Source organism: Falco cherrug, chromosome Z, assembly GCF_023634085.1.
Source record: "Falco cherrug isolate bFalChe1 chromosome Z, bFalChe1.pri, whole genome shotgun sequence".
NCBI classification, from domain to species: domain Eukaryota; kingdom Metazoa; phylum Chordata; class Aves; order Falconiformes; family Falconidae; genus Falco; species Falco cherrug.
In genome coordinates this window covers 3,784,150-3,928,328 of record NC_073720.1, presented here as the reverse complement: position 1 = coordinate 3,928,328, position 144,179 = coordinate 3,784,150, and the positions used below count along the sequence as shown (strand labels likewise).

Genomic DNA, 144,179 nt, shown 5'->3' with positions numbered 1-144,179 from the left:
CACGCAGATACAACAGAGTTCAGATATCCATGAAGTCCACTTACCTGTGATTTTGGGCCTGATCCTGCACCCTACCAGCCCCTAAATGTTTCAGTCACTGAAGAAAGGAATAGAGACTCTTTAGGAATTCAAATCAGTGAGTCAGATCATCTATGGAGATAATCTGCCAGGATATCATTTATTATTCACAACACTTTCTTTTAAACCCCCTTATTTCCTCTTATTTCCATTCTTTGTATCCTGTTATTAAGGAAAAGAAGAAGTATTTATCATGCAAAGGGGCTGTTTTAAAGCTTTCTACACTTATCTGACTGCTAGTTATAAATGATCACATCTAATTTTATTAAATGGATTGAAAATTTTATTTATTTCCATGCCCTGCCCCTAATTTCCAGATTGAAATATTGGGTGCTGAACACAAAGGTGAACATGACCTTTTTGCAAACAAACAGGAAAAGCACAGTTCCTAACCCTGGTACCAAAATCAAGCTGAATTTGTATTTTGGCGATCCCAAAATAGGTTGAGATTAGCATCTCAGTTTCAGTGGAACTGCATGGAGTGGGGCATACTCCACACAACTGTGCATTTATTTAATTCACCTTTTTTTCTAGCTCTCGTCATGTTCAAGGGTCTAGGCTGCCTTCACCTTAGGTGTACTTTGCCTAATTTACATGGTGACAGTTTCCTCTGTGGACACGACAATAATAAAACCACCAGCTACAGAGAAAATGAACCATATGGGAGGGGAAGGTCCCGCGTGCTGAGGATGCTGCTGCACCAAGGAATCAAGATGATCCGGGCTGGTTATTGTTATGATTTTTTTTCTTTTTTTTTTTTTCTTTCAGAGCCTGAGATCCCCTGGCAAAGACCTGGAAGCAGCCTGAGTTTCCATGCAATAAAGCAGCAGTGAGAAAAGCTCAGAGTAATTAAGTGGTTGACGCACAGAAGAAGCCGTTACAAAGATTTGACTAAATTGCCCATTCATTAGTAGCACGGCATGGAAGGAGAATTACAAATAGACAATAGAGCCTGCAGTAATTCAATCTAACCTTGTACTTACAGAAAACAATGAGATAATGAACAGAAAAATTACCAGGCCCATATTGCATTTTGTTAAAGGGAGGAAGAGGGAGGGGGATTGGATTGGGATTGGGGGGATGGAGGGGATAGAAGTGGGGGGTGCTGGCGAGAGCGGCCTGGCACATGTAACACTAATGGCATCGCTCAAGCTGAGCAAACATTTCTCCAACACAATCATAGTTCTCAGTCTAAGGGCCTCTGGGGAGCTGAGATGAGGCTAGATCGTGAACAAAAAAATGTAATTTATAAGGCGTCTGTGGACTGGAATTTATCATCGGATCCGCTCGCCGCCGCTCAATTGATATGTAGTTGATTTCAAACAACACCCCCCAGGCACCCACAGGGAACATTTTTTAGATTTTACGCTTGGATATATCTGTTTAACTCACCATTTACCAAAACAACGGCTGATGACAGCACAAAAAAGTCACTCTGGAGAAAAGAAAAAAAAAAAAAAAAAAGAATCCACACACATACACGGGCACATGTGCTCCCCTAGATAGAACCAAACCGTGAGTGTCAGGGCTTTGCTGAGGCTCTGGGGAGGGAGAAAGGAGAGACAGCGGATGAGCTTGGGGTGTATTTTGCAGGGAAGATGTGGATGAACCAACCATTCAATATTTAAACCTACGTTGGAGCTCCCCACTGGTCTTTTTGGCATTTGCTTTTCCCCAGGCGAGCATCACATGGGGCCCCTGGAGTGGGTGTTGGGGCTGGTGGCTTTGGGAGGGGCCTGTGGGGTGAGGTGACCCTGGGTTCAATGCAATGGGAAATTTGCAAAGTGCAGCAAAGGGTGTGCATAGTGTCCCTTGCCTTGATGGCCAGATGTCCCAACGTCACGGTCCTGCTCATTTCTGAGATGTTCCTAAGGTCCTACTGGCACCAGGGAGAGGAACTGGGGTGCATCGGTGGGAGCATGGAGAAGAAAAGTATTTTTGTATTTCAATGCCACCAGAGGTTCAAAACCAGCATCCTCATTGTATAAGGGATCTCATTGCCTGAGTTAATAAAGTGCTGCTACTTCCCATGTTGCAAGAGAACTTGTGAAATTCCCACAGATTAATTTTACTATGAATAACAAGAAATCTCCCCTGACCAAGCCAGTTCATATAATAAGTTTCTGTTGCATTTACTCTCCAAGGGAGGAAAAGCAATGCTGACCTTAAACTATTTCTTGCAATTCCCTCCCAGCATTGCTTGGAAGCCTTGGACTCAGGAATTTTAAGAAATGTAGGTTTTTTGGAGGTGTCAGTGAAAGCTATGTTGTGCTCCACCACAAGAAGTTCACAATGATATGTTACCTTCCTCAGGATGCTCATTAATCAATATTTGAAGTAAGTACCTCGATAAGGTCAAGAACTGGTGTCAACTGGAGATGGCATTTGCCCGCTCTACTGGGATAATTCCAGAGCATGGAAAAGCCTCTCCAGGAGCCACAGGTAACGTGAATTAAACAGCTGAGGTGTTACTGCTGTATGGGGCAGGTCTCCCCATTGATGTCCTCTTCTTGTGCACCACCAACATGGAGCTAACCCATCACCTGGAGAGAGGTTTTGGGGCTGCCCTGGTGAAGAGCGGGAACTGCTGCCTGGTAAGGCATGGTGCAAGGGCTGGATGCCCACCAGGGCTAAGGAGTGGTTGAGAGGAATCAGAGGTGATACATGGGGCAGGAAGGAGCTGGGGTGGGAGGATGTGGGACCTGGTGGGGACAGATCCACCAGTCATCCAACGTGGACTTACCTATAGCGCAGGAACAGATCCACTGAGCAGCTCAGTGGTGCACAGCCACTGGTAAGTCTGCCCATTAGGCATCACATCGACACACTAAAACCAAAACCATTAAACAAAAAAACAGCTTTTTGAAAGGTAACAGAATAAACGCTAAAGCCCAACTCCACGAAGCCAGCATCTTGTTTGTATGCATTTCTTTCCCACTTCTGGTTTCCTTCATGACACCAGTTGGCTTCAAGAGTGCTCTGCCATTTTCACCAGGCAGTGGATTAGCCCCTCTTTCCTAGCTGGAAAATGGGTTTTACTGATCCATCTAAAAGAATAGGCCATGCTGGATCGACCACAAAAATTCTCTCAAATAATCAAACCCAAGAATTGCTATATGGCTCCTTACTACTGGTTGTAAATGACAAAAATTTCACCTAAGCACGTTCTCACCTAAGCCATTTCCTCCACACTCCTGGTAATGTATTTTACAAAATATTTTCTGACTTATATAAAATCTTTCCCTCCACGCTGAAAAGTGGGAAAAGGGAAATGCCAGCACACACAGTGCAAGAACCCTCTACAACCCATGGCTGTGGAGGCAATTAGTATTCTCTCACTACACAAAGGCTTTCTAACGCTAAAGACAACAAATGATTGCACAGGATCTGAAGGATTGTGGCTAGAGCTGCATAAAATGGTTTGGAATAAACATTACCCATGGCAAATATCGTCTAACTTAATGAGCCAGGCATGAGCTTTCAGTACGAAAAGCAAAAAACTCAATGTATCAAGCTTAGAAATGCTGCCTTGGGTTTGCGTCGGGTTTTGCCTCCCTTCAAAGCCATACATTTGCAAACTATGTTTGTTACAGGTTTTGTTGTGCTGTAAAAGAAAACAGGGCTGTGCCTGGATTTATGGTAACATGGTCTATCCTGTGTCTTAAGCTGGAGCCTGCAGGATTTGCTGAAGTTTGTGTCATCTGAAATCAGCAGGTCTGAACACCGGGGAACTCTGGGTTGCTGTTCCCAGAGAAACGTATGCAACACATCCAGCCCAAACTCCCTTCTCAAGGGCATGGTGGGGTACAGTGTCAAAACTCCTGGGTTCAACCTGTGGAGCACAAGATCAATGCTAGCTCTCAGTTAATGCAATAAAAACTGCATGATTTAGTATAAAAATGGGTGAATACCCAGTGAATTTATGCAACAATGTGAGTAACCAGTCAATAGGTTTATTCTACACATAATTTTCAGATAAACTTCTTAGTAGTAATACTTCTACGTTGCCACAGTCTGGCCTGATTTCTTAAGGAAACCTCTGTCCGTGTGTCTCCAGCTGAGGGTTTCCCTCGTACATTTTTTTATTATAGTTCTTTGTTTCATCCAAAACTGATAATAAGATAGAAATGCCCAAGACTGCTCAGTCTTTACCAATTACATGAGCACAAGCAGGCTGAGGGCAGAGACGTTCTGGATATGGGAAAGTTGGAATTCATCTTAGACGATCTCAAGAGAGCCAATATGAGAGATCTTACAAATTCCCACAAGTGCAGAAAACCTTCTAGCTGAGTTCACTCCCTCTTGGGTACCAAAGACTGTCAATCATGGGACACAAATCTACAAACCACCACATTGCATCAGCTCTCGTGTCAATGAGACAGGTGCTGTTAGTCACCTTCAGAAGACACAGGAGAAGAACAACTTCTGACTTGAGCCAGAGAGATTTCAGATCTAAAACCGAGGAAAGCTCAAACTCACCAGTGATGAAGAAGCAGTCGTTATAGTTTCAAATGGTCACTTTGAATGTGCTGAAGGCATTCTGCTAAAATTGCGGTCCCCAAGCCCCGGAAAAACTTTGGACAATGCAAGGCAACCATCTACAGTTGTGCAGTGCTAGGCCCTGCAAGCTGATGTGGGAGGTTGGGATGCTGGGGTACTTCTATTATTACATCTCTTACAGGTGATGGAACACAAGCAGATCTGGTAGGACATGTATGCTCTTGCTTTTGTTCTAGTTAATGACTTGCATTGATTTTTTTGGCAGTAGGCCCAAAAAGAAGCTTAGCCCATACCCACGACAACCAAAACCACATTTGAACGTGGATGACCACATCGGCCCAACTCTACTAACCTTTATCAGAGGATCGCTGGAATGTCCTGTACTGGTTCCTGCCTGGGGTGCCCAGGCAGGACCAGACCCTTTCACCACCAGGTTTCAACTGTGAGTTCATCAGAGTGGACACGGTTTAGAGGTGGAATTCGCAGTGTCAGGTTAATTGTTGGACTCGATAGTCTCAAGGCTCTTTTCCAACCAAAATGCTGCTCTGATTCCATGACTCTGGCAAGTCTCCTACTGTGCAGTGTAACGCCTTGGCTACCAACAACGCCTGAGCTGGGGTTCAGCTCACCTCTCTCCGCTGACCCTCATCTGGAGTTAGGAGATAAAATGGCTTTTGTTATGACTTTCCCCTCTAAGTGAAGTAAATGGAAGCACAGCGTTATGTCAGCCATGACATGCCAGCAGCGCAACTATTTTCACCATGGCAAAATGCCTTTTTTCTTTCCTCCCGGATTGCACAGCTCCTTTGACAAGGAAGGGTAAAGACCCTCCAGGGTTCTCAGAGAACATCAATATGTTTTGTATTTAATGTGCTGGCTCGGTTACAGCAAATTAAGGAGAGTGGGCCCGGTACAAGATAATGCAGCCTGCAGTTCCTCACTCCCTAGCTGAGTGGTATACACTGAAAATGATACTCCAGTGTGGAGAAATACTGCACATTACATCCCCCTGCAGTAACAGAAGAGACATTAGGCAAAGCCCTGACTCTTAATGGTACACATCAGGAAAACATCTGAGCTTGGGCCTTCAATCACAAACGCTGCAGGATTTAAAAATGAATAAACTTCACATTGTGATTCTCTTATTTATCCTTTATGCAAATTGTCCCTGGGAGGACACATTATGTTCGCTGCATGGCACGGCGCAGACCCACATTAAAGCGTGGAGGGCCACTCTTATGTAATGTGCAATCCTCCCGGACCCTTCGTGAGGTTTGTGGTGCAAAGAGAAGCAAACGCCAACAAAAAGCCAGCCTCAGCCCCCAAACCTAGAAATATATTCCCCATTGACTGCTGAAAATATCCTGATATTAAGCAAAGAAGCGGCACAGAAAGAAACCACCTCTCTTTTCCTGGTTACTGGGCCGTGACAGAAGGAGAAGGCAAGACTGGAAAAATCTCTTTGTAAATTAAAAATATATAAACCGGAGAAGCAAATACTCTAAATCCCTACTCTCTACAAGGTAGCTGAGAAGTTTGCTTAGACAAACAGAGCGCATGAATTCACACAGCCCCAGCCCCTTAAAGCCAGCCCGTTAGCTAACCTTTCTGTTATTAGCTCCCTCTTCTCAACAGGATGGAGACACAATAGAGTTGATGGACATTATTTTTCCTGGGGAGAATCTCTTGCCCCCTTCAAGCTTTTCATTATTAGCACAAATCTTCCACGGTGTCCTTGAGCAAGCATTCGCAAGATGACTGGATGGCAGAGAAGCAAACAGCCCTACATGTGAAAAAGGAACAGGAAGAGAGTTCAGGGACTTGGCCACAAAATTAACTGCTCAAAAAGACATGGGGAAGACCTGTTAAGTAGAGCTCCAAGGGCAGACTACCAGGTGGGTCAAAACACCATAATCACAAATCCATCCTCTTTAACATTATCTGAGCGATTTCCTAATACACCTCCTGCCTGCCCAGGCTACAGTAGAGCGAGCGAGCGGTCCCACGTTTAAAGTCATCTCTGCTGTGTAATTACGGCTGGAAAATAATCCAGGCTAAACAAACCTGTCGTGCCGATGAGGATATACACCATTCCGATCTATGCCCCTGTAAGAATTCTGAATGCAGCATCTAATTCAATCCTTGCTTCTCCATCCGAGCTGCACCCCAAGAAGATGCTGGGAGGAGGGGGAAGGGCACATGATGAAGACAGCAAGCAATGGGCATGGTTGTTGAGTCCCACCTCTGTGCAAAATTCATCCCTGGAGGCATTTAAAAGACGTGTAGAGGTGGCACTGAGGGACATGGTGTAGTGGTGGCTTTGGCAGGACTAGGTTTACAGTTAATTGGACATGATGATCTTAGGAGGTCATTTCCAACCTAAAGAATTCTATGATTCTATGACACGGTTTTGCTGCTGGTTGGATCAGCACATGTGCTGCTTGGACGCACTCTTCCTCTCATCCTCAGCCTCTCTTGTCATGTAGTAAAAATTACTATCAGTCACAACCACTTTTACCCGTAGTAAAAACTGGTATCAAAGGCCAAACCACTGTATCCTGTAAGATAAATCAGAGTCAATGTCAGAAGTGGCGGGAGCCTCCTCCTTACCTGTCCCTGTCCACCCCCAATTTTGATCTTCCTTCAATACCAACAGCAAGAGTTGCCAACTGCATGAAGATGAAGCCAGACCCCAATCAGGCATACGCTTCCCTGAACTGCCCTCCATCATTTCATCAGCTTTACAGGTCTGTCAACACTGGTGTCAGAAGCGAAAGCCTTTTCCACAACCCTCCACTGCAAATTTGGAAAGTAGGTATTTATCATTTATTTAGTGGAAACTATTTATGTTTAGACAACCAGGAATATGTATAGTGAAAAATCAGCCAGGTAAGGAGATGTGGTTCTTCAACATGTGGTTTTATAGAAATAGTCCTCCAAAAAAATCCCTCTGCTCCTTGATGAGACTGCCTGATGAGTCAATGAAGGTAATCACAGAGATACATCAGGCTGAGGTTTAGCAAAATATTTGACTTTTCCATATGACACTGTTGAAACGAGCAGTGCCATAAGGAGCCTGGAAACCCATTTTCAGAATCCTGCTTCCTGGGTTTACGATATTTCTAATTTTGCTCTTCTGCACAGATTCTCTGGATTGTTTTCTGCTCAACCTGAATATTCTACGAAAAGTTATCGGAACCAGTGGTTGAAGGTGAGCAATAGATTACAGAGCTGTTATGGCAAGAAGACTGGTTAATTTGCAAAAGTGTCTCATTTCCCTAAGAATCCAGGCTAAAAGCATCACAAAACATCAATAGATCCAATCCAATAAATATAGAAAATTATTTCTGATGTATCTCAGAACTACATCTTCTTGGGACTGGATCTTCAGCTAGACGGACCCTTCATCTGAGCAAGTATGGCCACTCTTAGATTATGGAAAATACTGGGAGAGTCTTAATTTTGCAGACAGCAGCAAGCTGGGAGGCATTGCAAGGGCCGAATGAAAAGGGCTACCAGATTCTGCTCTTGCCTGGCACAGCACTCGCTGTTGTGAAGAGTAAGGTGGTCAGGAATACGGATGGCTAAAGAGAAAACAAAAGCAAGGATAAGCTGCCAGGAGAAATATAGAAGAACAGAGACTAGACCATAACTTTGCCAATCGTTACCTGCCATCAGGTTAAAGAAAAAATATGCCATGCTGTCACAGTAATATTTTTAACTATGTTGCTTAAGGAAATGAGGTTGATCACTTCTGAAGCTGTTAAACAGTTTCAACCAAATATGACAAAAGGTTGACTATCACAAATATGACAAATAGGTCAAATAAGTCCTTGTAAAAAAAGAAAAAAAAAAAAAAGAAGAAAGCCAGTTAAAAATAAAGAAGGGCACCAAATTATGTTCTTGTTCTCCTGGAAGAAAGGCCCAAGGTGAGCTCAGCCATATTATTAGACACAGAAGGGAAACATTAGGAATGCAAGTTTTGGGAGACCAGGTTTCAGAAGTCCTGCTGCTTAAGAACCAGTAGGAACCAGGGTAAGTTCAAGCCAAGAAATCACAAATAAAAATGGAAATTTTTCATCAAATGTTGTTTCTAACAACATAGAGTCTACACAGGTTGAGATATAAATGCCAAGTTTTGACAGAAGATGAGGTGCTGGTTTTTGATATTCACTGAATGGAGAGCGATCTCAAAAAATATTTAATGGCATTTTTAATTTTCGGATGCTACTCAAATGTCTGAAGTGACTTAAATCAAAGTGGTGGTTAGCAGTGCAGCAAGCCCCCAGCAAGGGCTGGATTCCCTGAACTTAGCCTGTACCGCATACCTGCCCAGCATGATGTAAATTTTGGAAGTGCAAAGATGCTGAGTGGTTCCTCAGGCATGACAAATTTCACGCTTGCTTCTTCCCGCTTACAAAGAGTTCCTGGGTTACAAGTTTCTCCAGTGTATTTGTGAATCAGAATTAGCTGCCGATGTGTTTTGCACTTTATAATTTAAAAAAAAAAAAAAAAAAATAATTCAACTTGTCCTTATTTGTCACGCCTGGCTTCCTTAAATCACACTGGATGCTCAAAGCCTGCCTGAGCTCAAGGGGAGACAGATGAGCTCATGGAAGGGAGGCAATTTGCACAGAGCAACTGTATCCAGCTCAGGTTGCATAAAAATATGGAAATTTGGGGGAGCTGGGAGAGAGCTCAGAGGAAGCCTTAATAAGCATTGACATTTTAAAGATGAAAGGTAGACTCAAACCAGTGAGTTTCCATAGCGCTCTGCTGTGGTGGATTGCAGTGCAGGAGAAGGCTGCATGTGGTGGACATCAACACCACCCATCTGGGTCTAGCAGGCTTGCCCTCCCTCCACTGGTGGACATTCTTGCTTCATCCAACTTTCTTGTGCGAAAAATAACTGCTGGCTTTCCTTCATGAGACTCTTCATAATTTGTTTAGCAATTTTAATCCCATTTTGGATGCTTTGTATGCCATCTCTTCTTAGAGTTTCTTCCCTATCACAAATAAGCATTTTCCATGCTATGGGAGATTTGTTTTTGTCTTAAAAGAGGTTGAAGGAAAACAAGGCATCACAAATGAATCCCCAAAACATTTTCAATTCCCATGAGACTTCTGGCATAACTAGCAAGAAACCATGGTTAGGAAATACCATAGATACTCACTTTTCTGCTCAACAGACTCCAAACAGCCCAATTCCATCGTGCAGCTCCAGGGAAGCACTGTCTCCTCCAAAGCTGCAAGAAACTGCTCTCCTGCTGCTAATACGGACCCATCTGGGGACAAGAGCATCCGAGGAGCTGGGAGGGTCCCATAGGAGGCACCTAAACATCCAGTGGCATTTCTTCCCTGACCCACAGGTAGGGTCTTTCCCTGCAAGACATGGAAGGAACCGCTTGCTGCACAGGGAAAAATTCCTTCTCCAAGGTCAGGGTGACTCTGCAGCTCCGTTTTCATTGTATAATCCAGAGTAATTTTCTCCCATGCCTGAAGGGCCAAAGCAAAGGCTCTTTTACCACTGTACACCCCATCAACACATGCCTTCCCAAAGGACAATCTTCTCACTTGCTATCCACAGGTGAAAACCCCCTCCTTTAGAGTTTCTCCAGTCCTCCTCTGGGGACACATAGCACAGCACCAGCTGTCACCCCCCCTTTCCTCTGGACAGCCTGCTGGGGACATGCCTTTTATAGACTTTCTCCCATTCCCCAAGCTTTGCAGTAATACAAAAGATGAGATTATAAAAGAAAATCTGTGAGTATTTTTTGTTGCCAACAGGAGGTTTGAAAAGGTATGTCTTTTCCAAGATTATGGGGAAAAAATTAGGTTGGGCAAATAAGGCAATAAGAATATAGCCAAAAAGCAAAAATGTTGAAAAAACGAGACAGTTGGAACAGTTAAGTGTTCTGCAACAATGTAATCTTACTTGAAAAGAAAAAAAATTGGAAAAAAAAAGTAAAATTGTCCTGTAACTTAGAAGAAAAGTAAGTATGCATAACATCTTAGTCAGCACCTCCTAAACAAGTATCGGTACTAATTACCCTGCAGACACCCTTCCCCCATGCCCATAAAGCTCTCTGAGAGCCTCCAGCCAGAAAGAGATGCGGAAACAGCCCTGATGGTGGCCCAGGGCCAATCTGTGCCTGTAAGAACTATCGTCTTACTCCTGAATGACTTCATGGGCAATACAGTTGCTTGCTCCTAAGTAGATAATGGGAGTAATTTAGCTTGCAGTTAATTCAGTAAAAATGTCCTTAAAAACTTCTGGGGAGAAAGGAAAACTTCATTCCTGTTTAAAGTGAAACCTAAAATAACCATAACCCTCCCCCTTGCCTTTTTTTTTTTTTTTCTTTTTATGTCACAAAATGATGTCTTCACTTTGGTTTTGCATCTACAGAGCATCACTTTCTGCATTGTCCTTACAAGGACTAGTAAAACAATCTTCTGTCTGTTCCTAGTGGCTTGGCATACTTGGATGGCTCAGAGTTATCTGTAATTTAATTATGAGCAAAATCTTGGGTGCTGTGGAGAAGGTTCAGATGCCATCCAGGTAATGCTGGACCTGAGTGCTGGTGTTTGCAGGACCTGTGGCAGGCTATACCCATTCTAAACATAGGTCATTTCTACGAGTAGTAAAGGTGATTTTGGGGGAATATCGTGCACATCCTCACTGATCCTTTTCTCAGCACCATCAGGTTCCTACCAAGCTACCAGAAGCTCATCCCCTTGCTCGCTGATCTCCAGGAGTTTGTATAATCACTAATGAAGAGGAAATCCCGGCGATGCCAAGGAGACGAGCTGTTTGCTGCTCTCTTGGAGCCAGCACGGCGCTGCATTTTTGCAAGCAATGCTTTTAGTAGTCAAACATTACTGTGCTCTCTCTGGTCAACTTTTGAGTCCCATTTAAGAACAAGCCACTCCGGCAAATGGTCCTATTGACCCATCCAAATGTTTCACTTACTCCACCCTGCTTAGATAAAGTCCCAGAAATGTTCTGTGAAATAATACTTATGTGGTAAATATTTAACCAAGTGAACGCCTCCGGCCTTCCCTGCACTCTCCATTATTCAAGATGACTGCGATGCTGCATTTTGTGAATGGAAAGTCTGTTGTTCTGCCCTTCTCCTTTCCCCATTTCTGGAACCATTAAGGATTCACTGCTGCAGACTGCTGAGTCAAAGCTGGTACATAGAGGGCTGGAGACATGAAGGCCAGTCATGCAATTTAGCTGGCACCTTTTAGTTAAATGGAGCCTCCTTCTCTTAACAAACAGATTCACAAATAGCTGATGCTGATGCTGCTCCAGTAAAACCATTTCCCATCCTTTTTGGTTTTGCTTTATTTTAGCAGAGTGAGCCAGTGGTGCTGAAGTTTTCCTCAGACTTAATCCTGAAGTGTGGTTGTTGCTCACAGCTGAAGTGCAACCACTGTGGGCTCTAAGCAGAAACTCTGAACCTGAGCGAAGCACCTGTGTGGCCAAGGCACTGGGTGGGAGATGCTTTAGCAAAGTTATCCAGGAGGAGATACAGGCTGAGAGTAACCAGCTGGGTGGCAAGAAGTCAAGGTGCAAGTATAAATCCCATGCCAGTGAGGTGTGCAAAGTAGGCAAACAGCAGTTCTCTGTACCTTATACAAAGGATGCCAAAATGTCCCCAAGCTTCAGAGCTGACCTAGGGACAGCTTACAGCCTCCTAACTTGGCATGACTATGCAAATGCTTCTTTGTTCCAGGTTTCAGCTGACCAAGCAGTCCATCAGTAAAAAGACATCAGTGGGCCAAAGGAAGGAGTAAACCAGGAACTGGGAGGCTGTTATTTTGTTCCATTACCTGTGGGCTGTCTCCAAGCAGCCTGAATTATGAGGCGGGTCCTGAGCAAGTGCTGAGTGACATCTCTTACCCTGGAAAATGATCCCCTTTCGCTTTGGGTCCCAGCTAAGTAATTTCTCTACTTGTGGATATGCTGCTAAGGACATAAAGCAGCAGAAAGAAAGCAGGGAGATATATAGCTGAGAAGCAGCCAGGAATCAGGCTTCTCTGGTCAAACACCCACTCTGACGCTTGGAGCAGTACTTTAATCTGGGAGAGCATCTGGACAGCAAGCAGAGCCCCAGCAGCCAGGAAGCTGTGCTAGGAATGCCTCCTTCTCCAAAATGATTTGTCCTTCCCCCTCTACCCACCATTATTCAGACAAGATAGGTTCTGTCTAAGTGGCTGACGTGCTAAAATACCTGTTGTGCCCAAACCTGCCAGTATCCACGATGTATGGCTCACGGATAAGTACGCAAACATACTGTCAGAGAGACCTGGTCCTGGGAGCAGCCAGCGTGCTGCTGAGACCAGGTGGATGCTTGGCAGAGCGCAGGATGCTCCAGCCACGGCAGCAGCAACAAAACGGGGTTCTTGCCTAATCCTGCGATTAGCACGCGGCTCCAACCAGCGTTGTCCGGCTGCGGCCCGAGCCCTCATTTGTTTCCAGTTGTTTCAGGCGGGTTGTTGTCTTGGAAAGCTTTTGATTCGATTTCTCCAGCCAGCCTGGCGCTCTTATGGGAAACAGTGGGAGATCATTCCATGCATGGGAAAGTGTCTTTGCTCAGGGCAAAATGTGCTGGTTGGTGAACCGAGCTGCATTGCCTTTGTGTCAGGATGATTTGAGGGCAATGTTGAAGCTTCAACAATGCAGAAAATAAATTCATATCTCTCTGCATGTCTTCCCGTGCACACACTTGTGAAAGGGGGAACTACCAAACTTGAAACACAGAAGAGCAGGGGAGGTTTTATACAAAACTTCTGTCTGGGTGGAGAAGCGTGATTGCTCTAACCCTCAGAGATGGGGCAGAGAGAATAAGGGATCCTTGTACTGGAGGCCACCATGCACCGGTAGTTTTAACCAAAATGAAAAAAAAACCAATATAAATTTCTTTGTTGGCAGGGAGCAAAAATGCACAGCCTGAGCCCTTGCTCAGCAGGAGCAGGGGAGGGATAACAGCAGGACCAGCCCTCCCCCTCCACTACAGGAGCATCACCTGGTGCTATGGCCCTTCAGCTAGGTGGCTTGGTGATGACCAGCCTTGGAGTGGTCAGCCAGGAGCTTGCAAGATGTCCCAGCGACTGCTTTTAGGAGACCACCAGACTTCTTCATCCACATCCTCAGCATCACCACGGTGCAACCTGCAGACATTTGGTGGGATAAGAAAAATGGGATCAAACCCTTGTTGGTGACTTTTAGTGACTGAAACAGGGTCAGAAAGCAGGGTACAGACCTCACTCACATGTTAGAAGAGTGGGTAGGGAAGAGGGCACTGGTGTGGACATGAGCTGTACCACATTGCTTGCCCTCCGTGCTGGGGAATGGGCCTGGCCCACTGTACTTACTGGTAAAGATGCAGCTGTAAATCTGGTGATGCTAAAATGATTTACATCCTCTGTCTCTGCAGCTTTTGGTCCTGGGCTATAAGAAGAATCTCCTGAGGTACACGGTCAAGTTTTCCTTCTTTCTTCTTTATTTTTTTATTTTTTAATTTCTTTAAAAAAACACAAAATGAATATTCTCTGTAATTTTTTTTTCTTTTTTTTTTTAATATCCTAGTTGAGTGGTACAGGGAGAAACAGGGGGAGGAGTTCCTGTGTTTTTCCTTCAGCATGAGCTCCTAATTCCCATCCATGCTAATGGGACTGGCACACATGCATCAAGGGGAGAAGAGACCCCTGAGGGTTCACAAAATATGCAGATGACTGGTTTTTAATGAATGCAAAATGTAAAACAAAAGAAGTATCACAGTCAAGCTGCTCATGCATAATAAAGTCACAGTGAAAAGGGAGCAAATAAATAGAAAAGTCTTCTTGGCTATAACCATCCTTAATATGCAATGGACAATTGGGAACAGCAGGCCCTCTGAAAGCCCACATCATCAAATAGCAAGTACATTTTGGCAACATGAAACCATCTATGGCAGCATTTCTCAAGCTCTGTCCCACCAAGTTATGGGAAAAATATTCAGGCCTTTCCCCATGTACATTTCTTCGGGGAAGTGGGGAGGTGTCCCCCAGGAGGCTGGAGAGCTCTGGCAGGGTCTTACAGTGGGGCAGTGGAGCTGGAGCTTGCGGAGAGGGGTGGACGCTCATTTCTCCTCGATTTGGGAGGGGTTTCACCAGGAGTTCAGCGGGGCAGAGCCATAGACAGAACAGTCCAGCTGCGGGGCAGGATGAAGCCAGGGAGTCATCCCACCAAAATCAATGCAATTTGTTCACTTGCTAATTTGTTGCCATTCTGGGCAGCAGACTTAATTAGACATCATTTGAGAAGTCCAGCATGGGAAGCTGCTCAGAAGGATGCTGCTCCCTCCTCCTCATTCCCCCAGCAAACCCATCCCCTCCTTTGCATCTCTGCACCACACAAAGCCCTTTCTGAAATGGGACATCATGTTGCTGTTGTAACTGCACACACACCTACACGCTGGTGATGTTAGTCAAGTCCAGAAATCCAGGTCGTGCCTCCCCCTCCTTTTGTGCCAGCCTCCAGCCACGGGATCCTTATTCCCCAATCTGACCTGCTTGCTTTACCAGTACAACCCCAAATACAAAGCCCTGCTCTACCTGAACCCAGCTGGGAGAATTTCCTCTACAGTCTGCCTGTAGCACCTATATCCAATCATGGGAACATCCTAGTCTTTGGCTTAGGTTTGGCTTGTTAGAGGGATGTAAATTTTTTTAAATCCAGGTCCTGATGAGATGTGACTGCTAGAGGTTCAATATGCTTTCAGGTCTGCTCTGCTCTTTACCTTGCCCCTAACTCAAGGGAGCATGTGGCTGCCTTAGAAGCCTTTTCTCAAGAGCTTCCTAGGGAGCATCAGATGCTCAGATGGAGGGTAACATGACCAAACCCTTCCACAGCAATAGCGCTTAGCAGATAATGACAGTATTGGTGAAAACGCAAGGGGAAGGCATAGCACACCAAAATACAGTACTACAGGGCCGTACTTAGTAAACCTCAAAATAAAAAATTAAACCTTAAAATAAAACCCCTAATAGAACAGTTTTCAGCACTTAGAAAAATCAGCGAAATTATAATGTCTGTGCTCTGTACCAGGCAACTAGGGGAGAGATTAAAGAGAACACATGTATAAATGTCATTAGCATGCTAGCAGTGATATAAAAACACCTCCAACTTTTAAAATAAATGAGCTGCTACAAAATAAACTACCTTACGACAAAATGTACGTAGGGGATATACAAAGTAAATTAAAAAACAGATTAAAGAAACATCTGTATATTAACATCGTCATAAAACAACATAGTAGTAATAGCAGTGGCATGCAAAGGTATTATAAAATTATAATCTACCCAAGATGTTATGTCATCTTAATGAAACTGTACAGCCAATACATCTCAAGTATTATTCCTTTATGGTTCAAAACCATTCTTTGCTGCAGCTATGCAGAAGCAGGCGAACCTCAGTCCTGGTGCAAGGGGCACGCCTCTCGCCCGCTCACACAAGTGATACCTGCAGCCAGCACAGCCTTCTAGTGCAGCGATTTGCCTTCAACGCACTTTTTTGCTTTTACAAATCCCATTGCACCCTTTTCTTATGCTCCTAATTTGGTAGGTGGAGCATGAAGACATCTACTTGTCTCTAAGTTTGCATCCAGACTTGCCCATGACACAAGCAGGACAGCAGCAAAGTCCCACTCCACAGGTTACTGCTGAAGAGGAATTGGGCATGGTTTCCATCTCTTGCCACAATTTTTCCACCATTTCATATTCTGACATACCTTCCCACGGGTGTCAGTGAGCTGAAGACTCGTGCCCATTAGTAAAACTTCATGACTCAGAGCCGCTCCTGTCCCTTTCCCCGCCTCTCCCTGCCATCTCTGTAAGGACCTGCAGAATCATAGATTTTTGCTTACAAAATTTTCACCGCCACTGGCTGGTAAAATCTGTTTCTCACTGTTTCAGTGACATCCAGATGAATGCTCTTTCCCCCCAAAACGGCATAGATTTTCAAAGAATTGCGCTGCTTTCTCGGTGGGGTTTGCTATCCCAGGTTTCCGACCATTTCACTGGAAAAAAGGAGCAGAGCTCTGCACCATCGAAATGAGGGATGCCTGGGGTGAGGGCACTGGAAGTTTTACCATTCACCTGGTTGTCCTGGGACCTTGGTCCTTACATAAGGACCATGTCAGACCAAGGAGGCCTTTCCCTTTGCTTGTTCTCCTGCTTACAGTTTGGTCAACTGAAAATCTTGGATTTCTCATTTTTGAGAGGAAGTTCCCGTAGGAAGAAGATGTGGAAAACAGCAGGGTGTAAATGGGAATCCCTGACTGCCAGAGAGGAAGCATGGGCAGACCAAGCCCATGTGCATATGACTGACTTGGTCCCCACATAGGAAATACTTGGCTGGATTCATCCCACTCAAAAGGAGGTGCTTCCAGGAGACAGCTCGCTTCGGAGCGTGGCTGCCCCATCTCCATCTCTCCTTGCCAGAGAGAGACCTGCAGAACATGACTCAGTCTCCCCGAGCTCAGTGCTGCCCTGAAGTCTTCCACCAAGTGCCTTGAGCCTTTCACCAAGTGCCTAACAATAATGGGATTTATTGGCACAGATTTATGAATACACCTAAAAATCTCAGCATTTCCATTTACTTAGCACTTAGCACCAGCTTAAAGCCACCCACAAGTTGCTGTGGGAACATTATGGAACTTTACAGCCTGTTTCTGTTATTTACCAGCTGAGTCAGTGAAATAGAAGGTTGTGCGAGTTCAAAAAAGCCCAGAAAAATCTGCAGAAAAAAACATACGCCGAGACCTACTGAATACAAAGGCTGCACCTTTGGGAGGTCCCAGAGCCAAAGGCTTTTGGAGGCTGGGAGAGTATCCTGGGGAGGAACCTCTGTGTGCTCACCCTGTTCCCATATCCTCCCCAAGGCACCCAGTGTTGGTCACTGCTGGATGGCATTCTGGATTAATCTTTAGTCTGTGCTCTTCTGTTCCTGTGCTACACCCTTACAAGCAGCACAGCTAGCCAGCAAGACAGCAAAACATGCTCGTTCTGCCCTTTCAACTTGCCATTAATTTTCCATTACACGATGCTACGGCAGAAGAGGGCTAAAAAGTCTCACCGGATTAGGACTAAAATCTCATAGATATTATTAGCATCACATAGCGCAAGAGTCTACATTTGCTGCTATCACTAACTTAGCACATTAATGACTTATGTAGCCAGGCTAATGCTATAAGAATTATGCAATATATATCGTAATTGCTGAAGCAACTGTGCAAGGCTAATGAGAAAGGGCAGAGCCCGCCTATGTGATAAGAGGATGGAAAATCCTGATACCATGTGCCTACTAGCCTTTACGTGCCTTGTTTCCTTTCCAGATGCCTTCTCTCTTGCTCCCAGAAAAAGGGCTGGAGGAAGGGGAGTGTGCAAAAAAGACAGCACAGCAGTACGTGGGAGCAAGGGGTTGTGTATCTGCTGGAAATGTGCTTCTGCATGAGTCTTGCTTGCAGCTAATTTTCCCTAAAATGTTCCCCACAAAAGTGGGTGGTGGTGGGGGAAATGCTCTGTCTTTGAGGAAATGTAGTTTGTTTCACCTGTTGCCCTGCAGTCCTGTGTTGGCTTGGGGAAGCTCCCCCTGTGCTGCCTTTGGCTCAGCAATGAGCTGGGGCATCTGAGGTGGACATGGAAGAGCCGGGGAGGGACAACAGCCCAGCAAGGTTCTCTGAAAGCTTGGAGTGACAGGGCAGAGCTCATGCCCAGCTCACTTATCAAATGTAGCTGCTAATTCTGCTTCTGCTTGTGACAACATATTGAACTCACTGGGATGCCAGCTGCAGACCTCAGCGAGGAGCAGAGCCATGGCAACCCACACCAACAAGAAGATCCTCACTGTGGCAGGTTACTCAGGCCTGGGCAGAGGTTTGTCTTTGGTAGGTGGTAGAGCAGATAGTCTTGGGCAGGCTGCTCTTTGCATTAGGTATGGGAAGCTGGAAAAGCAAAGCCCTGCTGGCTTACCAAGAGGTTTGAATCCAGAGTGTCTCCTGTTCAATAGAAGGGTGGTAAACCTTGCAGATGGCTCTAGCTTGGCTCATCTCTGTTCTGTTCTGTGGTGGTGCCTGCAAAAAAAAAAAAAAAAAAAAAAAAGGACATTTCCAAAGCCTCAACAGTGTGACCATCATTAATACCAGGCAAGAGAAACTCAGAGAAACCACCTCTCATGAACGCAAAACCAAGCTCACAAGACCAGCCGCTGGTGGGTTGCTGGTGGGTTCACCTCCTCCAACACCTCCTGCCTTGGCAAAATGTGCAGGGCCATGTGGTCCCACCTCATCCCAGCATCTCCCCCTGCAACCCAGAGCCATACAGCCACCTCCATTACAAGACCTGCTGCATGTGAGAGCCGCAGGTATAATTTTGTGTAGGTCCCTGCTGATCGAAGGGCATGTGAGAGCTCACCCAGCCCAGCTCCGGCTTTAACCGCTGAGCCATGCCCTGCTCATCCCTGCTCTTCCATCTGCCATGGGCTTTGTGACCATCTCTGAAGCAAATCTCCCTGCTGATCCTCTCGGTTTTGTTGTTATTTTGGTTGTTGGGTCTTTTTTGTTGTTGGTTGGTTTTTTTTAATGCAATACCTCAAGTGAAACGTAGAAGTTTTAATAAGAGAGGAACGATCATTCAGTGGATTTCACTGCAGTGGGAAGAAACCAAAAAGGAGGGGTAAAAAATAGGAACATTCGTGGCTTATAGCAAGGGAAATGAAATATTTAATAAGCAAAACGCTGTATGCACAAGGAGGGCTCCCCCAGCCCCCCGCTTTCTTCCTTGGCAGAAATTAAACAACTTTTACACACCACGTAGTCTTCAGTACAGTATGCTAATGATGTCCCTGATGCCCTCTTCATCTGATCAAACTTAATTGTCTGTGTCAGGCTGCCAATTAACAAAAGGATCTCCTAGAGTACCAACTTCCAGAGCTACCTTAAAGGTTAATTGAATCATGTAAGCCCAATGCTCTGGCGGACTTAACTTCAGGATCCTATTCTAACCAGGGGTCTGTAGGGGTAATAAATAAAGGAAAAGTTTAATTGCTAAAGAAGCCAAATCTAACAGTCGCATTAGGAAAGAAATGATCTTTCACAGCTTTCCCTCCCCGCCGCCCCCCCCCCCCCCCCCTTTTTTTTTTTTCCAGAGCTTTGAAAGAATCTTGGGCTTTTTATATATAACAGGCAGTTTCTAGATTTCACTAGCAGGGGGTAAATAGGAAGAATCAAAGTTTGCTCTTCAATGCATATGCAAACTGGGTCAAAGAAGATACCCAGGTAAATCCAAAAGCATGATTTATTCTTTTATTCATCCACTTTTTTCTGAAATGTTCCCCTACCAAATGCAAAGTGGCAGCGGGTAGAGGATCACAGCATGAGAGCTGTGGGGATACAGAAGCAACAAGCGCTGCTGTCGCTCAAGGCATCAAAAACCAGCTAAAGGCTACCCCTGTTTCCTCTCCATCTGCCTTGTTTTTGAAGGTGTTCATTATTGCCCATTTCTGATGATTTTTGCTTTTTTTTAGACACGTGTTTTTAAAGTGCCTGTCTTGCCATGAAAGGCTGTTATAGCTGTTTCATAGATGGGGAGCTGGAAAACAGTGCCCATAGAAAGTATTCAATAATAAAAAAAAATAATACTATGACTAGGAGATAGCTTGGGTTGAGAGTAGGAACCCCAAAGTCACAGTCTGGAGTTGGGGTCCCCTGTTATTCTGGGAACATTTACTTTTGAGGGGAATCTTGCCATGTTTGGACCAAGTGCAGCATCACCCCTGTTTCCCTTGGTACCTGAGAGCTGGGGTTTGAGATGGACATCATGCCTTACTTGCCTGGTCCTAAAACCAGTATGGAGTCCTTTTAGGCCTAAGTGTACAAAACCACCAAGGAAGAGGTGAGAAAGAAAGGAAATCCTAACGTTTTGAAGGGTCTGAATGGGGAAGGTCACAAGGAAATAAAAAAAAAAAATTTAAAACAGGCTGGTGAAGCAGTGACCAAACTGCAGCACTACAGTATGGAGACAGCAAGGAGGCTGGTCAAGGGGATACCTAAGCTCAATGTAATTTTAGATTAACTCAACGAGTATGTGAACAGGACCAACAGAAAAAGGCATTGCTAAAGGGGTAATAAATAATATTTAAAAAATGTCAAATAACAAACAAAAATAACTTGCCAGCAGGATTTTATGAAGGCTCCCGATGACAGTGCTTGGCAGAGTTGGCTTTTCTGATGTCCACTGGGTCTCTGCATGCTTCTCCCATCTTCACCCTAGAAGTGCAGGAAAGTGGCTGGTACCCTTTTTCCATAGCCAAAAATCCCAAGGTGCAGTAGATGGCAGTGCCAGGAGCAGCAGAGGTGTGATGGGACACGGCTGGGAGCTGTGACCCTTCCCACCATGTCTCCACCCATCTTACATGAGGGGTTGGTTTCACCACTCCTCATGTGGAGGGCTGACCTGGGAAGGGATGCAAGGATGCTCACAGACCACTCTGCCCAACAGCTTAGTGAGGAGGGGTTTCCTACAACTGCTCTGGGGCAATTCCCCCATTCCCCCCCCCCCCCCCCGAAAAGCTCAGCAGGTTGATCTTGGCCACCCCCACTATGTGCCGAGTGTCCCTCCTTGTCCTGAACCACAGGTGAGGTAAGCCAAGGAAAACCTGCTGCACCCACCAGGAAAGAAACATGCTGCTCAGGAGGAGCAGGCAAAACACTGCAGCCAAGAGCCTAGGAATGCATTTTAAACTGCAAATTCTAGGAAAAAAAAGGCTGTAAAGCTAACAGAGCCAAGCCATATTATACCCATGGATGTATGGTCCTGAAGGTATTTATCTAGAATTTATTCCCAAACTTCTTTTATTTGCAATTTGACCTCTTGATCCATATGTCATTTAAATATATATCCCTTTAATAGTCTAGGCTCGGTGAAAGTTTCCCTTGTTTAAATACCACACTCCTCCTACGGCGTTAACGCTGCCTTTTTGCTCTCAAAAAAAAGTAAACAAAAAAACACCACTTTGCTGTCCTTTTTCCTGTTTTGCCTTTTCCAGGGGCGCGCTGGCAGCCCTTGTGCTCCCTCGCCAGGAGCCCACCCCCCTCCCACGGCCACGCGGGCAATGGTGTCGGTGGTTCGCACTCCACCGACATTATCTGCGTGTGAGCAAACAGGAGCAGACGCGACCGCCCCTCTAACAAACTCCCGCAAACTGATCTATTATCAACGGCAGGGGCCTGCTGTATCGCTGGCGGGCACAGTAATTAATTTCCATGCATATCATTGCCAGGATCGCTTACTGATCCGGGGAGCAAGATCAGAGATGTCACACCGTAAATTGAGTCAGAGCCTTCACCTCTGTGTTCAGCGGGCAATTTTACACGCGCTTGACAAAGTAACAAACAGGGGGTAAAAAAGGCAGCGGTTCCCCAGGGTGATGGACGGGGGGAATTGGCCCAATAAATTGTTCCCTGTAAAAAGCAATGTTTTCCTCATTAAAAGGCAGTGAATTCTCTATTGCTTTTCATTAGTTGTGGCCTTGCTAGACGTGAGGTTTAATTGGCAGTGTGTTTACAGGACGCCGGCCCCAGAGGTGAAGGAGACAAAGAGGCTGAAAAGAGATTCTTATTTATTAAGGAGAGGTGACAGGCAGCCACTTAATAAGTTTTTGTGTGGGTCCTGGAAGAAGTTGCACCATGAAGAATGGCTGTGCAGGTGTAACCCCTTCCGTGCCATCGCTTCGCCCGTTTTTACCATCAGAATCTAAAGGCTCCGTCCTTCCCCTTCTTGCAAGTATAACAAAATAAATAAGATGTAAAAAAATAATAGAACATAATAATAAAAATAAACTTCTAAGGGTTTCAAAGGCCCTGGTTGGCCACTATGCTCTCGGATTCTTTTGAAATACTGAAGCATCCTCCCCCTCCTTGGTGTCTGTAAGGGAGGATGCGTTGGGATTCCCCCGCTGCTGCTCCTTTGCAGAAAGGTCTGGGTGCTGGGTCGGTCCCTCCACACCCTGGTAAAGTGGAAAAAGCCCGTGGAAACAGAGAAATATCTGTGTGAAGGACGAACCTTTTGTGGCTGTCCTTTATGCACAAGAGGGCCTGCAAAAAGACCCTCAGCACCCAGCAGTGGCAAAACCCCAGCAGTGTTTAAAAAAAAAAAAAATCACATAGAGGAACACCAAGGTGCAATTAGCTGAAATAGAAAATGCAAAAAGCATGGGGCTCTGTGAGAGGAGAAGAGAGGCTCTCCCCACTGATGTCTGGCAGAACTGGTTTTAGCTACAGATTTGAGCTGAATGGAAGAAAAAAAAGCTGTGACTTGGCATGCGATGTTACCTATGACAGTTTTCCCACCAAAGAGATACATTCATCCTTGAAAATTATATGCATAGTGAAACTAACTCATCTTTTTGGCAAATTCCGACTGTCTGGCTACCTCTAAAAATGCAATACTGGAATTTTGTAGCGATTAAACACACGACAAAGAAAAAAATATTTTAAAGCGTCACAAGTTCTTGGGAAAAATAGAAGATCAGAATATCTTTCTGTCTAAAGGAGATTGAATGCCACAGTTCGTCCCAATTTAGCAATCACAGAACCCCCTAAGTTTAACATAAAGTGTATTTTCAATCCCATCACCTGTCACCCAAGATGTTTTTGTCTTGCCTCCTAACCAGCACAGGGAGAAGTGCATCTTTTCAGCACATCTTCTTCCATGCTTTGAACTATCTCCCTCAAAGAAGAGGATTTATCAGGGTCTGCCTGAAAGGTTGTAGCTGAAGAGCATCATGCACACCGTTCCACTCTGTTGATGTGGTTCTTTCCTTCTGATCATTGGATGGGATGTAAAATGAGGTGGATGGGCTGGGGCAGCAGCACAGACGCTGCTGTGCTGGCAAACCCAGCTTGCAGAGCAATAGGGGGTCCCCTTCCCACGGCAGCAAATGGAGTGGCTCAGTTTTGGGGTTGTACCTAAGGTCATAGATGCTTTGTGTAACTTAGGGAAGCAAACTGCTACGTGCAAAGAACAGCTCCAAACAATATTGCAAATCAATGTTCCAACACGTATCCCCATTTTATATTTGTCTCTAATCAACACATTTAAAAGCAATACGGCCATCCTGGCACTCTGCAGCTTGTTGTGCTTACAAGAAATACTGGTGGAATGGGAGCCTTAAAATTAAGTAGCATGGAGTGTCCAGTGATTAATTTGATTTTTACATCCATTCTTTATTTAATGCAACTTTAAAAATACATTAGGAGCTGGAAATGAGCAGTGTAGCATGAAAATGAACTGGCCAGGTTCCAAGTGAGGCAGGGATTAGCATAACATTAAATGTTGAGGATCACCCTCATCACCAAGGTTGGGAGGGGGGGATCCAATAGAGGGAGAGACCATCCGTGTGCCTATCATCATACACCCAAAAATCAAAGTACAAGTGCTGTGCTGAGCAAAAAGACTGTCTCTGCTCCAATCCCAGTCTCCCACCTCGCAGGAGAGAAGATCCAGGAAATGAAGATTGGGACTTTGACTGGAGCTTGGGAGGAGGCTGGTGTCCAGGTGGGAAGGCTGGAACGCCAAGTTTGGGTTGTGATCTGGGGACCATCACACCTGCACTTTGCTCTCCATGATTCATGCTGCCTCCACAAGTCACTGGAATGGTCCCATTCCCCAGGATCACATTGTTTAAACTGTGTTTGAGGGGCATTCCTATAGGAGCTGCCATGGATTATTTCTTCTTCTAATCCCTGTATTCACCGTCTTTCCCATCTCTCCATCTGCTACACTCAGGTGGAGCTGACCTGATAGCAACATTGCTGCCATGATTCCCACCGACTTGCAGTTCTTGTGGCAGTACAGCCTTTTCGTGCCAAAGTTTGGGAGCCGAGGGCCTGGTTTTCTATGGAGCAATGCCAAAAAAAACCCCCAAAAAACCACAAACCCAGAAAATCTGGACCTTCAGAATAATTTTAAATCCACAGAAATCCAGGCTAAATAGTCAAATATTTCTTACCCTTCATGCTTTTCTTTATCAGCCTACTTAACAGTTCCTTAGACAACCTGTGGGACTTCACCACTACCTAAGACTTATCTGGATGAAGCCCTGCAATGGTCAAGAAAATCAAATTTTTTTACTGAGTTCAGTGGGGTGGCTGCCATCTCTTCAAGCACAAATGATGTCTGGCACAACCTCTTTCTCCAATGATCCCTATTTCTCCTTCAAGGAAGTGTGATGAGAGGAGACTAAGTGATGGGTAAACTCAGTCTGGGTCTCAGCAGAAAATATATCAAAATTAGAACCATTTAACTTGGGTAAAGCAAGCTAAGGTAAGCTGCAAAACTGTGTTAACTTCTGATTTTAACTGATTGGCAGATTGGGCAAAGCAAATCCAAGGATTTTTTGAGGAAGACGTTTCTGCTATCTCTAGGAAAAAAAATTAAATCAGGATGTATTTCAGTCCCTAAATGGAGCTTCGGGTCTTGAAGGAAATAAACCACTCAGCGCTACAGAACTGAGCAACGAACCGAGCATCACCCAGATTCAAACCCAAAGAAATTCTGCTAAATTACGCTATCAGGTTATCCCGGTTTGGTGGCAATGAAAGGAACTGGGGCTGTACAAAAGGAGCCTTGAGTGTTATCACCCACAGCCTGTCAAACCATCAGTCCTGGTCTTGATTCAGTGACTGGAAAGGGATGCAGCTTCCTGGCTGCAGCAGCAGCAAAAATGTTTGCTGTTCACAGATGCCATCCCCAAGACATGATGGCTCGTACTCATGTGCAGGTTAAGGAGCTGGAAGATTTAGGGATGCCCATGCTCAAGCCTCCACCCTGGCAGTGTAGGAGACAAACATTTCTGCAAGAAAAACAGGAGTTACAACAGTAATATACCATTTCAGCAATTTCCCCTAGAGTTTGTGTCGGTTCTTTAAGGTAACTGTACACGATCAGTTCCCAGTTCTCCGATACCTTGTGTATCCCCAACTTTGCATCTTTTTGGGGCATCATCTTCTCCATTTCTTACCAGATGTGGGCAGGATTTGGCCTTTACTGCTGCTGCTTCCTGATAAGGTAACCTCATCCTGAGAAGTTGGGTGCTGTCAGGTTTGGAGCCAAGGAGGCACTGGTGCTAATGCACCACTCTCGGATACTCTCCAAGGAAACCTTGCTTCTGTATTTCTTGTGATGAAATATAGGGGCCACAGAGCCCTGCAGTAACATCCTCTCCCTTCTTGTCCCAACTTCCTTCACTGACTTTCAGGCTTTCAGCTTCTTTGGCCATTCTAAAGCACAGCAGCATGACATGAACAGATATAATGGTGCAAGCTCTCATGAAGGCGTGGCTTTGCAAAGAGACCACGCACTGACTCCCAGCCCAGCAAGAAATGACCTGTGGATGGGAAAACCATGAACAGGACCTAAACATGTGCAGTCCAAGTCATGTACTGGCCAGCCCTAGCCCAAGTACTGGCCACATGCCTATGGTGGTCCACCACGAGCCCCACTTAACCCCCATAATTACAGTCCTATTGCCAACCGTGCTCATGCTGAAGGCAGCAGCAGCAGCTTGGCTCTGCTGTTTGGTTCCAGCCATTGGGTTTCCTACTCCAATTTGTAAGAATAAAAACTTAAAGTATCAAGTACATAAAATGGACCTCACCATCCATTACTGCAGCATGCCCAGCTTCTGTGCAGGCTTTTTCCATAGCTTGTATGGCCATTAATGTTAATGTTAATGGATGTTACACTCCAAGAGGAGCAGCAAAGACTCTGAGGAAAGACAGTCTTGATAGCATTGGCTGCTTTCTTTACAGAGCATGTACTGGGTGAAGGTTATAAAAAACTCTTCAGGCTTTTCTAATGGCAGTGAGTGGGTTTCAAAGCTGACAGGAAAAGCATCCATTGTCACATGGGCATCGTTCCTGTTATTGCTTATTATTCCTATTGAGCACTGGCTGAAAGCCTAATCCACACTGCAGTCTGTAACAGGTAGCAAAGTGGAGTCCTGGCACATGAAAATCCATGTCATGGATAAGTACATGTCTTGTGGACACCTGGATGGAACCTTTGTGTGGACCTTTCTTCTGGACATCTAACTGCCTACTTAAAAAGAGATTTTATGAGCTTCTTGGTTAACTAGAACGTTTTCTCCCATCACCAGCACAGTTGCTTATTGTTGGCTGATGTATGGGAGCCAAATTAAATACACGACAGCCCCAGTCAGTGCTGGATGCATGCTACAGAGGTGGCAGCATATAAAATGCTTTTCTGAGTTATTTCTCCCAACACAAGGGGCTGGTTATTTTCACTCCATTCTTGCCCACTGCTTGTTGCTCTGCTTGGGTGATCTATTGTCCAGATTTTCACAATGATTTTAGGTCTGACCTAATAGAGTGATAGAAAAGGGCAGGATGGCTCTTGGATGTGCAACTGAGCCCCACTGCCAGAGCCTTTGCAAAAAGCCAACTCCCAGGCAGAGCTTCGGAGCAGCTTTCCAGCAAAACATGGCTCCACAGCACACCCAGGCATCATCTCACAAAAAAATCCCAGGGTTGCCCCCAGCAGGAATGAGCAAAATCAAAGCCCACCAGCATCACAGTAATCTTTCATTGCCCCTTCTATTCCCATTTATTCATGGGATGCTCACTAACTGAATTAGAAGCAAAGCAAAGGTACTGCTGCCTGCACACAGCCCTACCTGCCCTGCGGTGTACATTGGTGTTTTTCTTGAGAAAGCTAAATAATCCAAAGGGAAATCTATATTTACAGCTGGGGAAGAGGGAATCACTGTCACCACCCATGACTGCCCGGCACAGCCAGGACCAAGCCCATGAGAAGTCGCTGCTGCCTCCAAGCTCGCTGTGCCTGTGGCTGGCTAAGGAGCATGGAAACTCCCACCAGAGCCTTGAAAGGGAATGAACAGGTCCTTTTTATAACACTTACCAAACTATCCCAGCATTTAGCGAATGCTCCAGCAAGGATGGGCTGGAGCTGGTGCGGTGGGATGGGACGGGACGGGTTGGGGTTCAGCCGCAGGCTTATCTCAGGGCTTTGCCAGGGGCATCTCCTTCACTGCCAGTCCTGGGTGAATGGAGTTAAAACTTTTCCGTGTCAAAGAAGAATATCCTGCACTTACTATTAAAGTGCTGAAGGTTTCCTTGCCATCCAAGGAAACATTTTCTTTTTTGTTTTTGTTTTTTTTTTATTTTATTTTTAAACCAAGAGAAAAAAATCTCTGGCTTCGGGTTCCCCTCCCCCCACCCCCCCCACCCCCTGCCCACCCGCATACATCCGTTAACTTATAAAGACCTATTATTTTTTTTAGCAGAAGTTTATCACAAAAAGCAGTAGTATAGCTCTACACTGCCACCAGTAATGAAAGTCAGGCTTGCCAGCCGTGCGGCAGTTTAACCCCTTGGTCACACCTTGCCTTTTAATTCCCTTTGAATAGGCCTGATACAGTTTTGATGGAAAACGCACCCGGTGCATGGTTCAGAAGGCTACAGAATTGAGAGCTATTAAATACTAAAAAGACAAGGTGAGAAACAATTTGCAAAATCTCCTCTTTTTATAGACTGCAGCTATTGAGAAAAATTGAGTAAATTCCCCAGCTACCAAGACTGCAGTCTGTTTCAAGATTCCATCAATTTTTTACGGTACAATCAATATTTATGAATCCCCAAAGAAATGTTGCAAAGAGAAACATGGTGAAACATTTTCCATGCAGTTGCAAAGATGTAACACGGGGACCTAAATAACTTTTAAAATAATCTCAATGACAATCAAAGTGCCTTACATAGCCAATATGGTTTAATGTCAGTGTTTATATTAGCTCTCTTCTAAAGAATAGATGGAAAAGGGAAAAAAAGTAAGGAAAATGTCTGCAGTTTAATCTCTCCTAAAGAAGACATTTTCCTATAATAAGTATTCTGTAATTTGGTGCTTAAAAATTCAAAGGAAGTATTATATTGAAAATTCTTCGATATTTTTATGCATTAAAAATATTCACCATCATGCAAGCAATGGATTTTTCAGTCAGCTGGAAAAAAAAAATTATATAAAAACTAGGCAAACAAATCCACATTCCTTTAATGGCTACTTTAGGTTTAATATCTAAACTTATTTAAATAACTCTGAACCCTCCTGCTGAGAAATATTGAAAGTAATGGATTCCTTTGTGTGTAATCTCCATTTACATGTAGAGTTTAATTTCCCTCTGGGCTGAACCTGTGTAAAACTTGCCTTGAAATGTCCCTCTGTAAAAACACAATGTTTAGGGGGATGCCTTTTATTTTATTTAAAATTTATTTCACACATTAAAAGGCAAACACCCAACTTGCCTACGAGCTGCCAAAACAGTGACTGTGGTATGAAGTTGAAAATCAGCCATCACAGGGAAGGTCAGTCCACAGCCCAGGTGTCCCAAATTCCACCCAAAAACTAGGTCAGCCCTGCTGCGCTCATCACCACAATGGCAGGTTGCTCCAGTGGTGCTGTTACCTCCAACATGCCTGTGTAGCAGCAGCAGGGGGAAAAGTTTTGCTAGGACTTTTCTCCAGACTCCAAAGACTTTGCTTTTGGGTGCAGTGATTACAAATTGTAAGCTTCTTCCTTGATGTTTGGATATCCTTCAGCTCTTTCCCTTATCTCAGTCCTGTCCCACCCGGCGCCATGCAAATTTGAGCTGCAAACGGTCTACCGTGCACATTTGAATTTGATCGCCATTAACTCTTTTTTTTTCTTTTTCTTTTTCTTTTCTTTTTTTTTTTGTAACTCAGAGGAGACAATGCTAGCAGAGATCCCCGATAATGAATGAGTAACTCAAAGTGTTCAATTACCTATACCAAAGTCTTAGCTTTGATGCTAATATCTTATTTTTAAGTATCAGTGAGGGCTAAAGAAGGAAATCTGATGAATTTGCAAAACACTTTTGGTGAGGCTTATTTTCCCAAATTAATCAGGCAAGTTGCAGTCCCAGCTTTTTATAAGCCTAGCTAAGTGTTGTTCCCTTGCAAGGTGTCTTTTTCATTTTCCTCCCCTCCCATACCTACTGAGGTGTCTCAGTAATTCAGCCTCTTACCTAGATATCTCATCCCAGGGAATCTCGGTGGGAAGAGCAGATATCTGATCTGTTTCTATATTTAATGGTATATTTCATCATGGGAAAACATTGTATTGAACCACCTCCCCTGAAACTGTATTTTTTACGGCGAGAGACATTCAGAATAGCAATATTTTAAAACATGTTTTTGCTGGAAAACATAAGGAAAAAAATTCTGTTCTTCTTGTAGGAGTATTAAGGAGTATCTGCCATAGGGCGAGGGTGGGGCTGCAGGAAAGAAGGGCTTGTCCTCAGAAAACTTTGGAATGTTTTTTTTTGTTTTTTTCTGTTTGAGTTTGGTTTTTTGTTTTTGTTTATTAATTAAAAAAACCTGTGAAATTCAGTTACCTGAGGATGGGGATGATGATGGGAAACATCCAGAGCAGAGTGACCCATTAGCACTGCACCACGATGGAGACTGGGGACGCCCCAGCCATCTGCACCCTCTTCTGATAAACACCAGAAAGAGTTAACAGATCCAATGCTCTTCAACCCTACACAACTCTCTAGTTTATAAACTATATATTTTTAAAATGCCGCCCCTGCTGGGACGAAAAAAAAAAAAAAAAAAAAGGAAAAAGAGCAAAGCTACAGACTGGTTTTGTGATGGAAGCCCCCCTCTCCACCCAGGCAGCCAGGGACGACTTAGCCAATGTTTAATGAGTTTGCAATGTTACATATCTCTTTATCTTTTAATCCATTTAATCAACAAAATTTCAAACAAACCAACCAAAAAAAGATGAAACAACAACAACAACAAAAAACAATGCCCCCAATTTGTGTTTTGTTTGACTGCGAGTAATATTCATGTCTGCATGAGGATGGCATGTAATTAACATGTCATAATCAAAATGACTAAGTTTGACACATTATAATCACTGCATGGAGATTATAGCATAGCCACAGGCGATCTGCACAGCCTATCTTAATATCATTTGCATAATGAAAGCATGGTGGCAGTAATAGCTTTTTTCTCTTGTTATCATAATTTCACCCAGGGCTGCAAAGGGCTTTGGTACTGTCAGATGTTGCCTGTTAAAAGTCATTGTGAGTTGAAGACTCCAGTCCAAACGACCAAAGTATTTCCATGCGAGCCATCGCCGTGTGGCCACAGGAAAATACGAGGAGGGGATTTTTTTCCCTCCGATTTCCCAGAAAATGCATGTGGCGCCTTAGTTCTGGGCTCCCAGTGGAGGTCTTGTTTCTTACCTGGGAGGCTCCTGCGCAACTGGGCTGTATTTTCTGGGTAACATACAGATTTCCCGTGCCTTGGGAATAACGGGGCACACTGACACAGCACATTTCCCAAAACATTCATGGAGTGTGCCTGGATGGTCATGCTCCAGCCTGGCCACAGCACCTCCACGAAGGATGCTAGCAATGATACTCCACTCTTACCCACCCACCTGGAGCAGAGGGACCACGTCCAAGCAGCTGGTCTTGCTCAGGTCACTGACCCTGGGTCTCCAAAGCAATGCCAGGCTGGAAGGAGATCACTCGCCCTGACGGAGAACAGCACGTGTTCTAGTGACTTGTATGGTTGTCACTGCTGCAGTCTCCTTAGCTGGTTCCTATCCAGTGATGAGACCGGCACTGCTTAGAAAATCCAAGAAATGTCTGCGAACCCTGGGGAGAAAAAAAAATAAACCAGAAGGGAGGCTGAGAATTGACACGAGGTCTCGCAGAGCAGCTCAAGTCGATGGCCCATGTCCCCCGCGGTGAAAGCAGAGCCACACGATGCGAAGGGCTGGCAAGGAGCAACCCGTCATCCCTTTATGTGCAAAGTGGGTGGCACAGTGCAGAGGGCTGTTTTTTAAATTGCAGTCCCATTTTTGACTCAAGAAGGCTGCAGACCACATCCTGGTACCTCAAAGGGTCCTACCATGGGAAGGGTCCCAGTAGCTCCCAAATTTTGTCTGTGCTCAGAATCACAGAACGGTTTGTGTGGGAAGGGACCTTCAAAGTCCCTCCAGCCCAGCCCCCTGCCATGGGCAGGGACACCTTCAGCTGGATCAGGTTGCTCAGAGCCCGTCCAGCCTGGCCTTGGATGTTCCCAGGGATGGGCCATCGGGCACCTCTCTGGGAAACTAGACCCAGCTGATGGCCACAACAAAGATGACCTCTTCTGCCTGGCCAAACCAGACTCCTAAGGACAAACACCCAATACAGGGAAGCATCTGAGCTCGTCCTTGGTCTGAATATGAACCTCGTGTTTCCGGTGCTCTTAGCTTAGTCCTTTGCTCTAAGTAATGCTTGTAGAGTTTGGTATTTTTCCAGGAGTTCATTGGTACCAGTAATTCTGTATTTTGTAACTCACAGTATCAGGCTCTTTATCATTTCTGTATTGTTCCAGCCAGTATACAGTCCAATCACATTAACACACAATAATCCTCCTGCAGACATTACAGCATTAGGAATTACAAATTTATCTTACAGTAAAGAGCGCTGCGGTAGCTAGCGTAACGTAAACCTACATAATCCTCCCAGATACACTCAGGAAAGTTCCTGTGGAATTTGGAAAAGACCAGAGACATTGAACTAAGTTATTTGTGCAGTTTCCTAGTAGCTGGATAAAATAGTGTCACATATACAGAATTATCGAAATTATTTTAGCACGGTGTGCTAAAATGACTATGTTGTTAGGTTTTTGGTAATAGGCTCGAGTTGTTTGCTGGGATCCTAGCAGAGATATTATGTTGGCCTTTTTTATTTAAGTGGAATTTTTATCATAGCCACGTACAAAGAACAAATGTGTTTTGTGAGGTAATTTTTAAATTGCAGTGGTATCAGTTAAAAGATCAGCAGTTTGCCCTAATCTGAAATTACCCAACCAAAGGTACAGGTCTGTACATCCTAAACCCCTTTGTCCTTTAAAATACCAGCCTTGTGTATTCACCCAACTAAAAAGATAGGACAGGCAATGTTTCTTAAACACTATGAGAAATTACGTAGTTTCAGAACCAAAGTCATTTACAAAACAAAATATCCTTCATGGAAAAATCTGCCAGCATCTCCTTTTCCAGTATCTGCCCCGGGTGATGGGTTCAGGCTGGTTACCATCTTCCATTTCTTATATTAGAGGCTGCACCATCACCCCATGCTTTCTCTGATGCCCATTCAGGTGTCTGAGGACTCTGTAGGTTCATGTCAAAGCAGCAGGACCCAGGATAAAGCCCCAGATTTTCTGTGCAAGTCATACAGCTGCCTGCAGGGTTTGCCATGGGACAATGGTGACAAGCACTGAGGGATACACAAGAGATGCTGCCTGTCCCAAGACTTGCAGCCCCTTGATGCCTGCAAGGAGTGTATACGTCCTCGTGGTCAAGCGTCCACCAGGAATCACCCTAGCTCATTGGATGGAGTCTTCAAACTAGAATTTTCCCAGCTGGCCAACCAACGCATCTTCTAGAGCCATGAGGGTCCTTCCAGAACAGGCTCAACGAGCAGCTTGGTGATACACCTGTGGGACTCCAGGCTATTATAACGCAAATCTGCTTCTGCTCCAGTTGCAGGCATCTCATGGAGACTTCACAACTAGTTACTAAAAAAACCCTTGGAACAGTCCTCCATCTCATGGACCCCCATCCCAAACATGCAGTGTCCTACAAAGACCCATCCATCTCTCTCTAGCCACTGCTTTTTCCAAATAAAGCATTTTTTGAATGACAGAAATACAAATTCGCATGTCAATCACATGTTTGTCAGTAACATTTAATAGAGTGAAAGGCCAGCTTATGCCTAACATCCTGGTAATTTCTATGCTTATTTATAGCATATTTCTATCCTGCTGAAGTCTGGGACCTTTACACATACATTATAAAATATTTCTCTTCTCCCATAAAGGAGCAAAAGAGCTGTTTCCAGCCTAATTCAAAATCTCTTCTTGTCTCAGCAACTGTGCCCCAGCAGATATTATTTCTATGACAGAAGCACCCAGAGATCCTGACTGAATTGCATCTGACTCCAAAGCCCTGTCTCATCAGAGGGAATTCATGCTCCAGAAAACGGGTGTTTCAAACCAACAAAGCCCTGAGATGGAAAGCAGCTGGGCCAAGCTCACAGGCTGGCATCAGAGCACGTACTAGGACCTGGATGGGGCAGGATGCCACCAGGCACCCTCGGGCTAACCCTACCCTTGCCAACCAGACATCATTTCGTAGAAAAGGTCGGTGAAAAGTGCCACGTTGCCTCTGCAATTAGTACCATCCCAGCTTTCTGCTGAAAATACAGTGCTGTTTCCCCCCCGGGTTGCCCCATTCCTGTGCCCCATTAGCACCAGTAGGTACCAGAGCCCAGTGCATTGCACACGCATCCCACACAGAGTGCGCTGGGATTTCATCAAGGAGGATGCCCGGACTCTAAAAACCCCTCATAGGGCTGAGGCACAATCAGTGAGGGTCCTGCCACCAGTCTGGCTTTTCGTGATAGAAATGATGGTGTGCTGTGCTCCCTCCCAGGGCAGCCACCTACCACTATCACTGCAACGGCATCTTAAATTCCCATTCTTAAGTCAGACTAAAGTCAAAGCCCATCTTGCTGTCATAATTCCAGTAGTTCATGTGTCTTCTAATCACTTGTTTTATGGTTAGCAAAAATGCCCCATGGGAGCTGATTAAAGGTTTATGAGAACCAAGAAAATCTGATAGGATTTGGTTTGAATCCGACCAGTATTTTAAGTTTCCTATCCATAAGCTTTTAAGTACTTACAAGCCATTATTTCTGTCTTTGATGCAGTAGGGTGGTTGTTTTTCCTTTTTATTTTTTTTTCCCTCTTTTTTTTTTTTTTTACATAAATCTCAGCAGCAATTTTAAAAAATGATTATCAGATTTGGGTAAGATTTACCTTCCTCTTTAAAAAAGGCTTTTCACAATCACAATATAAATGCATTAGCACAAAAGCAGTCTAAACTCACAGGCAGAAAGCCACAGCCCTCCGATACGGGGCTTCTTCAGCAGAAAGTACCTGGAACATGAAAGCAGCTTAAATCTTTGCCTGCTGGGTCTTCACCCAGACATTGCTTCGGTTAGAGCCAGAGATACTGAAAATTCAGTATTTCAAGCCCTGTGAAGTTGCTTCAGTGGAAGGTAGTTGCTTGGCTGTACCGAGGGTTTGCAATGCAGCCGTTACACCAGTTGCCGGTACATGTGAAGTCTGGGGTGTCTTCCAAAGTAGTTTCTTCTTCCCAGTAATATGGCACAAGGCTTTTCTTGGCTTTTGGTGGGAAATATGGAAACATCACTGTTTCAGCCTGGCATGCAGCTGGGCAGTGCAACTACCTCCCAACCAAAGATGGTTGGCAAATACCTGCAATCACAGAGGGAACATCCGCATGGTCAGTCCACTTGCTCTTTCTCTTTTTCTTCTTTCTTCTTTCTTTCCCTCTCTCAGCAGACCTTGTAGTCTATAGGTCTTGCTGTACATGATGGATTAATTTTCCTTGCCAGTCCTGGGTGCTTCCCTTCTCATAGCAATGAAACACATTTAGTTCCTTCCAAGCAAAATTACTCTGTAATTGTAAGGCAGCCTACAGGAGATAGACTGCATAAGCCAGGAGGCACCAAACTGGAGAGCTGGTCACTTCACAGCAGTACCATGGGGGTCAGGATGCCTTGGCTGGGCACCCAGCCTCTTCTCTGAGCAGTTTGGGGTGAGCCTCATTTTACTTCACCTCATTTTTTCACCTACAGAGGAAGGGGCAGGAGTGCTTGATCAGGAGTAGTGGTGCATAAAAAGTTTACAGCTGACAAAGTGACAGAATCCAAAGCCGTCAATGTTATACCTATGTTATGTGTTCTGGTGCATGGTAGGGATAAAGGCTTGCTGGCTCATTCTGTTCTCACTGACTTTCAAGAGCACCGTCATACTGCTCAGCATTGGAAGAAGCCACAAAAAACCAACAGGCACCAAAAGTATCAACTGAATAGTGGTTTGACAAAAAATAGATGGATGCAGGAGCAATCTCCAGTACCAAGAACATGAGGAAGAGACAAACATCTAGCACAAATATTCAAAAGCCTTTCTCAGGGTCTGCAATACTCTCCCTCCATCAGGAGCTGTTAATTCGATGTTAGTTATTAAAAGCCAGGTTTCTAGTGGGCATCAAGCAGGTCTTTGTGAAGAAGCAGTCCTTGGTCCCATAAATTCTTCTTTTTTTCCCCATAAAATGTTTACTCCCATCCTGATGATCCTGCAGCACAGTCTGCAAACCTTCACTTGGAGGGCCACAGCACTGCCTGGATGCTCTCCATCCCCATCCATCAGTGGTGGAGGGAAGGTTTAAAACACATAGCAAAAACCAGAGAGGGAAAACATTTAGTCACTTGATTGACAATTATTTGCCAAAATCCCCCACTCTAATGCAACAACAAAAAAGTGCTTGAAAAAAATAAATACAACAGACAGTGGTCTTACAGGTGGACCTGGAAACATGAGTTTCTGCAGCACACGGGCTTACGATCCCTTGGTGTTAACCGCTGCTCCCAGGCTCCTCTTGGTGTGTACAGACGTTTTGGGAGTGGCAGCACCAAAGGAAGAGGCTAGGTTCAATCTGTGTCATTCCCAGCATCGAAGATATAGAAATATTTAAGCTATCGCACACTCTATCCTGGCGTTCAACAGAGAGCGATGCTAACTTCTGGAAAATAGAAGAGCCCCAGGGCAGGCTAATAACAGCACTACATAAGAACGTAAGACAATTATTACCTCCAACTGTGAAGGAGTCTGAGTAATTAAAAAGGGTTCTTTATTTTGATTAAAAAAGATTCCTTTCAGTCTGTTTGAATCTTTAGTAAAAGCCCCAAACGATATTTTTAGATGCCAGACAAGAGCCTCTGCAATTGATGCAAGATGCATAACAAACTCATTTGAAAAATTCTCCTATTATTATTATATTGTCCAAAATAAATTAATTTCTCATTCTTTCACCCACATCACCTCCTGGAGACAATGCAGGTCGAACCCAAATCTTCTGAAACCATCTTTGGATTAACAGAAATCCAAAATTAATTGGGTTTAATTACTATAAATTTCCTTCCCAATAAAATCTCAAGAATTTCCAATCATGCTGATTTATTTGAGTAATTAGAAAGCCATTCACAGATGTCACACTGTTAGGTAGTGTGGATAATGCAGGGTTTGCTTAACTGGATCCTGAGACCACAGTGCTGTGAAGAATGACAACTAACAAAACTCCAGTAAAAAGCGGGAGATTAAGGGAAGGCGAACAACACAACCTCAGGCAGTGCAGGCAACGCCAGTGGCTTCCCGCGGGAAACTCCCTTCTGTCCGCCGTGCCCCCCCATGTCTGCTGCTCCAAAATAACTTGCTCCAGTCCTTGCATTTTGCACATGTAGATCTTGAGGGGCTTTGCAACCACCCTGGTTTTTAAGAGAAGGAACCCAAGGCTCCTACAGATGATGCATCTAAACTAGGGCCACCCCTAAGGATGGTGTCTAAGCTACATGAGCTGCACTGAAGTTTGCAAAATTCTCAGGGGTTTGCGCAGGTCCCACTTCTCCACAGGGGAAGGTGATGCAGGCACAGTAGAGCCTGTGCACCCATGGGCTCGTTATCTCATGAACCTGTAGAACAAATGGGATTGTGTTTGCACAACAGGTATTTTGCAAAGCAGGTGAACTGTGTGTGTGTGCCGAGGTAGAAACCATCCCACTTACCTTCGAACATCAGTGACTGCGCTCCTGAGAGCTAGACTAATCACTCTGCGCATTCCATGGAGAAGGAGATTCATAGAGGTGACACCTCTGACCTCGTGTGGATCCTTGCTCTTCCTGTGGGAAGGCTAAAGGATCAGGATGAGTCTGAAAGAGACCCTTAATTTGGATTTTACATCCCACCTCTTCTCAGCAAAGCGAACCCTCTGCTTAGCAGGCAGCCGAGCTCTTCCTTAGGAGAGAAAAGTCCCTGGGCTTTCTTGCCTGTCCTTTGTAAGAGTCCTGGGAGCTTCAGGAATTTAAAAAGTTGGGGAGAATTACACAGACTTCGGGTTCTCCTTCCCTCCAAGTGACGAGGCAGATTTCACGCACCCTCCCACAAATGGAACACACTTGATTTAATTAGAAAGGTCATTTGCCGATTAGTAAATGAAAAGAAAGCATGTTGAGATCACCGCGCTGGAGGGGAAAGATTTAATTTGGTGCTGTAAATACAAATGGCAGTTTATAAGGGGGAAGAGCATGTTTTTAAAGACTCAGTTGTGAGCTGAATCTAACAGCTTAAATCCGAGCCTTGGCAGTGAATTCCTCTCTTCCCCTCTCCCCTCCCCTCAGCCAAATTATCTTGGGCTTATACATGCCAATATTTGACTAATAACATAATATTTAAATACCACAGTAATCTTAGCATCATAATCCTGACACTCACAGGTTATCTTAAATAAGGGTCAGATGAAGAACATGGTGTTGTCCAACCCCCCTGGGCTGTCAGACATCCTCAGCCATAAGAAAATCATCTTTACTTTTGGCTTGAGCCTTTAATGGGTCTGAAAGCTGCTGGTTTTGTCTAAATACATACATTGTGCAGCAGTTTAGGAAATAGGTGAAAAGGCTTTAATGGAGAGATTAGCGCTAGACATTGTGAAGCTGCAACTAGGTCGTAAGAGATTTCAGAGGTCAGGAAATTTTAAAGGGCTTAAGTGTTTTGTAATGTAGTTTACTTTGTCCCTGGACCAGGACATAATGGATGCTTCAAAACTTGATTTGCGTTGATTAAAAATAACCAGGCTGCTACTCTTTACAAACTCCAGCATGCACCAGCAACTGCTCTGGTTTCTCCAATCTTTTTAATGGGTTGGGGTCAGGTGGGGCAGAAAAGAATCTCTTGCCAAATAAAGGCCACCAAAGTCAATGAATCAGAAAATCAGACAGTTAACAAAACCAGAAGCTTTTCGGCCCTCTTGTATAGTCATAGTCTTCCTAGTCTTTGGTCGGATGGATTAGGGAACATCTCATTAAAAAATTATATACCGACCATTTAAATAAGGTATTCATGGGGAAAGGAGGGGTTTAAGTGCAGAATGAGCCTTCCGTGTAAAATCAATGCTGTTAAACTCCATTACACTAGCCTTCCTCCTTGCCTAAGTAACCACCTTTCCGATACCAGCCAGAGCATAAACGGTGACCCCAACCGGCACCAGCAACAGGCAGGAAAAGGGAGAAGTCATCTCTCAGATGAAGCGTTCTGGAGGATTATTTACAAATGAATACCTCAAAGACATAAAGTCTTTGCTCCCTCCACTGAGAGCTGCTCTTTAACCTCCTTAGCCCAATTTGCCTATTTTCTGCTCTCCCACATTTCTATAATTTGGCAGAGGCATGAGGGAAGGCAACAGAGGTGCACCAGTATGGGTGAACATGAACTCAATGAATGTTAGGTCAGTGAAAAGCTGCTGAAGTAACAAACACCACATGCTGACACATGGCAACCAGCCACCAGAGATGCTGACGGCTCTGTGCATCCCTACTCTCATGTCTGAAATGCCACCTCAGTGCAAATTTAATTGGGTACACAGAGCATGTGAATCAGCAATATCAGAAATGCTCACTGCCTGAGAAAAGTTATTCTGAAATTTGAGGGGGAAACATAAACTGTGCTCATAGACAATAATAATAGCACCTCTCATTCATGTCCAAAGTTGTGTCTCACTTTGAAGTAGTTTCTCAAAGACCTATCTATGAAAACCTATGGATTTGATTAAAAAAAAAACAACACCAAAGATAATTCTTTACAACCAAAGCTTTCAATGAATTATGGTCACTCTGGAAGAAGACTCAATACTGAATGAGCAGCCTCAAGGGGGATGTATTTCATGCACCAAGGAGAGACTGACCCCGGAGTATTGAGTACAACTCCCTGCTCTAAAATAGATGAGATGCAAAAATTGACTGAGATACAAAAACAAGTGCCACAATTTAGTGCCACAGACAATTTGTAACTGGAGAAAACATCTGACTGAGAGCAAGAGCTCCATGCATTTAGCATATCGAAAGAGACAAACTATTACCCTCCCTCAGGAGATCAAGAACCTGCTCTTCCCAGGCAGAAAGTCCAAAGTACTAGGCAAGGTCTGAAAATCTACCAGGAAAGGCACAACGTAAATCCATGGCTGGAAGTGAAAGCCAGGAAAATCATAGCATGGCATTAGAAATAATTGGTAATTCTAAAATTAATTAACCATGCATCAAGTAATAGCACCGTACCAAGGGACATGGTGGATTCCCCATTGATTGATGTCTTCCAGCCAAAAGTGTGGTTGCTTCCCTGGAAGACATACTTCAGGCAGACACAAGTTCTTGGCTCAATCAAGGGGGTCACTGGACCGAGACTGGCTGATCCATTCTGGCCTTCATAAATCTCCAAAATCCTTCCACAGGGACTTGCCCTGGGATGCAAAAGATATATAGACTAAGGTCAAAGTGGTGGGTCAGCCATGTACATCTCTGCCCATGACTTCCCCATCCTCCCAGCTGAGCGAAAGGGCTGGAAGCTGCAGTCACCAGGCTGAGGGGCGGTTTGGTTAAAAACACTGATAATGCACTTCCAGTTCTTTCTGCAGAAGATCATGCGGTTTCTCGACGTGTGAGGCCAAAAAAGATGTGTGGCCCAGTGCACTCTTGACAAAAGCATAGATTCACTGAAGCTTACAATTAATATTTAATACCAACAAGTCTTCTGTGATGCCGTGCGGATGTAAATAAGTGGAGAGAACGTGATATTTACCCCACTATAAAACATTAATGAGAGCTAAGCTATTTACAAAAGCTAAATATGACACTGTATTTACTGTAGGTCACCTCCTAGGGTTAGAGATGAAAAGTTTTTGGTCTAATGGAAAGTAACATAATACACCATAATAACACAACCACTGTCTTGTCTGCAAAGAAATATCTCCTGGCTCCTTCTTTCTATTGCAATTACAGGTGGGTAAAGCCACCACAGGGGAAAAAATAATGATAAAGAAAAAACAAAAGGAAAGGGTGCCTTAAGGAGACCCGATACCTCGGGCTTGTTTTACTGCATGCTCTCCATGCTCATTGTCAAACATTGTCATGCTCAGGTGGGAACTCAGGTCAGTAGTCAGGTACGTGGGATGACTTCACTTTAATTGAAGTTACACTATCCCAGGATTGCCAATTAAATATCAAAGTGCGTTCAAGTGATCTGGTGCTTTCCTTCTGCTCCAATATAATTCAAATTCCCCCTGAAAAGGTTCCTTTGTATATACCCAAACCTGCAATCAATATAGATGGTTAAATGGGATTGTCAAAACCTAAAATGCCAATATGCTGCAAGTGAACTCACTGATGCATGTCTCATGGCATTAGGCTCAGTATTTATAGACCAGAATAGTTAGGAATGTGTTCCCACAAACTAACACCCTCAGCAGACCCCCCACCAGCCAGCTGCATTATTCGCTAGAGGTCCCAGAAACCACTGAAGAATTGTCAAAGCCGAAGCAGAGTCCTGATTTAGGAAGCATTTGAGTGAAGTTGCAGACTGAAGACTAACAAAAAAATTGCTTAAGAAGGCACATTTGTCTCAGAAGCCTGGACTTTTGTTTGGTTTGACATCCAAAAGCAAGCTGAAAAATGATGTGAGCAATTTCTAAGGCAACAGGCGCTTTTGGTGGAGCAGCAATAAATGGAAAAAGGCAAGGAAGCTTCAGCCTTTGGTGCATATGAGAAGCGAACATGTGTTATCGTGAGCAAATTAGGAATGAGTCAATGCCACCTACCTCGGTTTAGCCCTTACTCAGCTGAGTATTTTCCAGCTGGTGACTTCCAGATAGCAGTCTTCAGCCCTTTGAATTTTTCCAGGGAAGGAAAAATTAGGATGGCTGGATGGATTGTTTGTTTCCTGTGAATTTAACAAACATGAAAATGATAGATAGGATCAATTCTAACAATAACCGAACATTTCCATTGGAAGGGACCTACAATGATCTAGTTCAACTACCTACCAAATAAAGTTAGAAATGCAAAGAAGACTGCCTTGCTCGTTAGAAAGGATTTTGAGAAAGGTCATTAAATAGAGTAGTAGCTAACATCTCCCCTCCTCCTAACCTGCAGAACATCTCCAAGTAAAATGGGACCCTCAGCACATAATTGCCAAACCCCTTTTCCCTATAAATCCCTTCCCCACAGCTGCCCCAAGGCACATTGTTCCAATGGACAGCAGTGTCCCAATGTTGCTCTAGATGCCACCAAATGATGCCTTCTCTTACAGCTCCTGTGAGACCCTGCAGCCTTCCCACCCACTCTATCTCCAGCAGATTTAACCTCAGGACCTGGAAGTGAAGTACACACCGATTATGCGACATGAGGGTCTACATCCCCCAAAACCCCCACCATCTCCCATCTGCGTCAAAAAGTTTGAAGTGCTAATGTATTTTACATGACCTAGGAGCAAATGACTTGCCCCAAGGTGAGTCCATGTAGTCAGTGACAGAACCCCAAAGTGCTCTCCTCCTCCAGTCACTAAGCTCTGCTCCCTACACAACCACCTATAGATCAAACCAGTGCTGGAACCAGTGACAAGCTAATGAATAGAGACAGTGGTCTTTAACTAAGGCCTGAGATCTATCTCTGGGGGATGCTCCTGGGAGTAAATCTTACTACTGAGATGCTCAGTGTGCATTCTTCAGGATAGATGATCTATCACTGTGCCACGCACACCCTTTGTGAAATCTGTTTACTGAATTCCCACAGAGACTGATGAAGTTTCAGTGTGATTGATGAAAGAAAATCAGTAAAAATAGGGAGGTGTGTGCAGAATTATTGAAGAAAAGATAGCTCACCCCATCCCCTTAAAATTTTCCACAGATAGGAAGATTAGCCTTCGTACCTGGCACCTGGTGGTCCTCAAGCCGTGGACAGAGGGAGATGCTGTGCTGAGAGGCTGACAGGACAGCCTCTACTATTAACCTCTGCAGCCCAAAGATGGTGTGATTTTGGACCCAGTTTCAAGGCTGGTGACATTTGGGTCCATTGGAAAGATGGTGCAGGAGCTTTAGGTAGCCTTGATGCTCAGACATCTCATCAGCCCCACAATGATGCAGGTCAGCGGGATGGAATCTTAATGAGTCTCAATGCGTCCTCCAACCAAGAGAGGCTGGACAGCTGCTCTCGGCCAAACTGCAAAGGGTATGGGAATGAAGTTCCAATAAGATGCCTTAAGACTGTCCAACACATCTCTAAGGGGATAGCAGGACGAAGTCATGACCTCCAGGAGACACATCTTTTGCGCAGCAGCTGGTGATCACGTTGGGTGCGTTGAGGCATCTCAGATGTGATCGAACACCTCTGTTTTCACTTGATTTCAGCTCCAGGCTCTGCAGACTGTAGTTCAGCTCTTGCCCACAAAAGCGTGGTGACCAGGACAAACGAGGGCAACTCCCAGGCCACAGAACCAGTGGGGTTTACCTTTGAGAAGCCCACACCAGAGGAAATAATTCCCTGGAGGGCAGCAGGGTCTATGGTGCCTACCTAAAAAGCAGAATGGTCTACACATTTGTCATTAGAAGATATGCCACAGAAGCACGCACTTCTGGCCATACCAAAGAGTTTCTCATGTCTATACCGATTGCTAGAAGATTTTTTATACAGAAATGGAAAAACCTTTTAGAATATTGAGGTGTCATTTCAATTATTTTCAATTTATCTTGAGACATACTTTATTTCATGGCATCTTTTCAGTAGGATACCCCCAAATTTAAATGTAGGATGTTTGTTTTTTTTTTTTCCAATGAAATAGTTGTCAGACTTTTTTCCAAAATCTGATTGAAAATAGGTACCAAAATACTGGCTTTTCATCCAATCTTGGTAAAATGTGAGTTTTGAAACCTTGAAATTTTTAACAAAATGAAAAAGTATCTTTTCTCCAAACTGTTGTACACACAAAGCAGCTCCCCAAAACCAAGATGCTCAAACACATTGTCGGTAGAAATTCTTGTTCCAAGGCCCTGGGGTTTGGATCTCGTTCCCCCCCAGTTATTGTTGCTCTCTCAAAAGCTGCTCTGAAGCCCATTCCTTTTGCATCACTTTTCTCTACTTTTCCAGCTGGAGTTTACTGGAATTCATCTACATACAAACGCTGGTGCTGTTATCACACACTTTATCTGGGAATATGCAGAGTGTGAGTAATTCTCAAGAACAGAGAAATGACCCCAAACAGAATGGAGGAGATGTTTGTCCATAAGTGTTTTGAAATGCTCCTTCTAATGCCAACCCAGGGAGTTCCTCTAATTACAAATTCCTCTGTCAGCCACAGAAAAACGATGCTTCTCATTTATGAGAGGTGAATTAATGGGATGCTGGGGAGGGTTTTCTCAGCACCTGCTCCACTTGTGGACAGCCATTACCAGGGAGCAGCCTCTAAGCTGGCATTTCTGCAAATGAACCCTAGTCAAGATACTGAGACACATGAAGGTGGTGGCGTGGCACCTCATGCTTACAGATAATTAGCAAAGAGATGATGATAAACGCACAGAAATTGGTTGCAGAGTGGGAAGGTGGATGAAGTGCTCCACAGCCCAGAAGAACAGCCCAGGAGCTGGGGCTCTCAGGCCACGTGCAGCCTGCAGCAATGACGTGCAGGATTTACTCTGGCTGCTTTTCTGTACTGTGTCTTAACACCACTCTGCAGCACACACTGATGCTGTGCCGCTTCCCGTGGGAGGGAATATTTCTCCACTTACTCTGCCCATCATCACAATTAGGTTCACAACTACCACGTTTCTCATGCACTGAAATGCCATCAGAGGAAACAGGATGGAAGAGAAGATGCTCCAAATTCTAGTTTCACCTGCAAGACATGGAGAAACCTGATTTTTATCTTCCCATTCCCACCTTCCCTAGTTTACTAACCCCATACAAAGATGAAAAGGAAAGCCACCACCTTTAAAAGGCTGATGACTAGAACTATGACATTATGAAATTGATAATGCAAAAAATGTTTAAATATCCTCCCTGCAGAGCTGTGCTGAGTAAGTCAGGTAATCATTAAGGGGTGCACAACCATTTTATGGGTCATCAAGTGATAAAGCTAATATGCTGCTTAAACTCCCCGGGAGAGAGGTCTCATTTGGTTGCATCAGGCCATTACACAGGGCTGTAAAAAATGCAATTGTTTGATTTGCCTAAACACAGGTGAGATGTAATAAACCCCCTTATTTGACATCTCTTGCTGTGTTATGGCAATCTCAAAGCAGGGACTGACCTTTTTATTTGTCTATGAAGCACTATTCTTACCTATAGTACCGTAGAAATAAAACTTAAGTATGTGTATGCATACACATAATCTATTAACAGTGTGGTGGAGGGGAATAAAAAGCAAGAGGCCTTTTCAAGATGAGGCCACGCAGATTGGGAAAGATTATTTCCTCGAGTTCACACCAGTACTTCAGGCTTGGGGGAAGGGAGGGAAGACGACAGGGGAGGGCGATGCGCTCTTGGCTAAAAGGGGAACAGATCCGAGCATCCCAAAGGCTGGAACAAAAAGGTCAAAGAGTGAGAAATAAAAGCATTCACCGGTGCGGCGGGAGAGAAAGAGAAAAAAAGAGAAGGACCCTGAGAGCATTACATCTTGATCAAGGAATGACTGATAATATTCCAGTGCACCATCTTTCAGGCCCCTCGTTTGATGACAAAGCACGGCCAACATCCCACATCCATTATCCGCTTCCCTCCCCGAGGCGAGCGCATCAATAACGCTCCCTCTGCCTCTCGGTGCCGCGTCCCCCCGTCTGTGCCGTGGCCGCTGCCGAGGGCTGGTGGGCATTTCCATACAGCCCGTGCACATCATTACAGCCCACCAATCTTTCACCACTCGCGCAGCGGATCCTGCTGCTACACAGGAGCTGCGGTTTTAACTAGTTCCTCTCCTTTGGGGATGCTCCATCCATCCCAGGAGGCTAGCAGGAGGCGCGCACGGGCTGCTCTTTTATCATGTGAGGTTCATCCCTCTTCCCTTCGCACCTGATTACAGGCAGTGAAAAACCTTCCAGTGCTGTGACACAACCACCTTTTTCTTAAGTTTTGTTTTGTTTTTCCTTCTCCCCACCTTTTAATCAACAAACACCCTTATCCCACCTAGTTCATCCAAGAGGGCAAACATTTGAATTTGAATGTTAACATCTTCAAACATGTTGTCATAATTTGGCTGGATTAACATTCTAGTTTGTTCAACCATCTGCTCCTCTCCAAGAGCAGAGCTGGTTCCTGGCACACATGGTCCCCGTAGCCTGCTGGCTCACACCGAGGTGGGGATGGTCTCATCTGTGCTTCGAATTCCTCCCAAAAACCAGCAATGGGCTCCAAGATGCTCAGAAGTTGGGGCAAATCCGAACTTCTCACCCACCAACTGTGGATGAAGATGTAGTGGTTTGGTTTGAGAAGGAGACAAGTTAGACACAGCACTAGGAGCCTGGTGTGGATCTTCTCAACAGCGTTTTGGAGGCATACTCAAGCCTGAAAGCACCAACACTGGGAATTATTTTAAATAACTGACTATGGACATTCCCTGAAGCTGCAGATGCAGAGCGAGCTGCAGCTGAGGTTGTGCTGAAGGTGAAGGAAGATACCAGGTGAGGGGAACTGATTTGGAAGCTATGTTGGTCAAAGCTCTGACTAGCACAAGGTTAAGAAAAGATGTGAAGCAGACTCTGTTACCCTCCTGGCTTCTCAGAAGCCTTGAGTGACTCCTGGCAGATGCTTCTGCCTCTGTATTTTGTTTTTATTCAGGCCTAAAAGATGCCGCTTCAGGTGTGGTGAACATCAACATGGAGGTAGGAGCCACCTGGCCGGAGCTGTCTCAGAGGCAGCTCTCACACCTCTGCCATGCCCAGTCCAAAACCAATTTGCCCATCCAAACTGGGGCCTGCAATTGCCCTTCTCCCTCCGCAGAAGTCAACCACCCCCTGACCGCTGTCCCTGCTCGTCACGGGTGACCCAACAGGACGGTGGCGGTGGAAAGCAGCACACACCTAAGGAAAGCAGCAGAGCTTTGCTTCAAATTATCAGTTCAAATCCCAGCAGGATCAGTGGTGGATTTGAAACTAGATCAGGTAAGTTCCAGGCAGCTTCCTGAGCTGCAGGAAAAAATTACTTAGTTCAAGTCCTTTAAAAATAAAAAATCAGCAAATCAGGAGAATGGGAGCAATTCCAGGCAAATCAGCTGGTAACACCTGTAATGAACCTTTGACAGTGTTACAAAATAAATAGGGATTTTTAGAGGTGAAGCATTTACGAGAGAAAGAAAAAAAAAAAAGTTCCTAAGAACATCCCAGATGCACCAGGGCTTTTTTTGGCTCTTGCAGGGAGGATGGGGAGCTCAGCCCATCCCTCCTGCCTTCCCAATCCCAGGTTCGTACTGCCTACACTCTGCAATCAGAGGCAGCGTTCAGCCGTCACACCATCACCTCTACAGACCCCGAACCTTCCCCCTCTGGCAGCAAAAGCTCCGATATGTGGGACCGAAACCTGTGCTTAACGCGGAGGGGTGAGGGCCAGGCAGTCTCCAACCTGTTGCCTGCTCCAGGACAGGCTGGGAGGGAAAGGTCAGGTCCATCAAAGCAGCCAGCGAAGCCAGCCAGTTAATAGCAGACCTGTTTCTAATTGCTTGCTGTATTATAGCTACACCTTCAACCACCTGAGACCACCAGGAACCCATTCAAAGCTTTGCTTCCTAGCTTACACATAAGCCTTTCATGTTTTATTATAACCCTGCCAATTTTTGCTTTCATTTATGTGCAGGAGAAAATGGCTACTTTACTAGCCTCAACACACAAGGGGACTTGGGGTTTTTTTCAGCCTTATTTCCACATACATTGCTTCCAGAAACCCCCGGCAGATCCTCTCCAGATTCCTGCAGTCTGATGCTCGGTGCACAAACTGAGCGACACACTGCCAGCACCCTCAGGAGCAGGTTTTTCACCCTTTCTTTTGCTCCACATTGACATGGACAATGAAACCCACCAGTGCTCTGCACATCTTGGTTGCGCTGTTTGTAAGTGCGGTCTGTTATTTAAGTCCCGTGCTTTCGCAACTGCCACAGGCATGGAGGTCTCCATGAGGGCTTCCTCCACCAGCAGCTCTTGCCACAGCCTCTCACTCATGCCCAAATCCATGCAACCTCATATGACACCATGTGTGTGCTCCCCTCCATACCATCCCATCCTCGTCCAGCTCCCCTATGACGTGACTCAAGTAATGGATCAGGAAAGGGTTGGGATGCAAAGCATGGGGAGCAACCAGAGCCAGCCCCAGGGCTCCTCTCCCAGCTCAGCCCCACACATTTTGGCTCTTGCCCATCAGGGTATGGCTTTGGGTTTTTAACTCCTGTGGGAAGCACCACGAGCTGGCCATGCTCTCCTCTGCTCCCTCAGGATCCCAACATCTGGGCTATCCAAAAGCTCTGTATTCCTTTGGGATAGCAGGTCCTGGCCAGGCATGAAAGCGGTTTGCATCTCCTCTCCAGACCAGGTCCCTCACACTGAGCACCTCTCCCTTGCCTGATTCACCTTTCCCTTGACAGCCTACACCTCCGACAGTTAATTCCTCATCACCGACTATGAATATTTCATTGCAGCAGTCAGCACCAGGATGCCCCCACAGCGTCTGCTTCAGAAACACAGGCGGACTGTCCAGATACCCCGATCACTACATGGGTTAGGGTTGCTCCAGCATCACGGAGCATTTTTTCGGCATGGCTCGAGGTTACGGCCAGGGGCACCCACCGGCAGCAGCACCTTGCCCTCAGTTTTCAGGCAGATGTGGCAGGAACGCATCGAATTACAGCCAAACCCAGCCACGCTCAGCGCTTCGTCCTGGCTCAGCTGAGCCCCAGCCAGCCTGTCTAGGCTTTTTTTTTTTTCTTTTTTTCTTTTTTTCTTTTTTTCTTTTCCCTGTTATTTAAATGATTTTGAGCAAGAAAGTAGGCCATGAAAAAGGGGGTAGCATTGTTTTAATAATTAGCAATTACGATCGCTGCAATATTAATTGCATATTTCCATAGCAAACACCCCCCTGGAGGGGAAAAGTGAGCGGTGGTTAGAGACCGCCGAAGCCTAAAACTGGAATTCCTGGGAACAGGGAGGGGATAAAAAGGGAGAGAGAGAATGAACTTCTTACATTCAAGTAAATTACTACAGGGATTCCTTAGAAACCTTTAATTAGCCCTGCTCTGCTGTCGCATTGATTGGTCTGAAACTCATCAATTATTCAATGGCAGCAGCTCTTTCTCTCTCTCTCTCTTTTTTTTCCTCCTTTTCATCCTTTAGGTGGAAGAGCCTGTTCTTAGCCTGCTGGGGCGTTTCTGTTTCCATGCCATCAAGCTACGGGCCAGGAAACGCGGCTCGATTTCCAACCTCCAACCCAAGCCCTACAGAGACACAGTCTGATCTTCACGCTGGAGGATCAGGGTCCAGTGCCCTTGCCTTGCTGCGGTTGTCTCTCCCAGTGGGGCTGGTACAGTTAAGAGGTGGCCCATGCTGTTTTTTATGGATCCTTCACCATCCCTGGCTGTTTTCCAGCTTTGGGTAATTGCATACCAGCCTCTGAAAGTGGGGGTTTCCAGGGGACAAGATGCTCCTCACACCTGGTATCCCTGCGGGGTGGCTGTCACCAGAGGGAAAGGTGTCACGGTTCCTCCCAAGTAAGGGACGCATTTCCACATGGGGAAAGCTATTTTGGGAAAGCAAGAAAAGGAGATCCACCAGACAGCCCTCATTAGCTCTGGGGTGAAGATGGGGTTGACCTAGATTTGTAGTTAATTGCTCTTCTACCAAATTTTTCCCGGAAAGTTTTGAGTCCTGCAAGCAAGGCACTATTTGCAAGTTACTATGTCACTGCCACAAGCTGGCTTGTGGCCAGAAAATCAGCAATACCCATCCAAAACTGGCCACTTTCTCCAAAAAGCCCCAATACCCACAGGTTCATTTTCCAAACGAGGCACAGCCCTCATTAGTTGTCCCCTTTCACACCAGCACTGTCCCAGCACCATCTTGCTGGGCTGATTTATCCCACCATCCCAGCAGCAAACCCCTCCTTGGTACCCGTTTGGCTACCAAAAACACCATGGAGCAGGTCCTCCTGGCAGCACCGGAGCATCGTGGGTGAAGATGAACTGCAACGATCACAATTTATCCCTGCCTGCCTTGCACTATTTAAACTGTTAGGAAAACAGTTTTGCTCACCATGTGCGTACACATATTAGCCTGTGTATTTATTCGATCCCACTGATCCCCGGGAATTTACTCAAAAAGCTGGTTCTTGGAGACCCCTATGTACGATGCAGCCTCACACGCTGCACGGCCGCGCTTTGCGATTCAGCGACACCGGCTCCCACTCGGTGCAGTGGAGCAGCCGAAGGGCAGCGAGCTCCTGCTCACGTTAGTGCTTAGGAAAAGAAAAAAAGAACTGGCTGGGAGTACAGGGCACAGACCTAGGCTAGCTGATCTTCTTTCAGGCTTCAGTCTAAAGCAGAAGCCTTTCCTTGAATTTGTAACTCAGAGAAATTGTGGTTAGATACGCAGCATTTGGTTGATTCCAAATATTTTGTTTTCCTTTCATAAATGATTTTTTTTTTTTAAGTTTAAAACCACTCCCAAGATGATATTTTAATTTTGTTTTTAAGTTTTAAACCCCTCCCACTTTTTAACAGATGAAACGGAGCTGTGGGGTTTTTGCTTTTGCTAGGCAGAATGTAATTTTTCTGTCCCCTCTTCTCCCCACACAACCCCCTTTAGAGTCACAGGAAGATACGGTGTGAGATAAAGGATTTCAAGGGAACGACAGTCAATGGAGAAAACACTAAATTCAGCACCTTGATCCTGCTGGCGGCTCCAAAATCTGCTGAAGTGAACCAAATCTGGGGTGCAGCAGGGTGGGCAGCACAGTGGGCTAGCACACAAGCAGCTCTCTTGGGCCCAGCAGACCCTGGGTCCTTATATTTGCAACAGCAATGGGAAAGCTGGAGCCATTTGCATGGCAAAGTGCCCAGAATTACTTTTCAAATTGTTACTCACCTAACTGAATGGAAACCGATGAAACAAATGGGATGACCGGCTTCGCAGAGCGATGAACTCATCCCTGGGCAGAGCTTGTGTTTTCCCCTATCTGGAACAAAACTCTGAAGGGACTTAAACAATGTTAAGAGGCAGAAAATTGGCAGCTAGCTTTTCCACAATCCAAACCCCCCAGTTTTCAATGAAATCCCCTTTATCTCAGGGAATCAAAGGCACCTCCTGTACCTTTTTGTAGTGCTACAGTCTCATCTGTCTCACCTTCTCAAGGAAAACCTGCAAGGGCTGCACAAATTGCCCTGGGAAATGGCTTGTCTAGAAAAGACCTTTCATCTTTTAATGGGAACAGGCTTGGAAGGGTGAGGATGACATTAGGATAATTTTCCAAGAATTAAGCTAAAGGTGGATGCATGCTATATGAGAGAAAAAATTCAATGCCAAAACTCTACAAACTCTCAAAGCACGATGCATCTGTGCTCGTACCCCAAAAAAAGCCATACTTAAACCAACAGGGAGAGAAAGTTTGGGCATCAAAATCCCTTTTCCACAGACGTTGGCGCAGAGCGGAGCCACCACTGTGCCCATCCTGCCCAGAGCACTCAATGTCCTCCCCACCAACCGTCCACTGTCCCATGGATCAAGGTGAACCATCCTCCCTTGTTTCTAACCCCTGCAAAACTTTGGAGAAAAACAGGTTGTCTAACCCATAAGCAAAGTTTTTTTTTATTTTTTCTTTTAAAGTTAAGAACATTTACTTTCAATAAAGGGAATGTTTTATTTAACCCTAATTGTTTTACTTAACTTTTTTCCAAGAAAGCAGTGGGTGCAAGGGCTTCACATTTTCGAATTAACTTTGGATAGTGTCAAAATACTATGTAGAAATGTAAATATTGCATTTAGATTAACTTACAGTGGTGCTTTACCTCTAAATTTTTGAGTCACTTTTTTCTAGACAAAATGTGTTTAATTTGATGCTATTTAATGAATGGGTTTGTTCACCCCCAAGTGCACCTTTTAACAAGGGAATGATTTCTCTTCTCCCTCCTCCAACTTTCATTCACCACTAATATGCCCCACAGCTTCTTCACAATTAAGCTTATTTTAAAATTTGCCATTTAAAACAAAGAAAGGAATTAATAATTCATGTTGGGGAAAAAAAAACCAACCACAAACAAACAAACAAGAGATCAACATTTATTACATTACCCAAACCCAGAATTTCTGGTGCCTCAGAGGAGATCATCCCCAAGTGGCATGGATGTCCTGGAGACCTTGGGAAGGGCAGGATGGTCCCATTGGTACCCCAAGGTCTCCCCACTCCTACTCTCACATTCAGGGACAGCTGCAGAGAAATCACTGCTGAATAAAGGGGAAAAAAAAGAAAAAAATTCCAACCCAAACAAAACCTGAACTCCTTGCCCCAAGAGGAGGATAAGAAATGATCTATTGACTATGAATTTCATTTATCTTGCCACCTTCCTCGGTTTGAGCAGTTGCAACAGCGTTGCTTGCAATGCGTGTACACATATTAGCCTGTGTATTTCCCATCCTACTTATCCCTGGGAATTTATTCTAAAGCTCGCTTTTGGAAACCCATAAGTAGGACATAATTTGAAGGATTTGATGTTCTGGTCAATGTTTCGTCAAGGAGTTATTCTGCAAGCCCTAATACTGTGGAGAAAAACATCCTTAAAAACATTAGAGATAATTTCACTTGTATTGTGTTATATCTATAAAATCAGAGCCATACCAAACACAACCAGAAACACACAGGACATTTGGTTTGCCTAAGTCAGGCAAGCATTTTGAGCCTGTTTTACCTTAAAATAGGCACATAAACGCATTCCCTTGCTTGAGGCAGCTCTTCGAGCTCATGACAGGCGGCCAGGCATGACTGTGCTACCCAGAGTTAGCAGCAATGCTGCCAGTTAGAAACTTTTTTTATTACGGATAATAATTTCTATCCCTCTGTTGGCAAGCTAGAGCCCACACGCTCATCCCATCACCTGCTGCTGAGACACGTGAATTCCTCTGTATCCTGTGTTAAAACTCACTATATTATTGCTAAAGTCCTCAGAAATATTCTTACTACAGGCTTATTGAAAACAACTGTGTTATTTCCTCTAGTTTTGAGGGGAGGAGGAGGAAAAAGGTGACAGCTCTGTCCTGGCTTTCCATGTTCCACCACCCCCATCTGCCCTCTGAAAGCCAGGGAAGGGGAAGAAAAATGGAAAATAACACTGTTCCCTCATCTTTCAATTTTTGTTCCCTTTTTAAATTCCAAATACAGGTGGGAAGGGTTATAGTTTTCTGCGCTTTATGCACAGAAGAGCATGCTCCATTTCTATCAAAGTCATGAGATCACTTGAGAACTGATTAAAGGAATTGAGAAAGTTGAATAATTGACCAAAAACATACTTCCTCCTTGATAAAAAACAATAACAATAATAATAATAATAATAACAAAAAGAAAAAACCAAATCCAGCCCAGCCCCAAACCTCTAAGGTGTCTTAAGAACAAGTTGTATTTTCAGGGAAAGTATTTAATTGGTTTTTTATAGGAGATATTGAAAGACATTTGCTTCAAATGCAGTTTTGTCTTTGCTGTTATAATTTAAATTTCCTGGCTTAAAAAATGACTTAAAAAACAAAGTCAGAATTTTGCATTTCCTCCCTTTTCGCTTTGCAGTACAACATAAGTTTTAGAAACTCATGCTTTCCATATAAACTTTTTTGCTGCTCCTCCGGGAAATGCATTCGGGATGTCCCCAGACTGAAGCTGGGGGGAAAACCTGGAGCCTCCCCGGCAGCTCCCCGCTGGGATGCCGTGAAACCCCGTGGGGCCACAACCACTCGGCTTTGCTGGACCTTTCCTCCGCGGAAGCCCCAAAGCCGTGCTCCCGCTGCAGATCAGCCAAGCCAGGTAAAACCCCTTGTGCTCAGGAACGCCGGCGCGTCAGCCGGCGCTACAGCTGCAGGTACAAACCAAACGCTGGCAAATTAAAATTTCATGCACCTGGGAAGGTAAATGCAAGCTCTTTAAATCCATACCCCTCAGCAGAGAGGAGGGTAAGGATTTAATTGTTGTTAATGTTGTGGCTATTTTTTTTTTTTATTTTGTTGCTAATTTTTTTTATTCCCCTGATCAAGCCACCATGGATCCCAGCATTTTTCCTCAGCATCACTACAAGGTAACCCCTTCCCCAGAGTACAAGTTTATACCTTGACTGCACAGAGGACGGACCGCATGGGCTACGGGCCCAAGAAACTTGCTCAAAGGTACTAAGGAAGGTGGAAAAAGGGCTGAGAGTGAAAATTGTCTTCTCAGTCCTCAAGGAAATCTTTTTTCCCCTAGGATCAGCCTTGATGCCACAGCCTTGTGCCGCAATGCAAGAGGGTAGGGACCGAAACTCCACCTGCCTCGCAATTTTTTCCCCTAAGCTGATGGGTTTAAAGCTGAATCTCTATAGTACATGAGAAAAAGGCTTTTCCTATTGTTTTCTTTTTCTTTTTTTCTTCTTTTTTTCAGTTCCCTCTCTAACACTAAAGCAAATACATGTGAGTGTACCCCTGCTTTTAAGACAGCGCTGGTTACTTCGCCCCTCTCCTCACCACCACCACCCCCCCCCCCCCCCAAATTTCAAGAAGAACATACAGCTCATGGAAATTTAATGCCATATGTAACAAAGCAAAATGAATATTTAATTGGGGCTTTTATGTGAAACCAGATAACAAAACCAGTTACACATAGGGGAAAAAAAAATTAAGCCCTCTAATGTTTGATAAAAACTGGTACTGAAGCAGTTAAGCTATTGGCAACAAGCGGCTCCTAATAAACACTCAGCTAATTCTGTAGGAAAAGCACTAATTAGAAAAGCAATAATAATCGGTGTAATTGCTCTAAATTACCCTCCTCACAGAGAAGTGTGTTTGGATACTGAAACGCAGCTGCTCCTGCTCCATCCAGGCGCTAGCAGCCGAGGATGCTCTGCTTTTCTCTGCTGCCCTCTCCAGGTCCAGGAAGGTGGAAGAGCTGTCACCTCTCCCATCCCAGGGAAAGATGGGGGAAATGCTGCACCCGGGGCACCCTTGGGTGTCCCAGCCTGCCTGGGCTTAACCTGGGATCACTGGTAGCATCACTTGGATGGTGCTGGCTCAGGAAAACACAGCGCTGGGCTCCAGAGCTGGGGTTGGGGTGGCTGAGGAGATGCAAGGAGGGTGGATAGGTCCCTCTGGCCATCCAACTGCTTAGAAAATAGAAAAAATAGAGCTTAGTGGTCTGGACACATTAGATGGGCCAGGGTTTCATAGACATTGCCTAAAGCGTGCGGAGCTGCATGCCAAAACATGGCCAGGGGCTTGCAGCAAGAGCCGGAGAGCTACATGGCTCCTTGGGGTCACCTCCTCCCCACAACACCTCAACATGGGGACCCGCTGTGATGGTGTGCTCCCCCCCGACCTTTATTTCCCACAGCCCTACCCAAGTGATAACCACCGGTGGTGGCTGTAATGGGTGCATCTAGCCGTGACGGCTGCATTGGATTCAAAGTGGTTTCAGGGGAGAAAGATAACAGCAGGATAGCCAAGGGCTAACTGGAGCAAGGTGCCCACCTCACCGCAGCGCAGGGCAAGGCCAACTCAAACCAAGTTTAAAAGAAAGTGATTTCTGCAGTCGGAAGGCAAACGCGACCGTGAGCCAGCTCCCCGACGCCCGAACGAGCGGCAGCCCAGGCCCGCGGAGCCCCCCTGCAGGCAGCGGGCTGCACCCCAGGGGCTCCCCTTGAGCAGGGACCCTCCCGGGGGGCTCCTGGAGGCTGAGAGAGCCCTTGCCTTGCCGCTACAGACCCTCGGTAGGTGATTAACGGCATGCTAAACTGGGAAATCTTACCAAAGTGATAGAAGGGATCGATGGCGCACAAATAACCCTTTACAGACATAAACTGTCGACCAAGTCTGGGACTAAGCCTGGATCCAGCTGCACCTGAACTGCCTCCGGGAAGGGGTTTAGAACGCGGGGGGGTCCCCTCTGAACCTCATGGCCCAACAGGAGGGTCTCCCTGACAGTTCTGTCTGACCCCATCCTCTGTGCAGTAAATAATCAAGTGCACCTTGACGTCAAACCTCGTTAAACCGCTGTCGCATTTACTATCAAACTTTGTTAAATCTCCCTTTTTCCATCAGAAAACGTATCGCTGCTTCTCTCTTACTCCATCTGCAACACCCATGGAAATACAGAAAGGATGAAACCCATGACTCTTAGATACTAAAACACAGTGGAGAGCCCAAGGTTCTGCTCAACGTGAAAATGGGAACATAACCTCCTCTCCAGTGCATGGGGTGCCTGGATGCGGTGTGCATGAAGACCTCACATCCTCGTGGTGGAGGCATGTGAGGACTGGATTGACCCTTCCTCTGCAAGGGATTCCCAGTGTTTTATTTTAAAACTCATGGTTAGGAAGATGAAGACACTGAAGATGCTATGTCTTTTGCACAGTTCAGATTACAGTCGTATTTTGGATATTAGGAGCTCCCAAATGCATCTCTGCTCCTGCTGTATGCAGAGCATTGAAATTATTAGCACAATTGATGCTCTCTTGTGCAGTATCTTTTATTATTGGCAAATTTCTTTGTTCTAACTTAAGTAATAATGAAGAGAATAACAAACTTTCATTGATTACGTGTCTGTACCAGCCAGCGAGGTTGCACTAGGGTTGATGACAGGCATTTTCAGAGAAGTAAATTACTTTCCCATGCAGCAAAAAGAAGTTAAGAGACAAGCTGCATAAGTCAAAACCATCCTTGACTTGGTGCTTTGGTTGCAAATAATCCCATCAGCGTCCTATGGTGCTTCCTCCCTGGTCTCACTTGCTTTAATAGCACAGATTAATTTAATCCAACAATACTTCAGCTGTAACCCAGTGACATGCAACCATTAGCTGATAAAATAGAAATACTCACCTCTTTGAGCATCCTGTGACCTTCCCCTGGGAGCTTTGACTTTCTCAGCGCTAGGTCGGTGACCGTAAGATCAGGACACCCTGTCCCCAGGTGACCACGGTGCAGCTTCCAGAGAGCAATAGCCAAAATCAGCCCAACGCCAAGTTCACGCTCACTGATGCCAGGCTGGCTAGAACCTGGGAAAAGAGATGTGAAAACTTATTTGCTACCAGGTGTGGTGTGAATATGCATTTTGTGCTGCAAATGCCAAATATCAAGCTGTGCTCCCATGCACACTTCGCTCATATTGCATAGACCTTCCCGGCAGCAGAATTTGGCTTTCATTATGTAGATTTAATTTTTTAACGTTACGTTATTTTATGGCTTGAGCAGCTTTCCCAAATAAACCTGCATTACCTCTGCACGATGCAAAGTCCATAATAAATAAAAAGGTGGGTGGATGTCCTCAGGGTTGGGAGTTTCCAGGCTGGAGGCAGGGATGGTGGGGCAAAGCCCCAGTGAAACTATCATTGAGTTCCCCTTTAGAGCCTGAATCTATAGATGGAGTATACACAAGGACAACTCTGAAATGTTCTCCAAAACTGGCCTCAAACGGTGTGACATCTTGATTCACTTCCAGCAGCATCCACAGCAGCTGAAGTGGTCTTTTTTTGTTTGTTGTTTTGTTTTGTTTTTTAATTTAATTTCACTGATCTTGATGGAATTGTTACAGAGGAAATTATTCCAGGAACAAAGTAAAATGGTCAGAGCCCATCCCCAAATTTTCTCTATAAGCAGAAAAGAAATGCAGAAACCCAAAGCAACGCTTTGGAGAGTCAAACCCTTCCTGAGCTCGATTTAATTCCCTTACTTCAGAGATGCTACTCATGCTGCACTGCAGCCTCAGAGAACGGACAGTCATGCTCCAACTTTCCCTGTGTAATTACATTTAAATCCTCGTTGCTTCCATGCATGCTTCAGTGTTATTTATATTGGTTTAACGATCCATTAAGCAAATACTGTACTTTGGGAAGTGCTACTTTGCTTATGAACAATTACAGTTTCTCCAGCGTTCAGCGGCACTAACCACAAGGAAGAGGAACTGCAGGGCAGAGCTGGCTTAGAGTGGGGGCTTGGGGCTCTTGGGGGAGCAGGGAAGGGCTTTTGGCAATGTTAACATAACCCTTTCTAGTTTTGTGTATTTAAATGTATATTTGGAGGGCATTCAGAAGGGGGGGTTTGGTTTATTTTAAAAAGAACTTTCTGTAGGAACCCAGATTAATTGCAACTTGATCACACTCAAGAGGGGATTCCGACCTGGCAGGACTTACTCAACTGGAGCCAAATCCTGCAAATATTTCCAGAGTTTGGATGCTGTGGAGAGGCTCTAGTCAGTGAAGCGCATCCCACAGGCAGACCTCACCTTCCTCATCACAGACATCACAAACTCTATCCATGCGTGTTGGAGCATGTCCCATGACCATGTGTTTGGCCAAGAAGGGAAGACTTGGCTGTACTGAACTTGGAACAAGAACGTGGAAGTTCTTGGCTGTACTCAGCCCTGGGATGGCCATGGGGTGGGGAGGAGCCCACAAATGCCCTCCCAGAAAACCTGAGCTGGCCAGGACCTTGGGAGCAGGGAGCAACTGGTTCAAAGAGGGTCTTTGCAGGCAAGCAGCACAATGAAGGAAATCCCAAGGTAAGGGAAGAGATAGGATTTGGACCACTACCCTTCACAGGCAGACTTTCAGTCCGATCAGCGATGAGACGTAACAGGTACAGTGCTGTCTTGCAAGCCCATCAGTTCAGCCCACAATTAATTTAATTATTTTAAAAATCTTAATTTTTTTTATCTTTATTTTTTTAATTTTTAAATGGCCTTCAGTTGGGTAGTTGAGCTTGTTTTCTCCTTCCGGTTTGCTGCATGCATCAGATGAGTCCCAGCACCATGGAGCAGGGTGAAAAGGAATCAGAACATATAGGTTGGCAGAGACCAGCCCATGGGAAGGAGGTAGATGGGGAGGATTTGGGGACATCAGGGGACCACAGGGGCCTCCCCCACCCCTGGCAACATTCAGGGCTGTGAGACCCCATGTGCGCTGACACCAGCTCAGGTCTGCAGGAGCAGGGGGACAGTTTTCTGTTCCACTTAATTAAGGTGGCGGGATCTGCCCGAAGTGTGTGCCAGCTCTTTCATGTGCCCATTCTCCCTTTACTCCTTTCCAAAGTGGTTTCTTGTGTCTTAAGACCTGTCTTATTGTGCTTGATCTGGCAGAGTGGAAAATTTAATTTTAAACTAATTAGTTTCTAAGTTGCCAAATAGCCTCAAATTACCAGGCATCACCTTTCCCAAAGGGGGAGAACAACATAACTTACCTGTATCCAACACTTGACACTGCTGGAGTCAAGAGCATGGAAACAAAGGATCCCCAATTGCTTATTGTCTTGGCTCAAAGTTCAAGAGTCATTTATGACAAAGCTCTAATTAATAGTTTATTACTCGTAACTGACCATAGCCTCTTTTGTTAGCATTTAATATTATTAGCTAAAGGTTTGCTTTGAATGCAGAATGAGGTTATCTTTGAAATCAACTTGTTCGGCTTTCCTTGGTCTTCAAGGAAGGCTGCCCTCCAGCCCATCACTGCCGTGTTCCCTGAGCCTCGATCTAGTGGTGTCAGCAGCTTTTCACCTGACACCAAATCATTGATGTGCTGTTGCTCTGATTACTTGGTCAATGAAAGGTCACATGGATATAAGTACTGTTTTCCAATTCTTCTCATAAATGGGCCAGTAATCCTGCAAAGACCAGCCAGCTCTTTAAGGCTAACATCAGCAGTCATTCCCATTCGAATTTAGTTTTTCCAGTTCAAAAAACATCTGTGTTACTCTGCCAGCATGCAATATCTTTCAAAATATTATGGTGGGGTTTTTTCCTCCTTGTTTTTTCTCTTTGGTCCTTTGAAAGGCACTGGAAGGAGAGCCCAGGCAGCAGGGTGTGGACACAGCATCTGCCATTGGGATGACGACAAGCTTCTACCCTCTGGCTGGTTTTGGAAGGGGCTTTGGGTCCAAGTGGCACTCTTTTCATGGCACTAGCCCAAAGCATCTCTATCCTGGCTGGTGACGCGGTAGCAATGGCAGGGACATCCTAAGGGGACTGGGGGAGGAAAGGGGCAGGAGGGGCTTCACATTGAGCAGTGTGGTACCCAGTGGATGCTTTTTACCTTTCCTTACGTCTCTGCACAGTCATTTCAGAGATCAAGGCACTTACAGAACAGGCTGGTGGAGATGCTGCCGATTCCCATACGAGACCTCCTGCTGCCATCACAGCATGTCATGTGGGAAGGGGCCAGGCAGGGCAGGCTTGGGGCAGCCCCTGCCCCAGAGACCTTTCCTATGCTAGATGAAGCTCCCACCTTCCCGTTACTGCCTTGATGCCATTTCTGCATGTGGGATCTGCACAGGGTAAGAGGAGAGAAAAATTATTCTAAGCAAAAAGAAATATTTTCCTGTGCTTCCCCCATCATTCTTTTTCATGTAACTTCATTTCACTTCTCACCACAGTATCTATTTGTCTAGCGCCAAATATGCCACAGGGTAGCAGTGACAACAGCCATCACTGCAGATAAACAGCAGATTTTTCCATTCTCTAGCAATTACAAAAGATTACGTAACAGGAAGTATAAAAGCAAAAAGTATTAATAAGTTTAAAAGTTAAACTGGCAGACAAACTTCTTTCTCAACTGGAGCATTTAAAAGTTTTTTGCTCAACAGTTGAATTTTAAGTAAAAAATATTTTGAATAGAAAAAGTTATTTTGCTTTGAGAGGGTTCCTTTGAAGCATTCCTTACATTTTCTTAAATCCCCTTCCTGTGACCCAAGAAGTGTGGCAGAAGCAATGCTAAAAATCATAGAAGTGGGGTTATTCCTCAACAGGAGTTTCACTTAAGAAAGTTATCCCTGGTTTCCTCTAACGCAACGTGCTGTGGATGGCTGCAACTCCATGGCACATGGGAAGATCCACGTCCTTGCCTGTTCCAGCAAGCCCTGGGGAGATGCTGGTGGGACGGTCAGAAAATGCTGTTTGTGTTAAGCAGAAAGGCGCCTGCTCCAAACCGCGGTCACTGGTGTGTCTCACCCCTTTCCCTGAGACATGTTTTGGTACCAACGTTTCTCTTGCTAGTGGGTACTTCTGTTCTTGCAAAACACCTCCCCATTTTTGCTTCAGGAGCTCTCACACTTGAATACCCCATAGTAAACTCCCAGGTTCTCCATTACATCCATGTCCCGCTGTCACTCTGACACCTCCAGCCACCACCAGAAGTAGTGCCGGTGGCTGAAGGGACTGTGGCCGGATCCAGCACCACTTGCAGGAGCAACCATGGTCATCCAGCCCTCACCACCTGGTTTTTGGAGATGCTGATGCTTGGCAGAAGCCACCCTCCAAGCGCACGGGGCTCTTCATGCTGCTCGTCGCATCATGGCATCCCCAAAAGTGGTACCCAAACCCTGTGCAGCCTTTTCCTCTCCAGGAGGGCACAGAGATGCCGTTGGGGAGCTCTCCCCAGGACACTGGACATCGGCTTTTGCCACGGGAAGGCCACCCCACCAACCCACGCTCCACATTTCGCAAGTCCCTGGTGCGCTGGACAGCCAGCCCGGGCTCTCCCCATTCCCCGTTCTCTGCTGCCATCAGGTGGATGTTTGATTTTGTTCAGGTTAAAGCAGCAAACCCGTGTGTTTTCCCTTGGTTTAACCATCTAGGCCACGGGCAGGAGATTCCCCGGCCTTTAGTCATGCAGGCAAAGCCATGGGATCCTGGAGACATAGGAAGATCTCTGCTGTTTTCCCCTTTCTCAAGGGCAAGCTGATTTTGGAGACCACAACAAGCTGGCCAGACCCAGCAGGCAGCACTGTTGGGTCTTGGTCTTGTGTCTAAGGTAGTGGTCTGGATCCGACTCCATCTGGGAGACTGGCATTATTTATTGCTCCCAGTACCTCCCTTGTAAATCCCACGCCCGCAGAGGCAAGATTTTAAGCAGTGACAGGACTTAGCACCAGCACCCACCTTGGCACGACCCCAGGGCCAGATTTCCTGCACGCGTTTGCTCAGGAGTTCTCCAGCGTGGATGCCCAAGATGACACAGGGCAGGGTTCGTCTTGAGCAGGGCACCACAGCGTTTTGGAGATCTTTTGGTGCTGAATGCACTGGAAGTGAAGCTGCAGACAGAGAAAGAAAAGCAATGCACATTTAATTTCCCGGCCAGCTTTGCTGACATAATCATCCAGCAGCCAAAAGCTGCCCCAGACAAGGACCGTTCCTATCCGATACCACAAATGCATCTTCTTCATGACATGCCACATGACTTTTGAGAATCGCTCCAAACTACAGCGTTTGTAAAGGGTTTTGGCATTGTTTGGCACTTCTTGTGGAAAAGAGTAGCTAATTTAAAAGGTATAAATCACTATTTTTCATGCCACAGCAGCAGCACCAAAAGCCCAGAGTATTATCTCAGTAATGAAATTTGGGCAGAACATACCTGTGCAGAAAATCTTTGGCAGTTTGATGGAGGAGTCAACCAACCAGACCCTGCTGAGAGCCAGGATGCTGCCAAGATGTTTGGTGCTGAAGCAGTATGATGTTTTGCACCACCTATAACTCAGGTCAGTGCGTTACTTTTGTACAGTACTTGGCAACACCGATGCCAACTCATCCAGTCACCTCGCACAGGGTTGTACAAGACCAGTGCTATATGTGCTGCTTCCCCATCACCTCCAAACATCCACCTCTGGCGCTTTATTCCCAGATCTTCTGTTGAATTTCAACCCTTTCCATCGCTGGGGAAGTCACCGAGGAGAGTTTTCCCACCCATAGCGTCTCCTCTTGCCATGCTGCACACTTGCTCCCAGGCTGGCCAGTAGGTACTGGTCCACCAGTGCCAGACCAAACAGAACAGAAATACCGAGCTCACTTTGGAGCAAGGTAGTGGTGCAGATCTTCCTTCTAGGTGGCCCTAGAAGACAAGACAAGACTGAGTCTTCTCTTTAAACACGACTTAAACTGGTGAGTGGGTTCAAAAGGCCGTGGGAGGGGAGAGCCGGGAATGATGACTACATGGGCACAATTGTGCAAACTGAAAAACCGCAGGAGACTTCTCAAGCTAGGCAGAAAGAGCCCAAAGCAGCAAATGAGGATATTGAAGAAGGTAGCTTAATTTTTCCCAGTAGATTTTAATCATCTATGAGTTGTCCAAGCACTTCTCTTCCCATCTTGGTGGAAAAGGAGGAGCTAGGAAAGTAAAGTGACCACAGTGCAGGAGCCAGAACCACTTCTCGAAGCACCAGCAGCACCTCTGCTGGGCCACAAGCAGAGTGTGGCAAAGGCAACAGGAGAAAGAGAGAAGCAGCCACAGAAACCGGCTCCTCCTTTCCAGGCATACAAAGGGCTCGTGGCCTGAAAGTCCTCCATCAGCTCCTATTTTTCCTGTCTGCCCCTAAAATAAATAGGATGCTCAGGCTTTGACAAAAGACTATCAGCAGAAAGCAAGGTTAAAAAAGCAATAATTCAGCCAGTTAACTGCCATCGCTATTCCTTCCTATCTCTGCATTCTTGATAAACAAATTCATAACAAGATTTTACTGCTCCGTTCCCCGGAGCAGTCCATTAGTCTGTCGTTCAACATGCACTACCAGTTGAAGCCGAACTCCCACAATACAATATCCCTTAAGATGATCTCCTTTGCATTCACTGTGATGTAATTACGCTAATTATCCAGCCGGCTTTAATATCCTCATATTTTCCAGGAGGTTTATGATCAAACCTGTTCCTTTAATTTACTTTCCCTGCCATTGGAGCCGGGGTGTTTTGATGCGCTGACACACGTACATCTCTCTGCGGGCTGTTATGGCTTGTCAAGGCCATGGGGAGCTTTGTCCCAGCTGACAAGAACTTTAAAAATGATGCCTCCTAACTAGCATTTAGCCAATGTTTGATGGCTTCTCCCATCTATAACATAACGCCAATAATGCCCGTGCATTTCAAGGTTTCTTTTTTTTTTTTTTCTCCAGTGTAGTAAATTTCCCAGGAAACATCCACATATTTACCCTTCCACTTGAAATGAAAGCCCTGCCTGTTAGATTAACATTTATCTGTGGGAAAAAAACCCCAAACCAAATCAAACCCCCAAAACCTAGAAATTTTGGGGGCCAGATCCTTACAGCTAGTATAAAACCACTGCGTATTATAAACCTGATGCAGCAACTTAGAAGCTGGACTTTTGATGTCTGGAATGAATTGCTTTAAGTAATACATATGAAAAATATCATTTGACATAAAAATCTCATTATCTTCCCGACCGCCTGAAATACAGCGTGGATCAAACCCTACCAGAATGGATGATAGAAAGTCCTGCTCATTCAGTGAGTATTAGCTTACTTAAGAATATTTTCTTTCATGATTATAAAGTTTCAGTGCATGTGCTGCAGGATATAGGTTTCATTAGCTTTTTCATTTCAAGTTTTGCTGTGTGCTTGCTTTTTTTAAAAAAAATAAAATAAAATCTGAATTTTCATGGCTTGGAGCTACCACAATTTTTTCTCCCCATTAAATGTGATTTAAATACCAAGAACAGTTGGCCATAATCATAGTAAAATAACCAAACATGACCCAGATACCTTTCACAGAGAGTTTTTTGGTGTGCATCATTTCCATAAGTTCCTGGTGTGTGTGGTGGCCTTTAGTACTCGGTAATCTGGAAGTGTTTTCTCAAACTATTTCCTGGGGGGGTTTCCCCACCTCTGTTACTGTTTAACTGAATTGCCTCATGTCACTACCTGAGAAAAAATATGTTCTTTGTAATATTTTATAGATTTGTTCATGGGCCATGCAGAGGGTTTGCATTACAAGCTCCGTGTCTCCCTGCAACAGCAGCATTGGAGGTGTGGAAATGGTGCGGTGACTTCTGCGGAGCCTGGACCAGCACCAGAGCTACCCACGCCCCAGTGCACAGGTGGATGAAGGTCCATCACACCCCTTTCATTTTCCTCTCAGATACAGAAATACAGCTCCAGCAGACCCCATGCGAGCAAGTGGCAGCGAGCTAACCAGCATGCTCCCTGCGTACAGTTGCTTTTCACCCATGCTGGATCTTACCTTCAAGTGACAATCCCCATCTAACCCCAGCGATTTCCCTATGTCATTAATTCAAAGGGCAGAGGGTCAGCCCTCCCCACCAAAATGCAACCACGAAGCTGCTCAGCCCAACACTGCAACTGCCCTCAGGACTTCAGAGATGAGATGCCGCTTGGAGAAGATATGGAAGACGACCCATGGTGCATGGGAGAGAAGGAGGCACCTCAGCTCCTTCAACTTGAACAAGAGGACCTGGTGGTGGAGACACTTGGGCAACACGGCAGCAAGCCTCAACACACCCTCCTCGAATTTGCTTGGAGTTACCCAATTCCTACCTTGTAGCCACAGTCGCCAATGATCCACCAGAAAGACTGTCAATTGGGAGAACGTTCCTGACATGAAGGGTGTGAAAGAGAGCACCACAGAGGTGTGAGACTTGGGGAAGGAAACAAGATTTATCTCTTGGTTGAATTAGACACAGCCTTAGACAAAAACACGGATAGGTTCTGAAGGAACACTCTTCCCTTGAGAGCTAAATCATGGCAGCCATGAGGAGTCAGGTTCCCTCCGTCCTCCCACCACAGGTTGAGCAAGCAGATGAAGGAAACAGATGTCCAACCCACAACCAGGCACAGGGACAAAATGGTTCTTAAAAGAGCTGAAGGGGAAACCCAGGCTGCTGGCTCCACCAGGTATCCCAGAATAGAAGCTGTAACAGAGAGGGGAGAGCTGCTCCTAGGAGACCTCCCTTCACTGTCTCTGATCTCCGGTACTACAGGGGAAGAGTTAGCAAGCTAGGAGACCTGTAGGACATCCTAGCTGTGAGGAACAGCATCTTAGATTCAGGATGAATCAAGTGGGCAAATCTCTGGCTCAGGAGGTCAAGGATCATCCCAGATGGATCTTGGGGACCTCAGTAACTTTTACCAGACTGCTGGATGAAGACTGTGATATGAAGATTCCCTCCAAAATGCTTCACTGACCAGAATCATCACAGCATCATCCTCTTCTTCAGAGCTTCAGAGAAATAGTGAAGCTCAGGGAATCAGCTCCAGGAGATCTCCGCCACGCAAATGTGCAACATCTCAGAAAGACCCTGGGCATGAACCTGGGCAAAACCAGGAACACCAGCATTCCTTGGTCACATGGGAAATAAGCAGGCTGGGGTTATTTACATTGGGCTAACCCCACATCACATGCCTTTGAACTAATTTCAAAATAGATCTCCTACCTGGGGGGGGGGGGGGGAAGTGAAACGCCACTCAATCTCCTAAAGAGTTCAAGGACAAGCAGGAGGGGAGCTGCCGAGACAAGCAAATCCCGTTGTCTTCACACCAAACCCACAGGGAAATCGGGACTGCCTGACAGAGGAAAAGGTAATCTTTTTGATACAGCAAACTGTGGTTGACAGACCAGAACGCTTTGCATGAACGCCTTTTAAAAGAGCCCAGAGCTTTAGGGCATGAATGTGAAATTCCTGTGTCTACCACGACTACACCAAGGCTACTAATGTTGCCTGTATGAGCTACTCCAACCCGAAAAGATGCTGTTTGCTAACACTAACCTGGGGAGAGACAGGCTTTTGTTCCCAACCACCGAACTAGTCTTGCCGCAGCATGAATGGTGACCAGGTTGTTGTGGGAAAGTCTGGCAGGAGAGTAAAGAGAGTGGAGCCCCATCTGGGAACACCTGAAGCAAAGCTTATATATGAAATCTCATGTGAAGAACAAAGACCATGTGCCCAAGAGCGATACACTATCTGACCACGGTGGCTGGCTGGGACATCAATGGCCGACTCAAGTTCAGCATAGTGGAAACCTTGCCCATAGAATCAAGGCTGTCTTGCCAGGGAGTCACAAGATGCTCTCACAAACTCCATTCTCACAAAAACACATGATTCCACTCAAGCTTGGCACCCACCCAAGACCACAAGGTCTTACCTGCAAGCACTGTAGGATGTCATCAAAATATGTTTTTGTGGCCTTTTCCCAGATTTTAGCTGTCCTAGGCTTTGTACAAATCGTTTTGAGAGGGGAAAATGACCTCCCAATGACACAGAAACCACTTCCCTAAGCTGTAAGATAATGAGGCCAGAGTTAAATAACAGCACAGCACAGACAATCTGTGGGAGACACGACAGTCCTGTTGTTAGGAAGTAGGGAGAAGTTAAAACCATGAAGGGGTGCAGAGGTAGCCTGAACTTAATCCAACAGCTTTGAGAAAGAGAAATGTTCACATCCAAACAGAGGTTATTGTGCCAGATCTAACAACGGCTGGAGGACCTCCAGAACTGAATGGCCACGCTGTAGGGGGAAGACTTTCATGTTATACGAGAAAGGAAAATTCAGAGGCAGAAATGTACAGTAGCAGACTTGTTGGAAAAATTTAGTTTTGACATAGCTGGAGACACGTGGGGTGACAATCTCAGGGAGGTTACCTGGCTGGAAAAATGACCAAGGAACCAAATTGTCTGCTCTGCTTCTATTCGACAGTCCCATGTAATCAACACTTTTCCATGTGACATTTCAACTCTGTCAGAAGTGCCTGGCTCTTTCATTATTATTTATTTTTTTTTAGTCCAAATCTAACAAATTTGGTTACTTCTCTTGTGTAGATTGAAAACTATCATCAAGCACTGTTCAACAAAGGCCTTCTTGGTAATTCAACTTCCTTAAAATATCGTAATCAAAGCTACATTTTTTTTTTTTTAAAGAGTAATAATTTTCAAAGGATTGAGTTATTCTCAATGCAACGCTAAAGCCAAAGTGCTAATCTGCTTTTGTCATTTTATTCTTTTAAACTTCTTCACTCTTAGAAGCACCGGGTTATATTTAAAACCCTGCTAGGCAGTGAAACAGCATGTGTCACTGGTCATTCTCACCCACCTTCTCTGTGAGGTGAGAAGTACACAGACTGTTGATCAGATTGCTTTGGAAACATGCCCTGGGTTGATGCCCAAGGTCAAACAAGCTTGTCTTACGTAAGGAATCAAGGTCAGTGAGGGTCCTCGGGCCTTGTGCAAAGTAGTTTCACCCTTACAATGAGCAAGGACGGCTCGTTGTAGTGTCATATCTGCAAATTCCAAGACTACTAAGAACAAAAATAGTCAGTCAACTGATGTAGAACTAGGTTCATAAATATCAACACCTGTTTCTCATTATTTTGTCTCTTTGAAGAAGATACTTTCCTATTTTGGCCAGTCAGAAGGCCAATCCCATCTTGAAGTACAGTCCGGTCACCATATCCCCACCACTGTCTTGTTAACCAAGGACGAGAGACACCCTGATGGGTCTCACCGAGCTGAAAGCAGACCAACTCCACAGCCAAAGGAAGGGGGACACAAAGCAAAAGCACATTTCTGTAGTCACATATAAGTCACTTCCAAGTTTCCATGACTATAAATGTCTTTCCATGACAGATACAGGCTGCCAGTGGCGGTACCCCCCAAAAAAAAATTGCAGCTTAGCGAGATCAGCCCGAGGCTGGAAGGCAGGAAGATGTGCGTTTTAATGCTGGTTCCACAAATGCATCATCAGGTAATGGCAACCAAGAAATTCCCAAAGAGTTTAAACTTAGTGGAAGTACACACACAAGTAGTACCTGAGGCCTCCAGCAAAACAAGAGCATAAAATACTACCCACTGGCTGTAGTTATCTTCCATCTGTGCATAGATACTGTTCATCATACCCTAACTTTGCCTCCTTTGGCACTCCTCCACACAAAATTTTAACAGATCATTTTCCCTCTGCTCCATAGCTGTGGAGGTTTTGACGCCCGCATGGAGAGAATCTGGTGCCTCTGCTGTATAAAACAACCCATGTAAGCACCTTTTAAGGCAGTGACACCAAGAAAATATCTGTTTTTTTTAACTCCTGAAATTACAATCATGTTACCTTTAGCATATTCAGTTATCAATATTTCATCCCTTTTTAATCTTCACACTTAATTAGCTCTCTCTGTGGGAAAGATGCTCTAAAGGACGTGTGATGGAGTTGACATTGGCTTCACCACATGTATAACAAGGACACAAAATAGAAAAAAGATCCCAGACTGCTCAGTGAAAGGCCAGATTTCCTCAACACCAGCTAGAGCACAGGACATTCAAAAACACCAAAGAGGAATAGCTCCTGTATACCTCAAAAGGCACATCTTGGAAATCATTTGTTTTGGAACTGCCTCGGTCACAGCTGGGGACAAGTCTCATAGCCAGAGCTCCATGGCTGCAGACACACCAGTATTAGCATCTGATAAATAAATTCTGGGTTGAACTGGAACAGCCACCTCAACACCCCATGCCATGGGAAGAAGTCCATCAATACCTCCCTGCCTCCCCGTTATTCTAATCCAGCCACATGTTTTCTTAACTAGTTGTCTTTCAATGATAGGGTCTAAAATTTAAGAAACAAAGGCATTTCAATACCTACCTAAATCATTAAGCTGGCTTTTGACAGGGTCCTAGCGAATTTAGCCTACAGCAGCCTCTGCAAGCAGACCAGAGCTCCTCAAGCCAGCATCTGAACTGCAGTCAAAAAAAAGTCAGTTAATCCGTTGCCATCTGTCAGTATTTTGTTAGCCACCCACTTGGATGCAACAGTCCCACCGTGAGCAATTAGTGTGGCCAGTGCTACCTACTGCAGTGCTAATTAACAGCACATTAGTTCTTCTAAACATACACAGATCTTTTGACAGCACCAGACATTTGACACATTTCACCAGGGAAGGGCAGGGTGAGAAGCAACTTTGCTTTACCCTAGGTCAGAGCTTCAACTTCCTACAATTCTGCTCATCCTCCCAATGTCATGATAAAACATTCTTTCTGCTCATTTAAGTGTCTCTGCTCTCAGAGCCAGCCTGGGAGAAACACCGGGTAACAAACAAAACCCACAACAGCCACCTTTTCGTTCTCTAACAAAAACAACACTCAAGGATTTTGACTCCAAATAGTGTCTGCTCAAACTGCCCACAGATCTACTGATGGCAGGTAGAGCTCAGAGGCTACACACAAGTTATGATCATTACCATCTAATTATGGTATTACTACAGCAGCAAAGCATCCTGTTAGTCCCACATGATTTAAACTGGATGATTAGAAATAAGGTCCGAGAGGGTACGTGTGAACGCACACATGAGAAATGGGACTACTGAGCCGTAGCTTGCACCCTTGGGATGGGGTACCAAGGTCAGAACCGCCTTCCCAGATGTCCCAAGTTAATTTCTTACACCACATATAATTAACAATTCAACTGATGGCTGACTGGTTTTCAAGTGTCTGCTGGAGATAGGGCTTCTTTGCCATACTGTTTGTCAGCTAAACAAAACTACAAAAAAAAAAAAAAAAAAAAAAAAGAAGTGTCTGTTGACACAGTAAACTAAAAATATAACACGTTTGTGATCAGGTGTCCTACACTTGAAATTAAGCCTCTTCAAGCTTAACTTCAACTAGGCTTTGGTCCATCAGCCAGGCAAGTTTCAACCCAGTGCTCTCAAATCCAAACACTAAATATTTAGACTGTTACTTGCACACTAATTCCTTTCCTAGCCCACCCCCTCCTTTTTTAAGTAGGAACTTTGAAGCTGTTTTTTCCTCCCTGCTTCTAATACAAATTCCTGCTATTAGCAAACAAACATTTGGGGAAAAAATATCCTTTTTAGCACCCCTCTTCAGAAGAGAATAGTGTTTTCTCCACATTTAATAAGCCTGGCTGTTGTTTGTCATGCAAAAATCCACTAACTTTGGATTTAAGAGTTTTTAGAACAAAACCAGTAGACAAAGAAGTCTTGCAGAGTTTCAGCAAGTCAGACTCTCCTGCTAAGTCCCTAAATAAAAAATAAAAAAAAAAATCCCCCCTCCCAAACCCCACAACGAAACACCTTCACTCCACAGGATGAGATGTACTATTTGCTAACGAACACTTCAACACTCCCAAGGATTGTCCAAGCATTCTCATTAAAGAAAAAGCAAAATCATCTGCTTCAGAGTCAATCATGTAGGTATTACAGCAAACCTTTTCACACAGAGGCTGTGGGCTTTTTTTTACTCTTTATTTATTTGTAAGACTGTTTCTTCTCATGGTCAGGTAACAGTCTCTTCCATCCAGCACCAGGCTACAGGACAAATTGTGTCAGTTCTTCAGTCTCTAACTCAAGCTGCTTCTAAAAGGACCCGTGTTGAGCCTGTCCTGTCGAGATGACAGAGATGCGAAGCTAGATTTGTGCTCCCCTCAGCAAAATTCCCATTAAGCCAACTCCTGTGCTCCAACAAGTCTTTCAGTGCTGTAACAAAAGGAAAACTATGATCTTTAACTAGCTGATACATCTAAAGAGCGTTCAAGGTAACCAGTAAGGATGCTTTTGTGAGCATGTCACTGCCAAAGCTGAGCATAAGCCACTCTTCCATTTTTTTCAGCTCCACTTTTCCCATTCTACTAAACCTCAGTAATTCTCAGCCCTGGCTCTTTGCTCATTTTCATTTCACACACTGCACAAACCTCAAAGTCTGAGTATGTTATATTTTCCCTCACATCAGTACTAACATCATCGTTGCTAACAGCTGTGGCTTTTCCTCCCATTGGACTCTCAGACTTCTGAAGCTGTAAAAGAAAAGATAAGGTACTTCTAGAGAAGGGGATTATTGTTCCTAAATTAATGTTATCGTTTCCAAAGCTTAACTACAAAAATAGGAGAGGAGGTTTATGTTGGCGTATGAAGGTACACCTCAGAGCTGTGCATACATCTCTTCTGCAAACCACGAACCTGTTAACATACTGTTAAGCATGTCCAGTCTGGAGGTGGATGCTCTCCAGAGCAACCACAGTTCTTCCCAACCCACAGCCTGCCTCAGTGCCCAACAGCCCTCCTGTACAGCTGAGACCGCTTAGCTCCTCGGCTGCAGGACAGTTCCTCATCCAAACAACAATTTCATTTGTCCCCTACTACAAATTATTTTTTTATTTTGACAGACCCTCCTCTACCTCAATGCTCTTTGCTATTCATCCGACTGCTTACAAAAATACATGGCAACAAATTCTGAAATCCCTTCACTATTAGACAGCAGGCTAGGTAGCAAGCATTCATTCAGCCCTCAAGTGGACCTGGCTGAGCTTTTACCATCTATACTTGTAGCACAGACAAGCTCAAGCTTCATCTGCTTTTGCTAGCTTTGGGACCAAGCACATGAGGAAGCACAGCACAGACTCACAGCACGACTATCTGTACGCAACTTAGCTCAGGTCCATAAAAAAAATTCATTAGGACCTGTACCTGAACTAACATCCCTTCTGTCAGTACACAGTCCTCCACAAACCGTTAACTCGCATTTCCTCCAGCTCCCAGATCTCAGCAGTGCCTGACACTGTTTCATGGCAAGATAAATTTTGCTCTTCTCAGAGCTTCAACAGGATGAAATCTTACTCTTTCTGAGGAGCCTCTGTTGCTTGAGGAATTTTATTTTATGTTTAACCACAGGCTCCATTAGTGATTCCACAAGAAAAAAACCCCACCAACACCCAGCTCTAAAAGCCCTGGGGAATCCATGCTGAATAACAGCGCCCCGCCCCCCCCCCAATCTTAACAGCATAAGCACATCTTTTTCTCAGCTTCACTTTGTGAATTCATTATTTTGTGATCAACTCTTCAAGGACGTGCAACATAAGCAGAAGAGACAGGACTTCTGAAATGTTTTTGAATTCATTATGCATTAGCTATATTTCAAAGTAATTCATGCATTTAGACAACCGAAGCTTACCTGTATGCTATTCCCTCTCCAACTGTTTCATATCTCAGACGAGTTCGGAGCATATGGCAAATAACCCTGGGGCGTCTGCAATTCCCTGGTCCAGACTATGGCTATACAGCTCGACCTGCCTCTACTCCAGCTTCCCTGTAAATTGGCCATGTGCTTGAGGCTCCAGCCTCCCTGCGTAGCTACTCCTTGATCAAAGGTGACCACCTGCCCAGACAACTCCTCTCAACTGATGGACAGCACCCATCTCTTCAGCCAACGATAAACTGCAATTGCTGGCAACCTAAGTTTAATAATCTTCTACGCTTGGTGACACAACAGCTGGTCTTGGAACTCTACTTCAAAATGAAAAGGCAAGTAAGACTTTAAAGCAAAGATAAGTTCTAAAAATCAAATGGTAGCAGGTACACATTTCTCATAAGCTCAATTAAGTCACAAAGCATGCTTAAGTTTTTTTACAGTACCTTACTACAGCTTTAGACAAGCAAGTAGCTAGATGCTGTTAATAGAAAAATCAAAAGCAACAGCAGCTTTGTTTGGACTTCCACTGTTGCAAATTAAAAGTAAAACACAGCAGGGCTGGAGCACCCATGTCCATTGACACTTTGGATCGTATTCCAAAAGGAACAGGACAAGCAACTAGGCTCTACTCAACTCATTCTGACTACATCTTCTACACGAGGAAAAAGGATCAAGAGCATCGAGGTCTGATATTACATATCCATTGTCATTCATTTTTCTTCTGCCAACTGACTAGATTTCATCCTGATTACAGTTAATGAAACAACAGCTAATGTAACATCAAAGACTGTTCTCAGCTTTGAAGCTTTGATTCTACTTTTTGTAGCTGTGACAATGTAGCACTAGAAACTTACTCCACAAACTGTGTTTTCCCAAGAGAAGAAACTGCAACCTTACTTATGAGGAATTTTTACCCAAGAGATGGAAAAAGGACCAGCATAACTGAAGGTTATATTTAAGTGGCCTCCTTTAATACAGTTCATGATAGTTATTTACTAGCCAAGCTTAAGTGGTCAGGAAAACAGACATTTCATTAATATTTTCTTCATAGTAATAAACTTCCAGACCAGTTGCAACTTAACTCCCCGAGCCGGTCCTTTCAGAAGCACTTTGTAATACAGCTTGCATGTTACTTGCTATACATGTAATTCTTTTAACAAAGACAGTACCTCACTGACTCTTCAGAGCTGGTATTTAAGCTTCAGCATCCCCAAAATTAGGTTACAGTCAAACTTGTTTTGGTAAAAGGAGCACTGCTTCATACTCAAGTAAAACACTGTGTGGGTGGAGTATAGTGAAATCCTGTATTTCACAATATTTTAACTCAAAACCCAGCTGCAATAAAATTTCAGTTTGCAATGCTAAAAAAAGCTGTAACCACAATGAAGTATGACAAGTTTGAAGGTTAAAACAAAACACTTAGTTCACTCTGCCAACAATTTAGAGCTACAGATGATTATCAAACCCCCAAACTTCACACCCTCCCACTTCAACATGAAAAGTCAAGTTGGACACATGAAAATAAAGAGCTTCGTGAAGCATGGTAGTTGTCATTTCTTTTTTTTTTTTTCCTGTGTAAATTAGTTTAAAGCCATTATTCCTAAACATCTAAGCTGACTACTCTGACAGCACCCAAGAACCTTTTAAGGTAGATATTTGTGCGTACTTTTAAATCGGACACCTCAGCCCACAGTCTAGACTCTTTACCACAGAGCAATCCAGAGCTCCAAATTCCTCTCCTTGCTGATTGTACAGGGAGCTTGAAGTTAAACTATCTACACTGCATGCCTGCAGTCAGTCGCAAGGAGGTCAAGTTCTGATTAAGCACAACATCCTGAAAAAGAACAAGAAAACACCACAGCTCTTACCACGTTCTAGATTTGTGTAACAGCACCTGGAAGCCAAAAGACTCCGTGCAAGATGCTAAAGTTAACAGCAGAAAATTCCTGTTGAGTGAGTTTACCATCTAGATGGGAAACATGCACAAAAAGGGGAAAACACACAGAGATGATGCTCCACTATCAATTCTCACAATTTAAAGGTGCAGGAGTCCAGGCATCTGACACTGTTCTCAAAGCCTCAGCCCTGAAACAACTTCTAAATGAAGCTGGGTTTTCCTTTGGAGGGGGAAGGGTTCTGAAACATCAGCTCAGTGCATCCAAAGCTGCTAAAAGGCTACTCAAATATTTTTTGGCTCAGATGTTTACATCAACTACCTGTTTTTTAATTACTTGGTGTTGGCAGGACTATGAAAATCAAGCTCAGACGGGGCTAGTGACAAGAGATAGATCAGAACCCAGGCACATGGAATCCCAGTCCAAACTTAAGGCAACAGTTACATACAGAGTTTTTCCAGCTTCATGATACAGATAAGCAGCTGGCTACCCATACCTAAAAGTATCTCCAAGCTGAGTCCTCCCTGCTTGGTAAGTATTTTCTCTAACAAAGCAGCCTCAGTGAAAAAAATAATTCACTTTTAATTTGTACTTTGGACATCAGTACTTTGACTGGCAGAATAGAAGAGGGACAAAGTCATGTTCCTTACACACCACAGGCATTGTGCATTAAGATCCTTGAGCTGGCACGGGTGAGATTTTGAGGAAGAGCAGAACAACAGTGGGGTAAGACAGAAAGGCACCAGATTAAGAAACGACAATAGGTTAAAGCTACTCAAGCACTGCCAAGGGCATTTAAATGAAATACATGCAAGCAAACACTTTGAATGCAGGTAAGTTCTCTTGTTCCACTAAGCTGTGGCTGAAACAGTAATGGCAGGAGAGAATATTTTAGTGGTACTAACAGAAGTGAAAAAAAAAAAAAAGTGACTTCTACACAGGCTGAGATAGCCTTGCATGCAGGCAGCACCACAGGTCCACAGATAATGCCTGCAGTGTCCCTGCACTTACCTGGAAGTGTACACGCCAAAAAAGGGTACAGCCAAGGTTATTACCAATGTTCAAGGCAAAGCAAGTAATATTGCCATAGCTGAAAGAACACATATAGAAATCCACAGTAAGACGACTACAGAATTAGGTCACCCAATCCATTCAAGTTGCAACCTGCTCAATAAATGCAGTGGAATCTTTCACCCAAACAAGTCTCTCTTATCTAAGTGTTTCACAGGTGAAAGTAAACATCTGAGCTAGCAGGATGTAATTTGATCACAGCAGGGAAAAAAGCAAGTGCTTTAATAAACCTGAGCTAGAGTAGAAGTCTGCATTGCTAAAACACACACAGATCCAGAACCTCCACAACAGCTGTGTAAGAAGTGATTTAACATCTATATCTTTCCAGCCACAACATGCAGGACACTTGTGCCATTTATTTGGGTGGGTTGGACTAATTCCTAACCTTCAACAGAAAATATATACAGCAATTAAAAAAAAACAACCACCATGAGAATTAAAACTTTTATTAGTGTATTCACATATTAGGCAAATGCAACACGCATGAAGCTTATTTCTTAGGTTCACAAGTTCTACCAATACATTAGTCTACTGGTAAAACTAGCACAAACTGGTAACTGCTTTGCCAATTTTTTAAAGGTGTCTGGCCCGCTTTTTCAAGGCTTGATTTTTGGTATTGCTTCTATGCCCTAGTCATTATGGCATAAAAATATCCATCACTATCATCAATTCAGTCAACCGATTAAAAGCTGTAACACTGGCCACATTTTTGTTCTCAAAGCTAAGATCACTAGCTGTACTTACAAAGTACAGTACTAGTGTAATGGATGAAACAATGGGAAAAACAGACAAAGGCAATCCTGCTACTGCCACAATAACAAAAGAATGACAGACAGCTAGATCACAAGATTGTTAGTAAGATGTATATTTTTCAAGTCAGAATAACCCTTCTATACAGTTTCCCAACCCTTCCCCAACCCAGACTTATTTTTAGAATATATTTCAGAATATTTTTAATATGGTGCAGCTGTAGTGTCCAAGGGTTCACAATAACATGCACTGTCACGAAGAACCTAGAAGTCCTCCTTCGCTGGTCATACCTCAGCGACCACTATCCTAGAGGTTTTGCAGAAGCAACTACTTTTAATAACAAGGCCCATTATGACATAATGAATGCGTATGATCTGGTATGCAAGTAAGCTACACAAAGCCACTCAGATCAGAAATTTAAATTGTTACTGAAATATGTTAGGAAGCTGCATCTACTTAAAACCTGTAAGAAAGAGTCTAGTTTACCCTGGGAAAGGATTTTTCAAGGTATTTGGCTCCAAAAACTAAACCCCATGATTTTTAGTGACATCTGTTTAGTGAAAAAATAGAGATGTAAGGGGTAAGCCAATAACCTTGTGTACTTAATCCAGTATCCAATGCTACAGTAGATTCTCATTCCATGAGAAAAATCACTGATATCAATGATTCAAGGTACAAAAAATGTCCCAAACTAAATCAATGCCAGCAATACTGCTGGCAACAGATGCATCAACTCAGATGGGTAGGGAAAAGTAGACTCCTAGTGTGATGGATACTCAGAATTTATAATATGAATTCATTTTAGGCCCCATTAGGTATATAAAGTGTCTTAAGATTTCACAGATGAATCTCAAGACATTTCTTTCCCTTCCAATGGAGGGATTTTCTTTAAGAAGGCAGCAAAAAGTTAAGCTTTTCTACAAGGAAAGTCTGCTTGTTATGTTTAGGACAACTCGAAAACCTGCTTATATAAAAAAATACAAAAGAATAAAGGAGTAGAGTCTTGGAATTTTATGAGTGATTTGCCCCAATCAAAAAAACAAACAACTATTTATGGGAACTAAAATGTAGAACAGCACAATACTGTGATATTTGAGATCATGATACATTACCTGTACATATACTTAGCTATTCATGTTATTGATAAACCATTAGGACACTCAATTATATACCCAATAAAAACACCATTAAGAGTCTTTAGAACTGTCCCTTCTTCGTTCTGAAGAAGGCATTTCTATACACTAAATTTTCATCTAGTATCAGAGTATAGGAAACAGAATCCACAAGGTGCTTTAATTGATGAGACCTCAAGTGCTGTTTTTCTTTCTTTTTTTAAAAACCTTTTTGGATAGTAAACAGTTCATGGGGACCACACACAAATACTACGACAGACGAGATGTTATATTAAGTCTGTTGATTGGACTCTGTATTTAGCCCACTGGTAACGGAGGAAGGAGTTTTACGACATGCTGGAGCAGCGTACTGAAGGGGAGCCCATCTGAGTCAATACTTTGTCCAACCATTGTAGAGGTCCATTCAGATGAAGTTCAATCCAACAAGGAGTGCTTGTTACTGTTTGCCGCCTAGAAAATAGAGAATAGGAAAGTCAGAAAGCAGCTTTGACTGCTATGAAGGTCTCCATCATATGATCAAATATGATTCCATCCATATCTACTACACAAAGATCAAAATCTGCAACCATTACCATAACTGTTAATTATCTTCTTCTATATACCTTTTTTCAGACAGTGTTTGAAGAAAATGGGGGTAGGGGGGTGGGGGTGGAACCCCAACAAAAAAAACCCCAAACACTCCGTATCTGTAAGACACATGAATTATTACATGCTTTTCCATAATACATTGAGAATATGCTGCTCTGGAGAGTAAGATAAGAACTGCAGCATTTGCTTCAAGTACCACACCAAGAGTCTTACTTCTAAAAAGAAATCAAAAAGTGAAGATTGTCCAACCAATGCTGTGTTCACATCACAGATCACTGTGTGCAGCTGTATCTCAACCTTCAAAGAGTCTGTATGCATAACTGAGTTTGAATTTTGTAGACAACCGCTGAGACGTATGGAATAGAAACACTTGGCTCTGCACTGTCAGCATGGCCAAACAGCACAGTACTACGGTGATCAGAAAGTCTGGCTTTTTGAAGCAATTGACAAGATGAAAGTATAAGAAAACTGCTAGATCTTGTCAGAAACACAGTGTCAAAACACAGCGTGTGGTTATACTGTGCTAACCGATGCTATCTCAAAGGAACACCAACCTTTCTCTGATTTCCTGTAATCTTAAGCCTCTACATGTGTTCTGTATTGTAACACCCTCACACGATTAATTTAAGTAAAAACTGTTTCCCTTGCCTTCTATATAAACTTGCCCATAGTTTCCCACAATAGATGCCCTTACTTAAACACCACATAGAAAGCCTCAGTAAAGCTGAAGCGCTGACAACCATAAAAGCTGCCTTCACTCTCCCATATATCCTTGTTTCAGAGATCTGTTATTCAAAATTCTTCCCTCTCATCCAAAGTCGAGAAATCAGTATTGGACATACTCTGTCTGAGAAATCCTGTTATTTCACCGTACCCACTGCAGGCATGGGAGTTTTCCCAAACTAGACAAGCAAGACTACTGTTGCTAAGCCAGTTTTTCCTAGTAATTCTATCTATCCTGAAGTCAAAGCAAAGAGGCATTAAGATTCAAAAGCAGCAGATTAGTCAGACACAAACCCAGCCCCATCACTTTTATTGTGGGCACTGCAACCCTTCGCTTTAAGGTAATCTGTTTATATAAACAGAGGAACTGAAAAGGCAGAAAAGTTAAGCCAGTGAGAGAATGGATTTCAAGAAGGTGTCTGTGGTTTCACATTTTCTAGTAGAAGAAAGCAGCTGGGGTCTGCGTTCTCTCAGCACTCAAAAAAATTTGTTATCTTAGCCCTGAACACCTATGCCAAAACAAAATGACCCAACAGAAGAACAATCTAAACCACAGGAAACAATTCCATTTAGTCTTGAATCCTCTCCCGACGAAGGAAGTTCATTATTCCACTGCTGTCAACTCCCCAACAATGTGTTCCACAACACATTTCCTCAAAATTTTATAACTGGTTCTGTTCAACAACCCTGGCTTTGCACTACGCTGGCAAAAGTTGATAAAATAGTGACAGCCACTTAGCATCAGTCTCAAAGCTAAAACTCTGCCTATTCTACCCATGGATTTCCAGTTCATTTATCACTAAGTCTCTTTGCTGTAATTACCTCTACTTAACTTCCTTCAGAAGATGATCCCAGACTTGGATAGTTCCTGTGCTAACATGAACACTCGACTGCTGATCTGAACTCCTACCACCATCCTCAGTTCAAGCCAACACATAGCGAGCAAAATGCTATAAGCTCTTTTGCCTACCGAGCTTATAAATGTACCACCTTGCCTTACCTGCACATTTACGAACATATGCCATATGCCTAAAATGTAAGTAACGCTTTGACTTTGCCAAAGCCTATTCTGTAAGAAATGTTTTTGACATAACAATGAAGCATGGAAGTTTTAACTGGAATGACAGATTTTACAGTGCTTCCTGGTCTATTTTGACAACTCAGACTACATTCATTTAAATTCAAGTTTGTTTGCAGGAGCAACCTCTTCTTGCTTTAATCACAACTGGAGCATAACTTACAAGTTTTGTCCATCAATAATTTATTAGCATCATCTTCAACAGAGATGCAAAGAAACTAGATCAGCATTATGTCAGGAATCAGTCTCTGTGCTGTTCTGGCAGCATTTCCATTGCAGCTTTTTCAATCCTATGATCTCTGAACATAGGATTGTTAAGTTTACACACTAACAACCAACATTCTCCCTCCCCAGAAATAACTTTACCACAAGCCTCCCCCCACTGTTTCAACCCAGCACTTACACTCCATTCACTTCAAGTTGTCTCCATATCATCTGACTGATTAAGCCTTTCTTCTGTTCCGATTTGAATGTTGTATTTAATTATGCGTAAGTGTATACATACTCCTTTTAAGCCAAATCCAACAGTTCTTTAAACTTGAGCCAAATTCTTTCTTGCGTACCTCTTGCTAACAAAGAGCTACCAGTTTATTCCATTACTCAAATATCTCATTTCATCTAACTAGGCTTTTACAAAACTGGCTCCATTTCACTGAGAAGCCTCCCCTACATACTGATGCTGCTATTTACATATATGTATTCCCAGAGCAGATAAAATAATCAAACCCCCAGGATTCACAGTGGAACCTATATGCCATTATTCAACTACAGAAATTACATAGGTTTTTTTGGAAATCATTATGTATTGCAAAAGGGTATTGATACATCAGCCTTCATTCTTTCAGTGGACAATTTCTAGAGAGGCTTATGGGACTTGTTTAAAACCACATGTCTAGCTCTCCAAAATAAATTAAATCTTTAATACCGCTCAGTTAGAAGTCAATTCCTTTCCTTCCCAAGTTCCCATACTACATTAAAAATAGGCACTGTCCTCAACTATAAGCTCTTAGTTTGTGCTAATAGACAATACAATTGGAATCTATTCAAAAGCAGATAAAAGACTATTTTTTCCACTCAAAAAACTGTTTTTAGCGGTTTTATTACATAAACACAGTCATCTTACTTCTCCAAAGTTTTTTCCACTACAAGTTCCAAAATATTTGCCATCCCTTAAATGTGTGTTCTCCAGCTGTTTTATTCTGCCGGACGTACTCCAACTGACTCCAGTTCTTTCTGTCGAGTACTATCAACTGCATCCCACACCACAACCTAACAAACTCCTTATACTCCATATAGAACAGGACAGAGACAGAAACGACTGTATGTCTAAGAAACAACAAATAATCTCATAGCAAACTGAACTTTCTAGATGTTGTCAGTGATTTCACCACAATAAGCAAGAGGACTGAGCAAGGAAACGGAACTGTGACAACATTCCTTGCTCAACAGCTGGCTTCAATGCAATACCAAAATCAGTTTACTGGTCTTTATGAATTAGGACGTCCATAGCTGAGGGGGAGAAAGAGTAAAATATGGGTTCAACTCGCAGATGGCAAGTTGAATACAATACAATAGCAGTAAGAAGTCTGTATATATGGCCTTCAAGCCAGACAAATAGTGTATTAGTGAAAGAAGAAAAATTATTAGCTTTAAATTTAAAAGCAGGTTTTTTTCTTACCTGTATTCAGCTCCCCATCCTTTAACAAAACTCATTCTTATGGTACACATTCTAGTAAGCTGATAAACTGCTTCAAAACCCTGATTCACAGATTGAGCCAGAAGAGCAGCAAATTCTTGGTTATTAAAGATTTTTAGATTGCATCCTATAAAGAAAAAAAAAGTCAAAAGGGTACAATCAATAAATACTTGTGTTTGCTACACAGAAGCCCGAGACTACAAAGAAACTATCAAAAGGAAAACGAATGTCATCTATCGAATACATTCACTGGGTATTTTTACACAAGACCTTTGGTAGGCTACTAACCTGGTGGAATTTTACACACAGTTGCAGGATGCCAGCCATATCTTTGATTACAGTTGGGGCTCTGAACAAAAATCGCGCTATCGCTTAGGCACTCAGCAAAAACTTCTCCACCAATGTAATAGAGACGTACTCCTCTTCCTGTAGCAAAATTCAAAAGGACTCTAGTTATCTAGTTATATATATATAGTTATGATATGACCCAAGCAGATTAAAAAACAAGGAAGTATTTTGTTTCAAGAAGGCCAAGGTTTTTCTTTACAACAGAAACAGAAATCAATTATCTACAGGACCACACTGCTGACCTGACAGCTGTAGCAGGAGCAGAACACAATTAACTTGCATTTTTCTCCCATGAACACACAGTATTTGAAGGAGAAGCAGAGTAAGTTTTGGTCGAGAATGAGACAGAGTTTTCTAGCCATGTAATGGCTTGTAACCAAATCCAAGTCAGGGAGCAGTGTCCATTACCAAATAACTTTTTCACCAAAAGAAATACCAAAATTGAAATAAGATTAGATTCAACAGAATTAAAACTTGTGCTAATAAAGTGTTGCATGTGAAGTGGCACAGGCGACTTTGGCTAAAAAGGAAAACACAAGGATACCACTTCAACACTCTCCACTTACACCCACCCACACTATTTCACAACCCACTGCATATCCCTTCTCAGTACTACTTTGACAAAAACAACAGCAGTTCATTTACCCTATTACCAAAAAATACCCATAAGAAATCCTATTGTTCACTTTTAAATTGTGATCTTGTTCTCCCTCCAAGTGGAAAAAAAAAATATCTGCATGCATGGTTTATTACTAGCAGAAGTATGGTAAGTGATGTACAATTGATCTCTCAAAGAAAACTGTTTATGATTCACAGGTCCTCTGAAGGCCAGTTTCTCTTCTCCTTTTTCTTTAGAACTATTTTTCAAACAAAATCTAAGGAGCTTTCAGTTTCTTTATAGAGCAGCTCACGTTTTTGCTTTTTCTCATCATTGACCATTTTGATCAGCCAGCACAAGTATAGCCTGGGTTTCTGCATATCTAAAATTTTATTAGGAAAGCATTTGGATTTGGCATCGAAAGAGTAAGAAGGTTCTACACTAAAGAGGCTGAACTTCTTTAGTAAAAAAAAGTAAAAATAAATTCTCATGAATGTTGCTAAGTAAAAGAATCCAGAAAGAAAAAAAGTAGTTTATTGAAGAATTTAAAGCCAAGATGCTGCATTGTGGAAAATAATAATCTTTACTATTACAAAGAAAATCTTAATCATGTCAAAACAGTGTGTTAGCTCAATGGCAGCTTTCAGAAAAGAATTCAAGTAATAGCAACGTCCATCCTGCATCTTAGAATAAGCCACATGTTAAAATTTGTAATTAAAGCTTAAGTTTCAGTTAAAAGCAACTCTAAATATAAATGCTACCCAAGTCAGAATGGTCCAACAAGGAGCCTAAAAGCCAAAAACCTGCCCCTTGGGATGCTTTGGTGCATCATCTTTTTCCAGGAGGCAGAAAACAGCAATGTGAGCAACAGAAATCCCATACAGTTGAGTGGCTTCCTCCTGTGCCACTAGCAGCCTGACACCTGTGTGACTGCTGCTGCCACCAACTTGGTGACTACTGATTGAGGAAAGGCAGCTCCTCTCAGCTTCAGCAATCAATACATCTCTTCCCAATTGCAACTGGCTGCGCTAGCAGTGGCTGCTACATTTTTCCCTCATTTCAGAAGTGGTGACCTCTGTGTCTTTCCACTTCTGTCCTTAACAAGAGACACCAAGATCTCCTCAGCAAGCCTAATGAGAGAAGTTCAATGGCTGGCTGCGCAAGGCTGAAAAGAACCCCACACACAGATTTGCCCATCCTACCTGGATCATTCCAGAAAATTTTATGGGCTAAAGTGAAATTAAATAGTTAAAAGATCAGAGATTTTTACCTATGTGTCGCCTTGTCATTTCCACTGTAGCATTTCTGTTTACATTGGAAAGCAGACCTAGACAAAATCGTTCTGAATTTGATGGATCTGTAAAGCCATCTACGGTCAGGGAAGGCTGTGATGCATGGAAGGTTTCTCCCACTCTTTGATTCAATTCATAATATGCTATTGAACACCAAAATGCAGGCTCCGAGTAAGTAACTGGTTGCAAGTCTAAAAAAAATTTTAAAAAACAAGCTTAATATGGAATTTGAGGCTGAATAGCTGCATGGATATTAGTCTCTTTCAGAAACAACAGTGGCAGTCTCCTGCAACTACTCAAATTGTATTTTGCTTGCTGTCATTTTTACCTACCTAAGTAAACAGAATGGAATTCAATATTCCACACAAGCAAAGGAGAGGGGAAGAAGGGGTGATCTAATCTGACCACAGCTCATTTAGTTCAGTACTTGCATTTTGCTCAGCAAAATGATTAAGCTAATGTTGCCATGGGTGCCAGATATTGAGACATTTCTGTTGCCTTTCTGTAATTTGCCAACATTTTGGCAACATTAAACTATCAAATATGAACTGCACACAGGAAAAAATATTAATATGAAAATTATGATCTCTTGATTACACTAGATCTTCCACTGTCTCTTTATCTAAAGGCAGTTCTAAGCTCTCCCCTACAAAAGCTCAGTATCTTCCCTGTGCATCTTCAGCTTTTCCTGCCCTGCTTCCCCTCTTTACCTACTCTAATTACTTACTCAGTGTTCTGAACAGCACTTTCCTGTCACATCCTGCCACCATTCCTTAAACAAACCCAAGGGAATCTGATCTTCCTGAGGCATTTATAGAGACACAGCAATGGCACCTGATCAAAGCAGGTGGGCGACTACTGTGGGAGCAACAATTGTGTTGTGGTTACAGGTGAAACAGTACATGAGAAGACCAGCAGCACACACGTACATGGGAGACTGCAAGTCTGGGCAGCACTATGGATAGGATATTAATGCTAATGTCCTTTAAAGGATTTATAATTGCTATTCCTGCACACACAACCATATTATTCTTTCTCTTTGCTAGAAGCTCAACAGTTACAGAAATAGTTATTAACAAGTTATTAACCCAGCCCTGTTATGTTTATTATCAGCAAGCCAACCCAAGAGTCTCCTCCTAATAGAGCTCTTTAATTTTAAAGTATATTCTCATTTTTAATGTCATTATATATAACGAAGGGTCATCGCACACACAGAAACAATTAAAAGTATTTCCAGCTTACCCAGGCTATGATTAACTGGGGAGAGAGTACTAGGAGACAGCTCTGCTGGAGATCCTGTTGAAGCAATACAGATTGTTTCAGAGCAAATTATTCTCATTATTTAGATGGCTAGGTATAACCATTATCTCAATATAGGTTTACATTAAAATTCTCTGGAATGAGAAATCTTATAAATCCTACAACCAGTTTTCCAGCATGTCACATACTTATTCTGAATTAAGATTACATTTAATTTTTCAGACTCCTGGGAACCTGTGCCTCCTCATAAAGACTCAATTAACACCTTAGTGTTGTATTTGGCAGAGCTCTCACTTCATGCACACTCTGCAAACCTAACTTTATTTATGTACTTCTCCAGTGAGAAGGGTAGTGATTTCTTCCCAAATTCAGTGAAAAACAGCTAAGAAAAGGTGGACAACACCAAGCAAGATACTGCTTATATTCTCAAGGGAGAGGATTTCTCTCTAGAAAAGAGCAAACTGGATTTCCTCATTTGAAGAATTTTTTCTTTCCTGGAAGAAGGAAGGAAAAACTGCAGAAAAACATGAACTATCCAACACAATTTCTGCACTAGTAGGCGACACACAGAAAGGCTTTGCACAGGAACATTCCTACAATGACTGCCAATGTCAGGCTTTTTTAATTAAGGTGCCTATTGTCATATAGCAGGAAAATATTGCAGTTCTTACAGAAACTAGCAGTTGATTCCAATTAACTGAAAAAGGTTAACATTAGCTAACTAAACACACTCAAGTCTACCAGCACATAGCAGGAGGTTCTTATCCAGCACATCAACTGTGCTCTGCCTAAGTCTAAGGCCAACCAGATAATCTAGAAACCCTTCGATACAAAGGCACAAATGCCTTACTACTCTTTCAATACAGCCTTTCATGTAATAATTAATTTGAAACATGGCAGAAGCGCTAAGGCTGTCAAGAGTTAAGAGACAGGATCTCAAAATGCACCATTTCTCTAACTTGTTTAGGCCAACTGACATTTTGCTTCAATGAAGCCATTTCCAGAAGGTAAACTTAGGCGTAGGTTGAAACCAGTCAGCTATTAAAATCTATTTTAAGGCTTTCTGATGAAGACTTAGACCTGTGTGCCTTTGTTAGAAAACCAAAGAAATGTACTTAATATGGCACAGAATGTCTTAAAAGCAGTCCCCTAGCAAAAAATTCTTTTGTTCACAAAAGATTGAAAGTGATATTATAAACAGAAAACACCAGGTTATACAGAGGGCTACTGGCATCACTGTTTGGGCTGAATTCATGCCGCTGTGCAGAGGGATCACAAGTAGCAATCCCAGTGAAAAAAAGCGTTACCTGTATCCATGCTTTGGTTCAACTGCTGGTCACTTGTTTCTCCATCTTCGCTGATATATCCTGGAGGTGGTGTTTCTGTTAAAAAAATATATTAAAAAAATAATCCACCTATTGGTTCAATGACTGGATAAATTTGTAAGATTTAGCATTTGGGGTTTCTGTCTGTAAGTCTTCATGAGCTCCATATGATACATGAACAGTGAATGAGAATTTCATTTTGCTGTCCCTTCTTCCTTCCAGTAGGACTTCAAATGCATTACCTGCCTTATTGTCTATGTAAAATGTATCATCGCTGGTATGCCAGTCAATTGCTCAAACATGTTATATAATTAACAGATAATCCTTGTTTGTTCCATTTAAGACAAGACACTTTCACTACAATGAGTAACAATTTTGCAATTGTGATCAACAGCTTTCACATTTAGTAGAATTACAAATGAAAAAAACCATCTGGTGACTTCTACCAAAAAAACCCCTAAGCTGTTTTTATGTAGTATAATCATCAGATCAGATACCCCCCCACGCCTTATAGAAGTTGCTACACTTAAAGGTTATTTTTCAGTTCAGTCCCCAAAGCCATTTTTCTTCAACGCCCAACAGTTGATCTCACTCATTAATGATAACTGTATTATCTAGTTATGCTGCACAAGCTCTATAATTGTTATTATTGTTACTTCCAAGCTCTATTAAAACTATCATTTAGTCTTTTATCTAGCTTTCTTTAAAGATGGGAGTTTCACAGATCAAAGTAAAGTCAGTAACAAGTTCGAAGCATTCCGATACCAAAACCTGTGTTTAACTCCACAGAAATATCTTAAAAGCCCAGGACAGTATGGATGTAACTTTTCTCCATTCAAGATGTACTTTGTAATCCTGATAACGAGTTAACCAATAGTCTTTCAGGAAACAGTTTTCTTTGAACTGGGCAAATGCCCTTTCCTATAAATTAAAGGCAAAACCTGGATTTCTTTATTGAAAGTGTTTGAAGCTAACTATCTCTACAATCATCTTAGAATTGTCTCTAATACATCCGAGGGATTAAACATATTTAATTACATTACCAAACAGCAGAAATTTAAAGATAAAGCCTTTCGCTTAAAAGTTAACATCAAATATCATGCCTGAGATTTACAGCAATATAATAAGATCAGAAGGAAGTCGTTGAGAGGAAACTAGATTAACTCAGTTGATTAAATAAAAATGAACTGGAAGAATCATATCTTTGGTTCATTCTGTAAAACTAGTGTGCTAAATATAGATCTCAAAATTAAAGTGAGAATTTAAAAGGAAAGTGAAGGGAAACCTTTACTAGCAAGGAGTATGGTGACAAAAAACATACTTGTTTTGAACATTTTTGTAGAATTCATTGTGATAAAGAGGACTCCACCCATTGCCAAATCATTCATTATAATGAAGCCCACAGCCATGCTAAAAGGCCAATAACCATTACCAATCCAACCCACACCTCCAATTTCCAGTTGCTAATCTAGGCTCTTTGGCACAGATTATTTTCCATATCTAGTCTCTGTCTGAACAGAGATTATTTCCTCCACCTAGCACTATTAATACTGTTTTAGGGTCAGAGGTTGAACACCACCACAGCTGCAAATAAATGCTCAAGCACAGCACTAAAAAAATCTTAGCAGAGCTTGAATGCTGCCTGAAGTTTGGACAATGCAGCTCAGTGCCTCTGTAACCTGAAAGGGAACACACAGCTCCCCTAAAGGCTTTCCTGCACCTTTATGATGGCCATCTTCCCTGCCACAGGTGAAACCAACCTCTCTGTAGACCAAGTACTCTGACAGTATGGCAGTTTGAAGCTACCACAGTTGTGAGTCTAGCCTACCGCGAAAGAAAACTGTTCTCTGAAGCAGGCTGTCAAGATGCACAAAATTTATCAGAACCTAGCTAAGTATTCAAGATTAAGTTAACAAGGTCAAATAAAGTAAGATATCATGACATGAATACAACAGGAGTGTGTCAGCGACAGAGAAGAGGCAAGATGTGGTTGGCCGCATAAACGTTGGAAGATCACATGAATACCTGCAACCACCTTGAACAGAATTCCTGCAAATAACTACCTAGTCACTTTAGCTCATTCCATAGCACCGGATTTTAAAAGGGTGGCCTTCCAGAATTTTGTTTGCAGATGCTATCAAACACCCTTAGATGGAATCAAAAAAGTATACATAAGAAAACAACACCGACTTCTAGTGCCTGAAATTGCTCTTGTAAAGATCTGCTATCCTTAGGTGGCAACAAATGTGGCACAAATTAAAAGATGAGAACAAATTAACTGAAATTTTTTTTTGTGCCGTTTCAGTTCTTTGATACATTTAAGGAAAACACAAGCAACATTCCGTTTAAGACATGTAGATACAATTTGTACATTGCATATATCTCACTTTCAAGGCAGTCATCTTACTCTTCAAGAGAGTCCAGATCTGAATTTTCAGCTTGTTCGTAACATAGCTGCATTAAACATCTATGAGAAAACTTCAGCTTCACTTGGTTTTGTACTCTAGGCAACTTCCTGAACAGACAGGAAACAGGAAGTTGGGGCAGGAAACAAAGGTCTCTAATTTTATGTTTCAATAACAGTACAGGCTTTCGGGTGCACCATAGCAGATTAGTCTTGGTATTTGTTTTGGGGTGAGGAAGGGGAAAAGAGGGGGGAGGAAGAATTTTTTAAGAGTTCAATATTGTTAGGCTGTCCTTCATACTAAAAAGACAGAACTATATGCACACAACAGTAACAAGTACACAAAGGAACCCTTGATCAATTGTGAACTCCAGATCAAAACACTTTTTAAGTTACTGTTTTGCAACCTACAATTTACTCCACATACTACACATGGTTAGACTGAGCAGCAGTTTACTACTCAATTACAACAAAGCATCTGGCAACCACTGTATGTTTGTAAAACAGGCTTAAAGCATAAGGTGAATGTCTACTTTGTACTCGTTAGCATTCTGAATCTTAAATAAGCTACTGAAACCAAGTAAGCTATTGTGAAACCACAGCAACATGGTTTCACACAGGACCATGCTCTGCAAACAACAGTATTCAGGTGTTTCCATTGGAATTAAGACATTAAATCAACAAGCCTTAATTTATTGGTATCTTTTAATTAATTTAATCACTTAGGAGTATGAAATTACCATCTTTGTTCCAGTGGTGCAATGTTAAATGTACTGTTTACAGTGGGAGTTAAGAAAATACCTGGTATGTAATTGCTCTGTGGTTCAATTCCAGCTGGGAAGTTAGTGTTTTCAGGAATGGAATGGGTATAGTCATCAAGAGGTGGAAGCTCCGTTAGAATCTCAGTGTGCCGTGGCACTAGTACAGGAGGCAAGACTGGAAAAGCAAAATTCAAAGCATTAGTAAGATCCTCACAATACATGTTACTGTGAGCTAAAAGAAAAAGAAAAACCAAACATCTAAACCATCTAACAATTTTTGCAGATGTTTTGAAATTTTCTGAATCTCAGTACTGCTCATACTACAACTGTACTACTAGTTACTGGAAGAACAGACTCCTGAGGTGCCTCCCAAGTAAGGCTATTCCACATTAGCAAAGGTAAGTCATCTCTATTCTCCTTTTCCATCTGGACCATACTTAGCCCGCTGGAAACTGCTAGCAGTACTAGAAGTGTTTATCAATGCATTTGTTGTGTTCAACACATTTGTAGACATTTTTCAGTAATTTTACTATTAAAAACTTTCAGGAGATGGTATTCTCAAAAGCTTTATCTCCAAGAGTCTTGTACTTTTGGCAAGAGAAAGCAACACATTTCTCTTTTTCGTTTAAAATGCTATGCTGGAACAAGTATGTACAGCTATACAAAGCCAGAAGCAGTCTTCCTACCTGGTGTCTCCACTCTCTGGTAGTGGTAAGGGTTTACACATACTTCATCCTTTTTAAGATTAAAAGCATATTCACAGTTTTCAATTGCTTTAAGTTCATGGTGACTGTGAAGATCTGGCCAGCGCCACAACCGACAGTAAATAACATGCGGTAATCCTTTACGATGAGATACCTGTAGACGGCCATCGAGAGATCTATAGGGGAAAGATGTTGAGAAGTATTTACAGACTGCATGCTGTCGTCTTAATCACTCAAGCAACAGTGTACACGCATGGGATGGGTAGTTCGTGTATTCTCAGAATTCAATGGATTGACACTGCTAGTGACATTTATACTCTTGTTAAAAAGCTTCAAATGTGATAAAAATGTTGGTATCAAGCAGTGTCTTAACTTATTTTTGAGTTGCTCAAATTATTGCCAGTGAATTTAGAGTTCATTAAAAGCCACTTTACCTCCAACCAAGTATTACGAATGATTGCTTCATATACTTTTTTTTTTTTAATGTAGAAGACAGTTGGTTTAAAAGAAAAAAAAATAATCACACACTTTAACAGTCCCTTCCACTGCTAAACCTCAAGGCTTTGCTGTGGCATGGATGCTTTATGGCTTTAAACATAAGAATTCCCACAGAAGGACTGCAAATAAGCCTATAAGCAGTCAGCTGCCCAAGCGATCCACATGGCAGTGTAACTGTAATGCAAAAAGCATGAATGCACATCTTGTAAGGGCTGTACAATTTATCTTCTTGACTTCATCTGCCTTGCTACCAGCTGAAAACGTTTTGCTAGTTTTAAGACAGACTGCATATGCTTACACAAATGCAGATGTTTATGATTGTTATGGGATGGGAGACAAACCTCAATACACAAATCAAGTAATGTGACATGAAAAAATAAAGACCCTGTTTAGAATTTGTCCACCATTAAACTACTGAAGAATTTACGAACAATTCTTTAGTAGCTCGTATCTGAGCCAATTAGCAAGATTTAACTGAAAGCTTGTGGCATACAAAGCAGTTTAAACACTTTGTAAGATTAGGTCTAAAGAATTAAGTTTCCCAAGTTTGTTAATATAAATACCAAATCACATTAGAGCTTGCATTTAACAAGTCTTCCCACTCTTTCATTAGCACTGGCATAAAAAAGGAATATTCCAGAATTAAGAGTTTCATTGGTCAAAACATCAGCTGAACACACTTGGATTTCTACACTGGCAAGCAAATATTTTAAAATGCTGTACCATGAGAGGCCTATGAAGCATTTTAGTCTATTTTACAGCTAAAGCATCCCATTACAGACCCTCCAAAGCCAATCCCTCCCACAAGATTTCTATGATGCGAGAGAGGGCAGAATATTCACCTGGTTTGTTCAGAGAAGCTGTAAAGGCCTGTTGTATCCCACTGATCTATCGTGTTTGGTGTACTCAGTCCCCAAATTTCAGAGCAAGTGCTGTGCATAAATTGAAAACAAAAACAAAAAATTGATATGAATATGGAATATGGTTATTCAAAACACCATGATGTCAAACATGGAATAATGTACAGAATACTTCCTTTCACATAGAAGATAGAGCATTGTTAGACTTGCATTTAAACTGACATCTCATGCTATATTTTCTATATGAAGGAGGCTATCAAAATGGAACATGTGATTCAAGGTAAATGATGTTTTTAAAAGGTGAACAAGTTCTCTGGTTTTAAGAAGTCAATACAGTTGTAATGTTCCTTAAAACAGGCAAAACTTCCTCAGCCTAGCTCTCAGAAAATTCAATTTTAAAGGGTAGTTGCTGAGTTGGGGTTTTTTTTGTTTGGTTTGGTTTTAAACATAAGCATCCCTAAGACTTCAAACAAAGGCCATGTGTATCTGAAACTGAACATCACAATCTAACTTTCAGGTACAACCACTTCAGCATTAACATCATTCCACACACACACACTGATTTGCTGCTTTTCCCAAAACAGAAAAGTTCTAACTCTGAAAAAAAGCACATGTAGCTGATACTTCTCACTGTTTCTGTACCCTCCTTGCTTAAAGTAGTAAATATTCTTTTCCATTGTACAAAAAATATCATGTTCATCAGTTTTACCATGTAGCATTTTAAGACCTGACTACATAATAACAAAACTTTTAATTGCTAAATCAAGCAGGAGGAGAGAAAAGACAACTAACTCTTTACCAAACTGGTTCAATGACAAGATCACAACAGTAATGAAAAAGGAGCCTTCAGTCAAAGGCATGAACTAAATGCAGCAGTAAATTTAAGCAATGCAAGAAAACAGCATGGGCTTGTAAACGGGCAGCAGGCTTTCAGAAGCATAAATCAAGCTCACGTCTATCACAGACTTGCTCTGTGACCACTGAAAACTGACTGTTTCTTTTATATAAGTAACACTCAGCTAGACTTTGCGCCTCAGAAAGGAAGAGAACTTAGTTCCCAAGCAATTTACATACCCACTTCCTAATTGCAAAGCCTGAAGTTTGACTGGCTGCTACATAACCTTTAAAAATTACGACCTCTTGAAAAGTTCTTTCTGAAAAACAGAAAGAAAAATCCAAGTTTATGAAACTCCTGGTTTTAAATAGGCATTGCAATTTAAATCTAAACTATTAAGCTTAGCTGATATACTCACAAATTTGGACTGAACACTTATGGGAAGAGAAGCGAGGTAAGTATTCTTCTCTTCCCTACACAGGGAAAATTCATCAGTGTTATGAAACAAAACAGGAGACAGCACAGCACTGTACACAAAACCACTTTCAGGGCTGACAGCCACCTCAATTCCACAGTGAATTTAATAAAACAAGTATGGCCTATTGATGAAGGGAATGAATGGTTCTTCCTCCCTTCTTGCCAGTCCACATGCCTCATTTCTAATGCCATCCCATGGAAGCTGAAACATCCATGCAACCAAGGAGCAACCCAAATCAATAAACTGGCTATCTGACCACAGAACCTATGTGGCTCAAAATTTGTGTTTTCAGAATTACTTTTCAGCCAGATCAGTTGTTCTACTTACTGCGGAGCTACCCAAGCACTACAAAGGAGGAGTGAGAGTAGAATTTTTGGCAGCAGCCTGCATTTATCAAAAATAAAAATGTTGAATAAAATATGGCCTTTGACATTTTACTGATTATGACACAAGCAAAATCTTGTACTAGCAGACTTTTTGTCTACTAGAGAGCAACAGACAGGCAAAGGCCCATTCACTGACATACATCCAGCTCTGCAAGAAAGCCAACTGTCCTCAACAAGTTACATCCACCTCAGATGCAGGCAGCATCACAGCTCTCCACAAAGAGTGGGCCAAAGAGCAATACTGACCATCCCCACGTTAGTGAGCCTGCGACCTCACTTTTTCATGTTCTTAAGACGCCTCCAGGATGGTGGGCTGCCAGAAGCTGCCTAAGGATTGAAATAATTGCCCCAAAGACACAGGGGCAGCCTGCGGGACACCAGGCAGCAGCCCTGAACTGTACTGTGTCCTTAAATAGGCATCACTACTGCTGGTAAGACAGATCATCATGCACATTAAATTACAAGAACAATCAGCAGACACAAAGCCTGCTGCGTATTAATTGACATAGTCAGCTCTGACAGCTTACTACCTTTGAGCAATAGATCCTTTGTACAAAGCAGCACTCCAAAGCTGATGCTGTCACACAGATTACATGTTCCCAAAATTGTGGGGTGCATTACTGGTGTAAGGATGACATGCCACGTGTTTGCTTCACAAGACTTTTAAGAAAGCACATGCAGAAGTAAAATTTCATAGCCCTTGACAAAGCATGCTGAACAGAACAGTATTTTTTATTGCTAACCTCTTTATAAATATTCAAACTATCAAAGCTGACAGAGTATTTCACAAGCTACGGAAAGACAAACAGTATCCTGAAGTGACTGTGTGACAGAGACATAGCTTGCTATGAAACTGGATGCTGTGGAGGGAGGGCAGGCCATGACGTACAGAAAAAAGTGACCAGTTAGAGCAAACCTGCTGCAATATTCAGCAGCTTAAATGATAAGCTGTCTTCCAGGATGTATCCCTGCTTAGAGCTGGGATTAATATCAGTGTTATAGTGGCTCATCTAAGCTATGACTATACTCCAACTCGAATAATCTACAGTCAAAAACAGAAGTGCCTGCAGGAAAATATTACTGTTCACAGGAAGAAACATCTGCGGAAATGAAGTGGCCTCCCCACTCCCTAGATCACATAAAAGATCCACTGCCTAAAAGATGCAAGACTGTCCCCCCACCACATCACCCGGTCGATAAACTAAGGTTCTTGGTATTCACACACACACACACCAAATCAGAACGAAATTTCTCACAACCATAAAAAGCATACTTCGTACATAGCACTTCCATGAAAGGCCACAGTATGTTCATTCATATGCAAGCAACAGCCTGACAGAGGGCACACACACCTACTCATCCCAGAAAGGTGGTGGTTGTAAAGAAGGTGACAGCATTCTGAAAGATGTTTTAACAACCACCAAAACCATCTAAAAGGGAGACAGGAAGGGAGACAGGAGGTACAGACATTTTAGTAGTACAGAATGAACACCTTGAAAAAAAATAGCAGGCATTCTCTCCTAAACCTGCCTTTCTGAAACATCCTAAATCCCTTGTGATGTAAGGAGTCCTTCTATGCCTTAGTCCATGAAGAATTTATAAGAATCAGGGACTAACATCTGTACTCATAAGTTAAGTCTTGTCTGGAAACATTCCTGGGCCCTGGAACACGATTATGTATGCTAGAAAGCTGCTAGGACATTCCCCAGCACTAGGCCATGCCAATTACTGTTCTCCCACACAATTCCCAGGTTTGAGTCGCACACCATTGGGACCACTCGCACTGGGCAGTTCAGATGTAGCCACCCTGCCCTGCTAGCTAAGAGTTTATGGACAAGACAGCCCTGAGCCAGTTGGCCATGGTGCCTGGGAATGTTCCCAGGCACATTTGATTTATTAGGAGGGAGGCAGCCAACACATATCACCATTTCACCTTTAGAAAGCAGACTGCCCTCAAACCAAAGCCTAGAAGCACACTTTGGGCTTCATGTTTTACCAAAGAAGTAAAAAAGAGAGGGTTTTGGTTTACAGCTTGCTGTATACTGCAGCCTGGTAAGCCATCACTGTTTCCAAAATACAATTTGGCTCCTGCATCTAAGCTGTACTTAAATCTTTCCTGTGTAGACAGCACAAATATACTCCAAAATACAAGCTTCAAGCTAATATACTTCCTCCCACCAGAGCAGACAGTTTCATTCCAAGGAGCACTTTCATTGCTGTTCTCAAAACAATCTGTCCGTTGACAGAAATGAGGTCAACTATACAAAAGCTAATATTTCTATCTTTTCAACACTAGCTTAGATTAGCAAATCACCATGTTCTGTGGACTCTAGCACTCTTCAGAGCAAGCTTGCTTGAATACTAGGTTGTTGCTTTTGAAGACCCCACAAAATAATTTATTATAAGGGTCTTCAGGGATATAAAGCATCAAGTTGGTTCAGTTTCCCAGGTGTTCTGAAGTTCTAACAAAAGAAAACTGTTTCCCAGAGAAAGGAGAAATGCTTAAAGGATAGCTGCAAGAAATAACAACTTTTTGAGACCCAGTGATTTTCAGGGAAAAGTCAAAGTCTAGCAGATGTCTAGTTAAGCTACCACACACTAAACCTGGGACAACTCAGTCCTGCAATTCCTATATCCCAGGACTGACCAGAGGGCTGATGTGGTGAAGAAAGGGTCAGACAAGTTATATTACTGGGTAGAATCAAAGCTTCCCAAAGTCAGAGCCTTCCCCTAAGTGGAAAGGGTTGCAAGGGTTGGCATTTCAACATGACTTTTCATCTGCGTATAAGGAGCAACATCTCAGATGATACTGTACAATTCTGGCAAGAAGAATCTTTAATGTGTCTATCAGCATGCAACAGCACACAGTATGCCTTCACTTCTTCCATTTCATCATTTCCTTTAACAGGAAAATCTGAGTTCCAAAAAAACTCTACTCTGGGCAAGAAATTACCTAAACGGCAAAGAGCTCTAGTAATGCTTCACAATTTTGAGACAAAGTGCCAAAACTGCCTTTCTTCAGCAAGACACAAAATACTGACACACGAGAAAAAATGCGGACACAGGAAAAGCCTAAATATCAAAGATAACAAAAAAATATTTGTATTGCCTAGTCTACGTATCACAGATAATGTTCCCAATCAACATCAACAGCACAAACTATCTTAGTGGAATAATAGTATCTGTAAGTCTACTACAAAACTGGACTAATCAAGTCCCAGTTCAAATACAGATGAATTATTGATCTGCCCATGAAGAATGAACACTGACAAACATGGTCTGTGCCACACTCTTAAGTAAGCAATATGATTGCTTGCTTTAATTTGTTATAGCCCTGTTGGAGGAATCCAATATCAAGTCCATATCAAATTCTGTAATAGCGAGATATAAACTACATGGGATGAAACAGCTTGAAGTAATATATTATAGGCACATTCAGGAGTTCAAAAATACAGATGGATGTCATCTCAAATGGGACACCCTGCCCAAAAAGAGATTTTCATAATCACAATATGATTAAGTGGTAAAGTATGCAGATCCATCTAGGTAAAAAAGGGAACAGGATAAGGCTGAACAGGACAAGATAAACACTGCCAATCAGCATATTAATATTAGGTCTGTGCCAGTACAATCTGATCTTAGTGAATGTAGAAATCCGTTTGCAACCTGGCTTGCAGCAGCAGTAATTCTGAACTAAAAATTTCAGCAGCTGGACATGCAGCTACACAGAACAATCCACAGTCTCCTCACTGATGTCCATATGCCAACTAAGAAAATTACCTCAGGTTGGTACTCGACCTAGGTTGCTTCATTTTGTTCAGCTTCCCAGCACAGTTAAAAGCCAGATGTACTGATGTACAGATCCAAGCAAGTATGTGCAAGTACTGTCCAAACAGCCATGACCACAGCATCAAACAAGCTGGTGCCTACACATGGCACTGTGCTGCACATACTCCAAGTCATCCCCATACTTTCCCCAAGTGCATTTGCAAGGTAGAAGATATGAGGGATAAAGCTGATAGGTCTCATTGATACTGTTTTATAGAGATGCTGTTTTATTTGAGGCTATAGCTGAAAGAACCCAAAGCCAGCAAGAGCTTTAAGCAGTACCCTACATGCACCAAAACAGTAACACATGCTTAGGCTGATATCTGTATATTACATGTTGTTGCTACTATGAATTTATTACTGGTTTTTACTGAGACAGAATGAGCAAAACAACTATCCCACTACTAAGACTGTTTACAGTATTGGCAACGCTGTGTGCTCTAGGTATTTCTTGTACTAAATGAAGTGCTCGCAACAAGTATGACATCAGAGGAAAGCAGGCAGAACCACTTCACAGATATTTACATATGAAGTACCAAAAAGTCTATACAGAAGTTGTTAAATACTGTCACAATTCATACATAACTGCAACTGCACTTTCTTCTTCAAAGTCTTGCAAAGTGGAACAGCTCTAAAGGAGCTAAAACAGAATTCAGTTGACAGCTTCCTCTTCACCTGAAGTGCCAGCACTAGCAAGATGACAAATAAAACCTGAAATACAAATACCTTCATGGTAGTCAAAGCCTGTATTATACAGGAATCATTACAGAATGGTCTTGGACATTTTACTTGCTTATTTGTGAAGTATTACACTGAACATCTAGATTATTCCTGAATCTTTCACATCTTTCAGAACCTACAGCCACTACCAAATTTGCAAGTACATGTGCGAAGTAATCTTCTCCATTTGTCTTTCTCCTGCGTCTTATAATCACAAGCCTTTCTTCCACTGAATCTAATTTGTCTTCCCCCTACATTTTCTGAGGCATTTGTAGTGCTGGAGCTGTGACTGAAATGAGAAATAATTTCAGTAAACTGTGATAGTACCTCATTTATCATTTTAACTTTCATTCTCATATCCCACTTCAGTTTTCAAATTCTAGAATTCTCATGCAAAGCCTTCCCTAAAAATGCGAGCCTGACATTTGTTTTCACTCACATTTTCACACAAAGACTAAACAAGAAGAATGTAACAACAACAGAAAAGATGATCAGGTTTTCACTTGAACTAGAGAAGTTACTTAGCACAGTCATGCAAACACCTTTACACCAGCCTAACGTTTACAGAATTTAATGCCTCGCCTGATAATTTGTCAAAGGGGCAGAACAGCGGTGCAGAATTTTCTTCAAGAGCTACACCAAGCTATCCAAAATGGAGTTCGCACAGTAAGAAATGACCATTGCCTTTATGGAATCCCATTTCCTCATAACAAATGGGCAAATGCCATTGCTTTAACATTGCTCATGGCTGTTTCTGTAAAATTGAGTAGACAGGTTAAAGTCTGCAGACTGAAGATCTGCACCTTGCACAGTAACTAAAAAATAAAAAAAAGTCCTGCTATGTAAGATCTTAGACCCAAGACTTCAGGCAGCAACATACTAAGCAGGAACACCGCTATATTGGCTAAGGCTCTGGTTCATCACTGGTGTAGCTAGACTGAAGCTGCACTCCTGTGAAGATACTGTCCCATTACGCTCCACTGATACTAGCTCTGAGAAAAGAATCACTCGATGGATGAAAGAACAGAATCCTTCCTTTGACACCAGCTACCTTCTTCCTGATGCAACTGAGGATCAAAAACAGCTTGGAGGGAAATATACCAAACCTTTGGAACTAGCTCAGAGAGGGTCTTGAAGACAACAGTAATAGGAAAGACTGATTTGAAAGGCTTAGGTGTAATACAGGTGAAAAAGTCCACAATTAAAATAGTTCATTGGCTTACATACAGTATCATATTCAGCAGAAATGACAGTTCCTACCAAATCTGCTCTATCGTGATTTCTTTAATTCTGAGTTTCAAATGTGTAGTTGCCTTCATATTCTGACCTGACAGTCCTATCTATATACTGGCAATTAGCATTTCTCCCTATTACAACCTAAAATGTCTATGTACCAGACAGCAGCAATGTTAATTTTATCACCTGTCTTTGCAAACAGCACCTCAGCTAGCTGTATAGCCAGCTGTCTGAACAAAAGTTTAGTGTAAAATGTAGTGTGGCTGGCCTAAATACCTCAACTACCAAAATGTATGTTGCTCGTGGTTTCTTTTCCCCATACTGGGGATGACAGTAAAAAGGTTATTTGCACTATGCTCGCTTAGAAAACATTAAAGAGATTTGCAGTAATAATGCAAATATTAAAGTTATTTCCATGAGATATCTATTGTACTCTTCTTCAAATCTTACATCATTTGGCATGCCTGCAGAACTGACCGATCTTTTTACTTGCATCTCCATCATTCCATATTGCAGTGACAAAATATCATCTACTCATTTAAGTGTACATAACTAGGCATACACATTCATCAAATAGCACAACTCAAAGCTACAGCAGCTCATTCCTGCATGTGAATGATGTGAAGTAATGTAGAGGTCCTGATCTCATTTTCTTGTAACAGAAAATGTAAAAATTTAGTAATTCAGTATGAAATAATGATTTTTCTTTCAAGCACCTGCTAGAGGGATGAGCTAGTATCTTAACCAAGCCTGAACAAAAAGCACGAGTGTGAATTCTTCTTAAAAATTGTTTACACAGATCTGCAGTGGTACTCCTCCTTCAGAGGAGCTGGACAAGGTTCTTCCATGGAGACCATTCTGTGACAAACACTGGGGCAGAAAAGGAGACCCCTAGAAAGTTCTGTAAAAGGCTAGTATTAGCAACCAGAGTGAATGGGTATTTGCAAGTTTTAAGTACAGGTTGGTAGTTAGTCTGCTAACAGATTCTCCCATTCTTCAGAGGGGAAACAGAGCCTGTTAAGTCTAGGAAAAGGATATTAAGTAATGTCTAAAAGAGCCCTGGTCTCCAGAAAAGAAAGCTCTTACAGAACTGAAAGCACAGGTTTCTCTCTCAGCACAAACTCAACAAAACAATAGTAAAACTGGCAGCTGGGGCATTCAGCTCCCACAGTTATGCGTGGTTCCCCAAGTGTCCCCAAACTCTTATTTAAGCAAATGGTCTTACACATATAACAAAAAAAGCTTGTTTTTCTCTCTCTCCCAGAATCCAAACCCAGACCTTTTTTCTGTGTGTTGCATATGCTTGAAGATTACTTGCTCAAAGCAGTAACTGTACTTTCTCTGCATGCCTCCCTCCTCCCTACATACACATTCAGGAATGGTACATCCAAGAAAGAAATGTTTATGCATGTACATATTTAGTGGTATTTAAACCAGGAACCATTACACAACTTCTCATAATCAGGATCCTTTTACGAATAAAGTTTACATAGAATTTTATACAGTACATTCAAAAGCATTACATCAAATAGAAAATGCAGCATCTGAACTGAGGAAAATTACTTAAGTAAACTTCCTTATAAATGGATGTATGCTAAAAAAGTAACACATCAAAACAGCCAGAAAAGCAGGGGAGACAGGATACAATTAACCTCCCTAACACTGTGGGAAAAGAAAAAAAGTCATTGAACAAGTCCAATTTACTCCAGCTTAAACTTTAGGGATGTCCACAGGGAACTCGAAAGTGGAACGTGAGGTATGAAAGATACTCTGTTATAGCCTAAGACCTGAGCCACTCATTGCTCATTTCAGGGCCAGTAGCTAGTTTCTTCCAGTTTTGCAGAACACCAGGTCAACAAGTCATCTTGATGAACAGTATAGGCTTCTGTTGCCTTTTCTAAAGGCACACTTCTTGGTCACATGTGCGACAAACTGCCTACAAAGGCAAAAATACAGATATAAGGCAGGCCTCTTCAAAGCACTTTATCCTCCTCCCTTCTCCCAAATCCTGACATGCTAGCCCAGTGCTGTCAGACAAAATAAAGCAGCCAACAGTGTTACCTTTATTTTTCTCTCGATGCTAGGAGATGCTGGAAGGATAGCACGTCAAAGTTCAAGAGCAATTGTTCCAGGATGCCATGGAAACCAAGCAGAAGTAAAATATTTATTTCTTTTCTTGTTGTCCATGTGGTCTGTTCAGATGCAGATCCTATCAAGGAGTCTTTACTCTGCTCAAAGTCAGGTGGTGAGCAGCCTGCAAACTTGTAAACTTCTAAATAGCAAGGTCAAGCAGCACAGAGATGGTGTTCAGGACTGAGAAATAAAAGGCATGCGATACAGCTTGGTTTCAGTCAAGAGTCCAAGGGAGCTGGCCACAAGTCTTACGCTCAGAGACTGAAGACAGGGAGGATGCAAAAGCAGCCTCCGGAAATCATGAGCTAACAGCTTTGATGGGAAACTTGTCCTACAGTTCTCTACTCTCAACATACCACAGCCTTCAGCGGCTGCAATCTGTATCTCTCAAACTCTGAAGCAGTCTTACTGGAGATAAGATGAACCACAACACAGGTTTACTGCCCCCTAGTCACATGTTCAAAAACCACCAACAAAATCAAGTGACTTCTAGACGCCCTGCACCTAGTGAGGGTGTCAAGTGTACACCAGCATTCACAACAGCAGCTCCTCAGAGACTAACCAGGCAGGAGGGGAAACAAACATGCAAAAAACGCAAAGAAAAACAGATTATCATATGGACCGACAAGCTCTGAGGATGTGGATGTTTGTACTTTAAGACTGCATTCTTGGAAGGGTAACTTGGAATTCCTATGCTACTTTCCTTTGTTACATTATTATATCCAAAATAATACAGCAATTGGAAAACCTTCATTGCAGCTTCTCACAGTATCTTTAGAAACATAAATACAGCACTTCAACTGGGATGGAAGTTTGTAAGTTTGAAACCCCCATAGCTGAAAGTACCATGTGCATTACGTATCTTTTAATATTAGTTTGCTTAGACAAGTTATCTGTATTTCATCTGAGAACACCACACTGGAAAATGCCTTCAGGCTTTCTGACAAAAGCTTTCCAGAGAACACAGGACCACCACCTCCTGAAAGAAATACAGGATCAAAACTCTGTTACTGGAGTAAGAGGAAGCATAACCAGGTACACACGGTCAAAAACCATCCATTTAGGAGAAGAATTAGCTCCATGTAGCTACTAGAGATGTTGCACCACATCATGAAGCAGGCAGCTATGAAGCAACTATGTTCAGCAACTCATTCTAGCTGAGAAATCACCATCTGTCCTCCACTCTCATTACACCATGCCTATGAGAACAGTTGATCAAGCAATTCATTTCTAATATTTAAATTATCACTGAAATGCTCCAACTACAGAGACAGATGACTAGCATGGTCTTCCAGATTGGGAACAATATCAAGCTGTTAAATACCTTTCTTTCACTTACAAGTTACATAAGGAACGAAGAACCTAACAGATTCATCTCAATTTCATTTCACACCACGTGGTTACTTTTTTCTGTTTTGCATTAGTAAGCAATATCATGCAGTAAGTTAAGATGACACCCAAAGCAGTTTCACAGATTAACTCTCTATCATCCTTAACAGACCTAAAACAATCAGAGGTATCAAAGGACACAGTATCTTTATAGGAAAACATCTCCAGCACAATACCGGCTGATCCACAACAAATTAGTTTGTTAACAGCAGATAGCAATCTCTTAGAAGATGGTACTTTCAAAAGACAGAAACCAGAGCTTTGCATACACATTTCAGGATGTCGTGGTTTAACCCCGGCCAGTACCCAAGCACCACCAGCAACCAAGCACCACGAAGACACTTGCTCACTCCCCACCACCCAGAGGGATGGGGAGGAGGGTTGGAAAGGAATATAAAACTCAAGGGTTACAGATAACAATTTAATAATAACAATTTAATAGGTAAAGCAAAAGCTGCACACACAAGCAAAGCAAAGCAAAGGAATTCATTCACTATTCCCCATGGGCAGGCAGGTGTTCGGCCATCCCCAGGAAAGCCGGGCTCCATCATGCATCTCAGGAAGACAAACACCATAATGCCAAATGTCCCCCCCTTCCTTCTTCCCCAGTTTATATACCCAGCATGACATCCCACGGTATGGAATACCTCTTTGGCTGGTTCGGGTCACCTGTCCCGGCTGTGCCTCCCCCAGCCCTCTTGCCAGCAGGGCCCAAGGAACTGAAAAGTCCTTGATTTAGTATAAACATCACCCAGCAACAACTAAGAATATCAGTGTCCTATCAACATTGTTCTCACATCACAGCCAACACACAGCACTGTACTAGCTACTAAGAAGAAAATTAACTCAACCCAGCTGAAACCAGGACACAGGACTAGCACCAGACAGACATTTAAAAATGACCTTTATCTTGAGCTCTCTAACCAGTATTAGTCACAGTAGGTGAGGTAAAAGCTTTTCACACAAGCTAACAGGTAAAAGCTAGCTACCAAGGGCCAAGTAAAATTTTTCTCAAGGACTCCGTCATCCGCCAAGTGGGTTAGCGGCTGATGCTACCACATGAGTGGGCTATTTTGCAACTGATGGACAGCTGAAAAAACATGTGACATTTTGATTAACCTTCTCAAACTACTGGGTATTTGGGGTAGTGAGGGGGAGGGATTAGCTTTGCAAGACATTTATCTTGTCCACATTCCTTGAAAATGCTAACTTGGCAAAAAGATTACTCTTAGAACAACACATACAGGACCTTTTAATACCTCATTTCAAACTGAAGCTGCCTCTGGACAGCTTTTCCTATGAATCATACACCCTTCTTAAGAAATCCAGGAAGACAAATGAACACAGGATATATGAAGTGCTTTATGCTGGGAAGCCACTACAGCCAGAATGTCCCCTGCCACAACCTAAGCCACACACACCTAACAGAAAACTGGTGAAAGAATACATTGAACTTGATCCATGTCCCAAACAAGAGACTATCTCTAAAGATGAGGCATATGAAAATTCAAAGAAACATAAAGTATTATATAACTAAGGCATGCAGCGTTTCCCATAAGATATTTCAAATGAAGTTAAGGTTTGAGCCATAGAGGAAGCTTTCCCAAGCAACATACTGCTGAAGAGAACTGAATGGTCCTTGTGCCGCGATTGTTGCATTGTTTTGCTAAACAATTAAATACAAAACCTAAGTCAAACAATGACATTACCATCACACAGAGTGATGTCCAGATTTTATGCAAAATATTAAAATAAAATTCACAGCTAGCAAGGAAGCCACAAAAAGGTTTGAAGAGTTTAATTGTTCAGATACAAGAAAGCACTATTTTTGAAGTGAACTTTGTGTTTGCTGAGATATTACATTGCCTTATGTGTTTAGCAAAGGCAAAATCAGGAAGGCAACTTAATAGCCAAGGTGTTTAACTACAGGCCTCTGCTCTCAGGCCCAAAACAGAATACAGAACCCCATATTAGATAGATACTGTTGACAGAAAATCTGAGTATGCAGGGACACCGTTAGATCAAGAATTAAAATCAATTTCCTGAGCTTTGCTGCCTAGAGCTAGACAGAACGGGCATGTTAAGATCATGGACAAGTCCTGAAGTCTTCAGCATCTTGCTCATGATCCATACCCAGAACACCCATCTAAAGACAATGCCCACAAGCACTCTTGCCTCACATGCAATTGTTTAACAGTCAAAGCACTTTTCCAGGAGGTCCAAGAGTTTCCTTTCCGCAATCCACCTAACAGAAGTCAACCCTGATCTACCATCTGCTCTCTGCTGAGGTGGTAGTTGCTCACTCTGTCCTATTGCAGCCAAAAAGATGATTTTCGAAGGCTTGAGGAACATTAGCATTCAATAAACAGTTATGCGGCTTCTCACTGCAAGTATACCTGCTTAAATCCTTCTTAGAATATGGTTACTGGCCAAAACGTTGAAGGTCTCCCATATGGTGAACAAATGTGCTGATACCAGGCTCCAGTAAAAATGTCTTCCTATCATTGAAGAGGCTATCACAGCATTTTTAAAACGGCTGCCACCAATGCAACTTGCAAGAGGCACGATCACTTCAGTAGGCCCTCCGCCCTCCTACTATATTAATCTCATTGAGACATGTAAGGAACAACAAAACACTCATTTTTGGTTACTAACTGTGCTTAGACAAGGCATCAGACTGCAAGATGGGTACATGGGACAAGCAGAACAATAGACACTCAAAATTTAAATACAAAGGAACTAAAAAGGTATTTTTATTATTAGCTTTTGTGGAACTCAGCAGAACAGACACACTTGAATTCTTTCCCTGATATGGCTGTTAGGTTTATATTCAATTCCCCCCACACTACAGAAAGGGAGATGTATCAATAAGCTTTGATGGTTGAAGGTTACACAGGTAAACACAGGTAAACACAGGTTTACACAAACACTGCAAGGTTCATAAGGCACTCCTGGAAAACATCATTAGGAGTCCATGAAATTAACATTTGGAGTTACCTATTAAAGAGAAAAGACTTTTTCAACCAAAAGACATGAGAGTCAAACACTGTTTCAAACAACTTCCCATCCATGAAGCTGCAAGATTTTACATCAGTTGACACCAGCCTTTCTTTGTGTTCAAAATTTCAGAACTACAGTCTAAGTTAAAAATTATTTCAAACATCAACAGAGGAACTTGACTTGAAGCCTCCCACAAAACCAAGAGGAAGTGAAGAACTGCTCTGGGATGTAACTCATCAGGTCAACTAAACACAAACTTTGAAATTCAGCATTTAAGCAAAATGCAGAGCTTTCTTCTTTTGCATCAGGCTTTTCTCTATCCTGTATTACCCAAGTATCTGAAGAAATGGTCGTTTTACCTACAATTATGGGCAATGTCTCCAAATGAAAACTTAACCTACTGAAACTCATTTGTCCATTTTGGAATATAAAGCCACAATTTGGAGGATCCTTTCTGAACAGACGCTGAAGTCAGATTACTGTGCAGCACTTGTTCAAGGGGATTTCCCCAATCTCATTGTTCTTCTGCCAATTTTGAAGCATATGCAACGAGATGTGAACTTAGTCCAGCTCCCGATTGTTCTCTCGTATCCTGCCAGTCTGCTTCAAACAATGTAGCATGACAGAAGCCAATGAAAGCTGTTCATGATGAGACTACGGCATTGTATGCAGTAAATTTTAGAAGTTTTCCACCAATCAGCACTGCAAGCAAGTCAGAGTAAGTGAACAGAAGCAAGGAGTAAACAAGACATGGGAAATTACTTTTATTAAATTAGCAGGTGTAGATTACAAGCAAGATTAAATCAGTAGGGAGCCCATTAACTAGCTATTTGTGTTCAAAGCTGCAGCAGTAAAAGAACTGCAGTATGTTGTTTACCCTATAAATTCCTCCTAGACTAACAACCTGAGCTACACAATTGGGAAGTTTTTCCCATAAAATTGCTCTGGTTGCCATAAAACATTCACACTAGTAAAAACAGCACTCAGGTGTTTTGTTGCAGAACCAAGAAAAATAAAATTGGCTGGCTTCTACAAAAGAAGAATATAATGAGGAGAGGAATCTTTGCCACACCTAAGAGCTGATCTGATACAAAGACACTAATTACCACAGTATGCCAGGGAATAGTTTAGCATTAACTTGGGCTGCCTAAACCCCCCAATTCCTTTATTGCAGGAGAAACAAGTACGATTTATGAGATAACTTGGGGCTCAGTACTGACAATAAATAACACAACTTATTTTTCTTGAGTGACCAACATGTCTTCTTAATGGTAGCATGAGGTATCAGATACAGATATTATTCTTCCTAGTTAAGGGCTTTGTACCGGGATCCACTGAGCAAGTAAGTCACTAAAGTAATCGCAAGTAGCTATTTTTTCCATTTGCTTAAAATTCAGCTGCCCCAGCATCAGTTGTTAACCTGACAATTAAAGGCATACAAAAATCAGGCAAGCTTTAACACTTATTTTTGATTCTGACTCTTCCTGCTTCTTACCATTATGGCAGTCCTAATGAGAAGGAACAGTAACTTGAAAATAAAGAACTCTGATAAATTCCAACAACTCATCATCCCCAAATTTGCTTTCCACATCACTGATAGTCCAATGGGATCAATGCCTTAAACTTACACTCCCTAACCAAATAATAACAGCTTATACCAGTGAGGCAAAGAGGTGGCATTATTTACATGCCTTCCAGAAATTAAGTCAAATCTACAGGCTGAAAAATGAGAGCAAATTAAAAACTTGTAAGGTTATCTGGGAAAAAGCAGCAGAGCCAAGGCCAGAATGCACATCCCCTGAGCCCTTATCCAGTGTTCCAGTTTGTATATAATATAGTTCCCAAAATTCAACAGTTTCTCCTCCTGATTAGAGAGGCAAGCTCCTTTGAGCTATCCAGCATTTTGCTGTTGACAAATTATCTTGGCACATTCACATTTTCATATGTTGACCCACCTCAAATAACAACATGCCCATACTTTCTGCTTGGCATACCAACTCTGTAACAGATTATGCGGGTAAGTCACACAGCTTCCTGAATTGCAGGAGCTTAAAACTGGCAGCCCTAAGTACCTTTGTTGAATACTCTTAAGACTTCCTTCTTCACGATGACATCAATATTATAAAATGCTGTAAACTGAACTACGTCTACACTAAAATTTAATCTTAGTTAGAGCAATTCAGTCCTCAACATCAGCCACAGCTGTGCAACAAACCAAGCTAACAGCTATGTTTCAATATTTTTAATAAAACCTCACTCAATACACTTGAACACAACCACTACTCTTCATTTCAATCAACACTGTCTTAGAAGGCTAGAAAACTTAAGTCTTCAAGTTCATCTTCTAAAGAATGTCTTAGGGCCTTGCTGTAGTGTAGGTAACTGCTGTAATATGCAGTGTCGGGGCAGTGCCCTACTGATGCACATGTATTACTCTTTATACAGATACCAGGAATAAAGTCTTGCTGCTAAGTTTGAAAGGAAAATATGCTACTAGGAAAAAAAAATGCATTATCATATGCTCCTACTAATCCTGCATCCTACTCTGCATACCAAATAAACTGATGCTATGAATCCAATAGGAGAAAGCAAACAAACTTTAGGCTACAGTGTGGATCTAGGAAGGGCTAAAGAAAGAGGGAATGACATTATTTAACTTCCTGGCTTACTCTGCTTTGACCATTAACTGCGCTCTTGTCACACACCCATCCACAATGGCTCCTCTCAATAAACAGGAGCTCACAACAGGGTTGACCAGTTCGCAAAACAATTTTAGTAAGAAATGCCTGAAGCACTCCTTACACACTGAGATTCAAAAAGGCATTTACTTAGTTTCTGAAGACAGGCACAACAAAAGTTGTACAGTTATCTAGCTCCTTTCCCGAGCAAGCATTTAAAAATATACATATAATTCAGGAATATTAATGCCAGACAAGCTGGTATTTCTACTTGATTAGTTTGTCTGAACAGACTTCATTCTCTTTCATCAGTTTAAGAGAAACTGAAAAATTTGTGAGTGACCACCAGTTCTCATTTTTAAGTTTAGTTTTGTGATAAAACACTAACTAAACTAATTTTTAAGATAGGTTTGTAGTTAAAAGAATGCATAAGAGTAGCTTTGAAACAGATGCAAGTAATGTCACCAATACTGTCTTACTGATTGCTAACCTCATTTAGAAATAGTTTCATAGAGACCTGAAGTCAAACTTGACATGAATTTTTATTTCCCCGTTATGTGTCCACGCAAGCATCTAAAGGCACTCTGCAACCCAGTGTTCAAACATGTCGCTTTACACATAAGTAATTAGGGCTAGTATCTTTTTTTTCTATAAGCACAACATCCTGAACATTTAGAAAACTAAGAGCTACTGGACCCATTCATCTTTGGGCAGGAGATTGCCTTGGAAAACCAGGTGCCAGCTTCTGCCACCCCAGCTCTGAGAAAGGCTCCGAGGAAATTAGTGCAATCTCACAGAACTCTCTTTTTCTCTCTCTACACACTCACCCAGACTGCACAATACAGTACTATGGAACATGGACCAGTTGAAAGCTATCATCATGAAGTTATTGAAAGAAACTCTCCACACATGAAAAGGCACTCCAAAATATCATAAAACCACCCCTGAAGTCAATTGCTTTGCACTCACCACTTTCATCAACAGACTGTTCCTCTTGCAGGACCATCTTCTCACATTTTATGTTCAAGCAGTGCAGGTGGACTTTACTCACCTAGCAAGCTACCTGGCTGTTTCCTAGGCTTGAAATTTAGGCTGCACAACACCATTTACTAATACACAGCAAGCTGTCAGAGGAGTACATACACACAGGGCCAACACCAAGACGAAGAGATGTCACACACAACAGGAAGCCACTGCAAAGCACACCATCATTCTGTCCTCACTGCCCTGCAGAGGCCAGAGCCTGGCACAATGCACTTAAACACCAAGTACTTGCTTTAGTCTTTCACAGGGCATGTAGATACAACATTCAAGTCCCACTGTATTTATGGGACTGAGAAGAGCAAGGGCAATCTCATCCTCCTGCTAGACACGTCTTCCCAGTGGAACACATTCAATGTCTGCACAGCACCAGCTATCACAAGGATCAGGGGATTTTGAAGCTAATTTTGGCCAACACTCCGCAAACTCTCAGCTATCTCTTGCCACACTTCCAGGAAGGATCTCTTTGGCTTTGTTCTAAAGCATAACTTTTATTGAAATTCCAACAAGAGAAAAGCAGAGGGGGCTCTGCTTCATCCTCAGTAATCCTGTCATGAGAAAAAGTAGTCAGCTTATCAACAAACAATTTACAAGCACGCTCTTCCTGTAATCTCAGCAATAAAAACAGTGCTTTAGTGTATTCTGATGTACTGTTTTAAGTATCTATACTTATTTCAGAAAGCTTAAGATGTTCAACTATAGGCTTCAAACATTTATAGAACCAATTTACATCTAAGTGAATGCATTCAGACAAATATACTACATGGTTTGAGGATGTCCTTTACACGTAGCAGTTTGCAATTTGTGAGCTATGATTAAGAATCAATGCCCATCCCCAACTCGAATAGTGAATTATCCCAGCTCTCGTACTAACAGTGCCAAGTTCTGTTTCTGGGAAAACAGACTTCACCTCTGTCTGGATAGCAGTGTTATTTTAGGATCTACTGTGCCAATCCAACTCCCTGCTGCTGTCCTGTTGGCTAACTCACTCAGAGCTTAGCAGCAGATGTTGGGAACTCTCCTAAAACAGTTTCCAGAGGAACCTTTCCCCCACAGTGTAATTGTTGAAATCTCCTATCTTCTATGGTTTTAACTTGACAAAGAACAAAGGAATTTCTGTATTGCTGTCCTCTGAAGTAACCTATTTTGGGGAAAGATCTTAACACCTGAAAACAATTCTGGAAGCTGCATTAGCTTGACAACTCTGCTCTACTGGTGATCAAAAACATCCTTAAAACTAGGTTACTGCATGCAGCTGTGTGATCACTTTCCTGACAAATATTTCCAAGGAATTAAAAAAAACATGCTAACTGGTAGCATGGATTATATTCAAGAAAAACCATGCCTTTTACACCTAAATTAGAAATTACTTTTTATTCAGGAGACGAAAAAGGCATCAAGGTGTCATAATTTTTTACTCAGGACACAAAAAAGGCATCAAGGTGTCATAATTTTAAAAGACTCTTGCTTGTTTGCTCTCAAACAGCAGTTCCAAGCCAGCTGTCCCATCTTTAAACAGGTCTTCCCACCCCACCCCCACTTTATTTCTGCTGTTAAATCCTTTGTACACACTGTGATCAGCACTACTAAGTTCCATGTATGGAGGCTCATACTAACTAATACAGAGAGCCAACCTTCAGAAAACAATTTTGATGTGTGCCATAAGCTGTGCCTAAGTTGCTTATCTTATGCATACCATATCCTAACTCACTGCAGGGAATGAAGAAAGGGCTGCAAAACAACTAAGTGAAGGAATAACACTAGCATAATAAAGAAATCAATAGTTTCTTCAGAGAATTTCATCTTCATGTGCTTGATGAACTTTCACCAGATTCTGCAGTTTTAAGTAGCTGAATCCTCATAGAATACATCAGAAATATATATACACACACATATATATATGAGATGTACTGGATTTATGTCCTGGACACTGTAAGCAAGTATAAGAAAAGAAGTTGTGTCAATAGCATTAGTCACTTTAACATCAGGAGCAGCCTTTTAGGCTTCTGTCATCACAAGTCACATGGAAAAGAAACTCCTGGATACATAGATTTTTGCTTCACAAAAACAAACAAACAACCCAAAAGCATTACAGGCTTCAGAAGCAGTCAATATGCACTACCACACATTTTTGCTTTCTTAAGGAAAAAAGTATTAGAAAGGTATTCTGAATGTAAAGCTTAATTACCATCAGCACGTTGTTACCAGGAGAATCAGCGTATGACTGGTTCCATGACAGCAGTTTCAAAAGTTCCCAACCTTCACTACTGGCTGAAGTGAAAGATGCGCAACAGATACAGCTTTAAAATATTACTTAAAATATTACTACTTCATCCTAACAAGCTCGAAGAAACACTGCTGTTAGCAAAGTTGGTCAATAAGTAGCTCCTAATTTCAATGCTAGCCAACCACTTCACTTACAGCTGTCTGCTTTGCATTCCCAACACTCCCTTCAAAATTCTCCATATTACCAAAACCATGGAGCCCATTGCAGGGTTTTCTTCTTTACCTCTGGATGGTACAAAAATACAGAATTCATCTCATATTTAAAGCAGAAACCAGGTGCTTCAGATATCTAATTGTTGACTACAAATTCCACAAATCAGCTACATTCCTCAAAAAATAATGTTAGGATTTGATCCCCTCTCACTATCTCTCTCACTTAAGTCAGAATTGGGAGGCTGCAGAAAAAGCAAAAATAAGCTTCTGAAAATCTGGAAACAGCACAGGGATGCTATCCTCATGTTAAGCAAGAAGGAAAGAGGGCACATTTACACTACATCTTTTTACATACATATTGACTGTTAAGCAAGAAAAAACATTTTTCAGATAATACCTTATAAAGCTCTAATGGCACAGCAGGCTCTAAAGCAAGAGTTTGACAGGAGTACTAGCCTCCTCTCTGCACTGGAAGGAACTGCTGGAATTTGCCAAAGACTACAGCACTCACAAGTTACTAGCACCCCAGCAAAGAATATCTGGATTGGGATTTAAGGAAGTTAGTTTTAAAACCTTACTTCAGCTAGTATCTGCCAGATCACTTTTCACCAACATTCAACACCGCTATTTTGCGCTGTAGTTTCCTCTAATGCAAAACAGTGATAAAAATTCACCTCCTCTGCAGAAACTCAGGACCTCCCATTAAAGCTGAGCCCTGTTAAGTACTGCTCCACACTGTATCAAAAGCAAGTTTACATAGTAACTGTAATATAACTACTACTATTAATGTCCACAAAAAAATGTAACTGTTCAAGAAGAAAGTTTGTTAAGGTATCAATCCGGAAGTCATTTTGATGCTGTATTAAACACTTACACTGTACTGAGATGAGTACACAAATATCTGGAAGATAATACAGAAGTATACTGTCACCGACACATCTTTCTTTTAGGGGCCCCCTTACTCCCAACTACAAATAGCCTTTGTCAGGGCACACATGAAAGATATGGTCACTATGCAAAGCTAAACCGATTGAAAGCTAGAGATGACAAGTCCGATGGGAGTCATGTATCTCTTTATGCTTCCGCATATACTGGAAGGAAAAAAAAAGGTGCACCCGTATATTGAGTGTTCTCATATGCCTCTGTTCAGCATTGCATCATGTGGACTGTGCCAGCAGTGGAACAGGGAAACTGCCAGCAAGGAAATGAGGCACAGCAGTGCTCTGTGGGTTCAACAACAGGTAGGCAAAAGTACGGTGCAAGATGGAGACTTCTGTGGAAGACTGAACAGATTACAACATCCAACAAATGAGGACTACCACTGTACCTGAGGAATATTCTGTATAGGCAGGTCATCTCTGTTACTACTCACCCTTCACATAAGATAAAGACCTAACAGTGTTGACACATTACCCAAATGTTGGCATGGAAGCAGAATTCAGCATGTACTACAGATGTATCTAGTTACAGCTCAGGAAGGACGCAGTTCTGCTTCCCTTCCCCTAGCTTTTCTTTAAATTTTGAAAACATAGGAGCTACAACAGCCCAGGTCAACATTACCCCAAACCTGCCACAACTAAACTCTGTAACTAGTTGTACATTATCAGGCATTTTACAAAAGCAACTGCATTTTGGTAAGTCTTTTTTAAAAGGTGCAAGAAAAGAGCATGAAGTATATCTATGCTCTTTTTAAGACAGAAAAAACACACAGCTGATCACATCAAAATACCGTGACACTGAAAGGAGTGGTTTGTGTTTCCCTACTTTGGATTCTAATAGGCTGTACTGTCACCACTGGAAACTCTGTAAATAAGATAACATGTCAGTTGACTACTCCCTCCATGGCACAGTTTGGTTTGTTAAAGGCTTGGAGTTTAGCTATCACTAGTTACAAAGTATTTATTTCATCAGCACAATCCATGCCAATAAGGAAGAAACTTCCATTAGAAGACGCCTTGTATGAAGGGAAGTTCGTGTTGTTTCTTCACCGACTACTTCTTGTGCCCCATTTGTCTCAAAACTGCAAGGAAGTGCATAAAGACAAGATCTTTAATTCTACCAAATTCATTACATATTTTAGAAAAGTGAACTTACGTGCCAACATGTTTCAGGATACACAGGGATTATGCGATTAGGATCCCACTGGCTTGCTGGGAGGATTCAGCAAGATAACTACAAATTACTTAGAGGGCTAGTGTCAAAAGGACCTCTGTACTTATTTAGCCTCTGCTCTAGATTACTGACCCACTTATGAAGAGCTAAGCACCCCTGCTGCTGTGCGATGCCAACATCCACTCCATCTGTTTGCTTCTGCTTTCTCAGAACCTCTTATTAGTCTGTGTAAGAAGTTGTGTTAAGTACCATGAGCTGCTTTTGCACAGTACACACGCTATCAGCCTCACTTAGTACATAGGCATCTTGACGAACAGCACAGAAACAATACAATGCTAATCGCTGCCCGACTACCGATGACAAAGCATACATGGATTTCTGAAAAGTCAATTTAATTCAACTTTTGTCCAAGCTGGTCTCAGTTTTGAGAAAAAGCTTGTAGGTGTTCAGTTGCTTTAGGTTTTAACGATGAAAAAGTATAGTAAACTACTGAATCAAACTCTCTGAAAATCTCCAAGGGGACCAGAAACTTGTAAAACCACAACTGAAACTTCTGCTGAGGGAATAATGCAACAGTGGCAAACAGAAGCATCCCATACTTAATATCTACACTGAGTTAAACAGTGTAAGTAAATCTAAAGGTAGTTAAAAAACCCATGCACACACACACAAACATTTGGAAAGTTAGCCCAGCTGTCACATCAGAACTGCATCTCAGCAGCTTAGCACCTCAAGCTTCCTGCTGACTAGGAAGGAAAAAAAGTTTCAAATTCAGCATTTTGTTATTTATCCCTGCTGATCTGCAGATCTTTAAGACATTCATTAAAGCGGGTCTCAAGCAGCAGTTTCATTAGCTTACTAAATCCAAGAACAAGAATCTCCACAAGTCATTACAGTACTGAGTTGACATTTGTTCTTTCTTGGGAACCCAGACTACTGCTGTCAAAGTGAAATAATATCAACAGTCTAAAAGCCAACTATGAAACTCAAGAAATCTGTATAGCACTGCTGGCAACCCTGATATGATCTCATCCTGTAATACCAAAGCCATTTCTTTGTTTAAAATTAAATCTTGTATAATAGCCAACATCACTTGAAAAGCTCTCTAGCTGCCAGCTTACTCCTAAGGTAGTGAAGAAAAGTAACGCCAAGGTCCAGTCCTTTTTACAGTTGACTGGAAGATAGATGAGAACAGCACCTCACAGCCCAGCAAGAACTGCTGGTCCATTCACAACATGGAGGTTGTTATACAGAGTACAACAGATTCTGTTTTATTCTGTTTTAAAGAGTTTACTATGTCGACTTTAAAACAATAGGTCATGCAAGCAGGAGGATATACTCAAAGTAGGCTAAGAAAACAATGATATATTAGCATACTGTTTGTCTCTTCATACATTAAATTTATACAAAATTAAATTTAGACAACTATTCTTCTGAAATAGCAATATTTATTGCTCCAGTACTCCTGCAGGAGAACTCTAGGAAGTCCCTCTAAGAGCTTCTAAAAGAGCTCTAAAACTTAGATACACATTTGATATCAAGTGAATCTCTGAACGGCATATTTAGCTTCTGTCATATGCAACTCCTTCCAATTAAGCCTTTAGTCTTCATCGTGTTAAATACTTGCTAAACACATAGCCATCTCATGTCAAGTTCCAATCTTAGTCTATTGATACACAAAGACAAGAAAGCTGCAATATTTCATTTCTGGTTGTTTTCCAGCTGGCAAAAGGAAGAAAGCAGAAGGGAAACCCAGAGAATTTTGGGACTGCTCTAGGGAAGAAAATAGAAGCAGAGGGAAGCACTAAAAACAAAAGGTGAACAGAAAAAAGAACAGAATTAAAGTAGTCATTCATTCTGTGCATAATCATGATTTTCCCCAAAACCTGTGTCAAATCCAGAAGAGAATGCTAAAACCATTATCAGCTATAACACATGGGATATATGGAAATCATTACTGACACCAGTCAAATCTATTTTGCACTATGATTAATACAAAGTTTAAAAGTAGCTGGGATGAATGTGCTAATACAGAAATTAAGGTCATAAACTAGATGCAGTTTCTCTCTCGTAGAAATTATTTTAAGTGTCAAGGGGCTAAGGGCCCAGAATATTCCTATGCCACCAGATCCTCTTAACGTTTTTACAGAAAACACACACCTGTGAAGTGATTTGATACTTATGTCACACATAACAGGCTTGCACAGGCACCTTTGTGGGATTTCTGTACAACATGAATCAAGAGCAGACTGCATTATACTTACAAACACAACCCTTGCCTCTTGCACAGCAGTTGCTATGAATTAAGTTGAGAAAGTGAAAAGGGTAGAATGCAAGTCGTTCACCTACATGTATATACGTGTCAGGAGCAGAAGAGCAGTTCTAGAAATACTCAAAGTTATTAAATAAAAAACACTTTCATTAACCAGTAACAAATAATAATTACAATAAATAAACTGGTCTTCAGACAACCTGCCTCCAAAAATAAAACTTCCCTTCAAAAGGGAGAACTGATGCAGCTTGTACAATCTAAGTAAAACTACCAGATACAATTGAAAATATTAAGTGACTGAAGTGTTGACCAAGGAAAAACTATCTTTTTTTTTTTTTTTAAGTGGAAGTGTAGGTTCAAGTATGCCCCTCTGATTCTAGACAGGGTTATTAAATAAAAGCACAGGCAGTGCTACAAGCTAAGAGCTATGCTAGGCACCACCAGAATACACACAAATTGGAATCTATGTAGTAATGAAAATTGAAATGTAAGGATATTATTAGAAATTGTGACTTTAAAGCATGCGATTCACTCATAAGCAAGCACTATATAAAACCAAAACAGGTTTTAAAGAATTTTTGAAGAATCAAAAGCATGCAACTGATTTTTTTAGTCATTTGTTCACAGGATAGCCTAAACATCCATTTAGTCATTTCTTAAGTGGTTGTACATTTCAAACACAACAGCACTTACCTTGGTATTGTCACACATTTTGTATTGCAATTCTGAGTGGTAATTGCCTTCTCAAGCTCATCCAGCTGTCCTGTTTTCTTTAGCTTCTTGACCAAGCTTTTCACTGCTTTTTCACACCACTTTTCCTCCTGACCATTCTGCTCACCACCACCAGCCCCTCCAGAGCCACCAGCAGATTTTTTCCACCCCAGAAGTCTCTTCACAACTGGTGGAGTGAATGGCAATATGGATGACATGACTTTCACCAGACAGAACACCCAGCAAGCAATAAATTAAGAGATTCCCGTCTGATCCCTAAAAACACAAACCAAAACAGACACATTAGCACTGAGTTTTCACATGAGACAAATACCTTGCTTAGGACCTTTCATTACCAAATGACACAGGGCACTGCATCCTAAAGCCAAGTCAAGTAACAATTCAGAAGTAGTTTGATAAAGTTCAAATGCATGTTCACTACAGACTCATCAACAGTGCAGACTAAGGCTACTGTTGGATTAGGCATTTAATTTTTCCTTAAGCCCTTCCTGGATAAAGTCAACTCCAGAAAACAGAATTTTGAGTCTAGGTTTGCACCTAGGCTGGCTTGTTTTCATCATTTATTACATTTTTCCACAAGTGATTGACAAATTGCATACACGTAGATGTATGTTCTGCCCATCTCCAAATTAATTTGCAAGCAAAATTGTGTTTGGAATGTCATTTAGTCATTATGGTTGGACAGAAGTCTTCAACAGCCAGCCATTTTAGAAGCCTATTTTCATTTTGTTTGTCATGTTTTACATAACTACCAATTTTTGTACCACTGGGGACACCAATTTGAAATTCACTCAGAAGTTTGATAATAAGATTATTGCCACCTTTCCATCTAGAGTTCAACAGCCTACAGATAACGAGTCTTCTCAACTGGCAGTACTTAAAATAATCAAGTCTTTCAAAATTTGTTAAAGGCTATTTAAAATCTTAGTTTGCAGGCACCTGAGTAGTAGAATTGTCTCTTTTCATTTTGATAGCCTTTAATTCAGGATCAACTACATGATCAGGATGTTTATATAAAATGAAAGATTAGAAGGGTGCTGAAATTTGGGCTCTTTCAGCATTCACTGCAATTCACACTTCAAATCATTTAAAAGAGAAATGATAGCCATTTAGAAAAAAAGACCTTGTTTTTGCAGCTTTTATTAGGCTTGTTTTAGGTATTAAAACATAGGCCCCAAATCAACCATCTTATTTCAGGCAGACAGCTGTTAGAAATTGCTTGAGGACATAAAGGTCATACGGATAGAAGTATGGCATTGAAGCCAAAAGCAGTCTTATTTTGAGGCAGCAACTGGATATGTGAAGTACAGAAAGTTGCCATATTTCCAAGCTGTGTAACTTGATTCAGTCAGCCAAAAAGACCTTGTTTTAGCTAAGAGTTAACACTACCTTCAGGCTACTCTATTTGAGCTTTCAAGGCAGCTTACATGCCTCTCCATCCTGTACATCCTCACTTCTATCCAAAATACACCAACTTCATCTTACTGAAACTTTCCATCTGCAAAACAGCATAGTTGATTTGGGATACTTCAGGCTACAGTATTCAGGGCTAATTTATGCCTTTCCATGTCTTTGCAGTTTCAGAGAGGACCAACAAGTCATCAAATGGTACATTACATTCTACAGGTAACTTTAAATCATAACTTTTCAACTTCCACAAAACAGAAGATTCAGTTGGAATGACATTTGTTTCAACTACATTATATGTCCATAAAACAACTTCTGAGAGCACTCAAAAATAAGACCAAAGCAACTACAGTTTTCTGTGATCGAGGAGACAGAGGTTGCAATTAACAGGGACTCAAGATTAACACTGTAACTTTATGCAAGTCATTCAAACTAATCTATCCTAAATTAGAGAATCAGAGAATGGTTTGGGTTAGAAGGCACCTTAAAGATCATCTAGTTCCAGCCCCCTGCCGTGGGCAGAGACACCTTCCACCAGACCAGGTTGCTCAAAGCCCCACCCAACCTGGCTTTGAACACCTGTAATGATGGGGCATCCAGAGCTTCTCTGGGCAACCTGTTCCAGTGCCTTACCTCCATCATCGTAGAAAGTTTCCTCCTTATATACAATCTAAATCTACTCTCAGTTTAAAACCATTGCTCCTCATCCTATCAGTAGAGGCCCTGGTAAAAAGTCAAAACATTCATTTTCACATAAGACAACAATATGAAAAGAACTTTTATTCTTTCAATAATGTTAAATTATTACAGAATTGTCCCAAATATTTCAGACCGCAAGTTTTGCAGACTGCAAAAGCATCATACTGGAGCCCTGGCTGCAGCAAACACAAGAAAAATAAACTCAATATCCAGCATTTTCAAATTAAACCCTGACCAGGACACTCAGGGTACAGCTTCATAGGGAGCCAAGCCATTGCAACAGCTTCCTGCCACAGGAAGCCCAGGTCTCCTTCCTTTCTTTCCTGTGGCACCACTAGCGCCTCGGCACCTGTGCTAATACCTTTCCACAAACACTGCAGCTAGATAACAAGTAAAAATCAAGCTGGACTTCTTTTTGCCAAGTTCTCTTTCAGGCTAAGAAGTTGCAGCAGCTCACACATGGTACTACTCAGTACTCAGGCAGATGTCAGCTGGGTTACAGGAGTGCGGAGTCAGGACTCCAGCCCCAGCCTTCAACAGTGGTGTTAGTGTTGACTGCAGCGCTGGAAATGCAACCTGGGCACGTACTTTAATTTAGATCATTTATTTTGGCAGCAAAGCCAAATCAAGCAGTCTTACACTCCCCTTTCCACATGTTCTGAACTGTCTGCAGACCTGAGAGTGAAACACATTAGACCCCTAATACAGTAGACTGAGTTAGCTCCAGAGATGAAACAGGAGGCTTGCAAGGCCTCTGCTGTTCTAAGAAATTCTCACACTAGATTTCTGAAAGAGGGAATGGCAGTCACTGAGCTTTATAAAAAGACTTCAGCTTTTGAGCAAGGCCAGCATTAAATGCTTCAGAGGCATACACAAGAAATTCAAGACAACCAAATCAAAGAAGATAGCCTCTTTTGCTTCAAAGATCATATTTTAAACACTAGCAATTGATGGTGTAATATCTGAACATTACATTCAATGCTGACAGATGTAGGCAACCAAGTACAACTACCATCACTTATCCACACGCCAATTCTCCTGGAGCTCACTAACACATAATACACGTATTTCCTGTTCTTTGGCTTCAAATTTGACACCTTTCAATGCCCCAGCATACTCCTTTAATTGTTTGCCTTATACAACACACTTCAGTGGGGTCTCATTTACCAAGGTAAATTGCCTATTCTTCGAGGCTCTCTAAATATTCTCAAAGCTTTTATCTAATTTTTCAGCTTTACAATACTACTTGTAATGATGTGTCCAATTTTGCAGTATTCTCTCCCTTAAGACGTAACACTGATCTATATATCATTATCTATATTCTCTGGTGCTTTTTTTTTTTTTAACTAAGACTTTCCTTTCTGCTTCAAATCCACACTGAGCCATTTAAGTCTTACAGCAGGGAAGAATTCAGAAACCCCATACATTTCAGTTTTTCTTTATATTTGAACACTCATACTGTGCTGACATAATCAGATGCAAAAAACAATCTTTCTTTTCCCGTTTCCAAGACTGTAAGCACAGACCTAACTAATCAGAAATTTCCAGCTATTACACTTAGTTTTAACCAGTTCCATTACAGACATAGGCTCATCCAGCTTCTGTAGAAGTTGTCAAAAAGCACAGGCTGACCTGCTATCCCTGTGAAAATTATTTTTTTAAAAAAACAACCTAAATACCGCAAAGGGACAATTTAAAGAGCCCTTTATTACAATGATTATTGCAGCTTAGCAGCTATTGAAAAAAAAACCACACACAACACAACATACACCACAGCTGCAGACTAAAAGTCTGTGAGGCTTAAACTAACTTCTTCCTTCCAGCTACTGTTTTGCCATGTCAGGCATTTGCCAGAAGAATCAGCAGGAATTTCACTAAGTTATTCCAGTAGTGGCCCCATATCTTTCAAAGGGTGAGCAGAGAGAATGTGACACAAGTAGGACAGGACTTCATTCAGCTTAATACTTCAGCTGATTGTGATGAGTACTCACGGGAGAATATTTCAGCTACCTTAATTTACGCAGAAGTGGCACTCTGCTCCCAGCCTGGAGGAGGCACTGCAAATTGCAAGGCATGTTTAGGTTGAACTATAAGCAATTTGGATAAATGCACATTATGCAAGAAAAAAGCAGCAATAAAGAAATTAATAAGAAATACTCTACTGGGTCAGAGTGGTGCATCTAGCACTAGGCTAGATGTCTCCAAAGGTGGCAAAAGACACGCTACTCAAAGCACATGATCCTGGCAGTTTGTAGCTCATTCTCCTCATAATTCTTCAGCATCTTAAACTGTTAAAGCAGGAAACTGAAGGCTACATTCCTACCTATTCTCGTTAGCAGCCATTTATGGACCTGCTGTCCACAAATTCATCTAACCACTTTCTGAATCTGCCTCCACAACCTCTTGTGGCAGACAGCACCAGAATGTAACTGCCCACTGTTGAAAGAAGTACTTCTAGCTATTTTAATTTATTCTCTTCCTAGTTTCAGAAAGCCCCTCATATTCTACCACTGCAAGCTCTGCTGAAGAACTGTTTGTATTCTATCTCATCCACAAGCTTCAGGATTCCGTACATTTGAATCACATGCCTCCCCCAAATAGAGGGCTATCAGCCTTTTGTCACAAAGCAAGCATCTGAACGCAGCTCATACAGTTTGGGAAGCTTCCCTGGGCAGACGCCAAGCCTGAAAGCTTTACTACTTCAATTAAATTACAAGTACTTGAAGATACTGCATAAGGACTGACCTAAAGACCACAGAAAAATTTTATCAGTCTGCAGTTATCTTTCCATGTATCTTTTTGGTCATATCCTAAAAGCTCTCAACATTATAATTAAAATAGTACAAAGACAAAAATCTACACCTCATGAGGAATTTGGAGATGGAAGGCAGGCAGTATATGTCTGCTGCTGAACACCTGGCAGCAGCTCAAATAAAAGTGAGGAGGCCTACATTTCCTTTGGATTCTAACTGTATCCACCTCAGACAGTCTCAGATACCATCTTTATACTAATGGGTTTAGGAGTCACTGTTGCAGCTCAGTTTTGACCAGCAAATCCCATTCCATAACCTGTAACTTTTGCCTTCAAATTGATACCAGGAATTCTGATCTTTGTTCCTAAAGAATTGTTCTCTCACACCCTGTCACTGTTGACACTAGCCTCCTGCTAAAAATAGTCCTCTGATCTTTTTCCTTGTACACTTTCTCCATCCACAAAAAAAAATGATAAAATGCTTTTTCCCCCCTAAACACAACCGGAAAACAATCTTTGCCAACACTGCAAGAAACATTTCCACATTACTAAAATGGCCACAGGTTAAGTACACACTAAGTATGTAATGCCTCTTCTTCCATGCAACAGTTTTTGTAATTTCCTTGTAGTCTATCATCTCCAATCATCTCCAAAGACTAAGTACTCATTTATGGTCTTTGTTTTTAAGGACCTTAAGCATGCTTTGCCATCGCTTATTCTTTGTGCTGTCTCTCCTTTACTCACCCTCTTCTATTGAGCCCCAACACCATAGCCCAAATCTGATATTTTTTCTTCCTGTGTACTATTCCCGATTTTCACTACCACACAGCAACATCCTGAGACTCTGTAAGTAATTGCAGGGAGATTTTCAAGACCACCTTCTGAGCTCAACTGTAGCTGAACCATTACTATCAAGGCAGCAGTGCAATACATAGCAGAAGACTTCCACTGTTTTATCCCCTTCCACTTTCTCTGGATTGTGCCTTAAAACTGCAGCTCTGAACACTCAAGGAGTACTCACTGTTGCCCAGAGAGGTACGAGTGTTTCTTTAGACTGATGGAACACAGGGTGCACGTGCTGTTATTCCCAACAGATTAACACTGGAAAATTCACAAATTGCCTAATTTTGGTGGTATTTAATTCATCTCTGCCCCCGTACTGTATCTCTGCTTCCTGATGCACACATGTTTCTATAGCTGGTCAAACAGTGTCATAGTTGGCAACTTTTAAAGTCACAGTTTGAGTCATGTCTGCTATTATTCCATTCTACTGTGGTTCTCTGGAACAAGTATTAAATATTAAGCCCAAGATCCCAGCAATAACTAAGCACAGAAATGAAGAAAACGTTAAGGGTAACATGCTAGCAGACTGAAATCTTCAAGGGAAATTTTCCTTTGCTGAGTGTCTGGAACATACTATAAACACAGTGGTGCTACCAAAAATATCAAGTGATTTCTGGCTAATTTATTCTAAAGCCTTATGCAACATATTTCATATCAGTCTGCTTATTCATCTTAAACTTGAAATAAAGAAATCTGATCTCTCATGGTTTTACTAGAAGTATTCTGGCTTAGAGGAATTTCATTTGCAAGAGCTCTTCTGGAATAAAGAGGACAGAAGTTAAGCTCCTGAGGAAAGACGATCGAGGAAAATAATTTGTGGCATTTGAGAGAAAGTCTACAAGCTCATTGCCTCCCTATTTTATTCCCATTTTTGTGATATTTTAAAAGGCGATGTTTTTTTCATTAATCCTGGAATTTGGACAAGATTCTTTATCAATTTCACCAAATGCATAATGTTTCAAATCTTTTAGAAGATGAGAGACTATCCACGCTTTGCCTCCACACGTGCCCCTGTGATAGTACCGGCCTCACAATAAGGCATCATTAATTGAAGCAGAGACTATTTAAGGCAGCATCAAGACCTTATGTTACGTTAAAGAATACTGAGAGTTGAAGTTCTAAAGGGCATAGCTTATGCAGTACTGCATATGCCTCCTACATTAAGCCAAAGTCATTAAGACTTAAGAGAAACGATAGAATAAGTATTTAATCTTGCATTGAACAGAAGCAAAACAAACCTAATTTATGACCTGCTTCTGGATCCTTTAGCCTGTGTAGTTCCAAACAAGGAGATAGTTTATTCTCAGCAGAATCTGAGAAAGTTCTCCCCAACATTAATAACCTCAACTTGCAGGAAACCTGAAGTCTCTATGAAGCTCAAATGAAAATCAAAGCCAGTCTTTTCCCTTTCAGATAGAATACACTCTAGTTAAATCACTCAGTGGAACAGACACGAGAAGACATTTTACTACTTCTACTGCACCTGCAACCCCTCAAAAAACTGCCTTTTGAGGTTCCAGGAGGGCTAATTCTTTCTTCCCCTACAAATGCATATGAGACACCTTGTTTTGTCATACTGGAGAAGCTCAAACCTACTGCCACATACATACTTTTCTGAAGAAGAAGCACATGAGAAAGTGAGATGGTGCCTATCCCTCTCTCCTCATATTCAGGTCAGAGTAGGACAGCTTCAGATATTCCCTTACTGTTCTTGGAGTGTTTTAAGATTTTTTGCTTTGGGGAAGGTGGGGGTGGAGAGTTGGGGGAAGGGGAATCCAGCCCTACTGAGCAATGCCCTCAGATCCACCTCCCAGTTCAGCTTTTCAGCCAATTAGGCCAGCAGTGGGGAGTGACTCTAACAAGCTCCCTCCCAAGGGGCTCCATCTGGCCCACAGCTCCATCTGGCCAGCTCACAGGCCAAAGCTCCAAGAAGTAAAGCCAAGGTCCTGGTTCAGCTTTGACATGAGCTGATGAAGTTCAAGGCAGGTTGCTTGTGATCCATGGGGGAGGGAGCAGAAGCAAAGAAAATTCTTCCTCTGGGTCAGCTTTAGAATGAGAATTTGAAACATGCCTACATAGAGACTCAATTTACACATTAATTAAGTTTATTATTATCTGGTATTGCAATGCATCTTGAAACTGCATAACAGTAGTATCTTTATATAGCTCACTGAAAACAATTACCCACCCACTTTGAAAGTACACTTTTTCCCTCTCACTCACTTTGTGAAGTTTGATAATGAATCAAATGAGAAAACTCATATTTCTCATACCCAGGACTAAATTAAGCACGATCATATTGTTATGAAAGCTTCAGAAGCTGGGTTTTTCTTCAATTACTAAGGACTGCTGCAAATTACAGACAAATGTAGTAATGAAAAGCTATAGTCCTATTAGAAAATTAGCACACAGGCATTCATAGTACACTAAAATGGCATGCAACTGGAGACATGAAAAAGAAGAGAGAGTAATTTTGCTGACCTTCGATTAAGCTACTAATAGGAACAACGTATTTTAGCAACTCTCCTAGAATTGCAAAAGAGGAAAATTACTACAACTGCAGTCGGCCAATCCACCTGTCTCTGCAAAGCACGAAACTTCTTCCACTTACTATTATGAACAACCTCACAGTACTGCTCCTTAAAACTAAAAGGCCTTAATAGCTCCACAAAAGCACCAAATAACCACTCCAAACCACAGCACTTTTAAGTTCTTCTCACCTCATCTGTTTTGACTAGTTTTCCATATGTAACAAATAACAGTTTTGTCACTTTAGAAAATAAATACTGGGCTAAATTTGACAGGAACCGTCACAGTACTGGTTATGAGGTACCTTCTTATTTTTACTTGTACGGCTCAGCAGCTTCTCCACTTTGTTAAGCCACAAACAATTGCATTTACAAGTAGTTATTGCAAGTTCATTTTCAATACAGGCCTAAAGTTAAATGTTCTTCAAACAGGCGAGCCCCCACAGCTCCTTGATAAGCAGAGCTGATGCTGCACCAGATTGTCTGACGGTAAGCTCATATTGCTCCATTGTAATTAAATCTAGCTCGAGCCCCAGACTAAACTGATAGGAGACTCAGGAACTTCTCCCTCGCAGTCTCTTCTTGGTCTTACTTCACACTATGGCCATCAAAGACGTATCATCATAATAAAAATTCATCAGGAACAAAGCCTTACTATTTGTAATGCAGTTTCTCTGCTAGAAGTGGAGCAATGTTTAGGAAGGTTTTCTGCAGTAGCCAATTTCTTCTAGCCCAGAGAGTATTGAACATAGGGCTGCCTGTACTCTCCATTCTATTACAAAAAACTAATCCCATCGCATGACCTGCAGCAATTCAGTTTAACAAATCAACAATTACAAATATTTTGGCAAAGTAAGCTTAGGTATTGTTTGTCTCTCGGCACAGTTCACAACCAGTTTATGGCTTTATGATAAAAGTCATTAAATCCAATCTGAAAAGCAGAATTTACAGCTCACTTAGCAAGTCAGGCCCATAAATGGATGCTTTCAATTACAGGGCATTTACATGCACAACCATTAAGGCAGCATTGAATAAATTTGAAAACACTAGAATATTTTTCATAATAATTAAAACTTTGCGTACTCTATATAAATAAAACTTAGGAATTCTCTTCAGTCTCAAGCAGAGCTCAGATTCATTGTTATCCAGAACCTACTACAAAGCCTGTTCTCCCAGTACTTGTGGGAAATGGATTAGAGAGATGGAAAAAAGTTTTGTTTTTTTAAGGTTCCTCTTAGTAGCAGATTTTTTTTGAGCTCTAATAAACTCAATTATATCAACTGGTGCTCAACACTTCTGAAAGATCAAGTGGAACAGGAAGATGGGAGGACCCAGGAGGGCCTTTCATTTGGAGATTCCCTGTGTAATTCAAGCTTGTCTGATTTTGTGAATCTAGATTCTGTGTGGAGGAAAAGAACAGATCAGTTAAGAGACCAATTTTTTTAACCTCATTTTTTTCAATTGCATTCTTCTTTTTATCATCAAACAGAACCTCAGGAAAGTTGACAAATTCTTCTCCAAGATTACATTACACCCGCCCAGCTTCTTTCATAAAGAAAACTGGATCTTCAAACACTTTTGTTCGCTTCTCTGACTGTCAGTGCAGTCCTAGTCTGAGCCACACAACTGCAGAACAACAATCAACTGCCAGGTTACTCTATTAAACATCCCAATATATTGTTAAATATGTGCTTAGACTCATATTTGAATTAAGTTTAAATCACCTTAAATGAGATCTTCCCCTTACTCTTTTTAAAGGGATTTGTAACTAACACTACCTTTCATCATGATAGTGCTAAGCAAATGGGGGGAAGGGACTTCAAAATTCTCTTTACTTACATTCTTACACACACCCCCATTCACTAGTTTGTAAACACTGCAAGTTTTAGAGCTACAACTCGGAACAAACACACAAATAATCTACTCACGCACCATGCAGAACTCCAACACGGTGATAAAGCATAGGAAAGTCTGAACAGCAACCCTGTTCTGCTAAGAGAAGTCTTTCACCTTAACAACAACAAGAGGGTGGGTTCCCCCCTCCCCCGGAGAACAGAGCAAAGACTAATCAGTCTCTCACTGCAGAGTCCAGCCCCCACAGAAATAATGTCATGAATCAGTCTGAAAGTACAGCTCTCCAGGCTAAGAGAGGAACACTTAAGAACAGGCAAACCTGCTGTTATGTGCGGTCTCCTAATAAGCTGTCATTATAAACTTCTTGCTACAGATGGAATCTGTCTCGTTTATAACCATGAACTGTGATAAAATGAGCTCTACAAGCAATATATACAGGTTGCAGCATTTGCTAGCAGCATTTTCAGAAATACTTGTCTGGTAAATCCAGCAAACAACTTTTTCTTCATGCCATCCACTTGTTTCTAAAGTATTTGAAAAGAACACAACATACATGTGTTGGGGATTTTTTTAGTCAAAAAACTGTGGCGGACAACAAAAAAGACATGAGACTAGGCTGCAGTCTGAATCCCAGCTGTTCAATTCAACAGCTCTCCAAGACTATCACAAGGGCTCTTCACTCATCCACTTTTTTTTTTTTCTCCTTTTATTTCCCCTGAGTGAAGACTGAAAGACCATACTGTGTCACACTTCTTCTCTTCCTCTCCACTCCCCACAAAAATTTACAAATAGGAGCTCGACAACTGTGCAGTAACACCAACTACTTGCTATTATAACAACACAGCTTCTCCCCTGTGCTTATCTAGGTAGATGAAACACTGAACAGATTGTTTACATCTTACAATGCATTGATAGCTACAGCATTAAAACTAATGCCATGAAGAAAACCACTGATCTCAATTCGCATTTCTGGTGTAGGCAGTGTGCATTTCACATCCATGGCTCTGGACTAGGAGAGGAACAGACAAAAGGGCACTGGCTGAAGCAAAGCCTTGCAATCCTAAACACTCCTGTGCAACTTGCTCCTAACTTTCTCCACCACCCCGGCACGAAGTTTTGCACTCCTAATCTCTGCAAGAAAAAAAAGACCGGGCAGAGAGGGAGGGGGACAGGAAGGAGAGGCAGAACTTTTGTGGGTGTCCCCCCCTCCCGTCACCCCCCATACACAGGCCGGAGAGCACAAGCCGGCCCTTCCCAGCCCTACCCGCCCCGCGTCAGGGGCTACTGCGGCGCGTGGAGGGCGGGTGGGGGGTGTGACAGCGATCTCCCTCCCCCCAGCCCCGCTTCCCCTCCCGCAGCCCCAGCGACCGGCCGGCAGGAGCCGCCCCCCGCCCCACGCGGCCGTTCCCCCCCGCCGGCACAGGCGGCCCCCCAGCCCCGGGAAGCCGCCGGGGCCCACCGAGGCCGCCCACCGCCCTCAGCGCCGGCCGCGTCCCACAACAAAGGGGGAGGAGGGCGTGGGGAGGCGCCCCCGTCCCCCGCCGGGACCAGGCCCGTCCCGCCCCCCCCAGCCCGTACACAGCCGGCGGGGCGCCCCTTCCCGAGGAGCGGCCACCCTGTGCTCCCCTCCCGCGGCGCGGCCGGGCCGCCCGCCGAAACCGCCCCAGGACCGACCTCTTCCTCAGCGAGCTGCGCGGCCGCTCTCCTCCCTCAGCGCTGCCTTCCCCTGCGCGCCCGCCCTCCCCGCGCCCATTGGCTCCCATTCTGCCCGCCCCCGGCAGTGGGTGGGAAGACGGCACATTGGCTCGGCCCCCCGTCACTGCAGAAACGTCGGGTGAGGATTGGGTAACGGGAGCCGAGGCCCGGCCCGAGCCGTCGATTGGCGGATTGAGCCACCAATCGACTGCCGGCGGCGGAAAAAAAAAATACAGCGAGAAAAATAAAAAAAAAGACGGGAGGCGAAAGGAGCCGAAGCCGGGTGGGTGGTGCTGCGTGCCCCGCGCGGCGGGGGCGGGGCGGCGCCGCTCATTAGCCGCGCCGGCTGTCACTCCTGGCTCCACACGCCCGCTAGGGGCGGTTGATCGGGAAAGGCGACGCGGAGCGGAGGTTTGAGTGACCCGCAGGTGCGCAGCCGCACTGGCAATGTGAGCGCTCACAGCTGACGACTGCCGTAGCCTTCCGCGCTGGTCCCGGGTGGGAGCTGAGAAAAAGTAGTGCGCTCCTTCCCGCCAGAAATTACCTCAGGCACTGTGGCGGGTCCGGCGAGGATATACCGCCGCCTGCTGTCCTCGAGCAGCCAATAAAGCGTAACTAAATCAAAGTTTAAATGCTCCTTGGGCAAAGGGTGAAGCCCCTTCCCTCAGGCCATGGTGGCCCCTCAGGGGACACAAGGCCGCTGTGTCCCCACAGCCCTAGTGCGGTCAGCATGGCCCTGCTTCTCTGATCTCAGCCTGAGCCAGAGTTAAACTGCCCAAGGCTCCATCTCCTGTGATGGCACAACAGCTCCAGGACGGGTCCTGAGGAGCTGCTGCCATCCTGGTGGCCCCTGAGGTGTGAGGCTGAGGGAAGGCTGCCCTGTAGGCTGCCTGGCCTCCCCCTGCCTGCTGGGGGCTGCCCCCTCACACCCAGCGCCTCTTCCAGAGAACAATTTCCCCCTCCTGTTGGTTTGGCTTTTTTTCTTCTAGCAACTGCCTTCAGTAGACTGTGCAGCTTTAACCACCTGTGGTGTGGTAATGGTGTAATAATATAACCAAATTCCTGCACCGAGGTAAATGCCCAGGCTCACCACAAGTAAATCAGAGCCAGTTGCCCACAACTGGGCGGCCAGGGACCTCTTGGCTACGAAACTCATGGCTGCTTTGCCTGCAGAGCTCCTTGTGGTGCTGCCGCTGCAGGTTCTGATGCACAAGTGGGAAGCCACAAGATGGGAGTTTAACGGCATTTCTTTGGGTGAAAAGGCCTGTTCCTGGTTTGCTGTACATCTGTTGGAGATACTCTGTTTTTCCGCTTCCACTTTTTGATTCTTTTCCTTATTCCCCACTCCGTATATCTTGACTGCCAAGCTACTTCTATGACATGTGAGGTCACATCTCACCAACATACCAGCTTGCTTTCCAGAGATACGCTCTTCTTCCAGACTGAAACAGTTTCTGCACCGGTGACGTAGGTGTTATGATTCAGCATCTTGGGCACGTGTCCCATCTCAACAGGCTTGGTATTCTCAGGAGCCAGGTGAGGCACCCCTCCCATCATTTAGCCCTTCTGACAGAATGATAGATGCGGATTCACAGAAATCTCCCTCTTGCCTTGTCTGTGCTTGAATTTTCCCAGCTGGAAGCAGACATGTAGCTTATTCAGGCTTGTTCTTGTATTTTTTCCCCCAGTGCCATCAGTTTGAGATTCAGGCTGGTCATGAAATAAACACAAAAGTAAAATGGATAAGACACATGCTGCAGACAATGCAGAGCTGCTAACAGATTACCGTCATGTTTTTGAAAGATAAAGAGGTGTTCCAGGCATGTTGTACCTGCAAACAGATACAGGCTATTCAGCCAGCACAGCACTTGCTTTGTGGAGGTTTCACTGCATTCAGAGAGGATTTTTTTTTTCTATGGACAGAAATTAATTAAGCTCAATTTTTTCTGTGGATCTGTGTCAGGTGTTCCCTTCACTTCTTTGCTGCAATAAATCCACAGCCCCCTCTCCTTTTCTATCTGTGAGGCTGACTTCTGATATATCCAAAGCTCCCCTCCATGTCCCCAGCCTACTTTTACTGCCTTGCCGTCTGGGCACAGAGCAGCACGTTATGGCTGGTTCAGGGCTATGTGCGCACCGGCTGGCCAGCCGCCCACCATTTCTCTACTGCGAAGGAAGCCAAACAGTGCTGATAAGGGCTGAGCTCTCTCTGCCTTTCTCCCCGGCACTCTCTTCTCACTAACAAGGTTTTTCTTTTCTAATGCAGCCCCTGTTTGCCCTGAAACTTGACAGACCTTGTATTTCCAAAAGTTCTGTATCTCTGTTAGGCTTGATTGAAATAGGTCAGAAGGTTGACAAGCTTATAGCGGGAGAGTCCGAACACAAAAAACCCAACATTTGCATAAACCTCCTTTCTTTAGGAAAGGAAACTGCAAGCAGCAGTAGAAATAAAGCAAATGGAGGAAGCAGCATCAGGGCTGCAAACCACAGAGCCCAGAAGTTACCTGAGAAGCGTGGCTGCCACAGAGAAGCCAGGCAGTGTGTGTCTGCAGCTTTAATATTGGCCTAGAAAGGGCTCCTAGCCACACACCTGCAACTGCAGAAAAAATACTTCATTTGTTAAAACAAGCAGCAAAACTCAGTCCCTGATACCAAAGCTGGATATTGCTAGGCCTTATTAACTAAACCGCATAGCTCAGCACATTTTGGATGTTAGCGGTTGGGTAGGGGTGGTTGACAGTCCCATTTGGGTTTGAATCTGAGCATCAGCATCTCTCACAAGGTATGCTAACATGGGTCAGAGGGATCAACATCCTCAAAATGGCTTTATTGTACAGAGAGACAGGAAAAGCACAGTGGTATTTCACAGCCACCTGTCTGCTAGAAAGAACAAGGGAAATAATCTAAGATCTAAAGAAAACATGATGAAATAGCAGCTGGCTGCGCTATGCCACAGAGAATACATGTTGACTTCCCAAAGGCTGTGCCCAGATCCCTAAGAGGTAAAAGAAATACACCACCAATATCAGATAACTTCAAAGACACCTAGGATTTCTAAATGACCTGACACTATCAGATATCACTATGTGAAGGTAGAGACAAGTGTGAAGTGCAATGCCAGGAAGGCAAGGCTTGGAGGCAGAGTAGATAGTTTTTGTGTTGAGGTCATTATTACCCACATGTCAAAATGATCTGTTAAACTGGAAAAGAAAAAAAAAAAAAAAGAAAAGAAAAAAAAAGAAAAGAAAAAGGAAGAGCTTTGAACAGAGTTCCAATATAAAAAAGGTGAGCCAGGACATTCAAGACAGGAAATAATGTATGACAAAAATGACCATAAATCCATGGAGAACCACTGCTAAATGGTCGCAGATTGCGTAGCTTGTTCTGTTGAAGCACTAGCATATACTTCAGTAAGTGCTTTGTCTCTTACATTAGTGACTGCAGTGCTTCTTCCCTGCTTACTGTAAATGCCATTTGAGCATGTTATTTCTTCTCTAAACTTACTTTCATCTTCCACAAATCTGCAAAAGATTATGAAAGAATGGTGCACAGAGAAGCTGGGTCTGGAAACTATGAAAGGGACAGATTCCTTTTCATGCCACATTACTTCATGGCCAAATGGCATGAAAGCAGCCTTTCCATCTCATTGCAGGAGTGCCTGCCACAGGGGCAAACAGTCCAACACTTGGAAAAACTTCCCCCCTTGTAGGTAACAGCATGAAAAATCTCTGAGATTGAGATCATATCTCCCTCAGCCTCAGAGTGTTAAATACAGGCTTAAACCTCTTCTCCTTATATCTCATGAAGTTTGTAAGCAGCTTCATGCTGTATCACTTCTTGTGCCAGCCTGAAGAAGGTTAAAGAGGAAACTCCACTTTGCTTTTCCCATCACATAATGAGCAGCATGTCGGTTGATTTTCTAGACAACTAACTGCTGGAGTACTGGCCAAACAGGCGTTACATTAAAGTGACTGGAGGAGAGCTTCAATATCATAAATGAAAAGAAGGCTGTTGCACAAGGCATAAAATTTCCAAAATAAATAGAAACTTCTACTCAGTCATACCATCATGTAGTAGATTAAATTTGTGCAAAGGGCCAAGTACTCCTCAAACTTTAAAAAACACTGTGACTGAAGGCTGGGAGTAACAGCAAAATACATAAAAAGGCATTTCATATTTCTGCTCTTCTATTTATCTTTCCAGTATTGAGTTTCCTCTGAAATGTTGAAACTCAAATCTGTACACTACTTCTTCTGAAATGCAGAAGTATGTTTCCAGTATTACATAAATCACTGTCATTTCAGACTGGGCTGTTAGGAGATTTCAAAGCAAAGCAAAAAAATGGAAAGGAAATGGTCCCACAGTGCAAAAAGAATTGATAGCTTTTGATGTAAACCTACTGTGTCTGTCCTATACCCTTGTCAAAGTGGACTTAAGAAATAACTAGTATTCAAAATAATGCACTAAAAGCGAAGATATGCCTTTCTGACCCATCCTAGTACAAACTGGTTAGTGTTTGTGTTACAAAGTACATTACGTTTATCAGATGGAAGGGAGTTAGACAGTAATCCTTGTAAGCGACATCTCCTGTAAGTAATACATAGCATAAGAATATCTAAATATCTGCTCACATTCTTCATTTACACTGTATAATTCTGAGGAGTAAATGATTTAACTACCTTATCTTAATTCCTAGTGTCTATTTGCACATAAACCCAGTTGCCCTGAGTAACCAAAAGCAGAGCGAGCTGGGAGAGACAGCTTTGGCATAGTCAAACGCTTGAATTTTGAATTCTGTTGCTGCATTAAATTGCTTGACTTTGTGCTGAAATGGATCAGGAACATTCATGCAATCGGGCAGTAAGATCTCACGACAGGAAAATCCCGAAGACCTGGGTCCATCTGAGGAGCTTGGTAGCTCAGATGCAATCATGGATATAATAAGCTCGGTGAACTCAATTTCATACTAGCCCCCTGACATCAAAGCCGCAGTTTTACGCCTAAGTTTAGGTGTGGTCAGCCAGCGCCGAGGAACAGTGATGTCTCACACTGCTTGAACTGGGAATGGTTTTTGATTGTGCCTGGCTGGCAGTGGAGGTTGCAGTTAAGCAGGCTGCCGAGCGTCCGAGATGCTTTTGCAGGACCTGCCACAGGTCCAGCCGCACCTCACTGCTCCCTCCTGAGCTCGAGAGGGGCAGGGGCTCCTCGTGTGAGCTCCCTGGGAGTCCACTTGGACATAGCCCCTCCACTCACTGCTAGCTATGGGACGTCTGCTTTCAGTTGTCAGTAGTCACTGAAAGTGGCTTTTCCTTCATCTGTTTTCCTGATTTTTATAGATTAGAAAAATTTATGTTGTCAGCATTTCTGTTGTTCGTCAGGCTCTCTCTCTGTCCTTTCTTATTACTCCAAATACTGCCCAATTCATCTGCCTGCATCCTTTCTTTTGGATTAGTTGATTAGAAACACATTTATGCTAACCCCAAATAAGCCATCACTAAAATGAAATAGCCTTGTTTACAAAGAGATTTACACAAGTATATCTTTATTGACTTAAATAAACAAGTGTAGTTTGTGAGTAGGCCTGGGGACAATAGCGTTGTTTCTGAATTAATGGTAGGCCTCGGTCCAGCAAGGATTTGTGTACGTGTTTAAATCTATGCAGTGAGTAAGCCATCTGAAGGCGGTGGGATCAGTCGTAGGAACAAAATTCAGCATAAATGCAAACCTTGATATGAATAATTTTTCTATCACCTTATTTCCTTTTTCTGTTTGCTTTTTTTCAGCAAGCTGAAACTAATTCATTACAGTGAAATCTGCAAAATAAAAAAAAAATAGTTTGTGCCTCCCTAGGAAGGATCAAAATAAACCAATTTATGCTGTGATCAGTTATTGCAATACAGTCTGTTTCTGTTTTACACTGTGTAAGATGCACTATGCTAATTAAGCATATGTTTGTATAGATTAGTCTCAATGAGATTTACCCCAGTTTTCTACACCATCTGTGCAAGATTGGTAGCCGAATTGGAAGTGATCTCTGTATATATTGTCTGTATTAGCTGAAGAAGTGCTTAGGATCCTTTGAGGTAAAAGTTTTCTTTATGCTATTATTGGTCTTGCAAAGCTTTAGTTACAGATTTTGAACATTCTCTTTGTGCTTTCAAAAACTAGTGACTTACAACAATATGATTTTAAAAGTTACTGTTATTCTGACGGACAGAACAAATAAAGCAAGAATTCAAAGAACCTGAAAAATCCTTTCTTGCTTGGTTTTATTTAGAGATATAAAACATATATTACTGTTATGCAGGTGAAGATATCACCAAATAAAAATGCTGCCATAATAAAAAATTAGGCTTTAAAAATATACCGGGACTTTATCATTACAAAACTGTCATGTTGTTTATTTCAGCTCTTGGCATTTTATCGTGATGAATAGCTGATGCAAAAAATCTCTATCCTTCTAACAACGCTTGAAGCTAACTGATAGCTATTTCTGTGTAATCCACAGGGAAGTCTGTGTTAGAGCCTCCATCCCTGGCACTCCAACATTACCAGGAAGGCAGGCTGATTTCTTCGACTGGGGTGACACAAGAAGGAGCTTTTTGCATTGGACAGCCTTGGCGTGACACTGTGACAGCCATTGTGTTTACAGAGAATGCTGGAAAGAACGCGAGGATTTATCCCTGCCTCTTCTTGGTGTAAAAGTCAGCTGATTTTGTCTTCCCCCAGTTTAGGATCAAGCTGGTGCAAGAAGCTGGTGCTGGGCAGATGTCCTCTCTCAGCAAAGGAAAATCGACTCTTGGCAAAAGTAAGGGTTGCCCTGTTGTACTTAGAAAATGCCTTTGTGACAATACAGGTGGGCTTCTCACCAGTATTTGGGAGGATATTGTCCTGATGCCATGTTGTGGCTGCAGGATTTGAGGCACTGAGAGGTTAAAAAAATCAGCATTTTACTAGAGTCGTCAAATTTATTACAAACATCTACTCTATGTAATTAATTTCAAAGGCCAAAAACTTTCCCCCACAGAATCCTTCTTTGAGCCTGTAACATTTGCAGCTCTGAGCTATTGCATGTCGGCCAGGGAAAAGGCAGCTTGACTCCAATTACAAACCTATGGTGGGAGAGATGCACCGAATGCCTGGTGAGCTGGTGTGGTGAAAATGTGAGCCTTTCTCTCTTATCTGTAAGAGATCTGTTCAACTTCATCTTCATGCCATTAGATCTCATTATACCTTTTTGTTGGTTTTGTTTTGCTAGACCCATGTCTTTACATAGAAATCTTTATTGCGTATGTGTATTTGGCAACTGGGAGTGAATTGCCCCTCTGTGTTGTGCTTAAATAAACAAACTAAACTGCATTTCTTTCGGCTTTCTCTGCAAGGAGAGTTTCCAAACTTCCATGTTTATCCCAAATCATCTTTTCAACTTCCTTTTTGAAGTATGGACACTGAAACCATCAACAGTGCTTTAATACAGTTACAGTGTTGGAACACTTCTCTGCCTTTATTCAGTTGCCTTCTATTTATGCATTCAGAGGCCCCATTTCCTCTCAGCTACTATGTAAAAAGGGAATATATACTCACAGTGTTTTCAACAGTGACCTGTAAATCCTTCTTAAAGTCACTGCTTCCCAAAACGCAGTCCCTGCTCTTAAAGTTGAGATGTGCAGCCTTGATTCCTTGAGACAGCTGTCTTAAAACCACCCATCTGAGTGACTACATTTACTGCACTGTGCAGATTGGTCTATAAAAGTAATTTGTCAATATTTATGAAACATGGCAGTAGGAAAAGACTCCTAGCTTACAGCCACAGGCAAGGCAAGCTTCTGATTTTTCAGACCTTAGCATTTACAGGTGAAGAAAGGTCAGACAATAATGAGATCTTAAATGCTTTAGGGTAGTATTGCTAGTGAAAATGGAAATAGAGAGGTATGTCTTCTGATAGATGTGACCAAACAAAAGCTGAAAATGCAGTCTAGCTCAGTTAGCTTCTTCATGCAGGTTTGACACAACTGCAGGCAAACATATTACAGATCATATAGTTTTAAGCACCAGAGATAAGGAAAACACAGCACATAGGCTGCAAAAGTCAGATTCAGAACTTAATCAGCCTGTTGATAGATGTCACAGCAAGGAACAGGGCAAGAAAGAGCTACGAAAGAGGAAAGCCCTAGAAAACATCAAAGATGCACACCATGTACAAATAAATAGAAGCAGCAACTGAAATAGAAGCAGTGGTCTGCAAAGAGCAAGAAACAAATGAGAGAGGCTAATATCCAGTAATACTGTTGTATGTGTTCATTCTAAGATAAATTGCTTTCCAAGTCTACAGAAAGAGTAATCTGCAGCAATTTGTAATCTGCAGCAAGTGAAGACAAACAGTAACTTCCCTCAGAAGCAATGTCTTGCTCCCTGTCCACTGGCTTGAAGATTAAAGCAACCCCTGCACCACCCAAAAAAAAAAAAAAAAAAAAAAAAAAGCAGTTTGCACCTCAAGCACTGGCAAGACATGACATTAGAGATGTTCCAAGGACATTGTGTCTTCCTTTGCAGAACAAATGCAAATGCCTCAATCAAACTTAAAAGCTACATCTGATGGTGGGGATTTAAGGCAAGTTTGGGCAGTTATTTTTAAACTCGAGGACCCAGCTGCCCTCTGTGTGTAGTTTTGACCTTCATCGTGTTGAGTGTAACCATAGGCTTCTCCTTAGCTAACACAGGTGATAGATGCTTGTGCTTTTGCAGGGCAGAGGCTGACAGTTTTGGCCCTGTGAAGCCCAGACTGGTTCTGATGGGTGACTTTATCACAATGCAAAGCCCTGAAGGGCCTTGAATTGGGTGCAATTACTGCTGTTAAATTTTGTGTATGAAGCTGAGCTTGCCTCTGGCCCACCAGTGAGAAAAAAAGCCCTGTTGAAGTTAAAGGCAACAGAAGAATTGTCCGGAAAACCCTTTCCAGGATGTGTCTATAATTTGACCAGAGCTGAAAACCTTTTGATTGAACTCAATAGCTCAGGGTTTGCAAGTGCCATAACCAGAGCAACACAGAGTTCAGGGCGGGCTGCTTACCCAGGTCCTGGGTGAATTTTGCAATGCATCAAACTCGGCATTACAGGTGACTACACTGTCTGGGGAGGAAGAGAGTTGGGGAATGTCAGTCTGAACTCTGTCCACTCTTAAGACACACAACAGAGACATGCCTGGAGCAGGCTTTGAGTCCAGGAGTCGTTCTGCCCCCAAGAAAAATGCCCAGCACAAACACTAATGACTCTGCTGATGGGCACTGGCAGCTCTGATGCTCCCGGAATGAATTGTCCCCTCCTGGTAATGCTCAGAGAAATGACAGCCCGTGTGCTTGGGCTTCTTTCTGATTATCCATTCCTGGCTGCTATCTTCTCATCCTTCAGCTGATGTTCCTGTTATTTCTCCTCTAGTCGATCCGAAGGAAAAGCGTATGTAGCATCTCACCTACCACGTGTCAGTGCCAGACAGCTGATTGTCAGCCTACCCGTGAAACTGTCTAGACACAGTGATGTGCTGTCAAATGCACAAAGTTAACAAAATGATAGGGGAGAATATTTTCCCCGTGAATCCTCTTTCAATCATCATCTCAGAGGTTATTTGTGTCAGTGACATGTACAACATTTTCAGATGAAGACATGATTTGATTAATCAGCTCTGCCTCTTTAAGGTGTTCTAGGGTTTTTTTCTGAAGTCCATCTCTGCCATCAGCTCAGGCTTACATAAATTCCCCAGGCACATACAATGCTGCAGTTACAAGTAGTTTGCACTTATTTAACAGGTAGTGTCAGTAGATAATGGTCTCCCGCTGCTAGATAAAGCCAGAAGAAAAGCCATGACATTTTACACTTGCATACATTTAAAAATGAAGGCTAGTGGCTTGGAAAAAGCATCTCTTTTGAAACAGACCATCAGTTTCTCTTCTTAGGTTGCTTCTCAGCAAAACACTGAGCGGGCCGTTGGGGGTGTGGGGAGGAACAAGAGAATCATCCCAGGGCATTTACAATTTCAGACAGATAAGATTGTCACCATGAAGAGATCCTGCCATTCCCCTCTCCTGACTTTTTACCCTTTTTTGAGCACGCTGACTTAACAGCAGCTGATATGACTCAAATTGGTGACATGGCCCGATTACAGCTGGAAACCTGGGCAAGGCCATCAGATTGCTCATAAAGTGCATTACCTGAAAGAGCTCCATGCTCGGAGCCAGGAGCTGCATCATGTGGCCACTGTCTGGGGCAAGAACAAAGCCTAGAGAAGGGAGATCAGAGAAAGAGGGTCAACCTCCCTGGCTGTGCCATTGTACTTACAGTCCCAGAAAAGAGTATTTGGAACATGGTTTTGCTTTACAATATATATAAGAAAAGGTGTTTGTGGGATTTACAGGCTAGGTCTGTAGTGTCTTTTTAAGGGGTGCCTTGAGGCTATCTCCACCACTGGCCCCTTATCCTTGCAGACAGATGGTTGGATGCACCAAATGTTAAAATTTAGATGTCAAAGTGTAAGTTAGTCACTCTAAACTTTCTACAGCCATAAGGAAAAGAGGTCTGCCTAGAGGACAGTTCAACTGGCCTATTTTAGAGCTTGTTTTAGAGTGGGATGAATAACCTCCCAGAGTTCCTATTATTCTACACTGACTAAAGTGAGCCTCTTAATTTTTAGATACCTCAGGATGCTTCAGATCTACAAACCTGGCCTGAGACTCCCAGCAGAGCATGCAAGGCCTAAACCTGTAGGGTATAAACCTGGTCTAAACCTGACCATGGCAGTAGCATTTTCTCTTTCACGCAGCATGGTGAGCACATTTGGGACACCAGTGCAGAGCAATGCACGGTGTACGTACCAAGCCAACTAGCTGCAGCCAGAGATGCTGACTGGCATGGAATGAGCAACGCCCAGAGTACTAGACTTCCGGCTTTCAAAACAGGGCGGGCACATCAAAAATGTTGCTGCAGATGGTCCCTGATCTAATGTAAATCCCAAACCATGCCCAAGATTTGTCTGGAAGATGGCAACTGGCTCAGAGCCAAGCCTTTGCCAGGGGCTGTGGCAAACAAAAAGCATGGACAAGGGAGCTCTGTGTGATGGGCTTCCCTGAGACTTCCCACATGCATCTACATACTGGGATCAGACTGAGCTGCCCCACGCTTTGGCATTCTATCCTTCCGCAGCCAAGCAGACCAGACATCCTTCATAGAGCAACTTGGAACTATCCTTCAGTAGGTTAATGCATTCCAGGCAACAGGCTGGGGCACAGAATTTTGTTTTTATTTATACAAATTGGGAAAAAAAACCCATTGCTGTTCCAAAACATCCTCAGCACAATCACAAGATCAAACCCTAATTCTCCAAAGGCAGACAGGTACATTGGCATGATAGACCCAACAATTAAAATACAAATCTGTTGACTACCAGAATGCCTATCTGGCATGTAAATCTCTGGTGTAACACTGTAGTGCCCAGCTGAGCTGGGAAAACTATGGCAAGCTTAGGACAGCGTTTGATGCAGGAGCTCTGGAATTCCCTTCCCTGCTGCTCTTGCACAACATCACTACTTGCCAGTTGTTGCCTTTGTCTCCTGCTCTTCATCCTACAAGTTGCAGCTTTTTAAACTATTGTACATTTGTATTACAGTGTGTCCAGGAAGAAATGACTCAGAAACATTGGCTAAGTTTTTTCACCTTTGATATTTTATTTGTTTATGTTTATGCAGCTTAATATCTGGATGTCAGGTATGTTCCTATGGGACTGCATAGGGGTCCTGCGAGGGGATTTCAGTTTTGCTTCTGCTTATATCCAAGGTAACCCCTATTTTGCTGCCGTTGCCAGCGGACAGCAAGCCGAATCTGCTAGCTTTGTCACTGACTGCAGCTTCATCCTGCACGAGATGGAGGAACCAGTGTGAGGTTGCAGCTTGTGCATACCCCCCTTCACAAAGAGCCAGTAATTGTTAAATAAATTATATGCTTTAGTGTCCGCATGTTAATAACTCTAATCCTACCTCCAACTACCAGGTTTAAAAATGTGATTAGGGAGGATTATACCCCACCTAATGCCTAATCGCTTGTCTGTTCTTAGCTGGCCTTTTATTTCCACACACGCAGCATAAGGGATCTAATCAAACATCTCACACGCACAGAAAATGCCGAGTGAGTTAAAAATCAGTTGAGTGAGAGCAGGTAACAGCTAGAAACCAGACGTGACTGAACACTGAAAAATTAACTAGTGTGGTTACAACTCTGGGCAGCACCCAACCACTCCCTTTGCACCCTGACCATTTAAATGCATGAAAAACCAAAAGAACTGGGAGGTGGAACTCCACCAAACTGTTTTTTTGTAGGTGAAGCATGGGGTTTTTTTCCCCTGTACAATTCTCTTTTTTATTTTACTTTTCATAGGAAAATATGGATGCCTTTTCCAGCAACACTAATGGGCAGACTAGTGAGTGCCACAGCTCAAGAGCTGCCTAAACACTGTCCCCCACAGCAGGTCTCTGAGCACAAGACTTCATTAACTCCTTGCTCCCTGTCTTGGTGTGAGATTCAGTTGCTAGGATGTGGCAAAGAACATGAAGTGACATTTTGTTATCCTGAATTAATCCACTGGTTGAACATCAGTGAGCAGAATCAGGGGACATGATGCTTTTCCCCTTGACTGTGCAAACTGAAATCACCAGCTACTCCATCTCATCTAGAGTTCACTCCACTTCACAGGAGCACCCAGAGCTAATTCACCTCTTCCCCTAACAATGATGAGGGCAGACAGGCAGCACCTCGTGGTGTTCCCCAAGTACCCATACCACCAAGGGAAATGAGTTAATATGAGAACGACTAGGAACAGTGTCTAGAAACCCCCTTCCAAAAAATGAAGGGCCAAGCCCTTCCCTACCGTAAATTGCCATAGCTGTTGACACCACCAGGACCACCCTAGCTGATCAGCTGAGGCTTTGCTTCTGTTTCTTGGAGCACCAGGTCTGTCTCCCTCCCTCCTTCCTTTGCTATATCCACATACCCAGCAGCAGCTCTCAGCCAGGCAAAGCCAAAAGGACCGAGCAATAAGGCACAGGGGTTAGATTTAATTTCTGGTAGCAGCAGTCCAAAAAGAACGCTTGTCTCTGCGTACGTTTTTTAAAGTTTAAAAAAAAAAAATATCACTTTTTCAAGTGGTTTCATGTTGTTGCTCTGTCTTTTGTTTCAATGAAATTAATTATCGTTTGCTTTGAAGTTTGTAATTACAGCACCCTGCTGAGGTATGAAGTGTTGGGAGCCTTGGGGAACCTGGGAGGAGTTGGTGCTGGTGGTTTATCTGCGGTATTTGCTATCAGGAAAATAGGGGAGTATGTATAGTGGAGGAGAACAAACATTTCGCAGGGAACTGAATTTATGTCCCAAACATGAACATAGATGCAAAGCAAAGCATGATAATGGAGAAATATTCAAGGATTTAGCAATTCTGGATTAGAAAGAGGATTTCAGCTGTGTACTTCAAATCTCTAATCTCAAGTGAGCGAGTAATCTAAATCCACCTAATAACAGTGAATGAAATTACATCTTAGCTAAGTAATTACTCCATTTTTTCCTTTGTATCATTCAGAATAAGTTTATCTTTCATTAACTTTCATTGGAGCATTAATTTAAATTGCAATGATTTTAACTATTGGATTTGAAACATCTGTTCTCTTGGTTGATCAAAAACAGCCTTGGTCTCCGTTTTTAGTTTTCAGTGTTAAAAAAAACCCACTGTGCAGCCTGGTGTTCATGTAACCCCAACTGCTTCTTTACTAGACCTCCACCTTGGCTGCTTCGGAGAATTCCAGGTAAGCATTAAGCATTGAAGCAGACGGGCATGGGCGGGATGTGGTAGAGACTGTAGCCAGTGACCTTCCTAGTGAACAGCCCAAAGTCTGCTCAAACACTTAGACCAGAGATATTGTTAAAGCAGTTCTAGTGAGGCAGCACGTGGGATGTCCAGCTGAGGACCAGTACAAAACAATAAAAACTAGGAGATGCTATGCTCACAGTTAAACATGAGACCAAGCTTGCTTACGCTTGGGTGCAAACGTAGACTAAGTTCTGGAGGAGGATGGGAATCAGGGCATATCTTAAGATGGACCCAAAGTTTATATGACCTTGCTGGACTCGGACCTTTTTTTTTTTTTTTTTTTTTTCTGGCCCCAAGTCCAAGCTGTGCACAAAGTGGCTGGACCAAAATTATGCACTCAGCTGTGAGTGAATACAAAGTTCCTGTTGCCATACAACATGATTGTAACTCCCAATTTTTACTCAGTGCCTGCAGTAACATTAAGGTTTTGTTGCAGTCCACCAAAGAAGATGTCATGCAGCACGATGCAGCCGCCTCGTTGGCTGTCGGCAGCAGGGGCTGGAGTTCTGCCTTCTCACTCAGTGCAGCCCTACAGCACAGCTGGGCTCAACCCTCTGCCCTGCATGAGCTTGAAGAGCCTGGGATGGATGCAAGCAAGTGGAAGCCTTTGTGGACCTGTTCCGTGGCTGAGCAAGCAGAGAGAGGCGGCTATGAGGGAGAAAAGGGTCCAAGCTTTGCTAAGGAGCATGTAAGCCTGACTCAGTGTATATCAGAATGGAGTGAATGTAATAATTTGCCTTGTAAATGATTTTGGGCTTGGGGAAGAAAAAAGAAAGCATAACCCCAAGGAGTGGTGACTCAAAGGGTGTGCGTGTGGCGTGATGCTTCCTACAGCCAGTCCCTGCCAGGGAATGTCCCCCCCTACACCAAAATCTAACCCTGCGGTGAGCTGGCGCACTCAGCCAGCTGCCAGCCTGAAGCCTCTGAATAAACCACAGCCTGCTGAGACAAGATAAACGGAGATTTTCACCCTTCTACCTGTGATGATCCAAACCTCCTCACGCCCTCCAACCTGATCCCTCCCTCCCCAGCTGTGGGCAGGGTGCGGACCTCGCTGCCCCACTCCAGCACTAGCCCGGAGCCCATGGGAGCACAGTTATGACAAACACTGCCCAGACCTTCCTCCAGTTTCCACATCTCCCAGCTGGCCCAAAGAGTTGTGCCCTACCATTCTCTAACCAACGTAACCCAGTCTTGGGTGTTCTTGTAGCCAAGGAGGGGGAATTATTAGATTTGAAGACTAGAGCCTATGGAAATTAAAAATACTGAAGGAAAAACTGAGCCAGGCAAGAAAGGAAGGCAAACAGCATGGATGAGGTTAACAGATTTGGGAGATACACAGTTAAAAGACCTTCGTGTTCTGGCCCTAATACATGCTAAACTTTTGCCTCAGAGCTGCTTCACCAGGACAGCAGTGTATCCTCCTGGAGGAACCTGTGCCCAGGTGTTTCAGTCTTCCCATCCACAGAAGATGACTTTCAAGGCCATGTGCAGGAAGGCAAGAGAAGCTGAAGGCTAGCACACTTCAGTAGCCAATGAATTACCTCTCCTGTCCCAGAAGTTTCCAGCAGAAGTTAGAGGCCATCTCACCAGCTGTCTGACAACTCTTAACACTGAGCAAGGGAAAATGCTGCCTACTGTTTGGGCAC

The 144,179-nt window shown here is 42.8% G+C and overlaps 1 protein-coding gene and 1 long non-coding RNA gene across 3 annotated transcripts; both read right to left on the bottom strand.

Annotated features, from left to right (window-relative positions):
• Positions 1–56,741: 56,741 nt before the first annotated feature.
• LOC129734664 (uncharacterized) lies at positions 56,742–61,911 on the bottom strand. Its single transcript, XR_008730148.1, has 3 exons — positions 61,763–61,911; positions 59,966–60,150; positions 56,742–56,891 (listed from the first exon to the last, which is right to left on the bottom strand). It is a non-coding gene; the product is annotated as an uncharacterized LOC129734664 (long non-coding RNA).
• Positions 61,912–75,983: 14,072 nt separating this feature from the next.
• SMAD2 (SMAD family member 2) lies at positions 75,984–143,005 on the bottom strand. 2 transcript variants are annotated; one of them, XM_055699160.1, is made up of 12 exons: positions 142,996–143,005; positions 128,608–128,625; positions 116,812–117,105; positions 91,554–91,643; positions 90,196–90,389; positions 89,550–89,684; positions 86,327–86,401; positions 85,002–85,055; positions 83,738–83,950; positions 81,810–81,947; positions 81,504–81,648; positions 75,984–77,886 (listed from the first exon to the last, which is right to left on the bottom strand). In XM_055699160.1, the coding sequence occupies exons 3-12, from the start codon at positions 117,045–117,047 to the stop codon at positions 77,763–77,765; spliced, it is 1,404 nt and encodes a 467-aa protein (XP_055555135.1). In that variant the 5' UTR covers positions 117,048–117,105; positions 128,608–128,625; positions 142,996–143,005; the 3' UTR covers positions 75,984–77,762. The 2 variants fall into 2 exon arrangements, with proteins under 2 accessions (XP_055555135.1, XP_055555136.1); XM_055699161.1 differs by lacking the exons at positions 91,554–91,643; positions 142,996–143,005 and having other exon boundaries at positions 128,608–128,683.
• Between the last annotated feature and the right edge of the window lie 1,174 nt (positions 143,006–144,179).

Bases quoted from the DNA above. Each gene is read 5' to 3' on its own strand.
- SMAD2 (XM_055699160.1), bottom strand. From the start codon at position 117,047: ATGTCATCCATATTGCCATTCACTCCACCAGTTGTGAAGAGACTTCTG. The intron at 89,685-90,195 runs GTAGGAAGACTG...TTGCTTTTCCAG, and splicing joins CCAGAGAGTGGAGACACCAG to TCTTGCCTCCTGTACTAGTG. The intron at 77,887-81,503 runs GTAAGAAAAAAA...TCTATTTTCTAG, and splicing joins GGATGGGGAGCTGAATACAG to GCGGCAAACAGTAACAAGCA.